Genomic DNA, 144179 nt, shown 5'->3' with positions numbered 1-144179 from the left:
TATGTCCTCTTCATTCTGGCTTCATTTCATAAACATATTTTACTTTTTTAGGGTGCTACGGGGCTTAGAAATTTATCAGCAACTTACCACATTTTTGTGAAAGTTTTCAAAACTGATTTTTTTAGGGACCAGTTCTTTTTTTAAGTTGATTTAGAAGGTTTGTATACTGGAAACCCCCATAAGTGACCCCATTTTGGAAACTAGACACCTTAAAGAATTATTCTAGGGGTATAATGAGCATTTTAACCCTACAGGGGCTGGAGGAAAGTATTCACCATTAGGCCGTAAAAAAATGAAAAATTTAAATTTTCCAATAATATATACGTTTAGATTAAAGTTTCTCATTTTCAAAGGGAACATGAGAGAAAAAGCACCCCAAATATTGTAACGCAGGTTCTCTTGAGTACTACGGTACCCCATATGTGGGTCTAAACCACTGTATGGGCACACAGCGGGGCTCAGAAGGAAGGGAGCGCCAATTAGCTTTTCCATTGCAGATTTTGCTGAAGAAGTTTCCGAGCGCCAGGTGCATTTGCAGAGCCCCTGTAGTGTCAGCAGAGAGAAAAAAAACCCATAAGTCACCCCATTTTGGAAAGTACACCCCTCAAAGAATTCATCTTGGGGTAGGATGAGCATTTTGACCCCACAGGTGTTAGAGGAAAGTATTTCACGAGGAACAAGAGAAAAAAAAGTACCACAAAATTTGTAACGCAGGTTCTCCTGAGTACAATGGTACCTCATATGTGGGCATAAACCACTGCATGGGCACACAGCAGGGCTCAGAAGGAAGGGAGCGCCAATTAGCTTTTTCAATGCAGATTTTGCTGAAGAAGTTTCTTAGTGCCAGGTGTGTTTGCAGTGCCCCTGTAGTGCCAGCGGAGTAAAATCTCACCATAAGTCACCACATTTTGGATAGTGCACCCCTCAAAGAATTCATTTTGGGGTGTGGTGAGCATTTTGACCCCACAAGTATTAGAGGAAAGTATTCAAAAGTAGACAGCAAAAATGAAAAACTCGAATTTTTCCAATAATATGTTCCTTTAGTTTGAAATTTCTCAATTTCACAAGGAACAGGAGAGAAAATTCACCCCAAAATTTGTACCGCAGGGTCTCCTGAGTAGAACGGTACCCCATATGTGGGCATAAACCACTGTATGGGCACACAGCAGGGCTCAGAATGGAAGGAGCGCCAATTAGCATTTTCCGTGCAGATTTTTCTGAAGAAGTTTCTGAGCGTAATGTCTACAGAATAGAACCCCCCCAAAAGTCACCCCATTTCGCAAAGTACACCCCTCAAAGAATTCATCTTGGGGTAGGATGAGCATTTTGGCCCCACAGGTATTAGAGGAAAGTTAAAATTAGAGTCAAAATTGGCCAGTAATAATGAAAAACTTGAATTTTTCCAATAATATGTTGGTTTAGTTTTAAATTTCAAAATTTCACAAAGAACAGGAGAAAAAATGTACCACAAAATCTGGTGACGCAGGTTCTCCTGAGTACAATGGTACCCCATATGTGGGCATAAACCACTGTATGGGCACACAGCAGGGCTCAGAAGGGAAGGAGCGCCAATTTGCTGGAGCAAAACCGCAGCTAGTAATAGTTATTAGAATAGCGCAGTTACTAAAATAAAATAAAAAAATTAGATTACAGGTAATGTGGGGTGGTTTCGGGTAATCTGGAGGTGGTTAGGGGTAATCTGGAGGTGGTTACGGGCAATCTGGGGGGGGGTCACTGTCAATTTGGGGTGGTCAGAGGCGACGTGCGGTGGTTGCGTGCAATCTGGGGGGTTACATGTAATCTGGCATGATTACGGGCAACCTGGGGTGGTTATGCGCAACCTGCGGTGGTTACGGGCAACCTAGAGGGGTTACAGACAATCTAGAATTGTTACGGATAGACTGAAGTGCTTATAGGTAATCTGGGGTGATTACGGACAATCTGGAGGGGGGTCACTGGCAACGCGCGGTGGTCACGGGCAATCTGGGGGATTACGTGCAATCTGACGTGTTTAAGGACAACCTGGGGTGGTTACGGGCAACCAGCGGTGGATACGGGTAATCTGGGGGGGTTAGGGGTAATTTGGGAGTAAACTGCAATTATTACTATAATAAAAAGTGTTTGTTTTATTTTTTTTGTATGTTTGTCACTTTTTGTACTTTATACATTCATTTTCACTAGATTACTATGATTACTGTGATATTTTCTATCACAGTAATCATAGTTCAGTGACAGAGACCAAATTGGTCTCTGTCACTTTAAAGTGACAGCCAGGACGCCGAAGAGGGAGGAGCTCCAGGATCAGGTAATGTATAAGGGGTAGGGGGGGGGTGACATCACTTTTTATCCCCTGTCACCAATCATTTATGGTGACAGGGGATAAAAAGTGCCTGTAGCACATGGTACAAGCGATCAGCGGTATATAGTATATACCGCTGATCGCTTGTACCGGGACCCCACAGGGGGGTCCCCAATCACTGCCCCATGCTCTCCGCTACCTCCGGTGGCGGACAGCATGGGGCTTTCATTCATTTTTACAACAAGATCACTGTGAACAGATATACTCTGTTCACAGTAATGGCAGCGGCCATCTTGGATCTGATGGCCGCTGAGGGGAGGGGGGAGAGTGATCGGGGCACTAGGGGGGCTGATCTGGGGTCTGATTTTACTTATTTCATCTCCCCCCACCGTTGATTCACGGTGGGGGAAAATGAAATACAGCGGCGGCACCGGCCCATTAGTGACCGCCGTTTCGGCTGTCACTAAGGGGTTAATGGGGGTCAGCTGAGGGATCGCAGCTGATTCTCATTATCTCCGGTGCCTCACTCAGATGAGAGCGGAATCGCTGTCCCTGCAGCGATCCCGTTCTCATCACAAACCCCCGTCAAAGCAGGAATGTATATATACATTCCTACTGCAAGGGGCATGTGTAATAGGAACATATATATACAGATTGCTGACGTGAAGGGGTTAACATTGTAGCTTCAATTGCTGACCATTCTCTTGTATCAACTCCCAAAGATAATTTTGGCTTAAACATACCTACTCAGCGGATCCCATGTGAGTGTAGCTGGATTGCAATCAGGACTCTAGGATGGCCAAACCATGTTCTTTAGGACTTGTCAATCTTTTGACCAAAGAGATTTTTGCACAGACAGAGGCACTTCTTAAGGGTAGATTCCGCTGAAACACTAAGTACCGCTATGGCCTATGGCTCTGCATTCTCGCAGGGGATTTTTTTTCGACTGCAAGAATGTAGCCACAGCTTGTTTAAAGCCTGGCAGCGAATGTGTTAAATAGGCAAATAATTTACCCGCCTACACGCCCCCCCTGCTCCTAGGTCACTGACATCCCGCTTAGCTAATCAATGTGCTGTCCCACCACAGCCACTAACTAGCTGAATAGGCGCTCAGTAACCCGGAGGTAAGTATAAACTTGTTTAAAGCCTGGCAGCTAATGCGTTAAATAGGCAGTGGCTACATTCTTGAATTCGAATGAAAATAGCCTGCAAAAAAGCAGTCATAGACTATAACAGTACCGAGTATTATAGTGGATTTTACAAGGCTCAATAAATCGATAATATATTTATATTTGTCCAGTCCTCTGCATGATATTTCTCTGTATACTGCTAGTAATCTGTTGAGGTCATCTAGGTTGGGGGCCCACTCAGGCCTTGGATGCCTGCTCCTCCTGTGCTTAACTTGTAGCTACACCTGTTTAAGGGTACAAACCCACACACCGTATACACAGCAGATACGCAACAAATACGCAGCAGATTTGTTGGTACAGATTTGATGCGGTGTTAAGTTATTTAGATCTAATCTGCTGCGTATTTGCTGCGTGTTTGCTGCGTATCGCAGCAGTAAATACACTGCGTATACGGTGTGTGGGTTTATACCCTAAAGGTTATCCTTTTCTCCCCTTCAAATTGCATCAATACCTCTGGCTGAATTCACATCAACAATTCTGTTCAAGATAACCAGCCTTCTGTATCTTCACTGATTAAACATGTGCCTTGATATGATTCTATAGGTAGATATTTAGCAGAATAGACCAGTATACCAAATCCACATTTGGGGAAACTGCACATCGTAACATCAGGCTGTGGGATTTAAATGCCGAGAGTTCAGGTTTGCGTGAACCAAAACTTACAGTAAGTTCACTCATCTCTAGTTAGAACTGTATTTTTCTGTCAACATAGTTGTATAGAACTAATTCTCATTTGCTGAATGAATGTTAAGGATTTTTTTAAATGGTCTTTCCAAAAAAGAAGAAAAAGTCTGGCTCTCACCCAGGTAGCAAAAATATAAAGGTATCTTTATTCACCAAACGGGTTTACATGGCGTGGATGAACACAGATCAGGCAACAGCTGTTTCGCGTTAACCACGCTTTTTCACAGCCCTTTTTCACAGCCCTTTTTGCACAGCGCCGGTTGTGAGTAGTGCCGAGAACCTTGTTTGTGATTAACTTTTTTTTTTTTAAATGGATCATATGAATAAGAAACTTTAAAAAACGGTGAATTATACTCACCAATAATTCTCTTTCTAAGAAGTCTCCACGACAGCACACCAGAGACTGGCTCCTCCTGATCAGGGACAGGAAAAACACCAGAGAGGTTAAAAACCCCACCTCTTCCTCCAAACACCAGTGTATTTTAAAGAAGAACACCGAGAAGGAAGATGTGAATTATAATATTAAATGAAAACCGTAACCAAGTGAATAGGGTGGGATGTTAGGGTGCTGTCGTGGAGACTTGGTAGAAAGAGAATTATCGGTGACTACAATTCACCGTTTCCCCCCTCGTCTCCATGACAGCACACCTGAGAACTAACAGCGAAAACACCTAGGGTGGGACAACAGCACTAAGGACTTTATGTCCAAAAGCTGTGTCATCAGCAGAAGAGACATCTAGATGATAATGCTTAGAGAAAGTGTGCAAATTCGTCCAGGTAGCTGCCCCTACAAATTTGTTCAACTGAGGCTGAAGCCTTTTCTGCCCAAGAGGTGGACATTGCACGGGTAGAGTGGGCCCTGACTGAAATAGGGGGAGTCTGTTTCATGACATTATAGGCTTCAGATATAGCGAGGCGAATCCATCGGGAGATGGAGCTCTTAGATGCTTTTTTTCCCTTTGTTCACCCCCGCAAACTGGACAAAGAGATTCTTATCTACCCTCCTTGGTAGCTTCTATATACTGTAGTACTGCCCTTCTAACATCCAAGTTATGAAAAGACCTTTCTTTTTCATTTTTTGGGTTAGGGCAGAAGGAGGGGACCACAATATCTTGGGACCTGTGAAATGATGTCACTACTTTAGGTAAAAAGTTAGGGTCTAATTTAAAGACTAGTTTGTCATCCAGAATTCTTAAGAAGGGTTCTTGAATGCTGAGGGCCTGGAGTTCACTTACTGTACGTGCCGACGTAATAGCTACCAGAAATATAGTTTTTAAGGTAAGTTGTCTGAGTGAAATGGAATCTATTGGTTCAAAGGGGGGGGGGGGGGGGGGGGGGGCTAGATAGACCAGACAGAACCGTATATAGATTCCATGGGGGATGAATATTCCTGATTCTGGGTCTGATGCGTTCTGCCGCCCTCAGAAATCTAATTACCCAGGAGATGTCACACAGCTTAGAATCGTATAGATGTAAAAACACCTCCAACACCACAAAACACGGTTCCAAGGGGCGCAGGTCCAGAAAGAATAAAATGATAATAAAATACTTTGCTTTATTGAGTCTCAATAAAGCAAAGTATTTTATTATCATTTTATTCTTTCTGGACCTGCGCCCCTTGGAACCGTGTTTTGTGGTGTTGGAGGTGTTTTTACATTTATTATTCCGTTGGGATAGCGGGAGTGGCTGCGGTCCTCAAACACATGCGTTCATGAGTGTTGTGCCTCGACTACAGCACAACCCCACCAGGTGAGAGTTTTTTGGACACACTAAATTCTCCCTGTTATATCACTGATCCACGCTATGGAGCGCTGTCCTTTTGCATTTCGTTTATAGAATCGTATAGGGCACTTAGAGCAGATACTTGCACCTTCACAGTACTTGGGGCAAGACCAAGATCCAAGCCTGATTGGAGGAAGTCCAGAATGAGTGGGATATCTGGAGAGTCAAGGGAGAATTTTGGACCACACCAGGAAGAATATTTTTTCCAGATTTTTAAATAAATTTTTGTGGTAGAGTCCTTGCGGCTGAGGAGAAGGGTATCAATAACCTTTGGAAAGAATCCCTTCCTTTTTAGTATGGATTTTTCAGTATCCATGCTGATAGGTGCATCCTCTGGACTGAGGGATGATGGACCGGGCCTTGCATGAGAAGGTCTTGTTTTGCTGGAAACAATACGGGATCCTCTATCGCCAGGCTTTTTAGAAGAGGATACCACACTCTTTTTGGCCAAGCCGGTACTACCAGTATTAGCGTGGTCTTTTGAGTCCTGAACTTTGCTTCATCATGTCGAAGGCCCAAGGGGCCAGAGACCACTCCCCTGAGTCTATGGTCTGACGGCTTAGGAAGTCCGCTTCTAGGTTCAAAGACCCTTTCAGGTGAGCTGCTTTGAGGGATATTAGGTTTTGTTCTGCCCACTCGAATATTTTCTGTGCTAGATCCTGGAGTGGACTGTGACGAGCCCCTCCTTGATGCTGAATGAATGCCACTGTCGTCACATTGTCGGAATGTATCAGAACATGATGATTTTTTTGTGAGATGTTCTGATGCTTTTAGTGCCTTCCATATCGCCATTAGCTCCCTAAAGTTTGAGGATCTTTCTTGAATCGACTGGCTCCATGTTCCATGTTCAGGATCCACCCCAGAGATTGAAGAAGTTGTAGGGTTCTCTGGAGGTGGGTCTGTAGGATAGACTCCGAGTTAGCAATCACCAGTATGTCGTCTAGGTATGGGATGATTACAATCGCTTCCGCTCTGAGAATCGTCATCACTTCTATCAAGACTTTTGAGAAGATTCTGAGAGCAGAGGAGAGACCAAATGGTAGACACACAAACTGGTAATGAAAAATCTGTTTGTTGACCTTTATTGCGAACCTGAGATACTGTTGGGATGTCGGATGTATGGGCAGATGGTAGTAGGCATCCTTTAGATCTATAGTTGCCATGACAGCACCTTTTTTTTTTTTTTTTATTAACTGTGTTGCTGTTTTCACCGTTTCCATTTTGAATTTTCTGTAGGTCACAAATCTGTTCAGTGGCTTTAGATTAATGATAAGTGCGTGATTTTCCATTTGGTTTTTGGATTGAGAACAGACGGGAGTAATGACCCTGACCTATCTGATTCTTTGGAACGGGACAAATTGCGCCTAGTCTGATAAGCTCTTGAACACCCTCCAGTATCTGACTCTGAGTCTGATGGCCCTGAGTTGTTACCACAAAACGAGAGGGGGGGGGGGGGGAAGAGTTGAACTCTATTATATAACCTTGGTTGATTATTTGGGTTATCCATGGTGTTTGGGATTAGAGCACTCCATGTAGGGCCAAAATGACCAAGTCTCCCCCCCACCTGTATGGCGTCATTGCTTGGTAGCGGACTTATCTTGGTTGGGGTTAAAGATAAAGTTTTTTCCCTTACCCCCCTTATTGTAGGACCAGATTCAAAGGAAAGAGAAAGTCAAACTGGCAGTCATATGTTTTGCTGTTTAGCTGACTCGAATTAATTCTTTATAGAAAGTAAACAATCGCAGCATCTAGCCTAGGCACAAGGCTGCTAGTCCGAGAAAGGAAACAGAGCAGGTGCTGTCTGAGGTAGACGTGTATGTAGATATTACCCAGTGACAACAATCTGTGGTTGGGGACCTAACACTCGGAGCCTGTAACCTGGTCTTGGTGGTTCCGAGTGGTGATTGTGGAGTCACATATCCGGTGAGTAGCTACACGGATAAGTAATATCACCAGGCTGTAAACATGCTGAGATTGTTTAAAAGGAAGCACACACTGCCAGACGGTGCAGACGGCAGTGGATTTAGTTCGGGTCAGGGAAGGCAAGAAATATGTGAAGGATGCCCAGAAGCTGTATAAACTCGCTGAATTGCCGACCACTGTGAGGCTTCAGCCGAGTATATGGAGTATATAAGATGACGAAGAGTCGCGAGGCATGTTGGAGGACAAATGCCTCCTGGAGACGGCACAAGCCCACCACCGGGTGGCACGGGCATTACAGTCGGAAGGTTTTGAGGAAGTGAAGGGCATGGGAGGAGATGCAGGATGTGAAGAATTATATGGTTATGTGAAAAATGTCGATAAATCCCTTCCTGAAACTCCCCAGACTGACTTTACCCCCACAATGGACCCTATTGTTAATAAATCAGAGCCACCGCCCTATAATGGTGCTGGTTCTGGTCACCGAGGGTGGACCTGTTTTAAGTGTCGCGTGCAGAGTCCTGATTGGCGAGACATATGTTATAATTGTGGCGCCCACAAGCCGCACCTTGTCGAGGGCGTATCCAAAGACCCGCCGCATGAGGTCACACCTCAGGCCTCGCCTGTTGCCCCTCTATATCCAGTACTCACCCCTTCCCGTTCCTATTACCAAGGCCCTGTTTCCGCCCAAGCCCAAGGTGGAACGCATGGTGACATGCAAGGCCCTAACTTGATTGATTTCCTCAACACTCCAGAAGCTCAAGCCATGCTCCGTAATGGGAGACAGGCAATAGAACCGGATACTAGATCCACTGGAAGTGATTCCGGATGGAGAGAATTTGACCCGGTCCAACCACGGACGCGGCAGAGTGAAGATTGGCCACCGCCCTCTATCTCTTTCGCCCCCGGAGCCTGAGCCTGCCCCCATAGTGATCCAGGCCACCCCAGTCAAACCCGAAGTAGTGTCCCCCACAGGACCGCTCCCTTCTACCCTCCCTCGACCAGTCGAACAATGGAGTGGTAGAGCACTTAAAAGTTATGCATGAAAAAGTGGGCAACAGATATCTCTCACGGTGGGGTTGGGGGGATATTACAACTACAACCGCTGATGTTATTGTAAACTTTGCTAATGAACATCTAAAGCATCAAGGAGGACTGGCCCGGTCTATAGCATTGGCAGCAGGTCCCTCTCTACAAAGGGATAGTGACCAGCTGGTTAGTGAACAAGGCCCTGTGGCTACAGGAGGTAATGCAGTTACTGGCCCAGGTGATTTACCAGTGGCTTTAATCATACATGCAGTGGGCCCCAGATATGACTCAAGTCAGGCTGATGAGTGTAAGCGCCAGTTGCGAAGTGCAGTCTGGAACACTTTAGTATACCTGTCTACCCCAACCGCAGTGGAAAGAGGTATCAAGTCGGTCATATTTCCCCTCATTTCTGTAGGACTATTTGGGTACCCTGTAAGATAGGGAGTACAGACTCTAATGCAGACCATAAAATCATTCATTGCCACTCAAACCACACAGTTAACTGACATTAGGGTAATCACTGATGATCCGGACAAACTCCCTCTATTAAAAGAGTACCTACAGGAAAATTCAGTTGTTAAACCAGAGAAACCCGATATACCCCCTGTGATGATGAATACCATTCCTGAGGAGGAAGAAGGAGGAGAAGAGACTGTATCTTCATGGGTGCAGTCCTCAGCTCGGCAGCCTACCCAAGGGGAGAGTCCCCTGAAATATGTCAAGTTCACCCCCACACAAGTCTCAACCCTAGTGACCACCATACCTGACCCAGAGAAACAGCCTATGCCATTCTATAGGAGGATGTGTCAGATTCAGAAGACATATGCTGCTACTTGGCAGGATCTCCATTCCCTTACTTAAATAAAAGCTTCTGACAGCTTTTTACCCCTGATGGCTCCAGCCTTCAACCCAAGTCAGTCCCCACCGACAGATCGCTATCCCTCAGGTCTTACATATTGCCAACAACTCAAGCAATGGGCACAGGAGGCCCTGACAGACCTACAAGGCTCACTCCAAGATGTAACACAGGGGCCAGAGGAAACGATGGAACAATACGCGGCTAGATTACAATTGATGTTTGACGACCTTGGATTCACACCTCAGGCGAAGGCCCACCGGATGCTCTTACCAAAGCCTTCATAGAAGGACTGAACGAGCCATTGAAAGATAAAATTCTGTCCATCCGCCCAGACTGTGTTGGAGGTACGTTACAAGATGCCGTCACGGTGGCAAAGGGTTTTGCACGGTCCCTGGCCAAGGAGATAAAGGATAAGTCTAAGAAGAAAGCTGTAGCCTTAATGATGCAAGATAAAGGGTGTGAAGAAGCTGTCTTATGCCCGGTGGTGCCCTCTGTGGCAACAACTTCAGTTCAACCTACTTGTCCTCCACCTCAACAGCCACCTTATCCTATGGGACCACAAGCTGTCCCCTACCAGACTTGGATGCAGTATCCTCAGCAATATTCTGGCCTACCCCAATCATACTCCCAACACAGTCTATACCACCCGCCAAGAGGAGGGCCAAATCAGGATGGAAGGCGAAGGCCTACCTGTTGAAATTGTGGAAAACCAGGACACGTGAGAAGAGAGTGCAGAAGCCAACCAAAGAATGATGAACAGCGCCCTAACATGCAAGAGAACCCCGGGAACCCCTGGCCTAGGCAATGACGGGGAGGACAACCCGAGTCCACCATGCCAGTTGTTGGGTCATCCCCTACTTGCGGGAAAGTCACTTTGAATGTGGCTGAGGTGCTTATTGATTTCCTGGTGGATTCGGGGAGTCCACGTCTGTTATCTCAAAGGTTAAAAGAGAAGTCCGGCGAAAATTATTTTTTTATATGTTATTACTTATGGAAAGTTATACAATTTTCTAATGTACATTAATTATGGGAAATGCTCATATACTGCTATTTCCCTTAATTTAGTGTATCAGGAAGTGTTAGAATTATCTCTGAAGCAGTGACGTCACGACCAACGGTGCAATTCCTATGGAGTGTCCAGCAGGGGGCGCTCTATATATAGAAGTCAATGAGTACCATTGACTTCTATATATAGTGCGCCCCTGCTGGACACTCCATAGGAATTACAGTGTATGTAATGTAATGTAATGTAATGTACTGTACTGTTGTGACTTTATGAATACATTTATGGAATACTTTGGGGAGCAAGTGTCCTTGCTCCCCAAAGTATCCCATAAATGTATTCAATGAATACATTTGCAGGGCACCGAGCAGGGAGGGAGAGAGGTGCCATCTACCTCCCCCCTCCCTGCTCGGTGCTGGGAACATATACAAAGTACTACTCCCCCATTATCTGCAGATAATGGGGGAGTAGTACCTGTGCTATCCCTATCACCACCCGCGCCGCCGCCGCTCACACAGGGGCTGCTATTCATCGCTCCGCTGATTCCCCGCCGCCCGCGCCGCTCCTAACTACTCGCCCGCCCCGTTCCTGGCCGCCACTCTCTGCTCATGCCGGCCGCGTCAGCCCACCCCCACCCCGGCAGGGAGCACGGCGCTTCCTGGTGTCCCCGGCCGGGGTGGGGGCGGGCTGACGCGGCCGGCATGAGCAGAGAGCGGCGGCCAGGAACGGGGCGGGCGAGTAGTTAGGAGCGGCGCGGGCGGCGGGGAATCAGCAGCGCGATCGTAAGTTTGATGCCGGGAGGAGGAGGGGGAGGAGCGGCGGGGGGCATGAATAGCAGCCCCTGTGTGAGCGGCGGCGGCGCAGGCGGTGATAGGGATAGCAAAGGTACTACTCCCCCATTATCTGCAGATAATGGGGGAGTAGTGCTTTGTATATGTTCCCAGCACCGAGCAAGGAGGGGGGAGGTAGATGGCACCTCTCTCCCTCCCTGCTCGGTGCCCTGCAAATGTATTCATTGAATACACTTATGAGATACTTTGGGGAGCAAGGACACTTGCTCCCCAAAGTATTCCATAAATGTATTCATAAAGTCACAACAGTACAGTGCATTACATTACATTACATACACTGTAATTCCTATGGAGTGTCCAGCAGGGGCGCACTATATATAGTATTCCATAAATGTATTCATAAAGTCACAACAGTACAGTACATTACATTACATTACATTACATACACTGTAATTCCTATGGAGTGTCCAGCAGGGGCGCACTATATATAGAAGTCAATGGTACTCATTGACTTCTATATATAGAGCGCCCCCTGCTGGACACTCCATAGGAATTACACCGTTGGTCGTGACGTCACTGCTTCAGAGATAATTCTAACACTTCCTGATACACTAAATTAAGGGAAATAGCAGTATATGAGCATTTCCCATAATTAATGTACATTAGAAAATTGTATAACTTTCAATAAGTAATAACATAAGAAAATAATTTTCGCCGGACTTCTCCTTTAAGCTCCCCCATTTCATTGAACTTTCAGAAGATTGGATTTCCTGCATCAGACTGGAAGGAAAACGCCAACAAAGTCGACTCACTGTACCGGTCCCTCTTGGACCCTTTCCGGATGTGACTGCAAGATTTCTTGTCTCAGACACCTGCCCACTCAACCTCCTGGGGTCTGACATTCTTAAAAGACTAAGCGCAAATCTCCTATGATACCGATGGGATGCAACAGAGACTACACCGTCCAGATGGTGAAGACACAGCCACCGACATCTGTGTCCTCAGAGCCTTGCCCCTGATGATTCTCCAAGAAAAATCCAATCCAGACACAGGGATACCTTCCCATGTTGAAGAACAGGTACCACTCAGCTTGTGGTCTACTGGACCTGATGATGTTGGACTGCTCCCAGTCCCACCTGTTGTGGTACACCTGAAACCTGGAGTTCCTCACCCCAGAGTCCCACAATATCCCTTGAAAGCGGCCCAAGAAGTTAGTCTAAAAGAACAGATCCAGGCCTATTTAAAAGCAGGAGTACTGAAACATTGTACCTCACCCTGCAACACTCCATTGTTTCCAGTCAAGAAGAAGAGTGTAAAGGGCCAGCCTGACCAGTATCGACTCGTGCAGGACCTGAGAGCAGTCAATGCTGCTACAAATCTTGGAAACACCAGTAGTGCCGAATCCAAACACACTCCTTAGTGGGGTACCTCAAGACTCACCCCTCTTCACAGTTATCGACCTTGCCAACGCTTTCTTCAGTGTGCCTCTCCATGAGGATTCACAATTTCTGTTCTCTTTCACGTTCCAGGGGGCGCAGTTTACATGGACAAGGACCCCCCAGGGAGCCAGGAGCCCAGAATAGTCCCAACCAGTTCTCACAGGCCTTGAAGCTTGCCCTCTCACCATGGATCGCCACCCATCCTGAAGCCACCCTACTTCAATATGTGGATGATCTCCTCCTCTGTGGGCCTAACATGCAGGCGTTGGAAGACCTCTCCATTTCCCTTCTCAAACATCTGGCAACAATCAACTGCAAGGTTTCTAAAGCAAAGGTCCAATGGTGTCTACCTCAGGTCATTTTCCTTGGTCATTGTATATCTCAAGGGGTGAGACACCTGACTGAAGAAAGAAAACGAGCCAACTTGGCTGTCCCCTATCCAACTACTGTTAATCAATTGCAGTCCTTTCTAGGGTTAATCACCTACTGCAGACAGTGGATCCCAGATGCTTCCAGGCTCATGCAGCCCCTCTACGATGCTTTGAAGACTGGCCCTAATGAAGAAGATGTGCCAAACGCCTTCATATATGAACAGTATCAACAGTGTTTCCACCTCCTGAAAAAACGGGATTTACAATTACAACCGAAACCCAAGTATTACACGCTGAGGCCTTGCCACCTGGCAGGTCGGCCCAAGAAGCGGAACTAATTGCCCTTCAAACTGCCTTGCAAATGGCTGAAGGAAAGAGAGTGAATATCAGAACAGACTCTCGTTATGCCCACGGTATTGCCCATGACTTTGGCACTATATGGAAAAATCGAGGATTTATAACATCTTCAGGAACGCCTGTCAAGCATGCTGAGCTTATACAAGGACTTATGCAGGCCATGGAACTACCCACTCAAGTGGCTGTCATCAAAGTGAAAGCACATGGTCGCTACTGACCAGAATGACGCTAACTAGAGGTCGGAAAATCCCCTGGGGCCGATGTGCCCTAAAGAACTGTTTCCCCTTGTTCTTGAATATAGAAAACCCTTCTCCCGTTGATTTAGGCAAATATGTTCTAGGGGCACATATTGGTACCATTAATCCCTCGTTAGGACTAGTAGAACTCAAGGATATAAAGTTAAAACCCACTGTAGCCCCCTCAGTTGTTGGTAGCTTGAAAAACAACCGTGATAAAACGGTCCAGGACATCCTCCCCATTCCGGGACTATCCTGGCAGGATGTGTTTAGCATTGAGACCCAGACAACTCCCAGGAAAAATTATGGATTGAGTGAGTTAGGTATACAGTGAGAACGGCCAACATATCTGTAGGTTGTATAGCATGTGCAGCGGCAAATATACACCTGACTACAATACCCCTAGATCTCCCTGAAATAAATCACACAGAATGCCTCCTCAACCTATTAAAGGGTGAAAATGATACTAAATATCCAGAACTACATCCCCTATTGACCCCCAAACCAAAGGGGAGACCCCCAGGAGAAGTCTATGTCCATGATGGTAACTACACTTGCTTTACAGCCAATGAAACTACTGGTACTCGAATGGGTATTTTTGGCCCCGGTTTCTGCAAGTATAACTCCTCTATTGGTTCCTCAATGTTACAGAATCTGACCCATGCTGTATTTGATGTATTCTGGTTATGTGGGGATGGGAGACTGAGAAACAAGTTGCCTAGCCTATGGAAGGGTCAGTGTACCCTAGTGAAAGTTAGTATGCCCTTCCGAGTACTCCCATGGGATCCAGAAGCCCCAGATGCAGAATCCCAACCCAGCAGCCATCATAGACAAAAGAGATCTGCCCTATTGTGAGACTTTCAGCAAGACCCCCAGGTGTATATATATGCTATTGGAGTGCCAAGGGGGGTCCCAGATAAGTTTAAGGCCCAAGAGCAGATTTCTGCAGGTTTCCAGTCCATCATTCCCCAGATACAGATCAACAAAAATGTAGCTTGGATCAATTAGATGTATTATAATGAGCAGAGGTTTGTCAACTACAGTAGAGATGCTTTCCAAGGTATAGTTGAAGAATTAGGCCCCAATACTAGGATGACTCTGCAAAATAGGTTCATCATAGATATGTGGACAGCTGAGAAAGGAGGAGCTTGCTCAAAGATAGGAGAAGAATGCTGCACCTACATTCCTGACAACACTGGAGTTGATGGTAAAATCACGGTAGCCCTGGGTAAGATAAAAGGATTAGCTATGATCTTGACAGGACTACTAATAGCTGGCCTGATTGTTCTATGTTGTTGCATACCCATTTATAAGAAATTAATGTTGAAGGTCACTGGGATAGAGATGGTAGTCTCGGGGCGACCAGAAGAGAAACCCCTAGTTGGTACCACAGAAATTGATATGCCCACAAAAACTCCCTTATTCCCCAAGAAGTTTGAGGAATCTGTTTATCAAGGGTTAATTTAGGGATAGATAAGGGAAGGGTAGACTCTCATGGTGGTTAAGGTCCCAGTGGAAGGAGGAGGTGTTTGTTAGAAACACAAACTCCAGTAGCTGGGTGAAGTATCCCCATCCCCTAACCCCCATCATGAGATAGCTACAAAGGCTCAAGACTATCAGTATTAGGGAAAAGAAAAATATCATTTAGGGGGGATTGTGAGGGTAGTTCTATGTTTTTATACTTTTATATTGAGAAATTATATATTTTCCTTTAAACGGACGAGCAATGCTTATGCAATTTAAGATGGTGCCTGTATCCTGCCAAGTATGCCAGAAGAGCTGATACAATAGTAACAAGATGTGAGGCATAAAAGGAGCTGCTGTGATCACGAAGAGAACATTTCAGAATACAGTGAGGGACAACACAGTCGGATACAAGATAGATATGCTTACTATCTGCTTAAACACGCCCTTTCTTTGCCTCAGTGCCATGTGATGATCCCAAGGGCTAACACTGCAGGGACTGAGATTGAAGCTGAATTTTGCGTCAGAGTCTTTCTTAGTGTGCGCGCAACTGCCTGAATGATTTGGAGCAAGTGACTGACCACTATTAAAGTGACCCCTGTCCTTGGCGGGAGTCACGACCCAGTCAATTACAGCTCCTGTTCTTGTTTGCTGGGGTCTGACAGCGTGGCATGATCAAATTAAATTCCCCACTCTAATGCGGTGTTTACACATAACGATTATCGGGCGAATTTGCGAGATAACGATCGACGTAGCAGGTCTTTGACATCCCCGGCTCCGCTCTTCAGTGCACTGATTGGCTGAAGAGGGGAGCCGGGAATTTCAAACGGCTCCTCTTCAGCCAATCAGTGCTACCGGGGGGCTACCGGAGCTGTGGCACAGAAAGATTATTTGAAGATTATTTGACAGATTATCTGACAGATTATCTGCCAAAGATTTGAAGCCAAAACCAGGAACATACTATAAACAGAGATCAGGTCATTAAGGAAAGCCTGAGATTTCTCCTCTTTTCAAATCCACTCCTGGCTTTGGCTTCAAATCTTTGGCAGATAATCTGTCAAGAGATAATCTTTCTGTGTAAACGCACCATAAGGGTCCATTTACACAGAAAGATTATTTGGCAGATTATCTGCCAAAGGTTTGAAGCCAAAGCCAGAAACAGACTATAAACAGAGAACAGGTCATAAAGGAAAGCCTGAGATTTCTCCTCTTTTCAAATACATTCCTGGCTTTGGCTTCAAATCTTTGCCAGATAATCTTTCTGTGTAAATGGACCCTAAATGGGTCACTGGTAGAGATGAGCGAGCTGGACGAGGTTTGTGTTCGCACAAACCTGAACTGTCTGGCTGCTCCATGGAGAGGGTGGATATAGCCTGAGGACCGCCTGGAAAACTGGGATACAACCATAGCCATAGGTCATCAGCTATATCCCAATTTTCCAGTCAGTCCTCAGGCTGTATCCACCCTCCCCACAGAGCCGACAGATAGCAGGAAACAGAAGCAGACAGTTTAGGTTCGTACACAAATCTCGGCCAGTTCGCCGGATACATTTTAAGGACTCATGCATATACTCTGCATATGAACAGTATATTTACAGCCAGAGGAAAAACATGGATCCTTTCCTAGGACATTGTCTATGACTGAAAAATTATTTTCTTTACAGTAAACATACATACCGTATGAGCCAGTAGAGGTTATTCATACAATGTTCAGTGAACAATGGTCTCTAGATCTCCTTGTGCATTAACAAATACTGTAATTTTAAGAAAACATTTACATTTTCTTAATGGAGACGTGAAGAGTAATCTGCTGCCAGACAGATCTGGTAGTGCCTTACTTCTCAGAGAAGGGAAAATCTGCCATAGAATAGCACTAGCAGGCACGTGGATGGCATTTTTAAATCTTACCCACACACCTTAGAGTTTTCTGAGGAGAAGCCAACCTGTGATACAGATTATAAAATCCACAGCATGTTGAACTCAATCAAACCCTATAGACATCTTGGCCTGTATTTATTTATCTGCCTTATTTTGCTAACAACCAATCACAGCTCATCTTTGATTTTACCAGAGTTATGAAAGCTGAGCTGTGATTGGTTGCTGGTTCAGTTTCATTTAAAATTAAGAGGGGGGGGGGGGGGGATAAATAATCTACACGATCAACTCTGTGTGGATTTGCTTCTTCAGATTTAGTTTAGTTAGAATTTGTCTTAAGGATTCCTCTGCAGTTTTCTGTTGAAATTTTATACAGCAAATCCACTGTATCTGTTCCTAATTTTTTTTTGTCCATCCAATGGATAGGATTCATTTTGTATAAATATAAAAAAACAGAAATCTGCCAAATATGAAATGCAATAAAATAATGTTACATTTAAAGATTATATGCTTTGATAGCATGACTTCTCTGCAGTCAGCATAGTGCCAGTCCAACCTTGAGCTAAAATGGCATCACTTGAGATGTAGTAAGAAGAATTTGGGTAGTAGCACTTCATAATTTATCCTCTATAGACCTCCACAATGGATAGGAAACAAAGCCATCATTATGTAAGTGAAGCATAGACTTTCAGCTTTAAATCAAGGTGCTTACCAACAATATTGTATTAAAGGGGTTGGCCACTTTATAGTAAAATTGTTCAGTGTACAGTATAAGTAAATATACTCACTGTATATACTGAGAGTAGCTCCCCATGTACCTCAGATAAAATCACACTCCCCTCCTGCAGGCTGTGCTGCCCTGCTCTGTGGTGAGGCCACCACGGAGCCTGAGCATGTCGGCCATCTTATGGACAGACTCACCGTAGAGCAGCACAGCCTGGAAGGGGAGGGGGGCTGACATTAGCTCTATGAGGTACACAGGGAGCTGCGGTCAGTAAGTAATGTGTGTACACTCACTAATTCGGTACTAAACAATTTTACTATAAAGTGGCCAACCCCCTTTAACCATTAGGAATTACAGACACTTTTACATAGTTCCTCCCCCAAGTGAGCCATCAGATCTGCAATAGCTTGTACCATTGCAAGTACAAGTAGAAGAAAAGCCACACTTTTTTTTCTTTTAAAGGCTACCTCTGTCCTAAAAAAATGTTCCTGTCACCTCAAAAAGCTTTTGGCATGTCCTAGTAAAATGTCCTAGATACATAGTCAGATAGATAGAACTGAGAGAAGTGCTGGGCTAAGCACTTCACGCTCCATTGTAAGTATTTTAGAAAGTAAAACTGAGACCACAGTGAGCCAGGTAGTAAGGCTACATTCACACTTTCTGTATATACACGGACTGTGTCCGCACAGCAGCGCAGAGATGTAATGGTTTCAAAGGGCAAAGCATCATTATAAATTATACCAGGAGTTCGGATAGTCCGTTCCATAGCATACAGTCCGTACACGTGACTGTATATACAGAATGTGTAAAATGTAGCCTAAGGTCTCATTCACACATCCGTATTTTTTTCCCCCCCATAATTCTGGATCTGCATTTACAAACTACAGGCCCATAGCTTTCTATGGCCCTATTCACAAGTCCATAATTTTACCAATATGTGGTTTTGCCATATTGGACACACCAACAGAAAACTATGGGATTGTCTGTAATTAAACTAAACTACAAAACTTCCAGTTTCCCAGTATTGGATCCAGCTTTTCCTGGCACCTGTGGTGGCGCAGCGCTGGCAGCTTAATGAGCGGAGCGCAGATCAAACAAAAGCAGTTAGCTTCATTTAGATTAGCAATTCGCTCATTTCTAATTATGACCATTCCTCCTTACCAATTTTACAGATCCGCAAAAAAAATAAATAAATAAACGCAATGTTTGGTCCACAAAAAAAGGCATGTAGACCGTGTGAAATGGGTTGTTTGGCCCAAACTACAAAACTCTGCAACTGCCAGGTACATAACTTACCTGTATACTTACCTGTCCTATTCCAGTAGAGTTGCCACTTCCCTTCATATTTTTGACAACTCCCAATGGTAAGCCATTCCCACAGGCATTTGCTGCTCAGAATAGAACGGTCTATGCTGAGCAACCATGGGAACCAGCAGCTGTGATGGGGCAGGACAAGAAAGTATAAAACACTGTTGTGTACACCCGCAGAAGCAGCGTTTTGTAGTTTAGGCTTGACAACCCCTTTAGAGTGCTCAGCCACATGTTTATCCTGGCACTAACATTCAGTGGGGATATAAAATACCCAGACTAGGAATAATTAAAATAAACTAAAAAAAAAAAAAATTTGACGGGTAAAGAAGAAAAAAAAAATTAAAAAAACACCCACACAGGTGGAGGGGGGACATAATGTATACTTGCCCATCCTCTGCGGCGCTGCATTACCACTCCCAGACCCCCAACCAGTATTCCTCCAGCTCCTACGTCGTCAGAGCCAGTGATGCGTGGGAATGGGGACAGACTTCTCCTTTAAGTGTCCATTTAAAAAATACACACTTGAAATCACAGATTGATGACTTGATCCATTGTGGTGGTGTACATAGACTAAATGATAAAGATTGTATCACTGTCAAGATACTTCTGGACCCGACTGTAGACTGGTCATCTCTCATGATATAAACCCTCGCCGGACGCAGTGCAAGCAAGAGTGCTGCGGCAGCATTTTCAAAATTCTTCTGGGGCCTAGTCAGCAGACATTGAGCCGAAGCACATGTAATCATGCTGCCTCCTCCCAACCACTGAAGCTTCTTTGACACCCCAATTGTTGGGCTTTGTGTGAACTTAAAGTTCATTATTTTAAGAAATGTTGCCTTGCAGCAGACTTACAGGCATAGTGTCTGAACGCTGTGCCCAACAGTTATAAAGGTACTGGGGAGGCATAAGGGAGCTGACATGTTCCCCTTTAAAATGAATCCATAAGAAGCAATTGTCATTACAAAGTGCTGACACTTTTAGATAGCTGTTAGGTCAGGGAGACATATGGCACCTTTTTATATATCCAGCTGTGCTTCCAGAACATAGACATTTAAAGGGGTAGTCCACCAAAAAAACTTTTCTTTCAAATCAACTGGTGCCATAAAGTGCCAGAGATTTGTAATTCACTTCTATTAAAAAATCTTAAGTCTTCCAGTACTTATCAGCTGCTGTGTGTCCAGCAGGAAGTGGTGTTTTCCTTACTGTCTGACCCAGTGCTCTTTGTTGCCTCCTCTGTCCATGTCAGGAACTGTCCAAAGCAGCAGCAAATCCCCATAGAAAACCTCCCCTGCTCTCCAGACTGGAAATAATACAACTTCCTGTTGGGCATACAGCAGCTGATAAGTACTGGAAGACTTAAGATTTTTTAATAGAAGTGAATTACAAATCTCTGGCACTTTATGGCACCAGTTGATTTGAAAGAAATTTTTTTTTGGTGGACTACCCCTTTAACTGGAGAATAATAGCATTTTTCTGAGGGACATTCCCAAGTACCTCATCTTCTGATGGCTGTAACACTTTCCTATCCCGGAGCTGACTGTCAATCAAGCAGTAAGTAGGCATGGGATGGAGCTGCAACAACAACATATAGTAATGCTGCGTCTGCACTCCTCCCAGTCACTCATGCTTGAATGACACTCTGGCTGTTGGGCTTTTCATGAAGTTTCACTTAAATGGGGTTATCCAGTATTAGAAAAAGCACAACTACTGCAAAAACAGTGCAGCTCAGTTCCATTGAAGTGAATGGAGTTGAATTGAATTGTAATGCCACAATACAACTTGAGGACAGGGATCCCAGAAGCAAACCCAAAAAGGACAGGAGAGGTGCTGTTTCTGGAAAGCAGCCATGTCTCTAAGCCTGGATAACTCCTTTAAACCTCAGGGTATATCCACACACGACAGATCTGTTACAGAAATTTTAGAAAGGTACATCAGGCATTTCCTGTCAGTTTTCCCAATTAACTCCAGTAGGGAAGTCAAAATCTGCTGCAAATACATAATGACCCAGATTCATCAAAGGGTGTAAAATAAAGACTGGTATAAACGGCCCACAGCAGCCAATCACAGCTCAGCTTTCAGGTCTGGTAAAATGTAAGCTGTGCTGTGATTGGTTGATGTGGGAAGTTCACACTAGCTTCTCTTTTACATAGTTTGATAAATCTAGGCCAATGTGCGAATATTTCCTAAAACAGAATACAGAGAGTAATGGCAGATTCACAATTGGTCACCTGAGAGTCTGAAAAGAAAAATAGCAACTAAAGTGAACAATTTATTTCAGTAAACAGTGAGGGCAGTAAATGCCCAAATTTTACAATGAACATTTTCATTAAAGCAAATACTCTCCAGTTTCTCAATTCATCTTGGTTTTATTCCTTATTATATCTAGGCCAATAATTTGAAGGGAAACACATTAGGGACATTTATAGAGAGCTCTCAATATACACATAAAATGAATCTGTAATGCACTCCGAAAGAAAAAAAATAAAGTTACGACTCGCTGCTATGTATGAACAGCTGAAAAGTCATTGATCAGTTCCAATGGTCGACCAGTGCAGGTTGGACAGTTTTATCGATCACCACCTTTAAATTTTTAGTAATAAAATAAAATACAATTTCATAATGCAATATTAACGGCTTCTTTCTGTCCGATTTTTAGGGTCAAAATACTATGGTATATTTTCCCAGTAATACTTTCTTGTCACATTATATCATTAGCAGAAACCTGTACCTTCACTAGACGCATAGATCGTGTCTGCCACTGATTTAATATACTCTGACCATCCCTTAACAAAAAAGTCAAGTTACATATAAATAAAGCTGACATCTGAAATATAAAAATAGGAAGTTACATTTACAATACTATCATGGTAACACCAAAGCTACATAATGTATAATATTCTGAAGCTTATACCTGGTTTAACACTAGGCATTTTCAATAGACGTATGTAAATAAGATAACGATTGACTGTAAAGGCTATAAATGGGTGTCTCCTGATGAAAATAGGGGAAGGTTCTCCAGGACTAACAAAAGCAATTTATGAAATGTGTCCACAGGAGCTATGGAGGTAATTTCTAGGACATGTAAAAAAAACAGGAGCACCTTAATACATGACGCCAGAGATAGTTCTCAGGGAATGAATCACCACATCCATGCTCAGTTCAATGAACTGCATCTGATGGTCCCAGAGAAAGTTTTTTTTAAGCAAATACGGGCTCAGCACCAAGTTTCTAGTTTTTGGTCAAGGAGGTGACCCACCTGAATGAAGCACCATCCTCATTCAGCAGCACCTTGAGCCTAGGTCAGGCTTTTGATTTTGAGAAAGAGGTGCCCTCTCCCATCTCACCGCTAAGCTGACCAAAAACCTGTCACTGAGTCCATAACACTAGCGAGGCTTGCATACAGCTTATCGATTCATTGCTCACTTATGGAACCAACGTTCATGATGACTCATTCCACAACCCACATATAGCCTCCACTGTGCTTAGGTAAGAGAAACTTTCACATTACTGCACCTGGCTTCAGGGCAGAAAATAATTGCCTAATGATGAGTAAGAAATACTCCAAGTAAAACTTTTTGAAATGGTTGTCATTGAAATACAGGTCGATGGCAATAATGGACACGTATGGGCAGATATCCTCAATAGAAGTGCCTAGAAAACAAAGTGTTACCTATAGTAACCAATTCAGAGCCATCAATATCTACTGCTGAATACAGAATGAGAGCAGTGAACAAACTGGTCACTATAGACAACACCACAGCTTATATGCACTGATTTTATAACTGCCCCTACAATGGCTCCATTAGGATTGAATTGGTAATTAAACATCATGTTTTTTTTAAATGGTCACTAAATCCAGACCGCAAAATAAGATCTAAAATGTTGAAATGCATTTTTTAAAATGTTGAAATGCATTTTTTAAATAAGTATAAGAGAAAAGATGGACATATGCAAAATATTTAAATTATATCAATCATTTCAACAAACTTCCAAGTTTGCTTGGAAGACCCCTACCAATCATTAGAACAAAAGGGGCAATAAGCAGGCAGCTGCATGCACTGTAACCCTTTATCATTGTTCTAAAAAGGCTATAGCACACAGTGTACAAAATTATAATGGAAGTCTATAGGAGCATAAATTAAGTCCCTTAGGGTGCCCTCAGACTCGCCAGAAATACTGCCAAATATCATCTTTGTGGTTTTTGACTTTAGGCATTAACAGCTTTTTTTTCCCCCTCTGGCATTTTTTAGATGAACGTAAGAAATCTCATGAAAAAAAAAAAAAGCAGGCAAGTAAGCATTTCATAACATTCCATTGATTTACAGCTAACATCTGGCCGCTGCGTTTTTGCTTCCATTAGAATTATACACCACTTGCTATAAAACTGTAGAGTGGAGATGAAGGGGCACAGTGCGCGCTTCTTCCCCTTTATTCTAACGATTGGTCAGGGTCTTGGCACCCAGATATATACCAAAACAAACTTCAGACATGTCAGAAGATAGTTGAAATGAAAGGTAAACTTTTAACGCTGCATTTTGCCACAAGCCAAAATGTAAACAAATCTGGTCTCCAAAGGACATGTCCTATGAAGTTACAAGTGTTATCCAGAGTAAAGGCCCTATTCCACCAACAGATCTGACGACAGATTATCTGCCAAAGATTTGAAGCCAAACCCAGGAGTGGATTTGAAAAGAGGAGAAATCCAGTCTTTCCTTTATGACCTGTTGTCTGTTTATAGTCTGTTCCAGGGTTTGGCTTCAAATCTTTGGCAAATAATCTGTTGTCAGATCTGTTGGTGGAATAGGGCCTTTAGCATATGATGGCTGCCATTTTCCAAAAACAGAGCCACACTTGGCCTCAGGTTTCGTGGGGAGTTACATTTTGGCTCTATTTACTTCAATGGACAGGAGTTGTAATATCAGACATGAACTGAAGACAGATGTGGCACTATTTCTAGCACAAAGCAGCTGTGTTTCATCAATTCTGAATTACCCCTTTAATGCTTATATAGTTTATAATTTGAATTAGTTTTTTCACAATTTAAAATTTTTAAACAATTTTTTTTTAGGTCCAACATAAAGCAAGGATATACATAGCTTTTGACCAATTGAAGCTTACTTTCTTTAAATCACCTATACAAAGAATGTAGTTATAGTGGCAGTCGAGGAATATATTTTTTAACTCTTTAAATGTAGTCAGGCCAGGCTAAACAAATAAAAACCCTTTACTCGTTTGCCACTGCCATTCGGACAGTGCTTTGTCCCCGCTTCTCACCACTTCTTGATGAAGTCTCAAGATGAAGCAGCCACTACCAAACGCTGGCCAGCGAGATGGGTCATTGGAGACTGATCATGGCTGGAGATTACAGGTTTTGTTTTTTGTTTTTATTTACCTAGCCTTGGCACTTTTGTAAGTATAAATATATTGCTGGACGATACCTTTTAAAATGTCACTTTCTGGTTGCCTACAACATCCACTAGAGATAACTGCATACAATTTATACATCGAACTCAATGATAAATAAATATGAACTAGGCTCCCCCTAGTGGTGACTACAGGCAGAAAAAAAAAAAATCTTATTTCTATGTCTATATAGGCAATTTAAATCTTTGTATCCAAATACAGCTTTTTTAGCAGTCAGCTTTGTTTTTAGAAAATTAATCCAGGCAGAACGTTAGACCTATTTATACTGAAATTGTGAACTTTGACTTTATGGCAAGTGCCGAAGAGCAGCATTACTGACAACCCTTAAACGTCTATTAATCCCACATTACCATTTGTTAAAATGACTCCAAAAAATAAAAAAGCGTGAAGTCTGTACAAATCACAGCATAATGCTGCATTTCATTATGCCAAGTGGCACTGATTAAAACATAGGAATACCAAAGTGTAAAAAAAGGACGCCAAATTAAAAAGGGGGGAAAAAAAAAAAAAAAAAAAAAAAAGATCATGATGATATGTATACACAATGGATAGCCATTTGCTCTCTGCAGGATTAAGCAGATCAGTACAGGTCACAGTTTCTTGGAATAATAGTATGTATAATCAGTCAGGCAGTCAGCTCATTCCAGTGAATTTATGAACAGTAAAAAAATAAAAATTAAAAGCCCAGCCTTTACCTTCACCCAACCCTAAAGCCTTTACCTTCACCCAACCCTAAAGATAAAGTATCTGAACTCCCAGACAGGATTATCTTTTCTACTCAAGTATTTAGTATGGCCAGAGAAGGCAAACTTGAAATAAAAAGGAATGAAAAAGTTCATGTGAAAAAACTAATTCAAGTAATAGCTGCAGTTCGTATTCTGTTTTGTGGCTAGCAAGGACTTCAGCGAGAAAAGATTGGCACAATGAAACCTATTTGCTGCACTTAGATGCCTAATGCAAGTCTTCATGCATTCTCTGTAATAAGTAGACCCCATTACATTACTGGTATATTTTGCCAAATACGTCTTTTAGGCTTTTACACTTTTAGGCTGGGTTCACACTACGTATATTTCAGTCAGTATTGTGGTCCTCATATTGCAACCAAAACCAGGAGTGGATTAAAAGCACAGAAAGGATCTGTTCACACAATGTTGAAATTGAGTGGATGGCCGCCATATAACAGTAAATAACTGCCATTATTTCAATACAACAGCCATTGTTTTAAAAGAACAGCAAATATTTGCCAATAAATGGCGGCCATCCACTCAATTTCAATATTGTGTGAACAGAGCCTTTCTGGGTATTCAATCCACTCCTGGTTTTGGTTGCAATATGAGGACCATAATACTGACTGAAATATACGTAGTGTGAACCCAGCCTCAAGGAAAACTCCAATATTTAAGCCAGATAATCAATGTAAAGTTAAGAGTGAGTAATGATGATGATACAGAGTTGGGCATACAACAACATTTGTCTTAGAGTGTGCCTACTTTAAAAAACACACACACACACACACACACACACACAAAACCATGGTCAAACTTTTTGATCAGTGGTGGTGGTGATGGGGGGAGGGGCTGGGTGTTCAGAAAATGGACTGTACACAGCTGCTAGAAGATTGAATAAGTATGGTGCACTTTTGAGTCTCACAAAATGAGTGTAGGTTTGTGAAATAGACTAAAAAAAGCCACTAGCAGAGCATATTCAGTACAATAACCCAACAAGCCCTACACAGTACAGTGCTGTATAGCAGCACAGCAAAAGCAAAGTTTTAATGGTGTCTTAAAGGGATTGTGTCATTAAACATATTTGAAATGTACAAGCATTTCTGAAACTGTACTGTTTGGGAGATCCCCCATGTGCCTGCATTGTATTCATAACAAGCTGCCCTTCGTTATGATCCACTAAAGTGGGCCAGGCATGCTCAGTTCAACCGTAATATCCAGGAAGTACTGGCAGTTTGTCTCCAGTAAGTCTGAAAGCAAGGGGCATTTTGGGAATGTGTGTGCACTGTTGCATAGCAACAGTAGGGTCATTTTAAAAGGGGAAACCATCGTGTTTTTAAATCCATGGGGGAGGAAACAGTAGTCACATAAATTACTTTAAAAACAGTACATGTGTACTCCTATACATTTATGTATTTGGTACACATCAGGTTTTAACAAATTTGCCTCATGGCACAACCCGTCTTAGGGCCATACGACTGGGTGCTAACCAGCTAATGTTTGTGCAATGACAGGGAAGACAAAATAGTCTAATATATGTTGGTGGAGCTGGAGAATGTAGTTCCTATACAATGTGGAGATAAGGAACATAGGCAACTTTTTTTTTTTATTAGAATTTTCCTTTAACTGAACCCTTAACAGCAAGTCCCTACTTTGCATTTAAAATAACCCAAGATGATGTCGTGAAACAATGTTCCTGGGCCTATATTTACACAAAGCACCTTAAAAGGTTACTAACATTTATTCACATCAGACATGAATTCATATATATATCCAGAATGTGGATACCCAAACGAGAATTTCCATTCACAGACACAGCTTTATGAAGAAAATAAATACGTTTAAAAGAATAATCTTTTCCTTTTAAGATCTGAGTAAATAAAAACTTGGTAGTTTTTCCCCCTAACACCGTTTGACAAAAGTGAAAAAACAAAAAACAAAAAAACCTTAGAATAGTGTCACTTAAAGGGACAACATTATGAAATATTGAGGACAGGCCACCACCCTTAATCATTCATGTTTATGTCTAGCCCTAAATACTTTTAATTTACTCAACAGAGCTCAGGATTTCTTATTGCCACTACCGCTTTCAAGATCCCAAATGCATTCAGTGCAGAACATACGGCCACTCAGAGTAGAGCCCTTTGGGCTTTGCAATGCTTTGATTTCATATGCATTACAGGTCCCTGAAGCATTAAATCGCACACACTTTTTTTCTTCATCACAACAGCTATTTGTGCTCTAAATGAGTTGTCAGAAGAAAATTTGACAGAATACTAGCTCTTATGATAGTGGGTAAATTGGAAGCCATTTTCAAGACTAGTGGCAAACATTACCCAAGATCACATCTGCACAGTCATAATTATAGTCCAGTTTTCATCACATAATGTGCACGTACAAGCAGACCAAGAGGGAGAAACCTCACTCAAAATACATGGAAAGAATACAATCTACAAATATGGCTGTGCAAAAGCACCAGAAGGATGATAAGATTGTCTCTGCCACATAACTAACCATCCCCCTTGCTTGAAGACCAGTTTAAGGGGTAGTCCCATCTTCAATAGATATCCTGTCTTCAGGATAGGGGAAAACATTCCGATTAGTGTAGGTCAAACCAGTGGGTCCAACTCTGACCATGACATTGTATTTTTGGAAGGACTAGATGAGGCAAGAAAGCAACTAACTAGTCTCTGGTTATCAAATTCCACTGCTCTTCTAATAATGGGATGGCTCATCCCAGTCTATACAGCAAAGCCAAGATGTTAACTACAGGAAATGTAAGATTATTGCATTACTGTCCCTTAACAAATGTTTCCATATAGAGACCTGTCAAACGTTTTGATGGGTGGGTGTCTGGGTGTTCAGATCCCCACCAATCACTGGAACAAGCTGGGAGTGCTTCTCTCTACAGCATGCTGTAGCAGACTTGGTAAGGCCTAATTCACACGTCAAAATAATTTTGCAGTTCACAATTTTTTGTCCACAATCCGCAAAAATGTGTCTGTATTGCATTTGAAGTATCATCTGTATTTTTTGTGGATCCATAAAAGAGAAAATGTATTTGTAAAAAAGGATGAAAGGTCAAAATGAGGATACAGTGTTTCCCCGAAAATAAGACAGCGTCATTAATTTTTGCTCCCAAAGATATACTAGGTCTTATTTTCAGGGGATGTCTTATTTTTCCATTAAGAAGAATTTACATGTTACGCATACAGCACAGACAGAGCGAACGGTATGGTGGCTTCGAGCCACCAGGGAGAGCTCACTACAGCACACTTGTACAGCACAGCAGAGACAGCATGCAGTATTGGTGGTAGGCGATGTGATAACAGCAGACTGTGTGCAGCTCTACATCTGGAGATAGGGGACAACAGGTGACGGTCTTCATGTCCTGCATGCAGCTGCTCTGCAATGGGTGTTGAAGAAAGGGGACAATGGCGGTGGGCTAGAAAAAAAATCACAGCTGCATGCCCTGGTGTTCTGTTCAGCGGGCATGCTTCCAAACAAAAACTTTGCTAGGTCTTGCTTTCGGGGGAGGCCTTTACTTAGCAATTCAGCAAAACCTCTACTAGGTCTTATTTTATGGGAAACAGGGTACTAGCTAGAATTAGAGATCTGCAATTCACACATCCATAGTGCGCCCTGTCATTGTGGACCGCACTACAAATGTGCTTCAGTAGTGCTCCACAAGTCACAGACCACTACATAGAAGATAGTAATATGTGCCGCAAAGGCACACTAAGACCAGTCTTTTTTTTTTTTTTTTTTTTTTTGCAGGACAGTTTATGGCCCCATACAGAAATGTGAACAGGGCCATTGAAATCCATTGGTGTTATGTTCTGTCCGCAATTGCAGACGTGTGAATAAGGCCTAAAGCCCAAGTCTGTGATGCAAGTCTCCTGTAGTGAGACCAGGAGAACAGCTAAGCACTCAGCATAAAGCTTCTCCCAGCTTCTTCAAGCAATCATTGGGAGCCTGAACAAAGGCCCTTGATAAATCCGGACCAGAAACAATGACCAGTACAAAAACTGATTGTTTTTTTTACCCAACAAACATAAAAAAAAATGTTTAATCTGTAGATTGATACCTATCTGCGTAGGGGGAAAGTGTTAAAATGCTGTATACACATTTTATATGAGGGAAATAAAAAGTTATTTCTATTTCAAAGTAATGGCATTTTGCAAGGATATACCATCACATGATTGGTCAGGGTCCGACCTCAGAATGAATGGGTCATACTGCTGCCCAACAGATGGTTGGAAGCACTGCTGGGCAGGAATTCAGTACAGGAGTGGTGTGGACCATTCATTCTTAGGAGCAGTAGAGGTCCTGGGGTTGGACCCTACCAGTTATGAACTAATGGCATATTTTATGAAACATGCTACCAATTTACCCCTTATAAAGAACGATTTTATTCTAATAGCACGGTTCCTTGGTACTAACCATCAGCTATAGGTCTAACTAGTGAGGGAACAAAATATAAAATAAAGAGGGTCATACACTTTCTACTGTATAATCACTCATTTAAATTAAATTTTGGGGGAAATATTTTTATCCAGGGACATATGGGTTGTCCGTGTAAGATGCCCATATAGTCTCCCTAATGCTAAACTACTTATAGAATCTTCTAGAGCTGGTACAACAAGCCATTTACGTAAATACCGTCCCTGAGCTGCGTCATGCTACTGGGGTGGAACAAGGTGAAGTCAAGAAGAACAAATTATTCTCCTGCTTCCCTCCTGTAACCAATTTCACACAACCTTGACAATGGGCCTGAGGGAAGGGGATAGGCCATGTTCACACCTTTCAGTGTCAGCCAGATGTAACACGTACGTAACTGAATGAAATTATTAACCAGTTAATTTTGCACAAGATTTCTAGAGCTTGCTGATCCCCCCCCCCAATCTATAATAAGCATAGTCCATTGTTTTCTCTCCCTGTTGATTTATATCTGAATGCAAAAAAGGAAAAAGAAATGCCAAGAACTTCAACATGCGTTGCTAGTAGCTGCAAATAGTGTGGTTCAAGGACCATTTTCCATAGAACATTAATGGGTTTTGCAAGTTTTTTTGTGCCACGCTAGAAGTACCAAACTTAGTGTATACAGTAGCTTTCCCCGTGAGGAGGAGCAGGGTAATATGGACAGGTCAGATCTTCTATCAAGTATATTTTAAGAGGTGGTGCTTCCCTACAAAGCGTTACCTTCATAGATTTAATATGGATGCAACGGAATTTCACTATAGCATAGTTTAGATGTACATGGACATAAATAAAAATTAGTGGTTTTACAATTTGACAAGTAAATGCAGACTCCGGTAGACTGTTTTCTGTCCATATGGTACAACAGTACATGCTGTACGCTAAATGCTTGCATGGCTCCCATACAACATTCAAAATAACCTAGAATAACCTGACTGACTATCTTCTCTGAATGGATCTGCAACACGCTGCTATTTGTCTTGGAGACTGAAGCAGCACTGAATAATAAATACAACCACCCACATTTCATTACACACTCCAAAAAGACACATTCCTGAAGAGTGAAAAGCATGTAGATGGGGGGGGGGGGGGGGGGGGGGGAGAGGGATACAGCAGGATTTGGGATGTGCAGGACAAAGGTTTAACACCTGTCTGAGGTATTGGGGTGATCACTCTATGCAAGACTTGGATGGCAGTGCAGACAACAAATAGGTTCAGGATGACCTGGAAGCTCCCTTTAACTGGCCAGCAATTTAAAAGAACAAATTCAATACCGCTTCTAGAATATTTGCCACAGGCGAATATTCAGGAGTAAGAAAAAAAAATAAAAATATACAAACACACCTACAACAATTGAAACAACATTTTTGTTCTGTTGTCAGCCTTCCTCAGGATGCATTGGAGAACTAAAAAGGGGTTCTTTATGGAACACACAGGAATGGATTCCCCTGCTGTGACGCACTGGGCTCAGGTCTTGGGGCATTCATTTGAAAACAAGGCCTTGGCCTTTGTGCACAACCAGATTTGCCACCTTGTTAGTCGAATTATTATCCCCCACCCACCCGTCAGTCACCTTAGACAAGAATTTATCACATGCCTCTATTTGCATGTGATCCCCTTGGGGCAGTGCAGAACACATCCTTCCAAAAGCCATCAATATAAAAATAAAGCAATCCCACAGCACCCTTTATGTAAAGTTTTGTAACATGTTAATGAGAGATCTCAAATCCAGCAGAATCACTGGGACATGAGAGGTTGGTAGTACAGATGATCCCGCCTCAGGCTACTCCTTCAGCAAAAGATTGGAACTTTTTGGCTCGCTCCCTTATACCCTACTCCCCCAAACAATTCCTATCTGTCATGAAGGTTAGAAGGTTTGTGGAATGCTCTTGGTGCAAGTCTCTTTGTGGTGGCCTGCAGCAGGCACCCAGACACTCTCATTCATACATCCACCTTACGAACAGAACTCCGTTTGTAGTATGATGTTTCCTGAGAGTGCTAATTCTCTTCAATTAGATTTAAATCCAGGTCCGCAAAGTCGTGCTGGAAGAGCATTGCCTGGGAGCAGGACGAGTGATCCCTCCTACCCATGTTATCTTCTTCACTAAGTGCCAATGTGCAAGTTGTGACAGGACTTCCAGAAGTGCAAGGAGACTCCCCATGAAAAGCCATAAAAGGAGAAGAGCTGCCTTCATCAGAGTTGTCCAAGAAACACATAGCACCAGCGTTCTGCAAATAGAACAAGCTGTTAGTAACAGAAAAACAAGACCAGATAAATCATTCTAACCTGCAGTAGACCCTTGATAACAAACATCACCTGGTTCATCTTGTAGAAGTCCAGAGAAGGACGATGCCACCGTGTATCTTCCTCGTGCCTTCGCTTGATTCCACATTTCCTTGTGTCAAGATCACAAGGTTGTGATTGGCTGCGGGGCATACACTGCTGTCGCCGCACCAGCTCTGGGGTGGAAGGTGGGGAGCTGCTGGCTGAAGGGAGGAATCGTCCTGCATCCTTGATAAGTACGGGAGAAAGGGAAAAACGGCGCTGCAATGGAAAGCAGCTTGGCCCTTCTGCGTTTTCCCAGAATACAGTAGTTGGGGATAGGGTATAGGGACAGGGTGACTCCCGACACAAAGCCAGGCTAAAGAAGGGAGGGCTGTTGGCTTGGATGCAGCGAAAAGAGGCACTGGGGTCATTTTGGAACCTGAGATTGGAGACCCCTGGGGATGGACTTTGAGTCTGCACTCCCAGTACTGCTCCAACCCCACCACTGTTACATCTCCTCTTAACAGGAGTCCAAACTTTAGAACCACTAGGCCTCCAAATAGGCCTCCAGCGTGATAGGTCCTCTGGCACAGATAAGGAGCGGCAGTGTCTTTTCGTTGGTGGGGCTGGAGGTGCTGCAGAGTTCCCCGCCTCAGGTGCTTGTGAAGGGCTCCTGCTGTTAGGCGAGTTCTCTCTGCTAACAACAGGAAAATGAAGACTCAGGCTGGAAAGGTGATGGCAACCAGGTCGAATTCCGTCTTCAAGTTCAATTCGTGGGCAATGACTGACAAGCCCCCAGGAGCGTTCCTCTGTGGAGAAGGAATATAGTGTTAAATATATACTACAAAAGGAGACATTAAAAAACAGGTCATTATACTATACACAGTGTTAAAGATCAAGCAAACATCTGAGCCACAAACAGTCTTGCTCTAGATAGAATATTCGCTGTTGATATAGCTATTTATTCTTTTTTTGTTCTTTAGCATGTCAATTTCTTTTTTTTATAAAAATAGACACAGAAAGCTATGAACTTCCTATAAGATAACTAAACTCCTGTTTATTGCAAACACTGGTTAAAGTGTACCTGTCACAAAGGACGCTGACCCGATCAGTGTGAAATTCCTTCTGCTGTCAGAAGCCTGGGAATCAATGCATATGACTGCACCAGGTGTGTACTGTGCAAAACCCCCATTCTAATCCAATTGGTGTGGTTGTATGCAAACCAATATGGTTGTATCAATGAATAACCAAACTTCCAGCAGTAAGAGGAATTTCATGCCAATCGAGTCAGCGTCTTTTGGGACTGGTACACTTTGATAAGCTGATTTAAAGGGGGAAGGGAAAAAAAAAATCTAGAGTCACACAGCATCATATTGCTCAGTGTATTGAATACCAGTATCTGCTATAGTGTTTTATTACCGGATTTTCTATGCGCCACAACAAACTTTCAGACATGAACTAAAGATACACAAGAGCAAAAGTTGTCATTACTAAAATGCTACATTATTTTATCATCAGTCTTGGGAGTTACCATAAGAATTTCTATAATAACAATAAAATATAAACAGGAAATTGTAGAATAACTTGAATTTGAAAATGAGTTTTAGACAAATATTATTTTTTTTTGCATGCAAGTTTCAAGTTGTCCAGCTTTCTACCCAATCGAACCTTGATTTGTGGACAAATCAAAGTATTTAAAAAGGAATGTACCATTAGGCCTGGGCTGAAGAACTGGAGGTGGGCCGACCCACCCCTAGTGGGAAGAAACCCCCTCCCCTCTGTGATGTGGCTCTATTGATTCTAATGGAGCTGTGTCAGAGGGGTGGGGGGTTCCTCCCACTGTGGGTGGGTCGGCCCGCCTCCAGTGCTTCAGCCCGAGCCTGATAGTACATTCCCTCTAAAGTCAGTAGGAGAAAATCTGCAGCATGTAAACATACCATTTAAAAGTCCCATTTTAGGGCAGGTTTTTATAATTTCTTAAAGGCTGACAAAGATGACAAACTGAATAGTTTAACATATATAAAGCTATACTGTAGTTCTGACTAACCAGATTACCCTGGTGTGTACCAAAATAACAGAAAAGTCCGAGGCAGATCAGTTCAAACATGAGAACTTGTTAGCTAAAATTTTGGCTTTGTTTACAATTTGTTATGGCAGGACACAGTAACTTTTAGGTGTAGCTGTCATTATAACTTTTTAAAACAGTTGGTGTAATATAAAGCACGTTTGCAATTTGCATTAATTTTAAGGTTTAACCCCTTCGTGCTGCAGCTAGTTTGGGCCTTAATGACCAGGCTAATTTTTCAAAATCTGACCTGTCTCACTTTATGCTCTTATAGCTCAGTGACGCTTTAACGTATGCTAGCGATTCTGAGATTGTTTTTTCGTCACATATGGCACTTTATGTTAGTGGCAAAATTTGGTCACTACTTTGTGTGTTTTTTGTGAAAAACATCAAAATATCATGAAAAATTTAAAAAATTAGCATTTTATGAACTTTGAAATTCTCCGCTTCTAAAAAAAGAACGTCGTAGCACATAAATTAGTTACTAAGTCACATTACCAATATGTCTTCTTTATTCTGGCATAATTTGGTAAACATATTTTACTTTTTTAGGGTGTGATGGGGCTTAGAAATTTATCAGCAAATTATCACATTTTCGTGAAAGTTTCCAAAACTGATTTTTTTTTAGGGACCAGTTCTTTTTTTTAAATGGATTTAGAAGTCTGGTATCCTGAAAACCCCCATAAGTGACCCCATTTTGGAAACTACACACCTTAAAGAATTAATCTAGGGGTATAATGAGCATTTTAACCCTACAGGGGCTGGAGGAAAGTATTCACAATTAGGCAGTAAAAAAATGGAAAATTTAAATTTTCCAATGATATATACGTTTAGATTAAAGTTTCTCATTTCCAAAAGGAATATGAGAGAAAAAGCACCCCAAAATTTGTAATGCAGGTTCTCTTGAGTACAACGGTACCCCATATGTGGGCGTAAACCACTGTATGGGCACACAGCAGGGCTCAGAAGGAAGGGAGCGCCAATTAGCTTTTCCAATGCAAATTTTGCTGAAGAAGTTTCTGAGCGCCAGGTGCGTTTGCAGTGCCCCTGTAGTGTCAGCAGAGAGAAAACCCCCCCCATAAGTCACCCCATTTTGGAAAGTGCACCCCTCAAAGAATTCATCTTGGTGTGTGGTAACCATTTTGACCCCACAGGTATTACAGGAAAGTATTCAAAAGACAGTAAAAATGAAAAACTCGAATTCTTCCAATAATATGTTCGTTTAGTTTGAAATTTCTCAATTTCACGAGGAACAAGAGGAAAAAAGTACCCCAAAATTTGTAACCCAGGTTCTCCTGAGTACAATGGTACCCCATATGTGGGCATAAACCACTGTATGGGCACACGGGAGGGCTCAGAAGGGAAAGAGCGCCAATTAGCTTTTTCAATGCAGATTTTGCTGCAGAAGTTTCCGAGCGCCAGGTGCGTTTGAAGTGCCCCTGTAGTGCCATCAGAGTAAAATCTTGCCATAAGTCACCCCATTTTGGAAAGTGCACCCCTCAAAGTATTCATCTTGGTGTGTGGTGACCATTTTGACCCCACAGGTATTAGAGGAAAGTATTCAAAAGTAGACAGTAAAAATGAAAAACTAGAATTTTTCCACTAATATGTTCCTTTAGTTTGAAAATTTCTCAATTTCACGAGGAACAGGAGAGAAATGTCACCCCAATATATGTAAAGCAGGTTCTCCTGAGTAGAACGGTACCCCATATGTGGGCATAAACCACTGTATGGGCACACAGCCGGGCTCAGAAGGGAAGGAGCGCCAATTAACATTTTCAGTGCAGATTTTGCTGAAGAAGTTTCTGAGCGCCAGGTGCGTTTGCAGAGCCCCTGTAGTGTCAGCAGAATAGATTCCCCCCAAAAAAGTCACCCCATTTTGGAAAGTGCACCCCTCAAAGAATTCATCTTGGGGTGTGGTGACCATTTTTACCCCACAGGTATTAGAGGAAAGTATTCAAAATTGGCCAGTAAAAATGAAAAACTGGAATTTTTCCAATAATATGTTGGTTTAGTTTGAAATTTCTCAATTTGACGAGGAACAGGAGAGAAAACGTACCCCAAAATCTGTAACACAGGTTCTCCTGAGTACAATGGTACCCCATATGTGGGCATAAACCACTGTATGGGCACACAGCAGGGCTCAGAAGGAGCGCCAATTTACAGGAGCAAAACCGCAGCTAGTAATGGTTATTAGAATAGCGCAGTTACTAAAATAAAAAAAATAAAAAAATGAGATTACAGGTAATGTGTGGCGGTTATGGGCAACCTGGGGTGGTCAAGGGCAACGTGGGCTGGTCACGGGCAACCTGCTGTGCTTACAGACAATCTGGGATGGTTACGGGAAACGTGGGGTGGTTACGGGCAACCTGCAGTGATTACAGACAATCTGGGGTGGATACGGGCAACGTGGGGTGGTTAGGGGCAACCTGCAGTGCTTACAGACAATCTGGGGTGGTTACGGGCAATGTGGGGTGGTTACGGATAAACAGAAGTTCTTATAGGCAATCTGGGTCGGGTACCTGTAATCTGACATGGGCACCGCAATCTGGAGGGGGTCATTGGCAATTTGGTTGGTCAGAGGCATCATGTCGTGGCGTGGTCAGAGGCATCGTGGCGTGGTCAGAGGCATCGTGGCGTGGTCAGAGGCAACGCGCGGTGGTTACGTGCAATCTGGGGGGGGGGGGTTACATGTAATCTGGCATGATTACGGGGAACCTGGGGGGGTTATGTGCAACCTGGAAGGGTTACAGACAATCTGGGATTGTTACTGATAAACTGAAGTGCTTATAGGTAATCTGGGGTGGGTACATGTAATTTGGGGTGGTTACGGGCAATCTGGAGGGGGTCACTGGCAATTTGGGGTGGTTACGGGCAATCTGGGGAGGGGTTAGGGGTAATTTGGGCGTAAACTGTAATTATTACTATAATAAAAAGTGTGTGTTTTATTTTTTTGTATGTTTGTCACTTTTTGTACTTTACATATTCATTTTCACTGTATTACTATGATTACTGTGATATTTTCTATCTCAGTAATCATAATTCAGTGACAGAAACCAAATTGGTCTCCGTCACTTTAAATTTTCAGAGTTGGCTGGTTGTGAAGCGCATGTGCACTTCATAACCAGCCAGGACGTCGAGGAGGACGGAGCTCCAGGATCAGGTGAGTATATGGGGAAGGGGGGGATGACTGGGGGACGGGGGTGACAGGGGGGGGGGGGGCGACATCACTTTTTATCCCCTGTCACCAATCATTCATGGTGACAGGGGATAAAAAGTGCCGGGAGCACATGGTACAAGCGATCAGCGGTATATAGTATATACCGCTGATCGCTTGTACCGGGACCCCACAGGGGGGTCCCCGATGACTGCCCCATGCTCGCCGCTACCTCCGGTGGCGGAGAGCATGGGGCTTTCATTCATTTTAACTTTTCCATCGCTGTGAACAGACATTAGTCGGTTCACAGCGATGGCGGCGGCCATCTTGGAAATGATGGCCGCCGGGGGAGGGGGGTTAGTGATCGCCCTACTAGGGGGGGCTGATCTGAGGTCTGGGGGACACTTATTTCATCTCCCCCCGCCGTAGATTCACGGCGGGGGGAGATGAAAGGCGGCGGCAGCACCGGTAATCCCCTTTACAGACGGCGGCCGCTATAACGTTAATAGCGGCGATCGTCGGTTAGGGGGGGGGGGGGCGGGACGGACCCCACACACTGCCCCAACCCCTCAGCTACCTCCGGTAGCCAGGGGGATGGGGTGGGGGCCGTCCCGGCCCCGCAGCCTTATTCTCTGCCATCGCCGTAAAAAGCTGATGGCAGCAGAATAAGACCCTTAGTGACCGCCGTAAAAAGCCGTATCGGCGGTCACTAAGGGGTTAACACAAAGCTATTCTTCTATCCAGGCCCAGTCTCCTGAAGGCAGGAGACTGGCATGAAGTCCAGGCTAGTACAGCTCAATGTGTCCATCGCTAACGATGTCCATGCAGCCCTTACTGCCCAATTATCGGGCCAACTAATAGGTCCAGTAAACGAGCGCTCGCTTACTAAAATGATCAGGCTATAGTCAGGACCTTAACTTTAGCATGTTTTGCATTTAGACTTATTGGTTTATGTCTGCCTTGTATGATGTTTTATTAGGAGTTGTTTGAATAAAGGATTTTTTGACGTGCAACCTTTTGTACGCATCTGATTTTCCCCTTACTATTTTTTGTGGGACGCACAATGTAAGTCTAGGGGCCATTACGATCACAAACACAGAGCAGGTAGAAAGGCACACAGCAGGCCCTGACAGATAAAAACTTAACATATCACGTTTTTTGGGTGATGGGTAAACTTTACCTATCTTTTTGTGGTTTAAATCAGATCTGTAGTATGTAGAATATATATTGGTCTAAAATCTATTAAGCGCAAGTGATGATGTGCACTTCTTGCTGCCCACCAAAGATAAAGGGGTATGGTCTCCAACAGAGATGAAGTTTAGGTCACATTTAAAGGACAAGTGCCATGAAAAACTTTTTCCCAGTAATAGAAGCACATCACAAAGTTATATAACTCTGTAATATACTTCAATCACCTATCTGCCCCCCTTCCCTGTCTTTTCCCCCCTCCACCCCCCACCAGGAAGTGTCCTAACTCACACAGACCTGATTACTGTCGTCACCAGGCAGCTCCTTCTTGTGGGGATGAGTCATCAGCAGGAGGGCTGCTCTAGGTCCTGTTACAGCAGCCTCCCCCTCCTTGTCAGGTGACTCTGCTTGCTCAGCTTCTCTTCTCTAGTGACATGACTCCTTCACTGAGTCGGCAGCAGGAGAGAGGGGATGAGGGGAGGGGGGAGCTGCCTATGTGCCGGAGTCAGTCTGAGGGAAGATAAGCAAGTGAGATGTGACAAGTGATGGCTTGCAGTTGTTCAGCCAATGGGAGCTGAGCAAGCCTGTCACCTGACAAGGCAGGGGAGGGGGGAGGCTAGTGTAACAGGAGAAGGAGCTGAGAGAAGAGCTTGGTGACGGTGACGACAGTAATCAGGTCTGTGTGAGTCAGGACACTTCCTGGTGGGGGGTGGAGGGGGGAAAAGACAGGGAAGGGAGGCAGATAGGTGATTGAAGCATATTACACAGTTATATAACTTTGTAATGTGCTTCAATTACTGGGAAAAAGTTTTTCATGGCACTTGTCCTTTAATACGTAAAACAGGAGTTAAAAGGATACTTCAGAAGAGGAAAAAAATTTAATTAACAGATTTCAGAAAGTCATGGTGCCTTTACGCAGATTTATCTGACGGATTTTTGAAGCCAAAGCCAGGAACAGACTGTAAAACAGGGAACAGGTCATAAAGGAAAGACTGAGATTTCTCCTCTTTTCAAATCCATTCCTGGCTTTGGCTTAAAAAAAAATCTTTTAGATGATTCTGTGTTAACGCACCATTATGCAAACTTGTCAATCCTTCTAATATTTATCAGCTTCTGAATATCCTGCAGGTAGTGGTTTTCTTTTCTGTCTGACCAGCGGTCTCAGAGAGGCTCTCTATGGGGATTTGCTACTGCTTAGGACAGTTCCTGTCATTGACAGAGTTGGCAGCACAGAGTACTGTGTCAGACTGGAAAGAATACACCACTTCCTGCAGGACATACATCAGCTGATAAGTACTGAAAGACTGGAGATTTTCTTTAAAAAATAGAATTTACAAAGCTGTATAACTTTTTCGCATCCAATGATTTGAAGTACATAGCTATTTTTAATTTTTTAACCACATTATCAGATTGGTGCTGGTGCGGGGATCCTGGTGGAGCAGCTCTTTTTAAAGATGCTCCCCCCCAGTGTAATAATATCCCCTTCCTCTCTGACACACCTCCATTGATCTTAATGAAGCCTAGTCACAGAGGGGAGGGAAGCTGGGCCCCCTCCTTTCCTGACCAAATAATCCCGGTATATTTTTTTAAGCAGCCCACACGGACATGACTTTTAAAATGTCTTCTCTCCTTCAGTACTTCTCTTCACACTATAATTTTGTAAGTCCTCGTTTGAATGCATACCTTGTTATAAAGCCTAACGTGGTTGTTCCTATTTTCAGGAATAAATAGAGGATTTCCATATGTGCATTCTTAGAATAGGAAAAAACTGCACCAACAGTCTGCAGATGGATGCTCAATGCTTTACATTCAAAGTAAAATGCACAATGTATACAGAAATAGAAAAAGTGGATTCCAATTGGTGCCAGAATAACTCTTTCAGAACTTGATCCTCCTGTCTTGGATGAGCACGCTACCAGGCTCTCTCCGAACAAAATACTTCTTTATTGGATATCTAATGAAGTAGTATTTTGTCCGGAGAGAGCCTGGTGGTGTGTTCATCCAAGACAGGAGGATCAAGTTCTAAAAGAGTTATTCTGGCACCAATTGGAATCCACCATTTTTCTATTGCATACACCATATTGTAGCAGGATCCTGACAATGGTGTAAAAATAAAAACAAATAATGTGGAATGTGTCACCAAGACTTGTGCAGATTAGAGCCAGAGATTTTAACCCTCCACCTCCCCATTTGATGTTAACATATATACTGTACTTTGAAGCAAGTCTCATTGACAAATGCATAACATACGGGGGGGGGCATCTATGGGTAAGGTTTCTTGACATGCTCTGTGACCTGTGCAGAGACAGTGAGGCCCAGCTCTGGTAATCGCCTATTGTGAATGGTGTAACATTTTTACTTTAAGGGTATGTTCACACTGCGTAAACCAGGCGGAATTCCACCTGTCTCAGTGTTACACTGCTTCTCTATGGGAAAGCGTGCGCTACTCTGCTGCTACTGCTCACCGCTCAAAGTAGGGACATTTCACTTCTTTGAGTGGAGAGCAGCAGAAGTAGAGGAGTGTGCGCTCTCCCATAAACAGGTGGGATTCCGCAGTGGAATTCCGCCTGATTTACTCAGTGTGAACATACCCAAACAAGGAGACTGCTGGTAAGTTCTCTATATAGCAGAAAGTATCAGCTTAATATTAGGCCTAGTGACCAGAATGAAAGTTGCACAATTTTAGGATTATTCTATAATACAAAAAGGTAGTCTTCGGGGTTTTTTTTTTTTAGTAATTTTTCATTTTTACTAGCAAGTGTGCAAAAACACACTTGTCAGGAAAAAAATCCTTGTGCTGTACTGCTGAAAGAAAAGCCTCAATGGGTCATGTCAAGCAGTACAGTATCACTAGTTATATAGCTGTGGACTATTGCACTACTAGCAGGCAATTGAACTTAAAACAGTGCAAATGCAAGATCCTAGCATACACAAAACAGTGTTGTTGCTTTTCAGTAGTCTATTTAGCAATTTGGTCTAAAACATACAAAAAAAAGGGGGGGGGGGGGACAACCATTATTAGCTGTTTGTACCCACAATTTGCCATTCTTATGCATAGTTACTCTGCCCAGGTGAGTTGCCCAGTACTTATGGCATGATATTCATAAACTATGGAGTCAAGGATGACCAGTGCTATAAGGTTTTCACTAAATATCATGTGCTACAAAGTGGTCCAATTTTAAGGGTTTATCCAGGCCTAATAAGAGTGATGCCATTTCTGGAACAAAAAAAAAAACCTTTATCAGTTTGTGATAAAACACAAACCCAGGACAGGTATTCTGCTGTTTTTGCCAGAAAGTAGCTGTGCTCTTTCTAATCTTGGATAACTCTCACATGTAATGGTATATGTCTTTTTGTCCCTTAATACCCTACCATTACAGCATTGATACCATGTAAGCACAAAGACTTATCTTTTGATTATGAGAGTTATGTTATTCCTGTAACAATTGGTACATTGCACTTATAACATACAGGGAGACGTGCCCACTTAGCTGCTCTCCTCCAGCTTTTTCAGGGTTGAAGGACCACCCCAATGACACTGAGAAACTTTTCACATCCAAAGTTATATCTACGATTCCTCTGACAAAGCACAGCTGTTCAGAGTAAAACAAAGATGGTGCCCTGGTGGTTTGCATCCTTTACAACGAAGTCTGTATGTTTATCTAATAGAAGGAACACCAACTGTCCAACCACTTTATAGGTGCTCAGCTAAGCTTCCAGGGGTGTATAAAATCCTGTACGTCAGCACTCATGTACAAAGATGGAGGTCCATGGGTTACATCAATTCAGTCGCTAATGAACGGTGTAACATGTAGCTTGATAGCTCAGTGCTAAATGCAACAGCCATTATTCCCAACAATGAGCTGCTGTCTGGCAACAGAAAATAGGTTGAATTTTAAGTTTAGCCTTGAAAGTGATAAATTATTTTCAATACAACAAAGTAACACAGTAACTCAACCAGGAACAGGGAAATTCATGTCTCCATCACAATAATTGCTGACAACTACTAGCACTGACTGATATGGGCAACCCAACTGGGGTGGACCCCCTCACATGTATTCCAGAAGTCTATGCTGTCTTATTCACAACCATCCAGTTGTGGCTACGACTGGACACGGAAGCTCCCGAACAGAGATGAGCAAATATACAGAAATAACGTAGCAAATCGATTTGTCAGTTCGGCAGTCGGCTTTGCAGCCTGCTGCCTTTTAACTTGCGTCACGGAGTGACAGTTTCTCCTGGGGTGCTGGGAAAAGCTGTATCCAGTCCTAAGATATTTTTCCCAGTTTCTCAGGACTGTATCCAGCTTTTCTCAGCACCCAAGGAGGAGCGGCAAGGAGTAAGGGCTCTATTACACGGAACGATAATTGGCCCTATCTGGCCAATTATCGTTCCGTATAATAAACAACGATCAGCTGATGACAATGATCATCGGCTGATCGTTGATATAGGTATGGACCTATAATTGTCCGGCACTGGCTGTGCATTGCTACGTGTAATAGCGGTGCACAGCCGGCGGCTGACGATCTGCATACTGAATACATTACCTATCCATGGTCCAGGGCTCCTCTTGCACTTTGCTTCTCCCTGGCTGCTGCAGCTTAAGAGCAGCCTCTCTTAGCTGACAGGCCGCTCTGAAGCTGCAGCACACCGGACCCAGGGAGAAGAAGACCGCAAGAGGAGCCCTGGACCATGGACAGGTAATGTATGCAGTTTCAGCAAGGGCTGCAAGGACATCGGTAATGATGTCCATGCAGCCCTTGTTAGACGATTATCGGCCCGTGTAATAGTACCCTTAGAAGGCAGCAGGCTGATAAGCCGGCTGCCGAGCCAACAAAGCAATTACTGTATATTCACTCTTCCCTACCCACTAACTTGGATACATATGCAATGCAAGGAAACACTAAATGGCTTTCCCTCTTTCTTGACAAGGGTTGTCCCAAGTTTCAACAGTCAAAAATATACAGTGGTCCCTCAAGTTACAATTTTAATTGGTTCCAGGAAGACCATTGTATGTTAATATTATTGTATTGAGACCAAGACTCATGGAACAGTACTAACTGGTCCTAAAAACCCCCAACAGTTATGCAAAAAGAAAAAAAAAAAATTAAAGAAAAATAAGCAGATACATTTGGCTGAAACAAGCCCTTACATAGAACAGTCAGAAAGAGAAGACAAATTACTTTCCATGTAGAGGACCGGAGAATTTTCAGGATCCTGTACAGTTCACCCAGGGTCCCAGAAAAATAAAATTAAGCCATCCTCACCCAAAGGAACAATTCATCCTGAGAGCAGTACAGGACATGTAGTATCACATGTACTGTAAAGAGGCATTACTAGCATCTTAATGACCACAACATGTCTTCTGTCGGCAGGGCAAAAGTAGCCTGGCATTGGTCTCCTGTGCAGAATATCACAAGAACTTGGATGTTGCATGACAGCAGAGCCCCTGCTCTAACTATCAAGAGCATAGCAACCTTCGCTCCTTAAGGTTTAAGGTGCTGTGGTCAAATGGTGATTGTGGCATTTAAGTGGTTTCTAGACTTTTGTTACCCCATCAGCACTGGGGTGACCCAATAGCTGACATGTAGATTTTCTATAGCAGCAGGGGACCTAATGAAGGTCCCCATGTGTGTCATTTGTGCCTGCTTGGTTTGACCTCCACCAAGGCCAGTTAGGTTACCAATCAACACTATGTTGACAGGATAATGCACTGCAATATACTAGTAGTACAGTGTTTAATATTAGAGATTAGGGCTGGGCGATATGAACGATATGCAAAAAGATCGTCATCAATTCGGATGACGATATAGATTTTTGGCATATCGTCATATCGCGATACATGCCCACGGAGCGGTAGTGAATAGGCTTCTCACTTACCGCTCCGTGGTACCGCGCTGCAGGGCCCTCCGTACATGCATCGTCAGCGCGCTAGCTGACGATGCGTGTGACGTCAGGTCTCTCCCAGTGCATGCTGGGAAGAAGACGCGGCTTGTCTCGCCTCGCGGACTCCATCAGCCAGCCCTGCAGGAAAGGTAAGTAGCAGAGGGGTCGGGGGCGGCAGATGGCTATAGCATGGGGCTGATGATGGCCCTGGCTGGGGGGACATGATAAGGCAATGGCATGGGGCTTGGCTGGCACATAGGGAAAGCTGATGATGGCACAGGGGAAAGACTGATGACTGGCACAGGGGAAGGACTGATGACTGGCACAGGGGAAGGACTGATGACTGGCACAAGGGGGGGCTGATGGCACAGGGGAGGGCTGATAACTGGCACAAGGAGGGGCTGATGGCACAGGGAAAGGCTGATGACTGGCACAAGGGGGGGCTGATAACTGGCACAGGGGAGGGCTGATGACACAGGGGAGGGCTGATGACACAGGGGAGGGCTGATGACACAGGGGAAGGCTGATGACACAGGGGAAGGCTGATGACACAGGGGAAGGCTGATGACACAGGGGAAGGCTGATGACTGGCAAGGGGGGGTGATAACTGGCACAAGGGGGGGCAGAAGGCATAGGGGAGGGCTGATGACTGGCAAGGGGGGGTGATAACTGGCACAAGGGGGGGCTGATGGCACAGATGGCACAAAGGGGGCTGATTGCACAGGGCTGAGCCGCTGATGGCACGTGGGTGTGCCGTGGTGTGTGTCACATTATCTTGTTAATGCCCATGCTGTTTGGTTCTAGTCTTCTTTATTGTTAATTTAAGATGGGTTATTTTCGACGTTGAAAATAACGCTTTATTAGTATAAAAAAAACCTTGGCTCCTAGATTCTGATGAAATTTGTCAAGCCCTGACATAAGGGATGATGGTGCTGGCTGGGAGACAGGATGATGGCAAAAAATGGCATGGGGCTGATGGCACTGGCTGGGGGACATGATGATGGTGGCATCATGGGGCTGATAAATAAAGCAATTTTAGCAATATGTTACTAAGTCTTAAGGTTTTTTTCTTATAAGAGTAGTACTCGGATTAATACTCAATTGCTAAAATAATCATTTCCTGCAGCCGTAGATCTCATCAAGCTGTGTGCCTGTTTTGGTCAACTCGCAAGCATGGAGGAGGAGCTTACAAGTGTGGAGGAGGAGGAGGTGCTCATAAGGAAGACCGGTGTGACGTCGGTCATATGGACCTGGTTTGGGTTTAAGGAGCCAGATGTTGAGCAGAAAAATATAATCTGCAAACTATGCCGGGCAAGAATAATAGCGAAGATGGGGAATACAACTAATTTGTTTTATCACCTCAAAACGAAGCACGTTTTGGAATATGAAGATAGCCAAAAACTGCGCCCTCCACAAAAGCCCAGTCAGTCAAGTGGAAACCAAAAAGGTGGCCCTGCGCCTACACAGCAGATTAATATTTTAAAAGCATTTTCTAAAGGCATTCCATATGACAAAAGAAATCGGCGGTGGATTGAGATTACAAATGCCATTACCCTGTTCCTGTGTAAGGACATGGTGCCGTTTCTTACAGTGGAGAAAAGCGGCTTTCAGAACATGATTAAGACACTCGATCCACGTTATGAGGTACCTGGCCGCAAACACTTTACCCAAACTGAAATGCCCAAACTGTATGACAAAGTCCGCGAGCAAGTAAAGAAAGAACTTCAGAGTATAAAACACTATGCAACCACTACGGACTTGTGGTCCAGTCGCACAATGGAGCCTTACATTAGTCTTACAGTGGAAGTTGTGCAGCAGATGCCTACAGACAGCTTATTTCCCCGAGGATCATACTGGTGAACTCATATCTCAAGGATTAAAGGAAGCACTCGAGTCATGGGGACTTAAAGAAGAGTTACAAGTCTGCATAACCACCGACAATGGCGCAAATATCGTGAAAGCTGTGGAAATGAATGGCTGGACAAGACTGCAGTGCTTTGGCCACAGGCTCCACCTTGCCATCGGTAGGTAAACGTTTCTTTTAGTCCGAGTCGAGACTAGTTCAACATTATGCGGGGGTATTGTGCTAATAATATTTTCTAATTTTGTCCTTAGAAAGAAGTGTGAAAGATGCCCGTGTTGAACAAGCAATTGGCAAATGCAAGAAAATAATGAGTGCCTTTTCTTACACTTGGAAAAGGAAGAGAGAAATGGCTAATGCCCAGGCTGAGCTAAACCTGCCTCCTCACCGCCTCATCACTGAAACACCAACAAGATGGGGGTCTCGACAACAGATGATTCAGAGGCTGCTTGAACAAGAGAAGGCCATATCACAGGTCCTGAAAGCAGACAGGAAAACCAGGCACCTGGTACCAAATTGGCAGGACATTGAGGTGTTGGAATCTATAAACAAGACCCTCAATCCCCTGTTGGAGTTCACAGATGCTCTGTCTGGAGAAGAGTATGTGAGTGTGTCTTATGTCAAACCTGTGCTCCACCTTCTAAACAACACAGTTCTTCCTCTAGCTGATGATGACATTGACAGTGACACAGACCTGACGAAGGACATGAAGAGAGTCATCCTCAAGTATTTAAATGAGAAGTGCTCAGACCCTGCAACTAATGACCTCCTGGATATGGCCTCCTTTATCGACCTGCGCTTCAGATCATCATATATAGCAGATGACCGAAGAGAGTTCATCTTCACAAAAGCAGCAGCAGAAATTCAGGCACTACAAGAGACGCAAGCTGTGTCTGCCACAGAGTCACCACCATCACACACAAGCACAGGAGCTCAGCCCAGGAGCCCACACAAGCACAGGAGCCCAGAGAGAACCCAAGAGGAGTAAACGAAGTCTAGGCAGCTTTTTTAAAAATGCTTCTGCTCAGCCTGGCCCAGCTGCCTTTACTGAGAGAGAAGCAATTGAAATTGAGCTTAAGAGTTACCTGCAGGCACTGGATGTAGAAGGCGAAGCTGACCCATTGATGTGGTGGAGGCTGCACCAGGCTAATTTTCCCAGGGTGGCAAACCTAGCCAAGAAATACCTTTGCATACCTGCCACGAGTGCCCCCTCAGAAAGGGCATTCAGCACCAGTGGCAACATAGTAACATGCCACCGATCTGCACTGAAGCCCGAGACTGTGGACAAACTTGTGTTCCTGGCAAAAAACCTTGTCTGATGTGCCAGAAGTTTAATCACGGCACACAACATTAATGTTGTTCTTGTTCAGTCATGTTAGTTTGCAAATTTGTTGTATATTTACAGGGAACCTGTCATCAGCTTTAGGCTGACCTAGAGGGCACTGGGCAGCATAAAGTAGTGACAGAAATTGTGATTTCTGCGGTGTGTCAATAATGAGCTAAAAGTAAGTGGTTGCTGAGAACCAGCCTCTTAATCATTGCAGCTCAGGCCTAGAAAGAGTCAGATCTCCCTGAGAAGAGTCATGGTTATTCCCAATCTCCTGCTCTCCCTGCCAATCTGCTGATTATTGGCAGTTCTCTCCTAGAGAAAAAGGGAACTAGGCAGAAGACGGTCAATCAACAGCAGGTGGGCGGGGAGAGCAGGAATTTATTAATACCCATGGGCCATGACTCTTCTCAGGTGGTCATGACTTTTCCAGGCGCAGGCTGCAATGATTGTGATATCGGTTCATCTTGGCAACCACTTACTTTTAACTTAAAATGACAGACCTCTGAAATGAACTCATCTGTCTCTACTTTATGCTGCCATTAGTAGGGGCAGCACAACACAAAATTGATGTTCCATTTAATGGCAAAGAAACCTGTTGAACTTGAAGGGTTTTTAGTTCAAATATGTGCATACTTTGCAAGTGTGAAATTTGTTCTACATTTAAAGGGAAACTTTTATCAACTTTATGCTGACGAGTTCACTGAGGGCACCAGCATAAAGTAGTGACAGATATTGTGATTTCTGCGGTGTGTCAATGATGAGCTAAAAGTAAGTGGTTGCTGAGAACCAGCCTCTTAATCATTGCAGCTCAGGCCTAGAAAGAGTCAGATCTCCCTGAGAAGAGTCATGGTTATTCCTAATCTCCTGCTCTCCCTGCCCATCTGCTGATGATTGGCAGTTCTCTCCTAGAGAAAAAGGGAACTAGGCAGAAGACTGTCAATCAACAGCAGGTGGGCGGGGAGAGCAGGAATTTATAAATACCCTTGACTCTTCTCAGGTGGTCATGACTCTTTTTCAGGCCTAGTCTGCAATGATTGTGATGTTGGTTCTTGGCAACCACTTACTTTTAACTTTTAAACGACAGACCTCTGAAAACAACTCACCTGTCTCTACTTTATTCTGCCGTTAGTAGAGGCAGCACAAAGTTGATGACAGGTTCCCTTCCCTATTATGGAAAAGAAACCTGTTGAACTTGAAGGGTTTTATGTTTAAATATATTGCACAACAATAAGGCTATGTTCACACTACGTATATTTGAGGCTGTATAGCAACCAAAACAAGGAGTGGATTGAAAACACAGAAAGGATCTGTTCACATAATGTTGTAATTGAGTGGATGGCCGTCATTTAATGGCAAATATGTGCTGTTATTTTAAAACAACGGCTGTTATATTGAAATAACGGCAGTTATTTACCGTTATATGGCGGCCATCCACTCAATTTCAACATTGTGTGGACAGAGCCTTTCTGTGTTTTCAATCCACTCCTGGTTTTGGTTGCTATCAAACAGCCTCAAATATACATAGTGTGAACTAGGGCTGGGCGATATGAACGATATGCAAAAATATCGTCATCAATTCGGATGACGATATAGATTTTCGGCATATCGTCATATCGCGATACATGCCCACGGAGCGGTAGTGAATAAGCTTCTCACTTACCGCTCCATGGTACCGCGCTGCAGGGCCTTCCGTTCACGCATCGTCAGCGCGCTAGCTGACGATGCGTGTGACGTCAGGTCTCTCCCAGTGCATGCTGGGAAGAAGACGCGGCCCGTCTCGCCTCGCGGACTCCGTCAGCCAGCCCTGCAGGAAAGGTAAGTAGCAGAGGGGTTGGGGGTGCAGATGGCTATGGCATGGGGCTTGGCTGGCACATAGGGAAGCTGATGACTGGCACCGGGGGGGGGGGGGGGGGGGGCTGATAGATGGCATAGGGGAGGGGGAGATGACTGGCACCGGGGGGGGGCTGATAGATGGCATAGGGGAGGGGGAGATGACTGGCACCGGGGGGGGGGGGGGCTGATAACTGCCACAGGGGAAGGCTGATAACTGCCACAGGGGAGGGCTGATAACTGCCACAGGGGAAGGCTGATAACTGCCACAGGGGAAGGCTGATAACTGCCACAGGGGAAGGCTGATAACTGCCACAGGGGAAGGCTGATAACTGCCACAGGGGAAGGCTGATAACTGCCACAGGGGAAGGCTGATAACTGCCACAGGGGAAGGCTGATAACTGCCACAGGGGAAGGCTGATAACTGCCACAGGGGAAGGCTGATAACTGCCACAGGGGAAGGCTGATAACTGCCACAGGGAAGGCTGATAACTGCCACAGGGGAAGGCTGATAACTGCCACAGGGGAAGGCTGATAACTGCCACAGGGGAAGGCTGATAACTGCCACAGGGGAAGGCTGATAACTGCCACAGGGGAAGGCTGATAACTGCCACAGGGGAAGGCTGATAACTGCCACAGGGGAAGGCTGATAACTGGCACAGGGGAAGGCTGATAACTGGCACAGGGGAAGGCTGATAACTGGCACAGGGGAAGGCTGATAACTGGCACAGGGGAAGGCTGATAACTGGCACAGGGTAAGGCTGATGACTGGCACAGGGTGGGCTGATGACTGGCACAGGGTGGGCTGATGACTGGCACAGGGTGGGCTGATGACTGGCACAAGGAGGGGCTGATGACTGGCACAAGGAGGGGCTGATGACTGGCACAAGGAGGGGCTGATGACTGGCACAAGGAGGGGCTGATGACTGGCACAAGGAGGGGCTGATGGCACAGGGAAAGGCTGATGACTGGCACAAGGGGGCTGATAACTGGCACTTTATTTTAAACAATTTTGTGTTTTACTAACACTTAATCTTTACATTGTTTGGAAAAAGATCTGTTATACAATACAATCTTAAAAAAATTCTTAGTGTTGTAATTTGTATACACACACAAAAAAATTGATATATCGTTATATCGTGCATGCATCAAATTATATTGTGATATAAATTTTAGGCCATATCGCCCAGCCCTAGTGTGAACCCAGCCTTAAGCTGCACATAATTATGTTATCAGGACAACAGGACGAAATTTTATGTTTATTTTTTACATTTAATTCGCACTTTATTTTAAACAATTTTGTGTTTTACTAACACTTAATCTTTGCATTGTTTGGAAAAAGATCTGTTATACAATACACATCTTTAAAAAATTCTTAAAGTGTTGTAATTTGTATACACACACAAAAAAATTGATATATCGTGATATATCGTTATATTGTGCATGCATCAAATTATATCGTGATATAAATTTTAGGCCATATCGCCCAGCCCTATTAGAGATAAGAAAATTTAAAGTCCCTTTGTGAAACTAAAAAGGAAATATTATAGTTTTGGAAAATATTTTCTTATATTAAATATAAAAAATACCCCACCCCCTCTCCCAAAAAAAATTCAACTACAAAATTTCTGCTTACAAAATTATTGGTCTTTAAGGTGCTAGACAGCCAATCCGTGCACGTACTGATTCCCCCCCCCCCCCCATCAGATAGTAAGCCATTCTCACCCAAATGGTCAACCAATGTCTGTGATCACCTGTAACTTCACACCCACTTTTACTCAAATGAACGACTATCAGGAATCCAACATTCAGGATCAACAGACACAAAGAGGGAATGACAAAATTAGGTAGATTTCAAATAGTGTCACATCTTAATTTAGTGCAAGGCAAGAAGCATCATGTTTGAACTGCAAATATGGTTCCCATTATAGCATCACTGAACTAGTGTAATATAAGCAATCACACAGCAACTGCACCCTGCATATACACATACACAGTGCAAAATGGTGCACACAAAAGCAACAGTAATATGGAGAGGTAGATGGTGCAATGAGTTTCATACACGCAGACTGATATAAACTGGAATGTTAATTTCTTAGGAACCTTTAAAACTAGTTTTGGTTATAGTCACAAAATTTAAGAAATAAAAAAGTCACACTTGACATACAGTCAAGTAGCACAATTGTCATATTCCCATGTAGAAGCCCAGTACTTAGATCAGCCAGGTTTCACATGCACACCACTGATCACTGATGGTACAGGCACTCTTACGGAGGGGGGAAAAAAAATCCATGGAAAGTGGCAAATGCAGGTAATGTCCACCGTGCCTACAGCTCACTTAAATATATATTCATTTACCTGTCACAAAATGGTACGGACTGCTGCAGCCCTCAGGGTCTGGATGATCAGGCAGTGGCTGAGAGAGACACAAACATAAGTGAGAGCTGCTGCAAAGTACTAGACCAGGCTTCAGTTTTCACAATCCACACGTGTCTCCACAGTGTATTAAAGGGGTTCTCCTAAAACTGCAGTCTATTTAATGCAAGTTTCCAGCCCCTTTTCCCAATATCATTTAGTTTTAATGCACAGGTCCAGCTACAGCCTGGTTTGCATCAGACATAGCTCACTGGAGCACTGGCCACTGTTCTAGCTGGCTTCCCCTGCTGGTCTGTGAATGGGCACACTTTGACCCTCTGAAATAGTGCGAGGACATAAAGTAAGCAAAATTCACGCCTTTTAATATATGCAAGGAACAGGAGTGAATAAATAAAATAAAGTAGGGGCACAACATTAGTTCAGATATCGGAGAACCCCTTTAAAAGTATTGTGCTGCTTTTACCTTTCAAAATTCAAAGATGCAGAAATAGCATTTTAATGTTATTTCCTAGTGAAAATAGAACTCCCTTGTCCGACCTTCCCAAAAACACATTTAGAAGCACGTCTGCGTTTAACATAACACGACAAAACAAGTCACCATTTTTATATAGTTAGAAACATGCACACAAGATTACTACAATCTTCAAATAAGCCCATTACTTAAAGGGATATTATAAGTAATAAAAAAACCACAGTGCAGTCACCTAGGGCTGTACAATAAACTATGGCATACTGTACAACTCACCTGGTCCAGTACAGAGGTCCCTCTGTTTACTTCCCCTAATGTTGATGCGCATTCCCTGTTGTTCTGATGAAGGTCACTGCGGCCTTAATGGCTTCGGAGTGTCATCAGGACAGCAAGGTGGGCACGTCATCAGTGGAAGTAAACACAGAGAACAGGGTAGATTGGGGCATCAGACTGGGCAAGCATGAAGTAGTTTGTTATTTTACACCCCTAGCAGGCTGTAGTATGGTTTTGAAACAAATAAAAATGACCCCTTTAAAGGGGTTCTCTGAACACTCGAACACAGGGTGATAAAAATCAGATCACTGGGACTACCACCAATCAGGAGAACAGAGTTCCCAAGATCCTCTGTTCAAATGAGGCGACAGTCAAGTAATTTATAGTGCTTAAAGGGGTTATCCAGAGAGCAGAAAAGCAGAAAAAGGAAAAAGTCCTACCTGTTCTGCTCTTTAGTGCTGCGCTTCCTCCCTGGCTGTCTCGGATGATAACTTCCGAGAAGGGGGGGCAGGGGTAATGCATGTTGCAGGCATTGCGCATGCCCGAATGCAATGTCCAATTGCGGCCTGATAACACTGCAACATCGGTAACATCCGGCAGCTATGCATTTCTATCGAATGCACAGCTCTGGATCATCATTTTGGGGAAACAAAAGAAAAGGGGCAGCACAGATATTTACCCAGTACACCGATTCTAGTGATCTATGGCAGTGTTTTTGTTGTTTTTTTAAATATATATTTATTAAATTTTTTTCACAGAATTTTTTGTATACATAACAAAAAGACATAGGACAGGCCATCCACAAGACAGGCGTAGTCACTTGCCATCAAGTAGAACAAGGATACATGGTGTCCCATAAATAAGGTACATCTTAAGGCCCTATTCCACCAACAGATCTGAGGACAGATTATCTGCCAAAGATTTGAAGCCAAACCCAGGAGTGGATTAGAAAAGAGGAGAAATCCAGTCTTTCCTTTATGACCTGATCTGTGATTATAGTCTGTTCCTGGGTTTGGCTTTTTGGCAGATAATCTGTCATCAGATCTGTTGGTGGAATAGGGCCTTTAGATAGGCCCTGGACATAGGACAGAGAGAATGACCAGTTTCCAACACTTAAACGCGAACCCAAACCCTAAACCTCCGGCAGTGTTTCTTAATTGCAGTTCTCAGGTATTCCCACAAGGTCATGTTTTGAGGATTTCCTCAGTATTTCACAGGGGATATAATTACAGCTAGTACATCAAGTATCAGTTGTCCTTAGTATGGGATATCCTCAGATCATAACCTGCGTGTATGAGGACTAAAGTTGAAAAACACTAAGCTATGGAGTTTTGGCAAGCCAAGTTGTACTTTTAATCTTGGGATAACCCTAACTAATAAAGGGCCTTACAATAAACACTCCATGACTTGTATATAGGTGACTGCCCGTGTAAAAGGACTCCAAGCCTTTGACTCAGAAGCTGACCAGGGCTCACTAAAGATACACTGAAGAATACAACCTACAAAATAAAGGTTAAGGCACGTGGCAAAGGGGCATACACAGACACATGCAGTCTCTGCAATTCTTTGCATATTTTGGAGCCCTTTCATCTTTCTCCCAGGGTTTCTGCATGAATCCTCAAGGGTAAGACAACACAAAAAGAAAATGGTCTCTATGAAAGTGCAAGACGGTACATGATGGGTCCATATCAGTATATAGGCCCTGTATGTAATAACCTCATCTGTAAGATGCAAGTGAACGGGCCCTAGTGGGAATTCACGCATGGTTGATTAGTTGCAGACATTTTAAACTCCCTTCCATTTATCTGAATGGCTAGGTTTCGGCAGCAAGCACATCACATGGTTTCTGTAAAAAATCTGAAATCGTATTCTACCTAATGGTGAGTTTACACAGACAGATTTATCTGACAGATTTTTTAAGCCAAAACCAGGAACAGACTATAAACAGGGATCAGGTCATAAAGGAAAGACTGGGATCTATCCTCTTTTCAAATCTATTCCTGGCTTTGGCTTCCAAAATCTGTCAGATAAATCTTTCTGTGTAAACGCACCCTAAGGCTGTGTCCACACTAGAATATTACACATGCATTTGTGTGTCTGGCATGACAGCAGCTGATGACCTGAACAGACTTCCTCCTTAGTGCAAACATGGGCCTATATTATGCTAGTGTGGAACCAACTGAACACTGCAGAAATCAGACTCCTGTTTCGATGAGTTAGAAAACCTTCTCTCTATGAGGAAACTGCCCTCAGGCCATGATCTTACATATCTTCTTCTACCACCAAGAACCTCCAAAAAGGAAACAAATACAACTACCCTGAGAACTGCTGGGGTATCCTGCCGTGTTTTTCCAGGTGAAGTACACAATGGGGGGGGGTGTTTATTAAGTCCAGCATTTTTTGCACCATGCACCATGCTTAAAAATGTATTGCAGTGCCGAGGCTCTGAGGATTTATGTAGAGGTTCAATGCCTCTACATAAATCCCACACGCACTGGAAAATGGCCTGTTTGTGCCATAAAAAGGCATTTTAGCCTTATAATAAATGTCCCCCTATGTTTCTATACATCTCAGAAGTGGGGGCATTTCTACTCCAGGGTATTAGGCATTAATATGTATATGGAAAGAATATATGGGGAGATTTATTAAACATGGTGTAAAGTGAAACTGGCTCAGTTGCCCCTAGCAACCAATCAGATTCTACATTTCATTTTCCAAAGAGTCTGAGGAATGAAAGGTGGAATCTGATTGGTTGCTAGGGGCAACTGAGCCAGTTTCACTTTACACCATGTTTAATAAATCTCCCCCACAATCTTCTTGTAAGATGTTAATGTTAACATCCTCTGTTATGTAATGCTACTTACAAGACAATGACTGTAGCAAACACTACTTTCCTGTGAAGCTGTTCAGTGTGTGAGTGCCATATACCGTATGTGCACCGTAAACGTGGTAACTAGACTCTGTGCCCCCATATTTGCTGCTCATTCAGTAAATACAATTTTAGGTGTTGGTGTCACTTAAAATTGTCCATTACCCTTTTTGTTATAGAAGAAGATGGTGACATCATTTTCAAACAACCAAAAGACAGACTTTTCCAGCATAAGTAAGGCTACATGTGTACATAGAAAGATTTGCCCTTTTTCGGTGTTTTGCCTAATACTGACCAAAATGACTGGAAATACTGACCAAAAACATCTCTAAATACTAATATAGCTCAAATTTTTTTGGTTCCACTTCCAGTCTTAGTAAATCTGCAAACCACATTGAGGCCCAAATATGGTGGGAGTGGGGGGGGGGGGGGGGGGAGGGGGAATAAATAAAAACTGTCTAAAAGCAAAACTGTAAAACTGTCCGGCTTTACCACAGCAGCCAATCACAGTGCTTGATAAGTTATAAAAGCTGAGCTGTGATTGGTTGCTGAGGTAATGCCAGATAATTTAGCCGTTTCCCTGTTATTGTATGTACATTGCCTAACATTACACAGAGCACAGATCACTAGCGAATGATCACAAATTGATGCCCTTTACATAAAGATAGACGCTCTTCTATAGTAAAGGGTTTGCAAAACTTAAAATTAACCTATTATTTCAAAGTGTTATTAAAGTGACAGGTACCCTTTAAGAGCACCTCAGTTTTGAAAAACTTTGGAACTATATAGTACATGTTTTACTATTAATTTACACACAGAATTAGCCGAAAATGTACCGTCAAGCCCTTTACACATCATGTTCTGGAGATCCAACTCCTGAATGTCCATTCAGAACAATTTGGGACACACCATTTCCCTAGAGAATGCTTCTTCTCTAACGTAAGCCATGATCAAACACTTCTGATTTATAGACACGTGAGACTGTGGTCATGACATGAAGGGAGCCTAACTTTGTAGATACAGCACATTACTTATCTAAGTGTAAACTATTTCCTGCATTATAGCCCAGAGCCCATTGACAATTCAGCACACCTCAGAGCTGAAATCTTCCAGCATTCTTTACCATCTGCACAGAACTGTCTCTGGAAATGTTGTAGCCATTATACAAGGCTAAATACAGTTATCTGATGTAGGATATAACACTACCGCTGCTGAAGGCTTCCCTCAGACACCATTTTTTCCAGTTTTTTTGGCAGTTTTCTGGCATTTTCTCAGTTTAGTGAAAATTAAAATAGGAGATTTTATCTCTGGTGTTTTATCTCCTGCATTTTTTTTCATCACATGTTTACAGTTCTGTTGAAATTGGGAAAATATGCCAATGTGCATATAGATATGAACTTTTTATTTCCCTGGTGGCTCTCCCCCGTCATAGAACCACTACTTCTTTATAAATAAATGAAAAAAAAAAAAGAAAACATTCTTCTGCGATTTAGCAAAACTGCCAAATGGCAAAAAGACACCAAAATTCTCTAAAAAAAAAAAAGGCATATGGTGTTTCATATTCCCTATATACCTTCAGCTAACATCTGGCCACACCAAAAAACGCCATGTGCTACTTTGGCATTTGTGTTTTTTTTAATGCCTAGTGTGATTCCACTCTTACAGGGTAAGTGGGTTGTTAGGGTACATGCACAATGTGCAGTGCTGCAACCTGGGGGTAAGCCTATGCTGAAGCTGTAAATCTCACCGATTTAAGTGGGAGCTTCTGAGCAGAAATTAGAGACAGGTCACATTTTTTTAGACCACACTCTACCATTATTATTTTTTTTTATTTTTAAATTAAAACTGTGTTCTTTGATGTGGAAATCAGGGCAGTTTTCACATCAAAAATCACATGCATAATGACCATGTGCACATGCCCTTAGGGAGGGGAGCTTATTGACAGTTTGCAACAAAACAAGCAAAATTATCAATTAAACTCTGGGTTTTAACACGGGATAAAACTTGGGACAAACAGAGGTTGTTGACTAATGCAGTGTATCTACCAAGTTACTCAAATTTTAAGAAACAGTGGGAAATATCTGAAAATAGAGCAGGGCAAAGCTAAATTTTGTTTTCCAGTGTATCATAGGCCTTAGTCCACAGCATCTATCTGATTTGCAGTCTATAGACAGCATTATAGTTCGCTGGGAAATCTAACTGCTGAGAAAGAACTTTCTTCTGATACTATTCACAAATATAGAAGAAAAGCAGAAGCGACACTGTTGAAGATGCTTACTCTTTGAGGTTGTTTGCGATTATATAAACAGATATAAAAAAAAACCCTGATAGCATCATAACACTTATCTTTATAGTTGGCCTCAAATTTAAACAAATGCTGACTAAAGGTGCAACAAACACCATAATAACCTTGCAGAGTCCAGTGCCAGCGCTCTGATGCCTCTGTGATTGGCTGCAGCAGGCTCATGATGTCATCGGGAGAGCACATCATCGGGGGAGGTAAACAGAGGCTGGCATTGGACTATGCAAGGCCAGCATGGGTGCTTTATTATTTTATATCCCCAGCAGGGTGTTGTTTTCTCTTTAACTAAATTGGAGAACCTCTTTAAATGAAGTCTAAAATAAAAGAAAATGATGGCCCCAAAGCCCCACCATTATCCAACATATCACTAAGGGTGTAATGTGGTAGCCAGTTTAAATTTTCATGAAACACATTTCTTCAAAAGTTCGGCCACCATCACATTTTGCATCAGTATTTGTAGCCAATACAGAAGCAATTAGGAAACCCAGAGAGACCATCTGCGACAGGGATACCCTTCAAGTGATCCAGGTGTAGACATTAGATGTAGCAACGCATAGGAGTGAGCGCTTGCCACCAATCACCAAGACACTATGCAATCTTGGACCAAAAAAATAAATAAATAAATATTCAAACAACGCATTTCAGCCCTGTATTAAGTCAGTGCCTTGAAACGTGTTTGAATATTTTTATTTTTTATTGTTGCTACACCTGATGTCTACACCTGCACCTGGCTCACTTAAAGGGTATCCCTGTCCCAGATGGCCTCTGCTGGGGCTCTCTGTGTTTCCTAATTGCTTTGTTCCTCGGTTTGGCTGTGAATGAGCCGGAGCTGGCAGCGGTGTTATTGGAGCGATTGATAGAGTTGTGCCTATCGTTTGCACAACTCATCCAGGGGAGCATACACTCGTTCACCTTATCCTCACTCCCTTTGTTTTACACGTATTACTGCACTAGAAGGCGCCCCCTTCTCTCCTTTCTCTTGGCCGATACAGAAGACATTAACAACTTTCCATTACAGTCTTTTTGTGTGTGTACCCCACTCCGGGCACTGAATTAAAAATAATGATGCAAAATACTGTCAAGTGAAAGAGACAATATTGGAATTCAAAGAGATAAAAAAAAAAAAAAAAAAACAACAACACACTAGGACCATATTCACACAGTGCAAACTTGGTCAGATGGCTGCCTATGTATTTGAGGCTAAAACCAAGACCAATAAAGATACATGCACAGGATTCCATTGTACTTTATCTGTGTTTAGTTTAACTCCTGGTTTTAAATGCAAAATACTTTACAAATCTACACTGTGTGAAAGAGGCCATAGGGTACCTTGTTGGCTTTTCACAGGTCATACCAGGAAAACTCACAGCTTGCATAAGAGGCACTTGTTAGAAAGCAACACTATACATTTTTGTATGCAGAGGTTTCTCATAAGAGATTATGAAATCTTTAGTGCTATCGTAACATAGGGCAAACATTACTTTCCAATGATATTCCCAACATAAACTTGGCATTGTTAACCCCAGGTGGCCAGGGGACATGCCCCCACACATTCCAGCGGCGAACTCCTAGATAATACTCCAACACAACCCCCTCCTTGGTATGACATGGAGGACAAACCCAATCAACAAGACAAAACATAGAAGTTGAAAGGCAAAACCTTACCAGACTTATACTGAAAGATTTGCATTTCAGGTCCTCCAGACTTTGTTTTTGTAATTGTTCGGTTATCATGGAGATCATGATGCTTAGGTCAGGCTTCTCACTTGTCTTCTCAGTAAGAAGTATAGGACATGATGGCAACCTCAGTGCCAGTCTTCACTGGGCCCAACAACTACAGGATCAGTAAGACCCCATCATTCCATCCTGCATTAAATAAACATACAGTCATTCCACTCAGCATTACAGGACAGTGCAGCAGCAACAACAAGGTGCATGGAACAGATGGAGATCCACTGACCACCAGCACATCCCCATCCAACACTGCCCTGGGGTCCTGGTGTGAACAAGGCCTACACCTGGGGGCTCAGTCTGCAGCAGCTCCCACCACTACACTGACTGCTAGCACGATTCTGCAGGCCATTACCGCATCCCCATCAACAAATAGACAGTATTCACACCATGGCCCGTGTTTATCAGAGGGGTAAATAACGCAGGCACGCTGACCTTATGGCAGTGCTATGGATGAACATGCAGTGGGCCCTAAAGCAAAACCCCGTCTACAATGGCTGAGGAGGTCCCGCTCGCCCGATCTCCATAGGCTCCAGCCCGATCCTCGCCCCCCGGAGGGTCTCCCCTGCGCTGCCGCCCGATCTACCCATTGATGTTGTGGGCTCATGACATGGGAATGCAGGGAATGGAGGCAGGAGGATGGGGGTAGAGCATCTCTCACCACCTCCAAACCAATGCGGTGCCGGCCTGCCTGCCCAGTGACATCTTCTGCCTGTGCAGGAATACGATGCTGTGCTGAGGGCAGCAATGACAGGCCCCCCAGTGACTGCAGCTCCGGAGCATGAAGAGTTAAAGGCTTGTTTATCTCCCTCCTTAGGAGATGGCCTGGCCGGCGCCTTCCCCGGGCCGCATCCTACATCACTCGCATCGCCGAGGCCTCCCCCATCAGCCCGCCTCCCCTTCACCTTGTCTCCGCCGCCCCCACCTGCCCAGCCGTTACCTGCCCCAACGACGACCCTCCCAACGACCCAGAGCAGCTCTGAGCCACCAGCGGCCCTGCAGAGCCCTTAAATACCGTCTGGACCGAACCACTTTTATGGGGAGAACGGCCGGGTCAAGTAGCGACAAAGCAAGGTGCTAAAGGCACAGAAACCTCAGTCCTCTATCCCCGGTGTGCTCAGGTTAATGACAACCGAACGCCGGTCCGCTCTGCGTACCGCTAACGTGATCCTGCGGTAGGAGAGACGAGCCGTAATGGCATCAGCGTCCCCCACAGACAAATCGGCTGCCCTGGTCCCCAGTGCGGAACAAACCATCTTACGGCATAGACGGGGCAGGCGGCTGGTCTGCTGACAGCCTGCACCGTGAGCTGATACCGCGCTCGGCAGGCGAGTGATGTCACCGTAGCTCAGCGCAGTGTCACCGGTGTCGTTGGCGTGTATCGCGGGCTGTGCGGCATGCTGGGATTGGCCGGTAACATCACAGGCCACGAACACACCCCCATTGGTCGTCTGTGTTCCGTATGGAAGCAGGACGTGCTGGGAAGTGTAGTTTTGTGAGGCGAGGCTGCCGTATTTGTCCCCCGCATCCGAGTAAGTTGTGGGTGTGCTGTGCATCTGCCTCAGTGATGCTGCAGGCCTGGCCCTCCCGGGTCCATGTTGTGGTGGTGTAGTCATGGCACTGCTACCATACACTGCTGGGGTGCTATGCAATACTGGAGCAGAAAGGATGGCAAAGCTCTATTATCTACACAACTATTAGTTGTAAATAAAGAAATGTGGCACAAATATAAAACATTCAGCATTTTATCAATTATTTCAGAGTAGGTTTGGTGTTTAATTGTTCAAAATATTGCGCAATTGCTTATTAATCAAATATGTCTAATTATCCCCCTCCAGTTCAAAGGAAAGCAAACTTCACACATGCACCATTTTAGGTTCTGTTCACACAATTAGGTTTTTAATTGCAGTTATTACATATAAAGCCAGAAATCAATCAAAATGGAGGAGAGGTTGCTGTCTCTCTTCCCGAACCCGAACGTATGAACGCACCCTTATGAAGAGGTATTGCCATCCAAAGATGTTACCCCCTAACCACCAGATAAGGGGTAACAGGCCGATAGGTCTGACTGCTGAGAATCCCACCAATGCCAAGAACAGAGACAAAAATGGGCCCTAGAATAATTGGGCCATGGCCTGCCCTCTATTCATTCTCTAGAGCAGGGGTGGGAACCTTCAGCCTTCCAGCTGTTGCAAAACTACAATTTCCATCATGCCTGGACAGCCAAAGCTTTAGCTGACCCAACATGATGGGAATTGTAGTATGGAAACAGCTGGAGGGCCGCTAGTTTGACAACCCTGCTCTATAGGGATTTGCAAACAATACTAATACCTATAAACCCAACCCCAAGCTTTAAGTCATAAATACAATACAAGGTCAGACCGCTCATGCAATACATACCCCAAGAGAAGCGGGGTCCCTTACAAAATCTTAGGTTGTAGGCCACATTCACACATTGTGTAGGGGACCCATAACTGCAGCCCTGCAATTACAGACCAGTTCATTTTGTTAGGCCATATCCACACTTCCCCAATGCACGGATTTGTTCAATAAAGAACAGTGCTACCCATCCTGTAACAAGTATGGAATGTGTGAACAGCGCCTAAGGCCTTACACCAGATAGTAATTCAACAGATTACATATGTCAAATCCCTGACAAAAATAAAATTCACAAAAAGCATATAGGTGCACTCACCGATCCCACTGATTTTTTGACACCTTCCCCACTCTACGCTGCTCCTATCGCCAGATTCACACTTTTAGGGTGCCTTTACACAGATAGATTTATCTGACAGATTTTTTAAGCCAGAGCCAGGAATGGATTTGAGGAGAGGAAAAATCTCATTCTTTCCTGTATGACCTGTTCCCTGTTTATAGTCTGTTTCTGGCTTTGGCTTTAAAAATCTGTCAGATTAATCTCTCTGTGTAAAGGCGCCCTTACACATGACCCCAGATTTACATCATGACACCAGGCCAGGAAAGCACATCTCCCAGCATGCACTGCACCTCAGGACCAACTACTGGGTGTCCACCCCTGTCTTGTAGTATCTGCCCACCACTGGCTCTATCTGCTTCTAGTTTACACAGTATCTATGTTTCTGTCTATTTATTTATCTACATAAATTAGCGAGTTATGAAACCGTGTCTCCTTTCCCCTACACTACACAAGAGAGGCTGTTTTCCTGCCGGTGGCCAGGTGATCACTGTGTAATGTCATGGGTAGGTGGGGTTACAGATTGCCTAGCAACAGGAGACAGAACTCATGTAACCTCTGTCTCAGAAAGGAGGAGAGGGAGGGACAGAGAAGTGGAGAGACAGAGTGGACCAGGAAGTAAGGATTTTCAGCAGCTTCAGGATGTGCTGCAGACAAAACAGACCAATTTAACCCTTTCAGGACCGGTTCAGATAGTGCCTTGAGGACCAGAGCCCATTTTTAAGATCTGACCAGTCTTACTTTATGTAGTTATACCTCCGTGATATTATAACTTATTCTAGCAATTCTGAGATTTTCTTGTGACATATTATACTTTAGGTTAGTGGTAAAATTTGGCCGATATCTATACAATTTTTGTGTGAAAAATGCCCACATTTCATGAAAAAAAAAAAAAAAAAAATTGATTTTCAGATTTTTTTTTTTTTCTGCAGTCATCGTGCAGGTTTAGTTATGTGATAATTTAATTGCTAGCGTCATTACACACACGGCAATACTGAATATGTGTACTTATTTTTTATTTATTTTACATTTATTATTCCTTTGGGGGCTAGGGAGATTTTGTGTTGTGTACTTTATTTTACTGTCCCACCATGGAGACATAGCTATTTGATTGATTACAGGCACATTACAATGCAGAACTGGATTGCATTTGAATGTGCCTGTAAAATAGGTAAGGCTGAGCCTGATCAGCCACCGTAGTTCTGACACAGGAGGCTTCAGGAAATCATTGAATCACTTTAGGCCAGTGCTTCTCAATTCCAGCCCTTAGGCCTCACAAACAGGTCATGTTTTGAGGATATCGTTGGCATTTCACAGGTGATATAATTATACTCAGTGCATCAGGTGTTATCACAGCTGTTCTTTCTATGGGAAATCCTCAAAACATGACCTGTTGGTGAGGACTGAAATTGAGAAGCACTGCTTTAGGGTCCATTTACACAGAAAGATTATCTGACAGATCATCTGCCAAAGATTTGAAGCCAAAGCCAGGAATGGATTTGAAAACAGTTTATAGTCTGTTCCTGGTTTTGGCTTCAAATCTTTGGCAGATAATCTGTCAGATAATCTTTCTGTGTAAAAGGGCCCTATGGCTACCAGTCGGACCCGCCGCGGTATGGCACAAGTGCAGCTCCTGCACCCGTTTTATCCCAGGACGTAACTATAAGTCCTTGAGCAGTAACTTACTGCAAAAAAGGACGTACAGTTACATCCTGAAAGGGTTAATAATGTAATTTTTCTATTTCACTTTTTGTACATTGTTATGAAGGCTGTCATCTTGTCTAAGCGGTTTTTAACAGCATTTAGTGATATGCTTTACAGCAAGCCTTGTGGACATAGACGACAATAGACAGCCTGTCCCTTTGATGAATGTTAAAAAGAAGGGTGGTATTACACAAAGCGATTTTTCGACGATTAACAATCTCAAACGACCGCACCGGCAAACTACCTACAATCGTTTGCCCTATACAACAATAAGTAACTCTGATTACACATTCCCTTTAACCCCCTTAAGGACCAATGACGTACTGGTACGCCAGTGGATCCGGTGGCATTACGAAGTAAGCTCTCTTCATATCACCTGGGGACTGGCTGCTATCAACAGCCAGGTCCTCACGGTTGATGACAGGCTGCCACGATCGCGTGGCAGCACTGTCACAGTACAATTGGGACTCCGCAGTGTGACTGCAGGAGTTCCTTTCATCGTAACTTGTGGTGAGCCCCTGGATGGTGTTATAGGGGTGGGACGGCCGATCACTTGCTAGATGGAAGTGTGACGCCACTTCTGTGGTGGATGGCCAAGATACAGCCAGACCTTAAGGTTTTGTCACGTGATGCCAGTGCCAGGTGGGCACACAGGTTGCACCCTTTTCCCCTGTAGTCAGTGTCCTGTCGGGTTGCTACGGGGTCCCTTGGGATAGTGTAGTCACAGGTGGCCAGAGCAGTGAAATAACCCTCACCGATAGTAGGTGGTATTAAATAACCTTGACTTGATTTACTATTGGCCAATGTGGAACAGGTAATACAGATGAGCTCAGATTTACACTTGATAAAGCTCCAATAAATACTTGAACATAGAACCACCAGATCTGTGTGAGAAGTGCTGAGTAGGATATAGTAGAGTTGGCAGGGTTGTACTGCGGTAGCGTAGTAGAGAGGAAGGTGCCCTGAGAGTCTCAACCCAAGTAGCAATGTGCTCTGCCGCGATGTTGGAGGATATAGAAGAATACTTTTAGAAGAAGAATAATGAGAAAACCTGTGCCTGTGTATTGACCTTTCTATAGTCTTCAAACCACCTTATGCCCATTAGCGTTGGCTGACCCGTACCAATGGGTAACACAAGCCCCAGACCTAGTTACCGAGGATGAGCAGAGTGCTAAGAGTTCCCTGCCTGACACTCGTGCTGCAAGATGGAGTTCATAGACTTTTACAGTAACTTTGCTCCACCCAGATCAGTTCCTAGCTCTTTAGTGTCCTGCACTGTCGCCTCTCCTAGTCCATGGCGTGGGTTGACGGGATCTGTTTGCTAGTCCTTTCCTGAGAGGTTTAACACTGCATCCTACGGGTATAGACACAGAGAGGAGTTTGTAACAGAGCACTGTCCAGCATCCTACCCATGCAGGGCACTGACTAAAGACTACTCCTCTTCCTTTCTGGGGGACCTGGCAGAGGGCCAGGGACCAGGTGGGACCACTGTGGAGAGCTATCTGGTCTGCATCCTTCCTCCACAGAATCCCGACTAAGACTCCTCCTTCAAGGGACTAACTTCCAATCCGGCACGTCAGACGCGCTGTGGTTGGGTGAAAAGAGTGCAACAGAAGAACAGAGAAAGGAGGTGATAGGACAGAAGAAAGTGAAAATCCTACTAGTCCACACAAACACAATAACCCTTTGAGACACTTCAGCTGTGCAGCTTCCATACATAATATAGCAACATCTAGTGACCATCTCTTAATACTACTTTGGCTGCAATAAGACCACAAAAAGTACAGACTTTTGCGCAGGGTGTAAAGAGTGACACCCCTAGTGGAACACCACAAACTGACTGTCAGAGGTCCATTACATTCCTCCTAGCAGTCAGATCAGCAATCAATATACAGAGTACCACAGGCAGACTGATCAATGCTATGGCATCCCCTAGGAAGACGTGAAAAGTGTAAAATAAAAAATTTAAAAGTCTTAAAACCATGAGAAAACCCCTTCCCTAATAAAAATTTAACCCCTTCAGGACCAGGCTAATTTTCGTTTTTGCGTTTTCGTTTTTTCCTTCTTGTGCTTAAAAGGCCATAGCACTTGCATTTTTACACCTACAGACCCACATGAGCCCTTATTTTTTGCATCACTAATTGTACTTTGCAATGACAGGCTGAATTTCTGCATAAAATATGCTGCAAAACCAGAAAAAAAAAATTTATATGCACAGTGAAATTGAAAAAAACAAAACAATTCTTTTTCTTTGAGGAGACTTTGTTTTTACACCAAGTGTCCTATGGAAAAACTGACATGTTATATATGTGTTCCTCAATTCGTTACAATTACGATATGTAACATGTATAACTTTTATATTATCTGATGGCCTGTAAAAAATTCAAATCATTAACAAATATATGTTCCTTAAAATCGCTTCATTCCCATACTTATAGCGCTTTCATCCTTTGGTCTATGGGGCTGTGTGAAATGTAATTTTTTTTGCGCCATGACATGTTCTTTCTATCGATACCTTGATTGCACATATGCGTCTTTTTGATCGATTATTAAAATTTTTCTGTATTTGATGCGACCAAAAATGCGCAGTTTTGCACTTTGGGATTTTTTGGGGCACTTACACCTTTTACCGTACAAGATCTGGAATGTAATAAATATTTTGGGCGATTACACACGCAGCAATACTAAACATGTTTATTTATTTATAACATGGGAAAAGGGGGATGATTCTGACTTTTACTAGGGGAGGGGGCTTTTTTTAATAATAATGAAATTTTTTTTTCTTTTTACACTTATACTAGAAATCCCCCAAATGCCAACCAAATGCTGAGCCGGGATCAGCGCCATTACGGCGCAGACCCTGGCCAGCATCAGTCGCGGAGATCACTCCTCCGTGCCAACATCATGGGGGAGCAATCTTCCCACTAGACACCAGGGAAAGGCTGCTCTGAATTAGCGGGCACAGCGATCGGACAGTGCCCGCTAATAGCCGCAGCCCCGGGCTACATGCAGCACCCAGGACCACGGCGGTTCAGAGCGGTGGCCCCGCTCTGAACACCCCCACCAGCGCGGGGACGTAGTCACGTCCTTGTGCGGGAAGAGGTTAAATCACTCAACTCACTCAAGTGTGTGGTGCATTATACATTACCTGATCCGTGTCGAGGCCGTCCGCCATCTTGTGCCAAACATCATCTTCGGACGCACGGTTATGCTCAGCTAATCGCGGTTGATGACGCGGCGGAGGTGGGACGACGGCAGCGATTCGGCCATGCGTCCGAAGATGACGTTTGGCACAAGATGGCGGACGGCCTCGACACGCATCAGGTAATGTATAATGCACCACACACTTCCGGGTACACGGGCGGGGGTGGTGGGACACGGGGAAGGGGGCGATTCACAGACATAACATACATTACAAAGTTGTATAACTTTGTAATGTGTGTTATTCTGTGAATAATTTTTTAGCACCGCACTACCCCTTTAAATGTTTTTTTTTTTTTTAAATTTAGCTGCAGTCAGGCAGGGGTTAACATTTTCCAGCATATAAGGCAAATCCCTGACAATCTTTTTAAAAGTCAGGGGTCGTCTTATACACCAGAAAATATGGTGTAAAATTATGTATGATTACACACACTATCGCAATACGTCTCACCTACACAAGTCTAATACTAATAAAAACTAGAGATCATAGGAAAAAAAAGAAAGAAAATGACACCCTATATAGCCCCATACGTGAAAAAAGCGCTAAAAGTTTTACACATACACACACCAAAAAAGAAAAAGAAAAAAAAAAAAACACATTTGAACAGCTATACAAAACATGCATCTCTCTGTATCCACTGACCTATATAATGTTATGTCAGTTTTACCATAAAGTGCATTATGTAAACACAGAACCCCCGCTCAATGTTCATGAGCCCTCAGACCAGGGCTCTGGAGTCGATAAGCCACAGCTCAAACTTCTGAATTTTATCAGGACCAACTCTGACTCCTGCTCCTTCGTAAATGGCCAGTCATATACCAGGGGAGTTATTTATCACACTAGCTCAGCAGCTTCTCCCGGATGTCCTACATGATCCTGGGGTGCCTTTTGAGGAGATAAAGGAAAAATATAATGCAGCTTCTTGTGTGTGCATGGGATGCAGCCAGCCTCCAGCCTCCATGTCACAACTAGACTAGATTGAGCAGGTGGTCTTTTTCTGCTGACAATCTTCTAGGTTTCTAACTAAATATTCACCATACACACAGAAACACTGCTAACAATGCCAGATACCTGTAATATAGGGGTCACACATCGTGATAGAGAGGTCAGGTCACGCCAAAGCACACTCACACAACATGCTGTAGCCATTAGCATACACACAGCCTGCTGCAGCCATAGCACACTGAAGAAAAACACCACATTGAGGACAGAAGTTATTGCTACACTACTTATATCTTCTCCTCCTCCTGATTTATATTACACAGGATATCTTCATATTACACTGCTGCTCATATATAATCATCCAGGAAGTGAACAGCACAGACCTCCCCCCCACACAATAGACTCAAAAACAAGCTGCCAAATAGTGACCGACAACTTTTCCTCAACCACCCTATTAGAATATTGCTCAAAATATATATTGATGAGCAAAACTTATAAAATTCATATTAAAATTCAATTCTAAATTGTTCTAAGATATTTTTAAAAGGAGTCTGTACATCGTTTCCGACTCCAGCCAAAACTAGTTCCGACTCAGACTCCACAGCCCTGAACTAGACTACAAGGGACATCAGTAAGGGGTTAACTACAGCTACCAGTGGCATCAGTAAGGGGTTAACTACAGCTACCAGGAGCATCACTTGAGGTTAACTCTGGCTACTAAGCATCTCTAAGGATTCACATCAGGTACAAGGGCATTAAAGAGGGTTTACTACAATAGCAGGGGCACTAGAGGAATAATACTTTGCCTTGCCCCGGGTGCAGCAAACCAACGCCACTAACTGCCATACACGGTATGCGACCCTCAAATTACTAATGCCCAACCGGCCCTCGACATGGAAAAGGTTCCCTACCCCTGCTGTAAGCAAAGTTGGTCCAATGTCTGGACCATTCTGCTATTCAGGCCCACTTGTGGTTTTGGTAAAATTACTGACCAAAATGAGGCCAAAAACACTCTAAGAAGCCAGCCTGTGTCTTAGGATATGTTTCCACTACATACAGATGAGTGCAAACAACAACAGGTATTGTTTTAAAAGCTACAGCTGGAATTAATGCTAATGATCATTATTCCGGCTGTAGTTTTACAACAGTGGCCATTCACTAAAGAACAGCCGTTATTAATATGTAGTGGGAACATAGTCACAGGTCCACTCAGCCAGTCACCAGCCATAGCAGGATCTCTGCTGCCACATGGGAAGAGACTTTACATACTCTCCGGGAATGAAAAACAGCTGCGAGTATGTAAACCCATAGAAATTGACAGTACCAGGAATTGCAGCATGAATGTGTATGCAGCAGCATGCATGAACCTACCCTTAGGGTGCGTTCACACCTACAGGATCTGCAGCAGATTTGATGCTGTGTTCAGTTATTTAAATGAAATCTGCTGCAGAAAATCAGCTGCAGATCCTGTAGGTGTGAACACACCATTAGGCTGGGTTCACACTACGTATATTTTAGTCAGTATTGTGGTCCTCATATTGCAACCAAAACCAGGAGTGGATTAAAAACACAGAAAGGCTCTGTTCACACAATGGTGAAATTGAGTGGATGGCCGCCATATAACAGTAAATAACGGCCATTATTTCAATACAACAGCCGTTGTTTTAAAATAACAGCAAATATTTGCCATTAAATGGCGGCCGTCCACTCAATGTCAACATTGTGTGAACAGATCCTTTCTGTGTTTTCCATCCACTCCTAGTTTTGGTTGCACTATGAGGACCACAATACTGACTGAAATATATGTAGTGTGAACCCAACCTTAGGGTATATTCACACGAACGGGCTCGCAGCGAGATTCTCGCTGCGAGCCCGGCAGTTCCCATACACTACATACTTGCTGCGGTCTAAACGACCGCAGCGAGTATGTAATTCTGCCGCCCTTAACCCCTTGTGCTCCCGGCCGGCTCCCCCGCTGTAAGCATACTTAACCTGTCCTTGCTGCACGGGTCTGGCGTCCTGCTCTCCCATCCGGCCAATCAGTGGCTGCAGCTGGGCAACACACTGATTGGCCGGACGGGAGAGCAGGACGCCGGACCCGTGCAGCAAGGACAGATAAAGTATGCTTACAGCGGGGGAGCCGGGAGGGAGCAGAAGGGGTTAAGGGCGGCAGAATTACATACTCACTGCGGTCGTTTAGACCGCAGCAAGTATGTAGTGTATGGGAACTGCCAGGACCTGCCTGTTCGTGTGAATATACCCTTAAAGTGTAACAGTATTCACATTACCCAATGCAAACATGTCAGACCATGTAGGGTCCCATTCTACAGATACCTCATGGCGAGTGAACTATGGATATATAATCCAATTACAGTATTTATAATTTCATAGTAACACCAATATTCTGGCCATTTTGGGGTATTTCATGTGCAGTGGTGTTTTTATCAATTTTTTTTTTTTACAAACGAAAATAGGGTGTAATTGTATTGCTTCTTTCTGTCCTGATAAGCTGATTTACAGCTACCTGGACATAAGGTTAGTAGTACCTTAGGTAATGTTCACACAACATTTAAAGACAAGAACAGCCATTATTGCACATTATTAACACAGTAACACAAATTGTGTGTGGCAGTCTTGTGGCCCTAGTGTGCCTGGAAAATCAATGATTATAATCTGGCCACCCGATGGGTGTGCCTGAAAATAAATTAATGATTTTGAAATAAATTGTCACCCAGTCAATAAAAGCAGTATCAGTACTGTAGTCTTGATATTTTTTTTTTTTTTTGCCCAGTAAAACCCACCAAGTCTCTGGTGTCTTCTTGCCATCCCACCAGCGTTACCCTTGTTTAGATATAGGGTGAAATCTCACAATCAAGGCTGTTGAGGCAAGGGGAGGCGCAAGAGGTGGTTATGATGCTTCATGGCACTGGCGTAGCTACCATGGGGGCAGGGAATGCGGTCGCTATTGGGCCCGGTGTAGTAGAGGGCCCAGGCCCCCTCGGGAAAACAAGTGTCCCAATGATGCTGAGTGTGACAGTGCGATGTGCTAGCATCTCCCCAGACTGTGACAGTATGCAATCTGCCAGTCAGTATAAAATACTGAATAAAAAGCGACCAGTAATGTACCCCAATATGGTGCTGTTATACCATGACAGTATGGCGGTATTGGTCAGGTCTGGTATGGCAGTGTTGGTCAGGTCTGGTATAGCGGTGTTATCCAGTCACAGTATGGCGGTATTGGTCAGGTCTGGTATGGCAGTATTATCCAGTCACATATGGTGGTATTGGTCAGGACTGGTATAGCGGTGTTATCCAGTCACAGTGTGTCGGTATTGGTCAGGTCTGGTATGGCGGTGTTATCCAGTCACAGTATGGCAGTATTGGTCAAGTCTGGTATGGCAGTGTTATCCAGGGGGGGGGGGGGGGGGGCGATACAGTTATGCTATGAGGCCCCATGAATCCTAGCTACGCCCCTGCTGCATGGTTCAGACAGCTTGATGCAGGCCCAATCCAACATTAGTGTCATCTAACTAGAGATAAGCCTTAGCTGTGAGAATTTATTCCCCTAACCATTTGGTCGAGATCATAATTACTCCTTCAAGCCATGGCTTGCATCACTAAGGAAAAATTACATTTGAACGACAGTTAAGTTTTAAAGGCCATATTCACACATGGTAAGAACATTGGCCATTGTTTGACCTGGCCAGGTCAAACAGCCGATATCAAAGATCTTCACCTAGTCGATACTGTAGTTAGGCCAGATGACCACCACTTTTTTGGAATTGGAATGCACCCAAGTGTGCCTGCACTCCAATTTGCCATAGACCAGTGTAAATTACATCCAGGAGAGGTACTTTACACTGAGCATAGGCCATTTTGTACAGCCATTGTATTAATGTGAAATTACATTAAACAGCAGCCGTTATTTATTGCAAAAATACAGTGTAAACATGGGATAAGACAAAGGCTTCATTTGTTTTAGCTCTTCATCACTCACTGTATATGTCTGCAGCTCTGTACCTAGCATGGATCTGAAAGATTCCCTTTCAGCTATTAATTTCTTTTGGGTATGATTAATCTGAATTGGGTCATACATTCACCAATGGAATCCAGGATGTACATCAATACTCAGGTCAAAAGCAAGAAATACCAAGGAAGAGTGATTGGCCATAGTTTCCCTCTAACATCTGCAACACCTTGCACTCCATGTGATTCTAGTCATATTATGCAGCCACTATGTAGTCACTGATGTTCTGAAGCAAAGAGGCAACAATGGCTTTTATTTTCAGGAATAAGTCTGCTACAAAAGCAAATGGCAATGTATTTGTAATTCTAAACAGTCCCAGAGAAGAGCCAGATTCACCACATTAAGCTTACTGAATGTACAGATCCATATGTGATTTAGTAGTGCACACAAGATTTTACCCATAAAAGAAATAATTTAACACACTCCATAGCTTCTTGTATATAGATATGGCTCATCATTGCATGGCTGAGATTTTAAAAAGCAGAGGCTAAAAAAAACACAGCTTCTGCAATAACTTCACCACAAGCTTAGTGGATATTACTATAATATACCACAGTTGTAGGGTCACAATACAAAATAATTTATACCATTTCCAAAAAAATATTTACATAGGTGATTTACAAACACAGTGGTACAATAAGTGGTGGTATCTCATGCCACCATTCCAGAGACGACAATTACCGAGACAGTAATTGAAACGTGAGACAACATACAACCCATAAATCAGAACACAATAAATAAGCCTGAGAAGTGCACCAAGTGTATCCAGTTTTGGAACACCACGTACTTGGATCCTCTACGACATGTATGAAGAATGTGGTAAAAACAAAGGATTTTGTCCACTAGTTTGTGTACAAACCAAATAAGCTGTCCTTCAAGTAGTGCAAAGATGAACAGGGCAGGTACTTGTTTCTTCCAGCAGTAACTATTGCCCAATCCAATATGGATAACTATAAGGCTCTGTATGGCCACAGTACTGTAACCAGTTGTAGTAAGTCTGAGATGGATCTTCGGTAGGACAGTCCATATTATGCACATCTGAAATCTGTGGGAATAATGATACCAAGATCTTTTAGATGACAATCTGAAACTGCACAAAATCTAAAGTTACAGAACACATAGCAATAGGCGCCATTTTATACGGACTTTTACCTTGTCAACACATCAATAGTTGGGGCATCGTGGCTTGCTACAGCTAAAACCTGTGTGTTCAGAAGGGCCTCACTGAAGTAACTGAGTAACAAAGTTCTTATAGGAAAACAAACCTTTTATTTTCGTTTAACTCCCAACCCAGCAAGAATAAAATTAAATAAAATAAAAATAAATCTCTATAGCAAGATTATATATAAACTATATTAGGTTTTTTTCTTGGGTGTGTTTTTATGGACGACGTTCTCCAACAAGCCACAAGTGGATCCAGCTTAACTTTACCAGTTAAAAAAAAAACCTATAAACCTTCAGCAAGAGCCTCATAGCTACATACTAGTGTAGAGTACAGTGTGCCACTAAGTCTTATTCCACCTGTCCAAAAGGTAACTGTCAGGTGTCACTCTGGGGCGATGGGTGCCTTGCCACAGCAACACCACTTGGTGTCTCACGCTCCCCTGTTTATTGGCATAGCTGAAAGAGGTAAAGGGTTAGCCTTGTTCTTTTCACTGTTTTATGTTCACCAATCACCATCTTGGGTGCCTCACACTTTTGCACCATCACACTCTTACACATCACCTATTCCAACACTTTCCCCACCAATATGCAGTTAGAACCAGTCACCCCTATATACAATGAGTTAGTTCCCGATGGGAGTTCTTCTAGCCAGTTGGAGTTTGTGAGAGCCATTATGCACTGCTAAACCTTGCCTACACCAGGGGTTCTTCAACTTGTGAGGATTATCCAAAATAAAGTCTGCAGTGGAGCAAATAGCATAAGTCGAAGTACTCCATTGGATCTTTCTCTGCCTACTCTGGTAATCTTGGTTAGTTCTGCCCAGTTCAGGCCAGAGGCTCATACTACCAAATCAGATACTCACTTGTCTGTATAGAGTACAGACAGTAAAGGCACTACAAAACATCTAGGAAGAGTACTGCACTACTTGGGCAAGGTCCCCAAGACAGCCACCCAACAAACTCGGCTACACTTTCTAACCTACTCAGATATACTACTTCACCTACTATCTACACTTAAAGCACCCAAGCTACAACTTTTATAGCAGTGCAGGAGCAGGGGAAGGCACCAGTGCCACCATCCACACTATGACCTGTCCTATTTTTCTGCGGCAGTGATCACGGCACAGATGGTGTGAATGCACACATAGGATTTAATGGGCCCGCGGATCTGCGACTACAGACAAATTTACGGGAAGTGTGAATAAGGCTTAAGTTGAGTATTGACTGACAATACACAGAATTTTTCTGTAGCCTGAATGGTATAAAAACAAAAATCTCTCAATTTCATTCCACTCCCCTACCCTGCAACTAGTAAAATGAAAGGAAGTCATGAAAAAGTACTACAAGGCTTTTAGGCCCCTTTCACACATCCATTAATTCTGTACACAAATGCAGACCTGCTCAATTCTATGGCCCCATACACATATCCACAGGTTGTGGATGTGTTTTGGGGCCTGGATTCATGCCACAAGAAATACTGGAAAACCATTATACAGCCTTCATTCCCTACCTTCAATGAAGGAGTCTTCGGCTGTGCATCTGCTGTTCACGACACCTCTGCAAGGGCTTAGTCCTGTCCTTAGTTGCTAGTCTGCGGTTATGGATGTGTGAATGTTGCTTTAGAAGGGGGTTAGTAACTGCTTCAGATTAAATGTGATGCTTTTTAAGAATGATTACCCTATGGTTGTGCGAGAGCCAGGCGACCATGAGTTGTTTTTTTTTTTTATTAGAGGGTGTGATGGGATGGTCCCAACTACAGAGAGGCCTTACTATTATATGTGCTAGAGCAACGAACAAGATATTCCTGGGACAGACGGAAAAGTAGCAAAAAGCTGATGAGAAAAGGCACCCACTATAGTCACTGAATATTGAACAGTTATCAGTTCTACACCATCTCTGCAGGCCATACAAAATATTATATTTATATATATTTATATATATATATATATATATATATATATATATATATATATATATATATATATATATATATATATATATATATATATATATATATATATATAAACTATGTAGCTACTAATGGGTTTTAGTATATGATTATATTCAGCAACAGTCATGGTATGGTGGAGTATTTCACCCTTTTAAACAAGTACCCACTAATCTTTAAACTATCATTGCAGGCTTCATCCATTTCTTTTAACCTTTGCAGTGCAAAATGTTGAAAGCTACAGGCGTTCTGGTTCAATTACAGCAGGTGCCCAGCAATTACATTTAGGGTTTGTAGTTTATTACTGCGCAAGTTGCCAAAAAAAGGAGAAAAAAAAAAAAGGCACTTGTTTACTGAGCCTACTACACAGCTCGATTATTGTGCAGCAAGGGCTGTATACACAGTGTCGGACTGGGCCACCCGAGGACCGGAGGATCCTCTGGTGGGCCCCTCCCCTACTCCCAGTGACTATGCCCAGGGGCATAGCTAATGTCTCTTGGGCCCTGGTGCAAGAGGTGATTTTGGGCCCCCTTCCTTGACCAAGCTAGGCCATTGAGAGAGATATAATATAAATATAATATAAATATAATATAAATATAATATAAATATAATATAAATATAATATAAATATAATATAAATATAATATAAATATAATATAAATATAATATAAATATAATATAAATATAATATAAATATAATATAAATATAATATAAATATAATAGTCATACTGTTACTAGCCAAATACTGTATACTGAGACTAAAATTACAAATAAATGTATACAAGGGGCAAATATTACTGCCACACTATGACCACCATATTGTTACTGACCAAATCTAGTGCACTAAATCAAATAAAACAAAGTACCAGATTACAACATACCACCACATACTGACTAATAAAACCGCTGCTACTGAATAACATCACTGTACAAAGACCAATATCACCTCATCCAGTCATATAGAGGTAGCCTCAGCTCTACACAGGTTCTTTACTCCATATACATTACAGTGCAGTTATATCCAGTGACGTCTTTTCTGATAGAGTTCTTCTCTTTTCATCTTCTCCATCTGCCCTGGGCCATTATGAGAACTTCTCCGAGCCATGAATGCACAGAATCTTCCAGACAGACATTAGGCTCCTCACTCTGGCACCATCCTCCTCTCTACAAACTGCACATCTGTCTTGTCCCCTTTGTGCCCTCATTAGGTGGGTAGGCTGGCGCTATGTGATCACCCTTATAGTTTATGCCCCCTCTGTGTAGTCCACTATAGTACATGCCCTATTGCATACACCCTCCATGGAGTCCCCCTTATGGATGCCCCCCCCCCCATGTTATCTCCCTTATAGAGGCTCCACCTATGTTATCCCTCTTATAGATGCCCCCTAGTTATCCAACCTTATAGATGCCCCCCTAGTTATCCCCCTCTAGTCTGTGAAACACAGATACAAAACACCCCAACAACTCACCTGACAACTCGCACCCCCACCATGGCTCTTCTCTCCTGGCCCCCACTTCCTCGGCTTTTTCCAGTCCCAGCCCCGGCAGCACACGCACCACAGAGCTCTGTGTGCCAGGGCTGTTACTTCCGACACAGGAGGCGTGTGTTAGTGACGCGCCCTGTGCCGGAAGTACTTCCTCGGCGCACACAGTTCACTTGTGCGTGTGCTGCCGGGGCTGGGACGGGAAAGTCAGGGAGCCATGGGTCAGCCGGGGGCCAGTTCCAGCCTCCCTATTGTGACCGCAAGCAAAACACTGCTTGTGGTGACAAGAGGGAGTGGGGGCAGTGTGGTGGCAAGGGGGGCCCGCGGGCCCCCAATTGGTAGCAGCCCGGTCGTGTCGGCGACCGCAGTCGCTGCGCCACTGCCTGCGAGGATACCTGGACTCAAGCCCTGGCAAAACCATGTCCCAGGTATCAACCCGGAAGCCCCGCCCCCACCGCTGGAAGCCCCGTCCCCTGTCTGTGTGACTGATCTCTCTCATGCAGAGTGGGGAGAGGAGTCGCTGGGGGACTAGAGGAACCGTAAGGGTGAGGTAAGTATAGCGGTTTGTTTTAAAAACAGATTGAGGGGCAGGAGAATGATGAAGAAGGCTGTAGTATGGTGATGAGGGGCAAAAGGATGAGAGGGGTAATACTATGATGACGGAAGGGCAGGGGGTAGTAGTATGATCTTTATGCAGAAGGATGAAGGGTAGTATGATGGCAGGGCAGGAGGTAGTATGATGAAGGGGGAGTAGTATGATGGTAGGGCAGGAGGATAATGAAGGGGGGAGTAGTATGATTATAGAGGGGCAGGAGGATGAAGATGGTAATAAAATAGTGATATGGGGTGCAGCTGTATCATATGGGCATAAACTATCAGTATATACAGTCATTGGAGTGCTCTCTCTATAGCCTGCTCTGATTGGGGGACAAGGGAGTTGTCGCAGATCCAGATGAATCCAGAATAGGGCTGGGTCAGTATGTCGCTTTTTACCGATTCTTCTTTGGTGGGCCCCAGGGATCATTTCCTCTGGTGGGCCCCAGGTATCCCAGTCCGACACTGGCTGTATATATGTGTATATATTATATATATAGTTAGCGATGTCCGTGCAGCTTGCTTTAGTGAAGTTCATACATAACCTTTCCACTCTACCTGATTTTCGCTGCTCCTGAGCACCCTGTCACTTCAGAGAATAAGGGTCCTATTCCACGGGCCGACAATAGTTTAGTGAGGGCTGCAGGGACATAATTACCGGTGTTCTTGCAGCCCTTGTTTCATACTTTATCTGTCCAGGCTGCAGGTCTTTATTCTCTCGGTCCCGTGCCGCAGCAGCTTCGGAGCGGCCCGTCTGAACTGACAGACCGCTCAGCCAATCACTGGCGGCGGCGGTTCTGGCCAGTGATTGGCTGAGCGGTCTGTCAGTTCAGACAGGCTGCTGCGGCGCGGGACCAGGAGAAGGAGAAGACCTGCAGCCTGGACAGGTAAAGTATGATGTTTGTGAAACAGTCGGTCGCCCGCCGCTGACCGATGATTTTAGGTGTGAACCTAAATGAACAGCCAAAAGGAGCAGAGAGAACACCGGTGAGTGTGGAGAGGTAATGGACATTTTCTTTACAGATTCATCAGCCACTCTTCACTATTGCACATAGCAATGCATGCCCAGCAGCTGCTGATTTTAGGTCAGGACCTAGAGACATGATTAGCTGATAATAGTTGTCTATTAGGGTGCGTTTACACAGATTTATCTGACAGATTTTTAAAGCCAAAGCCAGGAATGGATTTGAAAAGAGGATAGATCCCTCTTTCCTTTATGACCTGTTCATAGTCTGTCCCTGGCTTTGGCTTTAAAGATCTCAGATAAATGCCTGTGTAAATGCACCATTACACAGAGCAATGATCTGCTAAAGGGGCCTGAATTAGCAGATTGCTGTGTGTAATAGGGCCCTAAGGGCTTAGACAGGCTGCTCTGAAGTCATATCGTGCTATGGTGGGGCGCATACAGAGCGCAGGAGAGGACAGGGAGCATGGACAGGTGAAGTATTTACTGTCTGGGCAAGGGCTGCACAGACATCACGAAGGATGTCTGTGCAGCCCTTGCCATATGATTGGGCCATGTAATATTTACAATATTGATCGGGCTTTCATCGGCCTGTGTAATAGGACCCAAAGGTTCTGGCACACCTGGACCTGGCCCTGCTTTTATGTCCCTAATGAACAGATTTAAGCAGGTAGCCAGCAAGTAACTTTCCCCTTAATACAGACTGAACTGGTGACTCTTAAAGGACAAGTGCCATGAAAAACTTTTTCCCAGTAATTGAAGCACATTACAAAGTTATATAATTCTGTAATATGCTTCAATCACCTATCTGCCTCCCTTCCCTGTCTTTTCCCCCCTCCACCTCCCAGCAGGAAGTGTCCTGACTCACACAGATCTAATTACTGTCGTCACCGTCACCAAGCTCTTCTCTTAGCTCCTTCTCCTGTTACACCAGCTTCCCCCCTCCCCTGCCTTGTCAGGTGACAGGCTTGCTTAGCTCCCATTGGCTGAACAACTGCAAGCCATCACTTGTCACATCTCACTTGCTTATCTTCCCTCAGACTGACTCCGGCACATAGGCAGCCCCCCCTCATACCCTCTCTCCTGCTGCCATGGACTCAGTAAAGGAGTCATGTCACTAGAGAAGATAAGCTGAGCAAGCAGAGTCACCTGACAAGGAGGGGGAGGGGGAGGCTGGTGTAACAGGACCTAGAGCAGCCCTCCTGCTGATGACTCGTCCTCACAAGAAGGAGCTGCCTGGTGACGGTGACGACAGTAATCAGGTCTGTGTGAGTTAGGACACTTCCTGGTGGGGGGTGGAGGGGGGAAAAGACAGGGAAGGGAGGCAGATAGGTGATTGAAGCATATTACAGAGTTATACAACTTTGTAATGTGCTTCAATTACTGGGAAAAAGTTTTTCATGGCACTTGTCCTTTAAGGCAGTCAAAAATCACTGCCCCTAAATCCTTCTCTTACCAAAACAGAACTGCCAATATGATACTCAGCTTCCTCACCAAGTGCATTATTTTATATTTGGAAACATTGAACTGCAGTTTCCATGGTTTGGACCACTTATCTAGGAAAGCTAAATAATTTTCCATATTACCGACATGTCCAGGAATATCAACCCTTTTGCAAGCTTGTGTCATCAGCAAACAAACTTTAGCTATCAAACCTTCTCCTATGTCACTTACAAACATTAAAAATAGGACCCAGAACGGACCCTTGTGGCACACCACTTGTAACCAGTCTCTGCTCGGAATATACACCATTAACAACCCTCTGATATCCTTCAGCCAACCACAAATCCACTTAACTATCCAGGGATTAAATCCAGTTTCCTCTAACTTCTATTAGCTCTTTATGGGGAACAGTATCAAAGGCTTAAAGCCAGATAGGCGATATCCACAGCACCACCTTCAACCAGCACTTTTGTGATAAAGAAATCAATAATATTAGTCTGACATGATCTGTCCACAGTAAAGCATGCTGGTTTGGATCCAACAAATGGTTTATTCTTAGGTGATCCATTATCCTTTTTTTTAAGAGTTTTTATAATCTTTACTACTACAGATGTTAGAGGATGTACCACCTGGTACATCCTCTTTAACATGAACCCACAGAGCATTCGGCGCCGGCACGGGAAAGCTGATGCCGCGGTCCGTTTTTTTAGGCCCGCCGCCCGGTTCCTGTGCATGGCGCCGTTCGATCCAGCGGTACCGGCCGGTGCTCAAGCACTGGAGGTTGGCCGGGCCGCCCCCAGTGGGAGGGAATTCCCTTCCCTGTATGACGCGGCTCCATTCATTCTAAGCGAGCCGCGGTGCAGCACTGGAGGTGGGCTGGCCCGCCCCCACTGGGAGGAAACCCCTGCCCCTCCATTTTGGGCTCCATTAGAATCAATGGAGCAGTGTTATGGAGGGGCAGGGTTTTCTCACTGGGGGCAGACCCCGGTAACCATGAATAGAATGGCACTGTGGCAACCGGGCTGTGGTTAAAAAAAAAAAAAAAAAAAAAAAAAAGATTGCGGCTTCCCTGTGCCAGCACCATTAAATTCACATGTAATTTTAAAAAGTGTACCTGATGGTACATCCCCTTTAAGCTAACTGGCTTGTAGTAATTGGGCTCTTCTCTACTCCTTGTTGATGGGTATAACACTGGCCTTTCTCCAATCATTAGGGACATCTGTTAGGAGGGATTGGTTATACAGATCGGTCAGGATCCATTTACACAGAAAGATTATCTAAAAGATCATCTGCCAAAGATTTGAAGCCAAAGCCAGAAACACTAAGCAGATCAGGTCATCAAGGAATGCCTGATATTTATCCTCTTTTCAAATCTCCTGGCTTTGGCAGATAATCTGTCAGATGACCATAAGGGGAGCAGCAATCAGAGATCAGAGTTCTTTAAAAACCCTGGGGTGGACACCATCTGTACATTTCACCGTATTCAACTTAAAAATGAGCAAGTTCCACTGAACCCATACATCTGAAGCCAATGCGGTGTCCAACCAGCCTGTGATTGTGAAGGCCTTATTCTGAAAACAGTGAGCAGAAATAGCTATTCATGTACTCAGCACCTTATCCCTGTAAAACGTATTCTACACATTACTATTTTTAAGTTATGCTGCACCTATTCTTTTTCTTCCTGTCACTTATATCTAAAGGTTACCATTTTTTGCTCTTTTAAAGCTTTAGCAGCAAATCTTATCTGCTTTGCCTCCTTCTGTATAAATTTTATACATCTGTCATCTACATTTCCAGTCTCTTTATACCTCCTATAGGCTGCATTTTTCCCCTTTACAATAGCCTTAACATCTCTAGTGAACCATAGTTTTTTTTTCTTCCTTTTACTTTTGCTAATTTCGCATACATGTAGTCTAGTTGCTTTTAAAGCAACTCTGTAGCCACAATCTGACCCCCCCAAACCACTTGTCAGATTGTGGGTACAGAGTCGCTTTAATATGGCATTTTTTATCCTGTCCTAAATAAATAGACCCACACATACCCCAAACTTACCTGTAGTTCAAACAAATCAGCTTCTAAACCTTGAAGGGACTCTGTATCATCCAACCAAGAAGATAACAAGCTGTGTGTTGGTAGATAATTCTCTTTCCTGCAGGACAAGGATGCCATTAAGTACTGTGGACAGTTATAGTAAATGGTTTTATTTTCTGATAATCAGAAGTAAATTAGGGTTGTTTTACATGGCCTTGCTTGCAGTGTCTTTGCCACGTATGATAAATGTGTGGCTGGGCTGCCAATAGCAGTCCCTGCCCGTGTAAAAGGGTCTTTCGTTTAGGCCAATTGAACAAGTTCAATGGATCTTGATGCAGAGGTGCCCTCACTGTATGCGACCTTGGAAATATGGCTATTGCATGCATTAGACTAGTTCAGATAAATTCTCATACAGAAAGAACTCACATCTCCTAATACTTACTTAAATGAAATATCCTCAGGAGGATCCCATGCATGAAGCGCACGCCTCCAGAGTTTAATCTGCATATCCCAAGACCGACGACTGTACTTCTTATGTTTGTTGGGGCTGCGGGGATGAATTCCTGGTATCCTTTCAGATCTGACAAAATTAGTAAAATGCTTTCTGTAAGTAGTTTTGGATTTGTTAAACCTGTAGGGTTTATGTTCTACTACCTATAACCTTTTAGCCTAGCCCCCCCAACAGTCCCTTCTACAAAAGGTGATCATCAATTTAGTAAATCAGTCAGCATTGGCCACTCTGATAAATCTGCCTAATTTTTAACCTCTTCAGAACTGGCTAACTGGCGCCATAGCGCTTGCATTTTCTCACCTACAGATCCACATGAGCCCTTATTTTTTGCACCACTATTTGTAGTTTACAAAGACAGACTTAATTTTTCCATAAAGTATGCTGTGAAACCAGAAAAAAAAAAAATTTGTGCAGTGACATGTTATATATGTTCCTTTGCGAATTTTTGATCAATTACAATTTTTCTAGATCTGATGTGACACGTCCATAACAAATATTTAGTTAGTTTTTTTTATAAAATGAGAAAAAGGGGAGGATTTAATTTTTTGTAATTAATACTTTTTTTACTTTATACTTTAAATTTGAGTCCCCCTGGGGGACTTTCAGTATTACTGCAGTGATCTGCCACAGATATCACTGCAGTATACTTTATACAGCAATGATCGATTGCCGAGCCAGGCTCAGGGTAAGTGTGACGCTGAGCCCTGGCTCGGTAAGGAGAAGGGTTCATATTGCGCGGGTGAGGGGGGGGGGGGTAGGTAGATCCCCACTAGACACCAGGGATAGGGGGAAATCATACATTTAAATGCAGCTGTCAGTTTTGACAGCTGCATTTAAATGTATTAGTAAGTGCGGTGATCGGACCGCGCCAGCTAATAGCCACGATCCCGGGCTACAAACAGCACCCGAGATCACGACCTCTCTGAACGCCCCCACCCACATCAGTACATACGTTATGTGCTGATGTGGGAAGGGGTTAAAGGGCAACCATCAGCAGGTTCATACATACAAATCTTGTTTTCCCATGTGGCGCTATTTTGGAGACTTTAGATCCAACACAACTATGCCAATTATTGCACCGCTGACTTAAGGCCCTATTCCACGGAACGATTATCGTTCGTTTTCGGACGATATCGACCGCTACGGACGATAATCGTTCCGTGGAATAGAGTGCAACGATCAGCCGACATCGTTCATGTCGGCTGATCGTTGCAGTCGCTTGTTTTTCAACATGTTGAAAAACAAGCGACTGATATAGCAGCGATCTGCTGCCGTCGCTCCGTTGAATAGGAGCGTCGGCAGCAGATGCTGCTATATCCTATGGGCTGCCCGGACGATCAGCGATCCCCCGGGCAGCCCCCCCGCAGCTCCCCGCCGCCCCTCCCGCACTCACCCGCTCGCTGCAGCCGCGTTGAATAGCGGCGGCAGCGAGCGGCGAACGAGGAGCAAACGAGCGCTAATAGCGCTCGTTTGCTCCTCTAAAACGACCCGTGGAATAGGGCCATTATATGTCCCTTCCTACATTCATACTCATATGCACAAATAGGAATGGTTCCCTCCTAACGGTACAAATACACAGGGCGGATCTGCAGCTAAATCTGCTGTGGAATCCATACTCGCGGGGGTGGGGTGGGGGGGTGTTTACCTACATCCCGCTGCGAGTATTGCTTCCCATACAAACTACAGGCCAGGGATTTTGCTGCAGATGTGCTCCTGTGTGTTTGTACCCTAAAGAAATGTTAAAAAGTCTGTACTTTAAAAACCAGTGTGATTTGAAAGCAGTTTTGGAGTCTGTCTTTCCACGTGGTTTTTAACTATCTGTGTTAACATACCCGTATTTACTTAGGTAAAGACTTAGGTAAAGATCTAGAGGCCTACTTGGGAACTTCTTGTCGATAGCGCCGATAACCAATGGTGTTTTTGCCATAATCTATTTGCTTCTGTCGCCTTTGAAGTACAGCTTCATCAGTCTCAAACTTGTTGGAATGTTGCGTTGTGGGGGAACTGCTGTGTACAATATTTGTAAAAGTCCATGTTGTAAAGTTATAACATTTGCACAAATTAAGAGATTGAGTTAGGAAATAGTTTTTTAATCAAATGGTAAAGAAGTCAAAGTAAACACACCTTATTCGATGTTTCTTCAACTCCAACAAATCCAGTTGTGTATCAACACCAACACTGACCCTTGTGTGGCCACAGTCCTTCTCAGGGGAAAGTTTGCAATCGGGAAAAGTCAGCCTGCAAAATGCATTTATAGTTTCCTTAAGAGAAGGATAAATCTATTTAGTAATGTGTATCACTGCATATACTACATAGGTTTACAGCCAGGCAAAGCAGATTTTACACAGCCATATCCTCTGCGCTGAAATGTGTGTTTTTTTTTTTACAGGAGCACTCATGTACCTTGTGGTATCAGATACTGCTTTATGTTGATAGCCACCTTCTTTTGACAGCAACCCTGGAGCACTGAGGAAACGGGATCTTGATGGTACCCTTTAAAAGATTTGCAAAGTATTCAACAGTAATAGAAGCACCACTATAATTAGAACTTCGATTTAATAGTATATATATTTATATATAGGTATATAAAAAGGCTGACGTTACGATAATTCTCATTATGTTGAATGAAACCACCTTTAAACACTACAAGAATGTTTGACAATCTTTCCATGCTAATGGGGGACACTAGCTCCCCCCCCCCCCCCCCCAATATGATCTCATAGGGGTTCCAGCAGTTTGTGCCCTTGCCACTATTCTGAAAGGCAGCCAACATAGATAAGTGAAAAGTTTGCTTTCCCCACTATGAGACAATGGGCACTACAGTCCTAGATAACACCCCATATTATCTGCTTATATGCTGATACTAGTAACTAGTTTATACGCCCCTCAAAAGCCTGTACTCTAAGTAAAAGTAGTACCCAAGTTTTGCCACTAGTATGTATGTCTTGTACCTATGTATTGCACACCACAACCACTCACAGCAGGTATTACATACCCTGCAGGAGGTTGTCACATGGGGAGAGGAAGTGTATTCACACACTTAGTCGGTCTTAGTCTGGTTCCCACACAGAGGACACAAGCCAGAACAGTCCCTACAGCAGTCACGTTGGGCCCTGGCCTATGCCAGGTCCCCTGTTAGTGGACAGACACATGGGAAGCATAGACACTTTTCTTGAAAGCAGCACTTCTACACACTATGCAGTGCTAAACACTCACAGAGGACAAAGTCAGAACATCGCAGCCCACGCTGAGAACCAGTCTAAAAAAGTGCAGGACAGTATCCTGAAGCCAGGGAAACTGATCTGGATAGGAGCAAAGTTGCTAGAAGCCTACATACTCTCTCGCACTCTCTCCCTTGGCCACTCTGCTTAACCCAGGTAACAAGGTCTGAGGCTTGTGTCACCCTCATAGGACGCTTCACCTGACACTGGGGGGGGGGGGGGGGGGGGGGGGTAATAGGTGGTGCAAAGACAAGTAGTCAAAAGACAGGCACAAGTTTTCTCTCTTCTCTTTTAAGTATTAGACTTCTAAGGTTCCGACAGAGCACATTACTATTTGGGTTGGGACTCTCGCAACATCCTCCTCTCTACTCCTCTGCACGCAACCAAGCTGGCACAGCTATACCACCTCAAGCTCTCAACACAAGTCTTGTCAGTCAAGTCCAAAATATATTGTCAAGTCACAAATCTACTGTATCCTACTGCATCAAGTATTTCTAAACTAAAAAGTTTATTTATGGTAACAGGACTTGGTACAGTAATTACTTAAACATTGAACATTGACACAGTAATTGCACCTTCCTTGGGTCATCTCCCCTTTGTGGGTGGCGGTACCAATAGTCCGGGTGTTTCACAACTTCACCCCGGACCACCATGATAAGCACCCAAGAGACCCCCCCCCCTCACAGACTGGCAGGTCACCGACCACAGGGGAAAGAGTATAGTTCGCCACTCTAAACTAAAAGCAGGGGTGCTCCCATAACTGTATACCCACATGGCACTGGTGTCACGACAGTATAACATCTGGCTGAGCTATATCTTGACCAACCACCACACTAGGAGTCACACAGTACCATCTGGCAAGTGACATGGGGTGCCTCACAGCATTGCACCACACCAGTCCTGGGAGAAGTTTGCCAGGACTGGTTCCAGCTTTTCCAGGCATCCAGGGTAAAGCAGCACAGAGATCAAAGGCAATAGCGTATAAGCTGACTGCAGAGCAAACAAAGCGCTTACTTTTGTAATGTAAATTCGCTCATCTCTACATCTAATATTAAAGGCTTATCCTTAAGCTCCTATTACATGAGGCGATGAGAGGAGCAAATGAGCTCTGTCTGCACTTTGTTGCTCCTTGTTCCCTGCCAGCACTATTACACACGCCGGCAGCGAACGAGTGAGTGCGTGCGTGCATGCAAGAGGGGCCACGGAGCGCTGCCCAGGTTATTGCTAGATCGTCTGGGCAGCCCATAGAAGATAGCAGCGATCTGCTGCCGCTGCGCCTATTCCACGGAGCAAAGGCAGCAGATCGTTGCTATCTTAGTAGTTTGTCTTTTAACATGTTGAAAGACAACGATCAGCCGACATTGTTCATTTCAGCTGATCATAGTCTATTACACCAGATGTTTATAGGCCGTAACAGCCAACATCCACCAAATACTGACCGTAATAGTTGTGTAATAGGGGCTTTAGGCCAGAGCCAGAGTTTGTTCAAAAGTAGTCTAACCTACAAGGTTGTTTCCGCAACATACCACACATCATGCCTTTACACAGTCATCCGACAAACAAGCACTTAATTGACAGCTGATCACTGAGCATTCTACCAATTGTCGGCAATGAGTGTTCTTAGGAACGCATTTTGGCCCAGTGACTAGTTCATGTAAAAGACTGAAGGACGATATGAACGATAGTTGTACGTTCAGGATTAATTGAAAAATTGGACAGGTAAGCTTTCAGGATTAATTGAAAAATTGGACAGGTAAGCTTTCAGAAGCAAGTCCACATGGAAGAAGAAACATAACAGCCCTATTTTAAGATAAAGTGGACATGCAAGCCCTATTGTTCCAATCTGCTTTCTGCCATGCGATCACAGGAAGCCAATCTGTTATACTTACCAGCTGGGGCCTTGGGGACACTGGTCCTAGAAAGTTAATAAGACTTCTATCTACAGACCTGTATAAGGGGGCTTTTTAAAAAAAAATAAAAAAAAAATCTGAACACAACTATGTAACAAGTTTTAGGGGTCTTATTTCCCCAGAGTATGGTAGTACCCCAAAAGCAGTCAAACTGCTATTTAGGTGTATGTCAGGGCTCAAAAGGATAGGTGCAACATTTTGCTGGAACCATTTTTGGGCACCATGCACACTTGCAGTGACCCCCATTTTATAAACCCGCACCTCAAAAAAGTTCATAGGGGTGAAGTGAGCATCTGGACCGCACAGGAAAGCACCCAAAATTGGGGCAGTTTACAGTAGTATCCATATGTGACTGTAAATCCTTTGGGAACACAGCAAGTGCCCTTTAAGTGCAGATTTTGCTGGAGTGGTTTTAGGATGCCATGTCACATATGTACTGCCCAGAGGTACCATTACAATAGGAACCCCTAAGGGTGGGTTCACACTATGGAATTCTCGCGGAAAACTCAGCGGAATTCCCCCGGCTATACGTGCGCCTTTTCGCCGGCTCCATAGACACCATTCTTTGGGCCGGCTGATTCCGCCAAAAGAAATGACATGTTAATTCTTTTGGCGGATAGCGGAATCAGTCGGCCCATAGAATGGGGTCTATGGAGCCGGCGGAAAGGCGCGCGTCCAGCCGGCGGCATTCCGCTGAGTTTATCTGCGAGAATTCCTCAATGTGAACCCACACTTAAAGGGGAATTCACAAGGAGAGAAAGGGGCTAACCTAGAAAAAAAAAAAAGCACGGAATTTTGCTAATTGAAAGCATTTGCAAGACTGCTTACTTCTGCGTTCTCCATCACCTAACAAAAGTTTAGGTTTTCATAATACCCAGTTTTTGAAACTACACCCATCAGAATTCATTTAGGGGTGTTTTAAGCATTTTAATCCCACATGTGTTGGGAGAAAAACTTGGCATTAGGGGTATGTGGGGGGAAAATAAATTAAAAAGTTAGTTTTTAATGTGTATTTAGCTCAAAATTACCAACCTTTACAAGAAACATAGGGGTATATGCAGGCCTAAGTTTGTCAAGTACACTGTCCCAAATACAGCACTACCCTATATTTGACCTTATACTGCTGGTTGGACACAGCCAGTTTAGTATGGATTTTGCTGGAGTGGTTTTAGGGTACCACTTTTTCTAGCAATTCATGTCAATCCATGGACCAAGCTGCAAAACCTCACCCAAACCAAAAGGACAGGAGGGGTACTGTTTCTGGAAAAAGCATCCATGGTTTACCTTAGCCTGGATAACCCTTTTTAAAGTGTATCAGAAGGTCAAAAGAACTGAAATCTTTCAAGGGTGTGCACCATCTGTTGCCCCCTGGAGACATGCACCCTATACATTGGAAAATATACTAGGGACCAGTTTATGGAAGGGCGGTTCTTAGTGGTGTATGATTTGGCAAACTTTGCACAAGAATCATTGTACAAAGACTAATTATAGTGGGTCCGCCTGCTGGAACCTTGCAGATACCATTTTGACTTCTTTTAAACTTGTGCTGCGGTGTAGGATAACTAGTAGTTTTAGCCTATGAGGCCTTGCATGTGGCTTGGCATCACATGCTTCTATACATGGCCAGCTTGGAGGCCATGATCTGGCCACTAGTAGCCATGGCTACCATTGGAAGTCCATGATCGCATTGTGGGGTTGCTGATGGGCCAACAGTGGCTCCCTCACCTTTTAAAACCTTTAAAGTGGTGACTGACATCTGCAGGGTTAAACTGCCAAAATCAGCACCAGAGCCAGTCTCTGAAATTGCAGTGGGAGCGAGGCTGTGTTTGATAGTTTGACTCCAGACACAGATTGGGTGGGCTCTGCTTCAAAGCCTACCCAATTGTGAAGGTATGCCTGTATGTCTTAACGTTGGAAAGCATTAAATATTAAGTGGTGTATTGCATGGAGAATGCATCTGTCTGTCAATATGACCACCAGTTCTATTGTCTTACAGTAGGGATCAATGGTGGCCCACTGGAGGTGTTGCATTAAAGAGGTTATTCATGCTTCAAAAAACATGGCTGATAAAAGTGCATGGGGACCTGTTCACACAAGTACTGCACTATTTAAACTATGACCTACCAGTTTTCAAATGAAGCCCCACAAATCTCAAGGGCTTTAGGTCTGTAAGCTTTCTGTTGGGGTTCTGACATTTTTAACTGTAAAAAGGGGGAGCAACAGACTGCTATTCCTACCGCTGAGTAGTAAGATAAGCGTGATGAAGAACTTTAACATTTCATAGGCTTCTACCTCCAAGCTGCACCAGCTATTAGTCTCCATACCCTCTTAAAGGGGTTGTTCACCAATTTTTTTTTTCTTTCAAATCAACTGGTGCCATAAAGTGCCAGAGATTTGTAATTCACTTCTATTACAAAATCTTAAGTCTTCCAGTACTTATCAGCTGCTGTATGTCCTGCAGGAAGTGGTGTTTTCTTTCCTATCTGACACAGTGCTCTCTGTTGCCTCCTCTGTCCATGTCAGGAACTGTCCAGAGCAGCAGCAAATCCCCATAGAAAACCTCTCCTGCTCTCCAGACTGGAAATAATACAACTTCATGTTGGGCATACAGCAGCTGATAAGTACTGGAAGGTTTGAGATTTTTTAATAGAAGTAAATTACAAATCTCTGGCACTTTATGGCAGCAGTGGATTTGAAAGAAAAAAAATTTTGGTGGACAACCCCTTTAATGCCAGCATGACTGGTATACCCATCGTGTCGTTAAGGGGTTAAAGCGGGAAAGTGAACCCTGCAGTTCCCATCATGCCTGGACAGCCAAGGGCTAGGGGGCTTTACAACCAAAAAAAATAGCTTTTCATAGAGCTCTAGTCTAAAGAGGCATGGCCATTTAAAAAATTTAAGGAAATGGGGGTTATGATCGCAAGCATTTTTTGCAATAATTTTAGGTTTTCTATTTAAAACCAACCTATACATATGGTCACTAGGTGCCTACCTTCCTTACACAAGGGTTCAGCCTACATTTAGTGGCAGAATCCTGGGGGTGCTGGCATTGTATGGTCAAGCTCTTCTGCCACAGCACCAAAACCACTTTAAAGGGGTTATCCAGCGCTACAAAAACATGGCCACTTTCCCCCTACTGTTGTCTCCAGTTTGGGTGGGGTTTTGAAACTTAGTTCCATTAAAGTAAATGGAGCTTAATTGCAAACCGCACCTGAACTGGAGACAACAGTAGGGGGAAAAGTGGCCATGTTTTTATAGCGCTGGATAACCCCTTTAACCACACAGTGTCATTATATTGACTGAATTGTTGCATAACAAACACCATTGTCTCCTAGTGAGCATGCAAAGATAATATAATTAGCAGAAGTTAAAGGGGTACTCTGGTGAAAAAAAGGTTTCTTTCAAATCAAATGGTTTCACAAAGTTATACAGATTTATAAATCACTTCTATTTAAGGGTATGTCCACACTGCGGAACAGGCAAGAAATTTGGAGCGGAATACGCTCTGAATTTCCCCTTACAATTCCTCCCGTAATTGTCCCATTGTGTTCAATAGGATTTTCACTCTGACACAGAATTTTATAACAGAATTTCCTGCTGCGCCACAATAAGGACTTTATCCGATATTATTTTACATGGTATACTGTTTATGCCTTGTTTTTTGCCCAGGTGGGATCGGCAGTGCCGACTCTGATCCTCTGTGCCATTTAATTGTGTCACTGCATCATTTTTGTGAAGACGCTGCAATACTGCAGTGAGGCTCCAGCATGTGTGAACATAGCCCTAGTTTCGCCGCAGACTTTTGCATAGTTAGTGCAGGTGCTGCAGCTGCTTCTGCCACTCCTTGCCTGCTCAGGTGAATGCTGGAGGGGCTGGTCAGAGATTGTGAATCACTCAGAGGGTTGAGAGACAAGATCCAGCCAAGCCTCCTGTGCAGGGCATTTAGCATGTCGCAGGGGCGGGCATCTAAGAGTTTGCCTCAGGCGGCAGACAACCTGGAATCGGCCCTGCTCCTGTGACATCACACCCTGCCCCCTGTCAAGTCAGCATCAGCAGCATGTGCTCAAACAAACTCAATGAGACACAGAGGCATGTAATCTGTCTTCCGCTCCTTCTGCTTTCCCCCTCAGGAGACAAAGTGGATTGGCACAGAGGCCAGTTTTCTTGACTTCCTAGATGTCAAACTACTAGTGTGGCAGAACCACACAGATATTGTAATACATTCGAGACATTATAACTTTTAATGTACTTTTAATTAAAATAATCTCTATCCGGAGTTCCCTTTTATTGTCAGTGGAATGTTATTCTTTTTAAGCCAAAGCCAGATATTGCTTGTCTGAACAGGAACAAAACAGGTAGTCTGTAACATTATACTTTTAAAGGTGCACTCACCTTTTGACATCAGTAAGAGAAAGTTATATAGCAAAACTACTGTATGTCATGCTTCCTATATGCCATGAAGTGATCCAAACTGAAGCATTGTTGATGTCTAACAGAAGGCAGCGGCTACATTCTTATGTCTGTTCTGTCTGCAATTGAGAGCATGCAATCGGACAGAACATAAGACCAATGTTATTCAACGGCCCCGTTCACATGTCCATAATGGGCAACGATCCGTGCCGCAAAAAAAAAAAAAAAAAAGCTATAATGCAGACCGCATTTTGTGGCACGGAGTGCTATACTAATGAAGTGGCAATGTAGTGCTCAGTGAAGCACAGAGCACCACCGATGCACATTAGTAGAATTTAGCATTGCAAATACAAGCAAACCTGTTTATTGCAGAATCATTTATATTTGTTACCCAAAAATGTCCTCCATTGCACTGAAGTTATCGATCAGCATCCAGGGTTCAGGAGACTTTGAAAGCCCGTGCAGTTGGGAGTCATGGTAGGTCAGTGGCGGCATACACACTTTCAGCTGAGGATCTAGCCTACAACACATTAGTATGGTTATACAACATACATGCTCAATATAAGTCATACATTTAATCATTAGAATAAAGCTTTATTGCAATTTATCTAAAGATTCAGATTGTGTTCCTCCACAAATCATTTTCTGCTCTGACGGATGTTAGATTCCTTACTACAAGGGCCTGCTCTCACTACAGAATTTGCACAGAACTTAAAGCGGGTCTGTGGCGGGTCTGTGTGAACTGACCCAAGAGGGTGATTTATCATTTTTGCCAAAGTTATGCAAAATAAAAATTGTGCTTTTGGCAGTCTGCGCTGCTTACATATGGTGTATGGCCTCTCCCAAAGACCTTTGACAGATGTAAGTGGTTGGTGATAGGGGTCAGCCATGATGGGGGGGGGAAAAAAAAAAAAAAAAAAAAAAACTAAATCACGCCCCGACTCCTTTGACTGTGGCTTACCTCACCCTGAAAAAAAGTGCTCTGGCTGCAGCTTACCCCTCCCCATAGCGAGCACAGGAACGCTCAGCCATGCCTAACGTGTACAGGGGAACTGGAGGGAGAAATAACTGACCATTCGGTCATCAGTTATTGAAGGTGTATGGCCCCCTTTACTCTATGGAACCTGTCTCCTGTAAGGAGACAGAACACGATAAGCCAGGGAGTAAAGCACTTAGCCATCTGCTTCTTCCAGCCATTTAAAAATAACCTAAATAAAAGCACATTGCTTAAAGGGCACAAAAATGCTCCAAAATGGCTTCAGAGCAGATACAAAATTCAGCATAAAGTAAAAAAGCCAAGAAGTGGGATAAGGGAAAGGGCATCTAAAACGTCTAGCAAAATGCAGCAAGTCATACAGAATGATTGTGAAGCAGCAACAGTCCGCACACCCTATATCGTATTGTTGGGTGCTAGTGCAGAGGGATTCCTCAATCCCATAATACGTATAAACAGAAGCACTGCACTCTCAGGAGATTATATGCTGGTGAAATTTTATTCAGAAGAAAATCATATCACAATCCAACCAGATCAAGCTGTGCGAATTAAAGTAGGGAAGTAATGCTACGGGCGACGTTTCGGTCGTGCTTCCGACCTTCCTCAGGCCTATGTAGCCATACTATGAAGAGAAAAGCAGCAGTAAATATACAAACAAAAAATAATTTTTTGTTTGTATATTTACTGCTGCTTTTCTCTTCATAGTATGGCTACATAGGCCTGAGGAAGGTCGGAAGCACGACCGAAACATCGCCCGTAGCATTACTTCCCTACTTTAATTCGCACAGCTTGATCTGGTTGGATTGTGATATATGATTTTCTTCTGAATAAAATTTCACCAGCATATAATCTCCTGAGAGTGCAGTGCTTCTGTTTATAAGTCATACAGAATGAGTCACATCTACTGACTGGTCTAGTTAAAAGTATACTGCCAGTGTGAGAAAAGGCACAATAGAAGTCTCTCAAAAAGTCAGTGGTGTATTTTGAATCCTCCCGCTGCATACAGCTATAACTTGAGATTGAGATTCCTGCCGCATCTCCATATCTACAGCGAAAACCAGCATAATGCAAGTGGGTCTAATGCCCTATTACACCAATAGATTATCTGACAGATGTTTTTGAGCCAGAGCCAGGAACAGACTAAACAAAAACAGGTAATAAAGACTGAGATCTCTCCTCTTATCAAATTCATTCCTGGCTTTGGCTTAAAAAAAAACAAAAAAACACACCTGTCAGATAATCTATTGGTTTAATAGGGCCACAGGAGCAGGATGCCTTGTTTCAAAGCATAGCTGTATGTGTAATAAGTGGGGAAAACAGGCACTCAAAAGCCTAGTCTAGGTCACGTCAAGGGGACACATTTATTCTTTGCATGTACAGTGTAAGGCTATGTTCACACAGTATTTTTGCTCAGTATTTTTCAACCAAAACCTGGAGTGGATTGAATACACAGAAAGGCAATGTTAACACACTGTTGAAATTCAGTGGAGAGATGCCATTTAATGGCAAATGACAGCCATTTTAAAATAACGGCCCTTATTTGCCATTAAATGAATTTTAACAGTGTGGGAACATAGCCTAAAAAGGTACAAACACCCTGCAGAGCATACAAGAGCCGATAAGTACTGACAAACTGACTTTTTAAAATTAGAGTTTACAAGTCTGAATAACTTGCATCAGCTGAAAACTTTTTCCCTCTCCGCTGGAATGCCTCTTCAAAGGAGTTATCCAGCGATACAAAAACATGGCCACTTTCTTCCAGAGACAGCACCGATCTAGTCTTCAGCTTGGGTGGGGTTTTGCTGCTCAGTTCCATTGAAGTAAATGGAGCTTAATTGCAAACCGCACCTGAACTAGAGACAAGAATCATGTTGTCTCTGAAAGAAAGTGGCCATGTGGCCATGTTTTTGTAGCACTGGATAACCCCCTTAAGGGTATATTCACACGAACGGGCTCGCAGCGAGATTCTCGCTGCGAGCCCGGCAGGTCCTGGCAGTTCCCATACACTACATACTTGCTGTGGTCTAAACGACCGCAGCGAGTATGTAATTCTGCCGCCCTTAACCCCTTCTGCTCCCGCCCGGCTCCCCCGCTGTAAGCATACTTTACCTGTCCTCACTGAACGGGTCCGGCGTCCTGCTCTTCCGCCCAGCCAATCAGTGGCTGCGGCTGGGCAACACACTAATTGGCCGGACAGGAGAGCAGGACGCCGGACCCGTGCTGCGAGGAGAGGTAATGTATGCTTACAGCGGGGGAGCCGGGAGGGAGCAGAAGGGGTTAAGGGTGGCAGAATTACATACTCGCTGTGGTCGTTTAGACCGCAGCAAGTATATAGTGTATGGGAACTGCCAGGACCTGCCGGGCTCGCAGCGAGATTCTCGCTGCGAGCCCGCCCGTGTGAATATACCCTTAAAGTGTACCTATAATTTAAGCAAACTTCTGACATATCAGAGCGCTGTGTCAGCAGTCTTTATTAGTGGGGTCAGGGTGCCCAGACCCTCACCAATTGTAAGAATGAAGTGGCAGAACAGCTCAGCAGCACATGCTCTGCCTCTTTTCTGCTTTAACTGCTTAACTAGCATTCGACAGAATCATCCTCTGTGAGGATGATTGTAAGGCAGAAAGGCCACTAATGGGTTTCTCTGCCTGTCAATCATCCCCTCGGAGCACACAGTCGGAGAGCCGCGACTAGTCACCTGCCAGATAACTAGTTGCCGCCACTATCCTAGCCTTGTGTGCCACAATACAACACCTCCCCCAGCTCCTCGACAGTAGATCTACTGGGTAGAACTGGTAGCCACATTACCACAATCACGCCAATTTGTTTCCTTTAAACTAATTTGTTGCTTAAAAATGTGAATTGTGCAGTATTTCCAGTATTAGCTACCTCTTGTTTGTGAAATCTTGTGTGCAAAACAAATTTCACACAAAAAACAAAAAACAATTAGACTGAAGGAAAAAAACCTCCCCTTAATTGTAATTTTACACTAGTAGCATGCTGGGTTTCATTCAATCAGAATATCCTTGGGCTATGTGGAGACTTCAGCCATATGATATATGCACAGTTAAAATTCTTTGTGCCCTGCCGTCATAGCAGCTAAAAGTGAATTGTCGAAATCTGGTGGTAAGGGCCCTATAACAGGGAAAGCTTACCATGCAAAAAAAAAAATTGTTGAATTTAATCTTTCAGTGTGCATGCAGGCAACAAACGATTAACCAAAATTTGTTCATACACCATTGACTGCATCTTTTTAACGGACCATAAAATTGTTCACAAACCCTTGTGTATGTACATAATTTCTTTGTTATTACAAAATCGGTCATATACTAGATTGTACAGGAGATCGTAACTAATCAGATCGTTAATCTGAGAAAAAGAAAAATTGTAATAGGACCCCTACTCACCAGCTTCAATGAAGCCACTCTTAGGGGCCCATTCACACTACGGAATCTGCACTGAAATTCCGTGCGGAACCCCTGTGCACAGACTCTGCACTGAATCCTGCCTGATTTCTGCTTCAATGGGAGGGCTTGTGCGCCTCTGTGCTCAAGAAATTGGCAAGTCAATTGGTGTAGCCCAATACTTTGGCCAGAAAGTTTGTTTACTGATTAAATTTCAATATTCTTAGGTCTTATGCAACAGGCCACGTTAGAGCTACCTTGCAAGCATGTATTATGGCATGTGGTAGGTCAAGCTACAGGTGTCCAGGGGGTTTTAAGACACTCGAGGCCTGGCTTATGCAAGGATTCCTGTCAGGGACACCAGAGCAGTTCAGACTAGCTTCCAGGGTGAACAGATGCAGCTAGTGACCAAAGGTTCTTCTGAAGCTACTACTTACACTATGCAGTGCTAAGCAACAGTAAGGGAGAGCAGCCACCAAGGAACACTCTAGCCCACACCAGGAACATGTCTAAAAAGTGCAGGACAGACTCCTGATATCAGCAGGACAAAACCACCATAAAGTAAAAGGTATCCTACTATGCAGTGCAGGTAACTGGGAAACCCCAGACACCTAGCTACATCCAGATAACCACGACTGGGGTTGTGCTCCCCATCTAGGACCGGTTCTACAATACTAGGGGGCAGAAGACAGTCTCAGTGTCTAAATGTGAGTACAAGTATCACTTCACTACTAAAGATATCTACCAACAAATCTTGTGAAGATGATCGGGATGCCACAATTATTATATCTTTTGCATAATTCCCGCTGTGGATTCCTCTGTCTTTCACAAAATTCATGCTCTTCCTCGCTCTGATATGGGGTCCCTAACACCCACGTATCAGGTTATAATCCTTGCAGAGAGCAAAAGATGACGGGGGTCTAGCAATCCCAAATGTAGCCATGTACTTTTTGGCGGCTCAATTGCAACACCTAAGGGGGTGGAATGTGAGTGAAAAGGGATACCAAAACAAGGCCTTTATTGGGCACCATTTACAGTCAGACTTTTTTTTGAAGTGTTAGAAGCTTAAAGCGTAACTGTCATTTCAGGGTCATTTTTCTGAAAACATTAAACAGTACAAGCGATTTTAAGAAACTCTGTAATAGGTTTTAGGTACTAAAAGTTTCCTTCTGGACTGAAAAAGCAATCTCCCAGCCTCCCCCCTCACTGCAGATGAAGCAGGATTTCTGTCTCCATTATGTGGCTATGGAGAGGGGAGGGGCTGTTAGGAGTGACTGAGCACGGAGCAGTCCTGCAAAGCACAACACCCTGCAATCTTCTCTCAGTAAGTTCATAGATAAGCACTGACCTTTCTGACACCTGAATTTAACGTTTTAGGTGCCCAGAGAGTCTACAAACAGCTGACCTTCATGTCACCTCTTCCTGCTCCCTCATCTCCCTCAGCCCCTCCCCCCTTCATACGCCTACAATGGAGAGAGCAGAGCCCGTCTTCACTGGCTTCTCTGTAATGAAGACGTGTTTGCCTGATAATGCACAGATAAGAAGTCAGGGGGGGGGGGGGGGGAGGCTGGGAGATTGCTTCTGTATGCTTCTTGAGTACAGAAAGAGGCTTTTTTTGGCTGATGAAACCTATTACAGAGTTTCTTAAAAATCGCTTATACTACTGATTTCTGCAATAAAAAAAACATGTTACGCTTTAGGGTATAAACCCACACACCGTATATGCAGCAAAAACGCAGCAGATGTAATGGTGAAGATTTGATGCTGTGTTCAGTTATTTAGATCTAATCTGCAGCGTATTTGCTGCGTATCGCAGTAGTAAATACGCTGCATATACAGTGTGTGGGTTTGTACCCTTAAAGCGTAACTGTCTTTTTTTATTGCAGAAATCAGTAGTATAAGCGATTTTAAGAAACTCTAATACGTTTCATCAGCCAAAAAAGCCTCCTTCTGTACTCAAGAAGCAATCTCCCATCCTCCCCCCTGACTTCTTATCTGTGCATTATCAGGTAAACACGTCTTCATTACAGAGAAGCCAGTGAAGACGGGCTCTGCTCTCTCCATTGTAAGCCTATGAAGAGGGGAGGGGCTGAGGGAGATGAGGGAGCAGGAAGAGGTGACATGAAGGTCAGCTGTTTGTAGACTCTCTGGGCACCTAAAACGCTAAATTCAGGTATCAGAAAGGTCAGTGCTTATCTATGAACTTACTGAGAGAAGATTGCAGGGTGTTGTGCTGTGCAGAAATCCTCCGTGCTCAGTCACTCCTAACAGCCCCTCCCCTCTCCATAGCCACATAATGGAGACAGAAATCCTGCTTCATTTGATGTGAGGGGGGAGGCTTTTTCAGTACAGAAGGAAACTTTTAGTACATAAAACCTATTACAGAGTTTCTTAAAATCGCTTGTACTGTTGATATTTAATGTTTTCAGAAAAATGGCCCTGAAATGACAGTTACGCTTTAAGGAGTGTTATTACTCAGCCCACAAATACCAACCTTATTGCTTATACATAAGGTGTGTTGGAAGCTCAGAGATCTCTATGGTATCATGGAATATACACCCTATACATCTATTTGGGACACCCCATGGTTAAGAGAGTTAACTTTTTGGAGGGGTTTTTACCTGGAGAGATGCGGGACCTAGGAAAGTTATACAACTGTATGATGGTAGACAGCTGAAACGCTTTGATCAGTTACAAAGCCAATTTGCTCTACCTCACACTTAGTTCTATAAATATTTGCAAATACGTCACACGTGTGAAGCAGAGGGTGAAATACTCACATCAGAAGTACAGTATCTGGCCCCCAGTGAATATAGCCGGGGAATCGGAATCCACTAAGGGTCTGATCTTGTCTATACAGACATATCTCGACAAGTTCCCACTGACATTGATGGAAAAATGGGAAGCAGACATCGGTCCTATAGAGGAAGGCCAATGGAAAGAAATATTGGAAATGACACCTAAATTGTCCCTAGGAGAACAACGCCGTCTCTCAAATCTATATTTGTTACATAGTGTGTACCGTAGACCGCAGTTTCTCTTCCGTATCAATGTACAGGATACACCAGTGTCCAAGATGTCATTCATGAGGAGGGTCTTTTACACATGTTTTGGCGCAGTCCCAAAATATTTCGCTATTGGAGAGGGGTGACATCATCCATACACAAAGCCTATTCTGTGGAACTACAGCAATCCCCACTGGTATACATATTGGGATATGTAGAAGATCTAGTGCTAAACATTGTGGAACAAACTGCAGTGGCTTGTATCTTGTTTATGGTACAAAAGCTCGGTAGCAGAACTCGTGAGGAAGGTTAAGGCTGCATTCCCTTGTTCCGTGATCCTGACGAATCACGGACGTGGAATGCATGTACCGGAGTCCCCCCGCGCCCGGACAGCATCTGTAATTAGATGCTGGGAGCGGGGGAGACTGTATTTATAAGCGCCGCGCTGTAGTAACAGCACCGCACGACTGATTCATTACAGCGCAGCGCTTATGAATACAGTCTCCCCCGCTCCCAGCATCTAATTACAGATGCTGTCCGGGCGCGGGGGGACTCCGGTACATGCATTCCACGTCTGTGATCCGTCAGCATCACGGAACGTGGGAATGCGGCCTAACTGGTTGGTCGGCATAGAGAAATATGCATACGAGAAATGGAAAGATACCATGAAATTCAATAAGATTTGGGGCAAATGGATGTCTTCTGACCTTGCGTCCCCAGGTTCCCACACATAAGCTATATTGCCTGTATGCTGTGATGGTCTGTGTACTCTGTTGTCTAATGGTAGGTACTATGATGGTTTCAGTATGTACTCTCTTCGGATAGGCTGAAAAAATACTGTAATTTTTGATTTAAGCATTGTAATTAGGAGTGTTACCACATATGCATTTCTATCCCACAATAAGGAATGGAAAGTTGTGGTGGGGGTATGCCCTTTTGGGGCTTTGTTTGTACTGGGATAAATTGTTTAAAAAATTCTTCAAGATTTGGTTAAAAAAAAAAAATCTACCAAGGTTACAGCAGAGTACAAGGCTACACTGAGCACAGGGCTCCTCTGGCAAACTCCTGTTCTGTCTACAAGCTTTACTAAACTGCTTCTTCTACTCCTTTCAAACACCTACCTCATGCACTAAGTCAAACACTCAAGTTTGTATCAAGATTGTCCGTAAAACGTTTACTGTTAACTTACAAAAGCTCTACAGTAAAGTTGTTCTGTTTTTATATCAACGCACAGGAACGACTTCTCTCTGCTCGCACCTGCTCGCATACACACCACAGGTTATTACACACACACTAAGAACCCGGAAGGTTAACGACCATTTTGGGGAGTACAGCCAACCATACAACAAGCAGTTACTAACATCACACCTGTGTGCTGGACTAGCACTGACAAGTAACATCACTGGCTGAGCTTACAACAATGGCTTGTAGCCCACCACATTATGCACAAAGCAGTGTCAATTTTTACAGTCAGGAAATCAGAATTTCCTGACCATAAAAACTAAAGAGAAAAAACCCACAACACTTACTTGCTTCACAGCTGCAGCACTACTTTCCAGATTTGTCTGCTCAAGTCCCACAGCACTGGAAGAGGGCACAGCCTCTTGTGGCTGGAGGTATAATGCAGCCTCTAGCCACAAGAGTGATTGCAGCAGGGTGTCACTGGCCCTATAAAGCAGCTCCACATTTATCTGTATGGGCTCCTGATCAGGAGCACATACAGTTAAGTGGCCAGGAGCAGCAACTGACTACCTGCCTAGGAATGCATTTAGACAAGTTGAATAATTTCTAGACTTCTGAACTCCCGACAATACTATTATGCCAGGGGCTCCGAAATAGTTCATACTACTGTACAATGCTGCACTTTTTTTGCTCTTCTCTTGCTTGTTTTGGTGCTTCAAAAAACATAGCTGTAAGAGAAACAGATTGCTGACCTCAGGGAGACCAGCCAAAGACAACACCGCCGGCTGCTAGTAAAAGCGCTCAATGCAGTGAAGTCCTAGGTCACAGGACTAGCCAGATATTCCACGGTCAGCGATTAAGGGTGCCTTCACACCTATGGATCCGGTAGGTGTGAAGGCACCCTAAATGTTGAACAAGAAGCCATTCGTTTGTCAGTGCTCACACCCATAAAAAACACACACAAAAAAACAAAAAACATTCACATATCTTAGCATAAACAAATGTCGTTTGCAGAGATAATTGGAGTACACTTTACAATAAAATATTAAAAAACAAGGTTTTGTGGCAATTTAACTTTTTTGTCTATTGTTCAAAACAGCAAATCACTTGTTCTCTAAACTATTGTGGTTTATCTGGATGTGTAGAAGTACCCTAGGATCTATAATCACACTCAGTGCTGCAGACACAGGCAGAGAGATTAAACAAATTAGATCTCTTAGCGGATGGCTGTTAGAGGTATAAAGTTACGTTCTCCTTTTAAGTTTATTTCTCCTGGCAAAATGAATAGTTTGGTTTAAAACGCTACCCAAGTCTGACTTCAGTGCCCATATGCCAATCCCTTGAAAGTCGCATTACTCACAGCATAGTCATTACAACACAGCATAGTGCTTCCCCCAGCATTGTCAGTGACAGGCATGAAGGGACCACTTTCTCAGTTCACAATAAGCCATGATGAAATGGGTTGAGTCAGCTAGAAAGCCACACCCATCCCCTTCATGCATGTTAATGACTGAACAGGGTGGAAATACTCTGCTGTGTCACAGGACTTCAGGAATCAGAACAGACATTGAAATAGGAACCCAAACAGCCTTCAATGTAAACCGTGTTTGGACCTGTTGACATGCTTGGCTACCTTGTTGACACAGCCATAGGATTTATCCAGTCTATCAAGTCCTACCTATATCCTTACCAGGAAGGGGGGGGGGGGGGGATAAGCGCCAGATGCCAATTGCATCAAACCATGCAGACAATAGAATTAGTGCCTGGATCAATGTCCCGTTGCCAGAAATAAGCATACATAACTATGGTGACAGGATTCTGCAGGGCAGACAACCTGATGCATGCTGCTTGACACCCTTTTTATATTAAAACTTGTAATTGACTTGAAAGCTGCACTCCCAGCATAGTGTTATTCTGCTGCCTCTTATCCACCTCAATTATGTACAATGCTGTGCAATCTCTTTACTTTGCTAGTTACTGGTGCTGTTCTGTCCCACCATTAACTACACAAACTATGCTCCTATTCACCAAGACAGCATTTACAAACACTTGTGACTCCAAGGAGCGCACCGATTTGCTTCTCATCAGAATGAAAAGAGTGACTTCTACTTCTCACAACCTTCTGCAGGTTTCAGCAAGTCTGCCAATCACACCCACCAGGACAGGAGCAGAATGGTGCCCAGAACCAGCACATAGAACTCCAACACCCCATTGAGACAACATTGTTTATTACCACTTCATCCCGATAGCATTACAAAGAAATGCTCCTAAATAGGATTTTTCAATCAGTGACCTTTAGCATTTCAAGGGACACAGAGCACAGTTAAAGTGATATTGTCACCCCCTCTGCATTCTTAGCACCCTTCTTAAGTTTCTATTGTGGAGACTTCATATCTTACCCTTTTAGAGATTTCTTGGTGGTCTTTTCCCTCAAAAATGCATGTTATTGCTTGTGGACAGTGTTATAGTGCCTCATAGCCCACATCAGCATCATAGACCCCCACTGTGTGACATCATAGCTGTCTATGCCCCAGGGGCGGATTAACTTTACCATAGGCCCCGGGCTGTTCACCAAGCCTGGGCCCCCCCACCCCACTGTAACTATGGCAGCACTAGCCTGATGTTTATATTACAGGATAGAGAATGTCATGATTTGTGCAAAATTGCCATAAAAAAACTGATTTTTTGCAAATCATGGCGGAAGTGTAGCCAGCAAACAGTACACCACTGAAAGTAGAAATCTTTTTGGGTGGTCATGGGCCCCCCAGGAGCTCAGGGCCCCAGGCTGCCACCCGAAACGCCCCTATTATAATCCACTACTGCTAGGCCCTGTCAATGACTGGAGAGGGTCGGGCCAAGAGAACAATTATATCCAGGTGCGGTGCCTACTGCATCAATGTGGGCAGAGATATGGGGCACCACAGCTCTTAAAGTGACTGTACCACCAGGCCCAGGCTGAAGCACTGGAGGCGGGCCAACCCACCCCCAGTGGGAAGAAACTCCAGTCCCTCCATGACGTGACTCCATTAGAATCAATGGAACCCTATCATAGAGGTGCTAGGGTTTCCTCCCACTAAGGGTGGGTCGGCCCACCTCCAGTGCTTCAGCATGGGCCTGGTGGTACAGTGACTCTAAAGGAGAAGTCTGGTGAAACTTAAGCTTTTGTATTGCCCTCTAAAAGTTATACAAATCCCCAATATACACTTATAGGAAATGCTTATAAAGTGCTTTTTTCCCTGCACTGACTACTGCATCAAGGCTTCACTTCCTAGATAAAATGGTGATGTCACGACTCGACTCCCAGAGCTGTGCGGGCTGTGGCTGCTGGAGAGGATGATGGTAGGAGGACACTGAGGGACACAGGGCACTGGAGGGACACTGAGCATCCCTCTGCCATTATCCTCTCCAGCAGCCACAGCCCGCACAGCTCTGGGAGTTGAGTCGTGACATCACCATGTTATCCAGGAAGTGAAGCCTTGATGCAGTAGTCAGTGCAGGGAAAAAAGCACTTTATAAGCATTTCCCGTAATAAGTGTATATTGGTAATTTGTATAACTTTTGTGGGGCAATACAATACTTTTATAAACATTTTCACCAGACCTCTACAAAATCCTTTACACAGTAAAATGGGGCATATCCACAATAAGAAGAGTGCTGAGAACACCTTATGTGGGAAGGGGGTGACAATATCATGGTAGGGATGAAGGTACCCTGAAGATGGATACAGGCACCATAGATCCATCAGATGGTAGAAAGCTTCCCGGTATGGCTGCAGCACATCAGCAGGAGGCAAACAGTGGGAAGTCAAGCTCAGCAAGGGTATTTCTGGCTGTAAGACGGTCACACAGCCTGCACAATGGTGACGCCAGGCTGCGGATTTATCAAGCCTCCTGCACAGGAACAGAAGGAGTTTGATTGAGCAAAAACACTTAAGGGATCCCACAGCATAGAAAGATACAACGTTCCCTAATGCAAACAGACAGCTCAGCCACAACAGCTGAGGGTAAGGTGGCCTCAGCTCCGCACCCCTATAGTTTCTTCTATACACCTGGTGCAAGTGCAGGACAGATCACCTGCCAGCTCCCCATCTATAGCCATGCTGTACACTGAAGCGTGCCTCCCCCGGCCCCCACACAAGCTGCAGCATACATCACGCATCATACCGCTGCATGGCTCAAGAAACAGCTGATCGCAGACACTCCCCTCCCCGGGCTTTAAAAGTCCCGCCGACGTCACCCAGGGGCGGGGCTTGTATGTGTAATCTAGTGACATAGCGGGGACTTCTCCCACTACGTGATAGGGATTCGTCCGCCAATCACAGGCTCGCGGCCCTAACACGTCACTAGGCTAAACCAATCAAAGTAGAGGATGTTTCAAAACGGGCAACGCCCACTTGTTTCCCCGAGCGCCTTCACCTCTTCCTTATCTTATTGGTCGGTCTAAGCGCTGCTTACCGTCATGCTGCTCGATGATTGGTCAATGGTTGAGGCGGAAGAATTCAATTTCTGGAGTGCTAGGTTTCTGGTCGCTCTATGGTAGTTTTAGGTTTCCGGGCCTGGCTCGGTGCTAGCGGTCAGGGACAGTGGGCCTGGGGAGGACGAGCTCGGAGCGGGCATGTACTGATGGTGTCTATGGCGACGGAGGGTCACCTTCGCGGATGACGAGCACCTTCCACTGAACGTGAGCACCATAGTGTGAATGTCTCCATGCGTTTTGTCGTATCTATTGTCCCCAGAAGGGGCTGCCACTTCTCCATAGTACTGAGTCTATTCAGTAACTGCCGGGCTGTCCTGGTGAGGATGAGCTCTAGTCTTCTATGGAAATTTGCTTCCATTATCGTGTTATATTTTTTCTTATATAAGTCGGGTCACACACAGCAGAATCCGCTGCGATTCCCATACTGTCAGTCTGACTAGGATTACATACTTGCTGCAGAATTTTCATCCCACTGTATGTAAACCCCACCCCATTAACCCATGGAGGTCTGGTGAATACACTACCAGTCCATGCTTCTGTGGCTCCTGACATCCTGCTCAGCCAATCAGTACCACTGTCCCACCCCAGCCACTGATTGGCTGAGCAGGATGTCGGGAGCCACAGAAGCAGGCCGTAGCGTGGACTGGTAGTGTGTTCACCAGCAGACAGAGGTTAAAGGGGGTGGCGATTACATGAAATCCACTGCGATTTGTGTGAAGCTGCCCCCAAAATCCCCAAAAAGTGAATTTTGGGGATTTTGAAGCCAAGGATAAATACGAAATGAAAAAATAAGCCGTATTTACCCATCTGCTCCACGTCTTTTTTTTTTTTTTTTTTTACACACTGTACTTTAAAGTGTACCTGTCGTTTGGGAAAACTTTTGACATGTCAAAGGTTTTAATTAACAGAGAAAAAAATCCCCAACACAAAAAAAAAAAATTCCAATGCACAATTCAATATATACAAACAAAAGGGAAAGCGTTTATAGGGAAAATATGAATGTTCTTTATTGTTTCAAAAGATAAAGAAAAAACACTTACACAGGAACCAACACTGGGGTGCGTGTGATGTCACATGAAAAGAATTCATTACAGAACGGACATAACCACACAAATGCAAAAAATGGGATACCAAGATCCCCCCTGAATGAGTATATCTAGTATAGTAATAATGCCATAATACAATGTTCCCCACTGCACATGAAATAAAAATCAGTAAGTATATTTTGCAGTTAAAGTGCAAGTGCTCAAACCATCTAACACGGCTCAACTGGTTAATACAACCAATAGGCAGTAACTTGAGGGGGGGGGGGGGGGGAATACACATAAGGTATGCAACATCACAAGGACAGGGGGTTGACAGTAAGGCACCAGTACGCCTAACACACATCCCCTTCCACAAAGCTTCTTGCGGGTCTTCTGCTTCCAGACTACCTCCAGCAGTGGCACACACAGGTTGGTGAGGACATTATTCCTAAGACTACATGCTGTCATAGATGCCCACAGCATGTAGAGTAACTCACTACCCCTGAAATTATGGGGTAGGGCGATACTGTCAGGCGGCTACATGCTCAAGTAATGGGGAAGAGGTGGGATCAGGATTATTCAAACATATCATAGGAGGAGAGCCAAAAAAGGCACCCAGGTAACGTTTGAAGGGGGGTTGGGGTCGAGCCACGGTTAGGCTGGTCGGCTCTCTACTGCCACCTCTGTCTGACAGGGACTATGCAGAACAGAAGGGGTTTTCTATGGGGATTTGCTACTGCTCTAAGGTGGCAGCAGAGAACACCACGTCCAGTGGGGTATTAAATGTACTGCTTGGATATGGACAACCACGTCATGTGTTCTGTCATGATCTAGCTGTTACTAAAGAGAGAATTTCCCAGCCAGCAGTGGATAGTTCTGTGGTGTCCTACCACGGGTGTTACTATTGGTTACACCCTTCAGAAAAATCTGTACTTATTGTATAGAAGTGGTGATGAAAGTAGTAATAAAGTTTCGCCACTAGATGTCACTGTATTAGATATGTGTTTTCAGATGATGCACAGCTGAAGCACTTTAGATGTCATGAAGGAAGGAAGTCCCATGGGTGGAGGAAGTGTGTATGTCTTTTCGTGTTAGACATTGTAGAGGAAGGACGCAAGCTAGATGGCTCTCTACAGTGGTCCTCTCTGAGCTCTGGCCCTCTGCCAGGTCCCCTACTCTGTCAGTCTAAGCTAGAACCCCGTATGGGTAGGAAGCAAGACAGGACACTTCTGCTCATCCCAGGTAACAAGGTCTGAGGTCTTGTGTCACCCCCTAGGACCGTTCAGCCAAATCTAGTGGGCATAAGGTGATGTGAAGACTAACAAAAGGTCAATACACAGGCACAAGCGTTTTTCTTCTTCTAAGTATTCTTCTGCCTCATCCTCCAACATCCCGGCAGAACACAGTACTACTTGGGTTGAGACTCTCACGACATCCTCCTCTCTGCTACTCTGTTTCTTTGTATCACTCAGCACACTACTCGGTCAGAACGACTGTATTCTATACTACATTGCTATCGCAGATTCAGTTGCTGTATTGTCAAGTATTTGTCTAAAAGTGTATTATCAAGTGCTTTATCAATAGAAACATCATAATTGTGTAACCTGCTGCAAGCACGTACTTTTGTAGTAAAACAGGCTTATTTATGATAGTCTCTGTGATCTTTCACCTTACACCGACACCACGACCTTGGGACACTACCCCTTTCTCTGGGTGGCAGTTCCAATAGTCCGGGAGGGTCACTACACCACTCTGGTCATCCGTGATTACACTATCCAAAGGGACCCCCTAGCAGCCCGGCAGGACACTGTCCAATGGGGAACTGGCCTTCTAAAACAAAAGCAGGCGTGCCACCACATGTGTGCCCCACTGGCACTGGCTTCACGAAGTAACATCTCGAGGGCTGGCTGTATCTTGGCCAAACACCACCGGAGTGGCGTCACACTTCACCATCTAGCAAGTGACCGGCCAGTCCTCTGACAGAACTTCACCCGGGGTCCCACCACAGTTCATTGCAGGAAAAGGAGACACCAAGTGGCCAAGACTTCAGAGCATTTTTTCAAGTGTAATGAGTATTTTTTTTTTTGGGGGGGGGGAGGGGGGATGAAGTGATTTTGCAAATATTTTACAAACTATCAAATTAAGGGAATTTGTTTTTAAAAGGGTAGTTCACATTTTCTTTTTTTATTTCAAATCTACTGGTGCCAGAGGTTTGTAATTTACTTCCATTAAAAATGCTTAAGTCTTCCAGTACTTATTAGCTGCTGTATGTCCTTCAGGAAGTGGTATTCTTTCCAGTCTGAAGAAGAGAGGTTTTCTATGGGGATTTGCTAATGAGACTAGGGGTTCATTATGTTATTGTATTTTGAAGTGATAGTGTGGATGTGTATTTCATATGTGTTTCTGAATTTTCCTGTTTTGTAGCGCTCCAACCCTCAAGGTTCTGTAAGACTTGATGCGTGAGGCCATGGCAGACAATCACTCCATAACATCAGATGGCATGAAGTCTTCTAGTCTTCATTTCCGAACAAACTGTCGCATGATTTTAAATCTGCTGAGAGACAAAGATGCTTCAGTAGTTTTCTCTCCAGAGCAGCCATTAACGCCAGTCACAGACCTCGCCATGGGCTTTAGTAACCTCAGTACTTTCACTGGGTAAGTATTTTTTAAAGTGCATCTAGACTTATTTCAAATCTATTCTCATACAAAACTTGCCAAATGTAGGAACAATATGTGTCTGCTCAACTCGTGTTTTTTGTAGGTTGGTTTATTTATTTTTTTAAAAACTTTTCAATAAACTTTATCAAGGTTTTACCACAAAATGGGTGGAGTAATCCCTGAAAATAGTATGTCCTGAAATAATATGTACCACTATCCTAACACCTAATGTTAAAATGCTCAAAATGGTCAGGTTCAGTGTACTGTAATGTAATGAGTATGGCCAGGTTTTAAGTGTTTTGTGACCAGTCGTTTTATTGGTTGACTATTCAGATGAGTAGCTAGTATATAACCTCCAGTGGTCACTGCCCAGGAAGTTCTTCGTGGTCACAGCTGATCAGCAACAGGGTAAACATTATTAAAGAAAAGTTTTCATTAGAAAGTCCCTCTAATTTATATTGGGTTGTAATGGTTTTTCTTTTATTTTTTTTCGTCTGAAAACTCTGACTGACTTTGTGAATATTTTTGTCCATGCAGTGACACTCCTAAACGTTGCTTAAATTTGTCTGATCTCAGCGGGGATGAAGTTGGATTGCAAAATTTTGTCTCGCCTGTTAAAATGCCAAAAGGTAAGATTTTAACTACATCTATAGGCTATGTTCACACACAGTATTTTTGCTCAGTGTTTCGGTCAGTATTTTACAACCAAAACCAGCAATGAATTGAAAACACAGAAAGGCCATGTTAACACACTGTTGGAATTGAGTGGATGGTCGCCATTTAAAGGCAAATAATTGCTGTTATTTCAAAACCTATGTTCCATAGGCTCCATTATAATTCTGTCAACTGCTAATTTAGCAGTGAGAGCAGAAATAAAAAAGGTGGTTGAAGAAATACTACTGGTGGTTGTAGTTAGGCAAACAAGAGAGTCACCGCTTGTAGTTCTGCAAGCTGTGACTCTCCAGTTTGCATAACCACATATGGTGATTATAAGGCATGACGACGGTTGGTGGTAGTCTGGGTCTAGTAGCCCGGCCCCCACCCCCACCCCTTAGTGACTGGCTGCTACAATGGTGAGGACAGGAGGGAGAGCCATGTAAGTCCCTGAGGGCACGGACTCTGTGGCACTGGCATACAGGATGACAGCTCCAGTGTGAGTAGAGCGGAGGATGAATTCCTGGCTACTTATTCTGATGTCACATTATCTCGTGCCCCTGGCACGCTGAAAATGCCGGAGGTGCAGGCTTTGCAGCAGCTGCCGTGGTGTGTAAGTGCTAAAAACCTGATGACAGTTCCGGTGTGAGCAGACTTTCCCCAACCCCGTCCCCCTTGGTGGCCTCCTAGAGGCCTCCTGTTCCTGCCGCGCTGTAAGTCCTAGATGTGTGGGTTGTACAGCTGCTGCACGCAGGATAACATCTCTAGTGTGAGCAGATCAGAAGACGTGTCACCAGGAGGAGAAGGCATCACATTGTAATCACTGCAATGGTACAGAACGGAGGAGAGACCTCCATTCTCCACCGCCACGCTGCTAGCCCCATATACTACCGCCGCTATTCTGCAGGGTGTGTGCTACCAGGGCTCTACAAACTCTGTGCCTCTCTCCTACACTTGTACAGAGGAGCTGTCAGGGCTGCAGTGAAGGAGGTGTTTTCTCCGTCCTGTACCAGTGCACTGATTAGTATGTGTTGATCACATCTGTCTTGGGTAGCAACCTAAAGGGGTATTCCCCCCAAGAGCTTAAAAAAATGAAATTCTCCCAAACCTAGCTGGCCTTACTCACCAAGTCCCCCTGAGAATTTTGAGCCGTCTCGCGTATTTCTAGCTGCTTACGTTCCATAGTTACAAGTTTTTTTAAAAAGCCGAAATATATCCAACATGGCGCTGGCCAGAAAACTAAATCTCCCATCATGCAATGCGTATGCCTGATTGGTCCATGATGTAGCAGAGCTGATATCCACAAGATATAGCAGAGTTGCGGTGAGTCAGCGGGGTAGCAGAGTTGAATCAGCAGAGTAGCAGGTCAGTTGAGGGGGGTCACGGGTGACTGGGGAGGGTGTCGCACTGTGCACAGGGCTGCGGGTGAACAGGGTGAAAAGCGGGCCAAACTGGGGGGTGTCAGTGCCGCGGGTGAGCGCCGGGGGGTACTAGTGGCGGCTGGCAGTGATCTGGGGCTGAGAGTGGGGATGCAGGTGACGGGGGTGGCTGCTGTGAGAGAGGGAGACAGTGACAGCTGCACTGATCACTGTCTCTCGCTCTCTTACAGCAGCTATCCCCGTCAGTGTGCTGCAGCTGCCGCGGGTGAGAATGTGGCAGGGGTTATGGCAGAGGGATGGTCGGGTGCCATGGGTGAGCGCTCGGGAGTGGGGTTTACGGGGGTACTGGTGACGGGGCGAGGTGGGCAGATAGGGGGGAACAGTGATCTGTGGCTGCCGCGGGTGTGAGCGGGAAGGGTGTCACGGGTGACAGCGGGGTCGGTGCCACTGGTGAGTTTTGGGGGGGGGGGGGGCGGTTCGGTGAGAGCGAGGCGGGGGTGAGTGACGGGCAGGGGGGCAACACAGTCAGGGGGGGAACAGTGATATGGGGCTGGGGGAGCACATGGTGCGGGTGACTGGGTGGCTGCTGTTAGAGAGGGGAGACAGTGACAGCTTCACTGATCACTGTCTCCCTCTCCAACAGCAGCCACCCTGTCAGTGTCCTCCTTCACTTCAGTGGACTGGGTTAGAAGCGCTAACCCGGCCTATTCAAGAGACGACACGGAGGGTGGGGGCCAGGAGAAGGGAGCGTGTCGGGTTGGACTGAGATATGATGATTCTATGCATTCGGTGGCGGTGAATGCATCTAGATAACAGCAAAACTGTGCAGAATCTATAATAACTTTATATTGGAAAGATGGAAAGCTATGGGTGGCCAACGTATTAATGAAAAAATAATTTTGGGGGGAATACCCCTTTAAACAGGATCTCTGATAGCTTGCTTGTAGCTTGAGCAACTGGAGACAGTCTAGGCTTTAGGCCTTGGTGTAGCGCTCAGCAAACAGAAGAGACAGAAGCAGATGTTCTCACTCCCTTGGTCAACTCAAGACTGACTAGAAAGTTCCAGCCCTCTGCGGCTGTAGTAAGGAAATTCATAGTAATAGCGAAGCAAATTGCTTTGCTAGTCTTGGTGGTCAGCTTGTCGGCAGGATACTTTTGAGCTCTGTGTTGCTCCATGCCATTCTGCTTCGGGTGCCGGGAAAAGCTGTATCCAATCCTGGAAAACTGGTAGTAGTTTCCCAGGACTGGGTCCAGCTATTCAAGGCATGGTGAGCGGCACTGAGTTCAAAGGCAGCAGGCTGACAAGCCGACCACCAGGACTAGGGAAGCGCTTTGCTTTGCTATTACTGTAAATTCGCTCATCCCTAGTCTGCAGTGATCCGTTCTTACACAGAAAGAGGTTGAACCTAGAAGACACCTCCCTCAAATGACACTTCAGATTGAGTTTTTGGTGGGTAGGTTATGTGAATAAAAGCCAGACATGATTGACCTGGTGTGGCAAAAACGATGCAGTTGTAACCCTTGAACTCCCATACTTAAGTGTATGCAATATAAAAGCAATGGTTAGCAGTGTGACAAGTAAAATAAGTGTTTTTGAAGTAGAAATAGGAGTAGGGGTTCCCTGAAGTAAAAACGTTTTAGACAAATTTAGACACTTCATGTTTTTGGTAACGTTAAAGAGAGTGCTTTGTAAGATTACTTTTTTGTTGTTGTATATAGACAAAGGAGACTCTACAAATTCCATATGTATCCAGCCAGAAGAACCGTAAGTAATAATGGAAATGTATACTCTAAATGTCGTACCTCTTTTGGCCCTCAGAATTGCAGCAGTTCCTTGTGGCAGAGATTCTACTAGGTATCAAAAGGTATTTTGGCCCATCCACACAGAATAGCTTCTTATAGTTGGCCACACATTAGATAGCTATAAAAGTGTGATATCCTGTGTAATAAAAAGGAGAAAAAGTAGTGTAGCAGTAACCTCTGTCCTCAATATGGTGTGTTCTCTCCTGTAGAAGATTGTGGGGGACCTTTATCAAGACTAGAGTACTCGTATACCAGTCTTAAAGCGTAACTGTCATGTTTTTTTTATTGCAGAAATCAGTAGTATAAGCGATTTTAAGAAACTCTGTAATAGGTTTCATCAGCCACAAAAAGCCTCCTTCTGTACTCAAGAAGCAATCTCCCAGCCTCCCCCCCCCCTGACTTCTTATCTGTGCATTATCAGGCAAACACGTCTTCATTACAGAGAAGCCAGTGAAGACGGGCTCTGCTCTCTCCATTGTAAGCCTATGAAGGGGGGAGGGGCTGAGGGAGATGAGGGAGCAGGAAGAGGTGACATGAAGGTCAGCTGTTTGTAGACTCTCTGGGCACCTAAAACGCTAAATTCAGGTGTCAGAAAGGTCAGTGCTTATCTATGAACTTTCTGAGAGAAGATTGCAGCGTGTTGTGCTTTGCAGAAATCCTCCGTGCTCAGTCACTCCTAACAGCCCCTCCCCTCTCCATAGCCACATAATGGAGACAGAAATCCTGCTTCATCTGCAGTGAGGGGGGAGGCTGGGAGATTGCTTTTTCAGTACAGAAGGAAACTCTTTTAGTACATAAAACCTATTAGAATTTCTTAAAATCGCTTGTACTGTTGATATTTAATGTTTTCAGAAAAATTACCCTGAAATGACAGTTACGCTTTAAATAAAGCCCCTTTCCCAGCCTGATTTTTTAAAGAGGGGCATGCCTCTTAGTACAGCCGGACAGCCCTGCGCAAGCATTGCGCAAAAATCTACGCCGCTCAGAGCAGGTGTAGATTTTTGCTTGGCTTACGCCTTTCCAGGTGTATACCTTAATAAATCTGGAGCGGGAGAAGGCCACACTTCCTCCCCACCATGCCACCCTCCCTGCCTGGCGAGCAGGAGATACGGCTGGTGTCTATGCCTGGGAGAAAGCAAGAATCTGCGCCTTCCCTTATTGTTCCCCACAATGATAATAATTGTCCCCCAGTGTGTTTTTCTTCAGTGTGTTATGGCTGCATAAAGCTGCATGTGTGTTTGAGAAAGCCAATCAGTGATTGAGGCAGGACACAGCTGTAGTCACTGACTGGCTGAGCGGGTTGTTCCTGTGGGGCCGTGATGATTCAGGAGCACGGATACTGAAAGAACTGATAAATCTGGGCCTATGGCTGACCTCTATAGCACAGGTATCTGTCATTGTTAGCAGTTTTTTTTTTTTGTGTATGGTGAAAATTTAGTTAGAAACATAGAAGATTGTCAGCAGAAAAGACCACCTGCTCCATCCAGTATAGGAGAATCCGCTTTATATCTTTGCCTTATTCACTCAAAAGTCGCTCCAGGATCATTTAGGATATTTGGAAGAAGCTGCTTGGCCAGTTCTACTTTACACCAGTGTGATAAATAACTCCTCTGGTGTCTGACTCGCAATTTATAAAGGAGCTGGAGTCTGAGTCAGTCCCTGATAAAATTCAGGAGTCTAATTCGGGAGTCTGAGCTGTGGCTTACCCGACGCCAGAGCCCTGGATTTCAGAGGACCCAGGATATACCAAGAAAAGTTGCCTTACGTCGCTTGTGTCTTACAGGAAGAGTTTATTGATTTGTGTTGCTTGTGCCAACTTCTGTTTCTTCCATCAGTATGGTGCAACAGAAATCAGATTCATATCCATTCATATCCCCAAGCATCTCTTGCCCACAAAAACTTGAATCACTGATCAGTGGAAATTTGTTCACTGGAAGTCTTGCCTTTCTGCTTAACTCATACAGCAATGTAACTGGTAGCTTCCATTGATTGCTCATCTGTGCTAAACACAAACAAGTTGTGCATTGTATTTGGCATCAGAATTCAGGTTCACTTGGCTTCATTATCTACCACCTGTTTATCAGAACGATTCCTTACATCCTCTTCTTACCCATTGTGTCGATGAGTTAAGTCCACAGGATTCCTTTTGCTGCTTGCTCAATGTCACTCAGATCGCTGGAGTTTCTCATTCTAATGTGGATTCACAGTGAAACAGCGAAAATCTTGCCCACTTGTCACGTGTCTAATTTTCATATGAGTATGTTCTGCTCAAGAAAGTGCAAGGGTCTGTAATAAAATCCTTGATGAGTTTTTTTAATCTTATTTATTTATCTATTTATTCATTTATTATAATTATTTTTTTTACCAGTTTTACCCCAGAACCTGAGGCAGAGAAAAGGTGAGTAATGTTGTTTGAGTGTTTGAGTGTTTCTAAACAGTTCGAAAGAAAAGCCCTGTATCAGCAATTTATGGTGCCTTAAAGTGACACTGTCACCTCCTTTTTGCATTCTGACATCTCTACACAGGTGTAAATGGTAAATTTAGCGTTTTTCATACCTTATTTCATATCATACGTCATGGTGCTTGTTCAAGTAAAAAGTCATCTTTTATCAACTGCAGATTGTGTTAAGTGGGCGTGGCCTTGTAGCATTAGTGCCACTTAGCCCCGCCCACAACGTCACAGTTGGTCCCGCCCCCTCGCTGGCCATTGGAACAGGCTGGCCAAAAGGTCTAGACCCCACCCCCTTACGCCAGCCAACCAATGGGTGTCAAGGGGGCGGGGTCAACCGTTATGGGCGGGGGCTAAGTGGCACTAATGACGCGAGGCCACGCCCACTTAATACAATCTGCAGTTGATAAAAGGAAACTTTTTACTTGAACAAGCACCATGACGTATGATATGAAATAAGGTATGAAAAACGCTAAATTTACCCTTTACACCTGTGTAGAGATGTCAGAATGCACAAAGGGGGTGACAGTGTCACTTTAAGGCTGGGTTCAAACAATATCGATATTGCTTTACATCAAAGGAATAAGTTAACCTCACCATCAAAAAAGAGATGTTGATGTATACCGTGACACAGAGCAGGTGTCCATTCCCTTTAAAGGGGTTGTCCGGCGATAAAAAATTATTCACAGAATAACACACATTACAAAGTTATACAACTTTGTAATGTATGTTATGTCTGTGAATGGCCCCCTTCCCCGTGTCCCACCACCCCCCACCCGTGTACCCGGAAGTGTGGTGCGCTATACATACCTGCATAGATCCGCTGGCCGCCCGAAGAAGACGTCACTGCTGAGGATCGGAGACCGTGGTCAGCACGTGACAGGTATGTATAGCGCACCACACTTCCGGGTACACGGGTGGGGGTGGTGGGACACGGGGAAGGGGGCCATTCACAGACATAACATACATTACAAAGTTGTATAACTTTGTAATGTGTGTTATTCTGTGAATAATTTTTTATCGCCGGACAACCCCTTTAAATGCAACTTTTAACATTAATCTTGCTGTCCTCAATAGCGCAACAGACCATGCTACCGAGTTCAGCAAAATAATGCATATACAGGAAGTGGCCAGAACATTAGTCATTAGCTGACTACATTCGGGCCATTAACCCCTTAATGACACAGCCTGTTTTGGTCTTAAAGTGTACCTGTCATTATAACTTTCAAAGTCTAAATTAACAGTAGATGTGAAATCAAGTTTGCAATATACATTTATTATTTTTTCTTTCTGTTATGGTGTAAAACAAAGCTATACTTACCAGAAATCTAGGTTCAGTCTTCTGAAGTCAGCTTTTTAGTATTATGCAGGTTGAAAAAAAAGACTAAACACATGAAGTCTGGCCTGTAAAAAATGTCACAGGTCACTGCGTCCATCAATCAAATTACTGTCTTCCCTGTGAGCGTGCAGATGACCTGGGAAACACAGGACTTCCTGTGTTTAGACTCTTTGGAGGGAAATAAGTCAGAACACAGGAAGTGCCGTGTTTTCCTGATAACTAAATAAAAAATATTGATTGTATATTGCAAACTTTCTTTAACATCTTTTTTGTGTTTTCTTTTCTCCTCCTCGCCCTCTAAGAGCCACAGTGTTTTTGATAATGTTGGGTAGCTGGGTGAGATGGTGGTGTACTGCTGAGGCACTTGCGCCCACCCCTGGATACACTGACACATGTCGTCTTAGGTTAGGAGTAGGTTAGGTGTAGGTTGTTCAACAGTAATCACTGACGCTTAGGTAACCTAAACAGGAACAGGTTTGCTGAAATCTTAAGTGCAGTACATGCAATACAGTCTCTTGGAATACAATTGCAATACAGTAGTTAATACTTATTCTGACTGAGATCCCTTGAATGGGGCGACTTTGGATATATACCTGAATAGGCTATAGGGATACTTTACAGCTAGTCACTGATATTTATATAGAAAGGACTTGACTTTCAGTGATAGTGGGCTAGTTTAAGGAAAGGTGGGCTTATTCAGATCCTTGGGTACTCAACTAGAGAGGTCTCTGACTGACCACCTTGTAAGTGGTAATACATTGTACCTGCATTCACAGGGATGAATTTAAGCCTTTTGCTATGGAGTGACACATGATCAGGAACGCAGGCCCCAATTCCGAGTAAGCTAGCCATTGGGGGGACCCCTTAGAATTCCTAGCACTGGTAGTAGAGTTCTTGGCATGGAGATGCTCTTAGCGGCCTACTGACTTGATTTGACTGAAGACAACCTCCTGCAGACTCTCCTCACAGCCCCTATATGAGAATAAGGTGTTCCCCCTACCTCTTTGGCCTCACTAGTGTTTCTCTGGCCAGACATGGCTATCTCTGGAACTCTTTTCATACAATATCTATCTCACTCTCTGGAACCTAACTCCACTACTCTCATGCTAACTTCAGTGTACGATGTGCTCTAAACTGGGTCCACTTTTCCTCTTATACCACCAGGGAACTCTAGTATTGGGGGAAACCTACCTTGTGACATAAACTAAAGCCCCTGACAGGCTAGGAGTGAGGAAAGGGCCCTGCATATGAGGTACTCTCAACAGGGATTGGATCTCATTCAGTTTACAAATTAAGCAGATCATTGAATAACACACATAATCAATAAAAAGCAGTTAACCCTTGGGTCACTTTGGCTTCAGCTTTGCCTTACTGGTGTACTAGGAGACAGTGACACCAAGTGGTGGGAGCAGCATCCTGCAGACTTTGGTGCATATACACAGACCGTGCCGACCTTTGCTTGCATAGATAAAGCAGTTGACACCAGCTCTAGCACACTGCACTTTGAATATTTCACCTACAGGGATAAGTGGGGCGTCATGTTTTGTGGTACGATGTTTACTATTATCGTTTGTGTAGATAGGAATTTGTCATTGCTTTTTTAAAATCTTTTTTTTTTTTTACTGTTTTAGTTAACTCCGTTCAGCGTATTGGGATCTTATACTTTACTAGATTGGAAAATTCTGCATGATATGATATTAAATGTTTGTTTATTTTTACATGTTTTATTTGTAAAATGGTAAAGGATATGTGATTTAAACTTCTATTGGGGGAAAGGTATGTAATATTTTTTTGAAAACTTTTTTTTTTTTTACACTTTTTAAGCCCCCCCTAGGGGACTATTACATGCAATTGTTAGATTGCTAACACTAGTCGGTGCTATGAATAGTGCCAATTAGACTGCACAGAGGTAAGTATTTTACCTCCAGCAGGCAGGGAAAACTATTGGGATCCCCGCAATCACACTGGGGGTCCAGATCGGAGAGTGACAGTCATTAACTGTGAGGACCCAGTGGCTGATTGCTTCTGAGCTTGCTTAATATAGCCCCTACGCATTATGGCAAACGAGTACGTCATGATGCAGGAACTTTTCATGGCTTGCTGGTACGCAAGTGAGTTAATCCACTGCTGTATGCTGCGGTATATGTTTTTAAAGTTTCCTTTTTTTAAGCAATTTTGGTATGTTTGATCAGCTACTATAAGTGCTTCTTACCACAGCTTGCTTTAATCTGTTTCTCCAATGGAGCTAGTCTTTGTAAACTTGCAATGGAGACCATTTCCAGCAGCGAGATGGGAAAGGCAGCATGTTTTGGAGTGACTCTCAAGATTGGTGGGGATTAACACCCACATTCTAAGATTGCCCTATCATATGGAATTCCATTAACTACTCTATCAATAAAATCTGTACATTTTTACCTTGTGCCTAGCCCTATAAAGCTGTCTTCTATCAGATGTTGTCCAGTATTCATTGATAAGTAACTAGGAAGAACTTTTTGCCTGTATTTTGGATACCATTTAAATGAACATTTCTCAACTTCATTTTATCTCACAGGAAGTGCCATAGAAAAAAAGTTAAAAGCGTATTGGTGAGTGCCTATATTTTAACACTTTATAAACAATGAGGAATTATAGTAATGTCTTGCCATGCATGCAGTTTGACAAATGAATTAATACCTGCCTGAAAGTACTACATTTTAATTAAAGATGAGCAATCTTACAGTAACTTAATCTGAACCTGATGGCTCGCCTTTGATTAAAAGAGAACTCTGGGCAGCCTTGTTAACATGATCACGTGATCTGTCTACTGAAAAGGGGGGGGGGCGGCAGCAGAGAGAGCAGAAGACAGAGTGGATTGCACAGAGGCCAGTTTTGTTTTTGTTTTTTTACTTCCTGGATGTCAACCAACCACCAGTGTGGCAGAAGTGCACAGACATGGTAATACACTATAGAGAGAAATTTTTTATAGCTTTCAGCGTATTCTTTAACAGAAAATTTAGAGTTCCCCTTTAAGGCTGCTTAAGGTGTTTACAGCCCTAGGAAACAACCACAAGAGAAAATGGCCAAAAGCCCAAAACCGGAGCTATGCAGTTACTCTTTTAAAATATCACCCCACTATTTTGTCATTAGAAAGTTAGCTAAGAATCATTCATTTTCTTTGGTTTAGGAGTGATTTGGATTTCAAGCATGGACCCGGAACAAATTATGCTCGTAATCCAATTAAAAGTTATGTTTTAAACAGTATAGTGGAACCATCTGTGTGCGTTTTGTTTTTTTGGCCCTTTTCTCTTGTGGTTGTTTAAATCCACCCTATTTGTTCCGCTTTGGCACATCAGTTTGTTAGTTTACGAGACCTATGAGACCTATGTCTGTCATCCTTTTCCAAGTTGCAGACTAAAGCAATCAACGGCCTAGCCATTGGGATTTGCTGAATTTACTGTTCTACTGAGTTCTTTAATGGTGGTTTTGACCTACCATTTATCTTCATGTGCATTGTTTTTTTTAGATTCAAATGTATTTTATATAGTGCGGTACAAATAATATATCCTGAACCTTTCTAAGTCAGTGGTGTCTTGCATATAGTGTAATAGTGATTTATACAAAGTTGTTAAAGACCAGCAGTTGAATGGCCTGATAAAGGATCAATGTGTACGATGGGATTAATCATTCCTCTTCTTTTACATTCCATCTATTTGGCTTTCTCCACAATTAGCCAAGGCTTCTCTGCAGCACACCAAGTTTTAAGAAGTCTTCTGGAAGTCACAACACTAGTAATAAGGAAAATGTAAGTATGTCTTTGCACCCTAGCGGTGGCATAAAGAGATGCTGCTGTTGCCTTGGCTTGTTACTATTGCACAAAATGTGACCTTTCACCCTTTGTGATCTTTGAAGATTTTAGCCAATCTGAGATGCTGTCTTGTGCTTGCCCACAACCAATTGCACAATTCCAGCATTTATGTTCTCACTATGAGACACCTATAAATCTTGTTTAGTGTAAGGCAATGCTTTTGAGCTGAAAAGTTGACTTTCGAGGAATGTTTTGATCAGAACCCTGCATTTTTAAATCATTCACCCATGTGGGTGTTTATCCTTAACAGTCCCTTTCTCTGTTCATTAGGAGAGTGGAACGTTTAAGAATCCAGGTAAACCATGTTCTATGCTGCTTCCCCCAGAACATGCTGATGTGCAGTTATCTCCAACATTTGGAGGCAAGGTAAGTGATTAGAACTTTATCGTAGCATTGTAGGGGGATCTCTGTGAAATGCGCATTCAAAGTGGAATCTGTTCTATTTAGAATAGATGTGTCAGAAGTGCTTATAGTGACTCTGTACCCACAATCTGTACCCCCCCCCCCCCCCCCCAAACCGCTTGTACCTTCGGATAGCTGCTTTTACTCAAGATTTGTCCTGGGGTCTGTTCGGCAGGTGATGCTGTTATTGTCCTAAAAAACAACTTTTAAACTTGCAGCCTTGTGCCCAATGGCCGTGGCCAAGAGTATCTGTGCCCTAACCTTGCACCACCCCTCGGTCCCTCCTCCCCACCCTCCTCATTATTAGGAATGCCACTGGCAGGATATTTCCTATTCCTCTGCAGTAAACATTGCATAGGTGCCTTAAAGATCCAGCCCATGTGCCTTGCTCTCACAGCTGATGAATAGGAAAATACCTGGCTGGAGCATTCCTAAGGATGAAGAGGGCAGGGAGGAGGGACGGAGAGGGTGTGCCAGCCTAATGCACAGACACTGTAGGCCACGCCAGTTTGGCACAGGGCTGCAAGTTGAAAAGTTGTTTAGGACAATAATTGCATCACCTGCCGAACAGACCTCAGGACAGATCTTTGAGTAAAACAGGATCTGAAGCAGTATCTGAAGGTACAAGCGGTTTAGGGGGGGGGAGGTCAGATTGTGGGTACAGAGTCGCTTTACCCAAAAGATTGACAATTAAAGGCAATGTATCAGCATGTTAGGGCATCCTAACCAGCTGATAGATCCTTTTAGAGGGCATTATTCAGAAGCACATATTGCCTTTAATATGGGGCTCTGGTATGCTTTTTATTTAAAAAAAAAAAACCAAAAACATTTTATTATGTTAGACAGTTTGGTGCATTGGTCCTTTTACTTCTTGTTGAACCAATATGACTGCCCGTCCCCTCCTTTTGCAATGCCCTTAACCCCTTCCCGCATATGGACGTGCCGCCACATCCAAATCTGCATTCTGTTCATGCAGATGGACGGGTCGGCTTGTCACAGGGATGACACGGGCGTAGGAGCTGCACCCGTGTCATCTGCGGGGAGGGCCCAGCTGTCAGTGATAGCCGGGCAACTGCTGAGATCCATGCCGAGCCCGGATCTCGGCAGTTAACCCTATAGGTGGTGTGAGAAGGAAAAATCCTCCCTTGGTCCTCCATCAGGGCTGTGTGGTGAGATCGCACAGTCCCAATGGAGCTGTGACGTCAGGAGGCTTCCCCGAAGCCTCCTGGTGTCACAGCTACGGTGGCTGATCAGGCTCAGCCTAAGGCTGAGTCTGATCAGCTTTGCCTATTATAGGCAAATTGCACTGCAGTGCTGATGAGCACTGCAATGCAATATGCCTGTAATCGGGCAATTTTACAGTAACGTCCCCATGGTGGGACTAAAACACGAAGTGTAAAAAAAACAAAAACACACAAAATATAATTATAATAAAATTTTATACACAAGCCCCATAGCCCCCAATACTAGGGCTGGGCGATAATGGCCTAAATCAATATCGCGGTTTATCGTACATGTAGCCGCGGTAACGATAAATTGAACGATAATTATGACACGCCCCCTTTAAAAGCCACACCCCTTTGAAAACCCCATTTTCTGATGGTAATACAAACGTGAGTTTACTCCATAGAACAATGTGCAGCAAACTTCACAAGTAATACACAATATTTTGGCACCTCCTACACCATTTTCAAGTGGCACTTGAAAATGGCATAGGAGATGCCAAAACATTGTATATTACTTGTGAAGTTTGCTGCACATTGTTCTATGGAGTAAATTCACGTTTTCACGTTTGTATTACCATCAGAGTATTTTTTACTAGCTGACTTGATCCAAGGTCTGGGATTCATCTGCTGGCACCCACAGTTTGTTTATTGTGCTGCCTATATTTTTTGCTATATCTATCTTTATACTGTGGGGAGATTTATCAAACAAGGTGTAAAGTGAAACTGGCTGTTGCCCCTAGCAACCAATCAGATTCCACCTTTCATTTTCCAAAGAGTCTGTGAGGAATGAAAGGTGGAATCTGATTGGTTGCCGGGGGCAACTGAGCATGTTTGATAAGTCTCTCCGTGTGTGTGTGTGTGTGTGTATATATATAAATATTATATATACACACACACGTCCAAAATTAGGGTACCGGCACTCCAAATGAAGAATAAGTGTTTTATTTCAGCTCACAGGAACAAACTAGCCAAGGCTAGTTTGTTCCTGTGAGCTGAAATAAAACACTTATTCTTCATTTGGAGTGCCGGTACCCTAATTTTGGACGTGTATATTCTGCACTCGAGGATCCACAGTGCAGGGGTGGCACCCACTCTCCTTATTTACTGCCCGGGTGCCATGGACTTTTGTTGTTTGTGTAGGAGATAGATAGGAGATAGATAGGAGATAGATAGAGAGATAGATAGATAGATAGGAGATAGATAGGAGATAGATAGGAGATAGATAGGAGATAGATAGGAGATAGATAGGAGATAGATAGGAGATAGATAGGAGATAGATAGGAGATAGATAGGAGATAGATAGGAGATAGATAGGAGATAGATAGGAGATAGATAGGAGATAGATAGGAGATAGATAGGAGATAGATAGGAGATAGATAGGAGATAGATAGGAGATAGATAGGAGATAGATAGGAGATAGATAGGAGATAGATAGGAGATAGATAGGAGATAGATAGGAGATAGATAGGAGATAGATAGGAGATAGATAGGAGATAGATAGGAGATAGATAGGAGATAGATAGGAGATAGATAGGAGATAGATAGGAGATAGATAGGAGATAGATAGGAGATAGATAGGAGATAGATAGGAGATAGATAGGAGATAGATAGGAGATAGATAGGAGATAGATAGGAGATAGATAGGAGATAGATAGGAGATAGATAGGAGATAGATAGGAGATAGATAGGAGATAGATAGGAGATAGATAGGAGATAGATAGGAGATAGATAGGAGATAGATAGGAGATAGATAGGAGATAGATAGGAGATAGATAGGAGATAGATAGGAGATAGATAGGAGATAGATAGGAGATAGATAGGAGATAGATAGGAGATAGATAGGAGATAGATAGGAGATAGATAGGAGATAGATAGGAGATAGATAGGAGATAGATAGGAGATAGATAGGAGATAGATAGGAGATAGATAGGAGATAGATAGGAGATAGATAGGAGATAGATAGGAGATAGATAGGAGATAGATAGGAGATAGATAGGAGATAGATAGGAGATAGATAGGAGATAGATAGGAGATAGATAGGAGATAGATAGGAGATAGATAGGAGATAGATAGGAGATAGATAGGAGATAGATAGGAGATAGATAGGAGATAGATAGGAGATAGATAGGAGATAGATAGGAGATAGATAGGAGATAGATAGGAGATAGATAGGAGATAGATAGGAGATAGATAGGAGATAGATAGGAGATAGATAGGAGATAGATAGGAGATAGATAGGAGATAGATAGGAGATAGATAGGAGATAGATAGGAGATAGATAGGAGATAGATAGGAGATAGATAGGAGATAGATAGGAGATAGATAGGAGATAGATAGGAGATAGATAGGAGATAGATAGGAGATAGATAGGAGATAGATAGGAGATAGATAGGAGATAGATAGGAGATAGATAGGAGATAGATAGGAGATAGATAGGAGATAGATAGGAGATAGATAGGAGATAGATAGGAGATAGATAGGAGATAGATAGGAGATAGATAGGAGATAGATAGGAGATAGATAGGAGATAGATAGGAGATAGATAGGAGATAGATAGGAGATAGATAGGAGATAGATAGGAGATAGATAGGAGATAGATAGGAGATAGATAGGAGATAGATAGATAGGAGATAGATAGATAGGAGATAGATAGATAGGAGATAGATAGATAGGAGATAGATAGATAGATAGATAGATAGGAGATAGATAGGAGATAGATAGATAGGAGATAAATAGATAGATAGGAGATAGATAGGAGATAAATAGATAGATAGGAGATAGATAGGAGATAAATAGATAGATAGGAGATAGATAGGAGATAAATAGATAGATAGGAGATAGATAGGAGATAGGAGATAGATAGGAGATAGATAGATAGATAGATAGGAGATAGATAGATAGATAGGAGATAGATAGATAGATAGGAGATAAATAGATAGATAGGAGATAGATAGAGAGATAGGAGTCCTATCTCTCTATCTATCTATCTATCTATCTATCTCTTTCTACCCAATATCTGCCCCCAGTCACAAGCTGTTCTGGACCCCCCCACCCCCTCTCCCGCACATACACTTGGGGTCAGGTATAGGTCGGCACCTCCATGCTCCACCGGGCACCGCACTCTCTCTCTCTCTCTCTCTCTCTCTCTCTCTCTCTCTCTCTCCTGCACAGCTACTTTGCATATCCTTTCTTCTCTCCTGCACAGGAATCTTCTGCCCCCGTACCTCAGTGTTGTAGCACATATATCTGCCGGCAGAGCGTCACACACGGCTGCTTCCAGCACTGCCAAAAGATAACGGGACGCCGAGGATTCCTGTGCGGGACAGAGTGCGGTGCCTGGTGGGGGGAGGATGTGCCGACCCATACCTGACCCCAGCAGCCACTTTATGTACGGGAGAGGGGAGGCAGGGCACACCGTGCAGCTTCCAGAGCCGCCCGGAAGCAGCAGCAGCACTGAGCACACAGCACGCCTGTGCGCAGCCTGTCAGATCTCCAGTCTTCCTCCTCAGGAAGATTAACAGAGGGGAGCAGAGCATGCGGCCGCTGGTGAGGAGGAGGAGGAGGGAGGGGGGAAATACCGCAGATACCGTCCTGGCAGAGTTGAGGTCGGTTAACCGACGCCAGAGACGGTATCGGTATTTTTGCGGTATACCGCCCAGCCCTACCCAATACAATAATAAATATAAAAAAAAGTACACATATTTAGTATCGCCGCGTGTGTAATGGCGCTGGCAATACAAATATTACATGAACCCCTTAGTGACTGCCAATACGTATTTTCACGGCGGTCACTAATGGGCTTTATTCCGATATGTCTACGCCTTTTACCGGCGTACGTATCCGAATGCTCTGCTGCCCCCTTGTGGTGGCAGAGCGGGGGATTAGCTGTCAGTGTGACAGCTGATACTCACCTGAAACTACCATGAGCGGAGGATCCCCCGCTCCAGATAGTTTAACCCATTAAATGCTGCTGTCATATCATGACAGCGGCATGTTATGGGTTCCGGGGGCTGCAGCGGGTATGCTCACGTGATCGGAGGTCCTGCAGCGCCGTCCTGTCCCTTGATGGTCTCCATGGTAATCCCAGGGGCCTAATGAAAGGCCCCCAGGATTACGATGGACATGCTATCATGCTGACAGGCATGGCTATGCAGATTGCCTGTCAGCATGATGCATAATACAATACACTGCACTACAGTAGAAGTACAATGTATTGTATCAGTGATCACAGATCACTTTACAGTATTACCCTAGTGTACAGTAATATACGCTAGTGTAAAAGTAAAAAAAAGTGCACCAAAACCCAAAACATCCCCCCCCCCAATAATAAGAATGCATTACATTCCTTATACACTATAAACCGTTTCATAAAACAGATCAAAAACACAAAACCTATACATGTTTGGTATCCCCACATCCGTAACAACCCAATCTATATAAATCCTTAAATATATAGCACGACACTCTGTAATTTAAAAAAAGAAAGAAAAAAAACAGAATTTTATTAATCCGCTTTAGAAAATACGTCATAAAAGAGTTCAAAAAGTCATATATATGTAAAACTTGGTATCAATAGAAACTACAGATCTTCCCGCAAAAAATAAGCCCAAACCAGCTCTGTCGCGCAAAAGATAAAAACACTATGGATCTTGCAATGCGGCGACATTTTTTATTAGGAAAATAGCCCCCATTACTGTGAACAGTGATGGATTCCTAGACACGATCAAAGCCCCATTCTCTCCACCACCGGAGGTGTAGGAGAGCATGGGGCAAGGATCAGGGACCACCTGGTGTGGTCCTGGTACAAGCATTCAGCGGTATATACTATATACCGCTGATCGCTTGTTCCAAATGCTGCCGACACTTTTTATCCCGTCAACTTAAATCATTGGTAACAGGATAAAAAGTCAGATGGCCCAGATTACCTGTAACCACCCCAGATTACCTTTAACCATCTCAGATTACCTATAACCTACCCGGATTATCTGTAACCACCCGAGATTGCCCGTCACCTCCCAGAGATTGCCCGTCTTCTCAATTTTTTTTTAGCAACTTTGCTATTCTAATAACTGATACTAGCTGCGGTTTTGCTCCAGCTAAATTACACTCCTTCTAGGGCTGGGCGATATTGGCCTAAATTAATATCGCGGTTTATCGCATATGTAGCTGCGGTAACGATAATTGGACGATAACTATGACACGCCCCCTTTGTAAGACACACCCTTTTACAAGCCACACCCACTTGGCCGTGCCAAACTGGGGATAGTTTGTTTCTATAAAGTTAAAAAAAAGTACAGTAACTTAATGAGCAGCAACCCAAACTATGTACACACCACAGGACATGTATATACAGATATACAGCATACAGCTATGTACACACTACAGGACGTGTATATACAGGTATACAGCATATAGCTATGTGCACACTACAGGACGTGTATATACAGGTATACAGCATACAACTATGTACACACTACAGGACGTGTATGTACAGATATACAGCATACAGCTATGTACACACTACAGGACGTTTATATACAGGTATATAGCCATGTACTATAGGTACCCAGAGTATATATGATGGGTATATAGTATATACAGGTGACAGTACAGTTCTATCTATTTATCTATCTATCTATCTCTCTATCTATCTCTCTGCCCTACTATACGGGGAGGCAGACAGGGGTGTATGAGTATACGGGGGGCAGATTGGGGTGCATCACTATACGGAGGGGGCGGACAGGGGTGTATGAGTATACAGGGGGGGCAGACAGGGGTGTATGAGTATACAGGGGAGGGTGGATAGTGGTGTATGACTACGGGGGGGGGGCTGACAGGGGTGTATGGGTAAACGGGGGCGGACGGGTGTATGATTATACGGGGGGGGGCGGACAGGGGTGTATTGCTGTATAGGGGGGCGGGCAGGGGTGTGTTACTATACAGAAAGCTGCATGCTGGGACCTGTAGTTCCCTCAGTAACAGTACAGGGCTGTAACATAGAAGGAATGCATGGGCTGCAGCAGCCAATTATTATCCTGCTTGTTGCAGCCAATTATCCCTCCTATTTTATAGTCCTGTACTGTTACTGAGGGAACTACAGGACAGCCGCCCCCACGTGCTGCTCCTCCACCTTCAGCTGTGACATGGCCTCCTTCCTGCACACACAGGACATTAGCATGTGCAGTGCTCGCGCGGCCGGGGGATGGGGGGGGGGACCGGCACCAGTCCCGGCCAGCAAGCGTTGAACGTTAATGTCCTGTGTGTGCAGGGACACTGGACAGGACAGGTGCGGCGGGACGGGTGCGGAGGAAGGCTGTGCACTCAGGAATATTCTCCCATGGACCCTGCTGCTCCTCCATTTCCCCCGCGCACACCGGCGTCCCTGCACACACAAGACATTAACATCCTCCGGCCGGTGAGCGCTGCACATGTTAATGTCCTGTGTGTGCAGGGACGCCGGCCAGGACAAGTACAGCGGGACGGGGGGTGGGCCGGCGCTCGGACTGGACGGGTGCGGGGGGACGGCTGTGCCCCCGGGCATTCTCACCGGGACCCTGCTGCTACTCCCGCTCTGATATGGGCGTCCCTGCACATAACGTGCAGCGATCACGCCGGGCCGCGAGTTTGCGTGCAGGAGCGCTCTGAGGATACAGGAAAGAGGGTACTCTGGGAGCTAAAAATACAAAATTACCGCAGATACCGTCCTGGCAGAGTTGAGGTCGGTTAACCGACCCCAGTGACGGTATCGGTATTTTTGCGGTATACCGCCCAGCCCTAACTCCTTCCCTTCTGAGCCCTGCTGTGTGCCCATACAGTGGTTTATACCCACATATGGGGTACCGTTGTACTCAGGAGAACCTGCGTTACAAATTTTGGTGTGCGTCTTTTCCCCTGTTCCTAGTGAAATTTAGAAATTTCAAACTAAACAAACTTATTATTGGAAAAATCCTTTTTTTTTTCATTCTTACTGTCTAATTTTGAATACTTTCCTCTAATACCTGTGGGGTCAAAATGCTCACCACACCCCAAGATAAATTCTTTGAGGGGTGTACTTTCCAAAATGGGATGACTTTTGGGGGGTTCTATTCTGCTGACACTACTGGAGCACTGCAAACGCACCTGGTGCTTGGAAACGTCTTCAGAAAAGTCTGCACTGACAATGCTAATTGGCGCTCCTTCCCTTTTGAGCCCTGCTGAGTGCCCATACAGTGGTTTATGCCCACATATGGAGTACCATTGTACTCAGGAGAACCCGTGTTACTGATTTTGGTGTGCGTTTTCTCTCGTGTTACTTGTGAAAATTGGATAATTTAATGTTAATGAATATATTATTGGAAAGTTTCTATTTTTCATTTTTTACGGCCTAATTGTGAATACTATCCTCAAGCCCCTGTAGGGTTAAAATGTAGAAAGTAAAAAATGTTTACAAAATGAAGCCAGAATAAAGACGACATATTAAAAATGTGACTTAGTAACTAATTTATGTGATACGACTTTCTATTTTTAGAAGCAAAGAATTTCAAAGTTTGTAAATTTTTCAAAATTTTCATATTTTGATGTTTTTCACAAAAAACACACACAAGATAGTGACCAAATTTTGCCACTAACATAAAGTACCATATGTTACGAAAAACAATCTCAGAATGGCTAGCATATGTTAAAGCATCACTGAGCAGTAAGCGCATAAAGTGAGACAGGTCAGATTTTGAAAAATGAGACTGGTCATTAAAGAGAACCAATCACCTAAAATTAACTGTCCCTATAATAAAAGATTATCTCTCCCTAAATCTATTCCTGAAGATACAGACTGCCTGTGCAGTCTGTATCTTATGCTTTTACCTAATCCTGTAAAGCGGAGCAGTAAGGGCGGGGGCGGCCATCTTGATGACGTCACAGTGATGCGTTCCAGCGCTGGAACGCAAGGGACGTAATCAAGATGGCGCCCGGCTTTACTGCACCGCTACAGAGGACTGGGTAAAGTATAAGATACAGACTGCAAAGGCAGTCTGTATCTTCATGTAGTTTATTTCTGAAGATACAGACTGCCTGTGCAGTCTGTATCTTATACTTTACCCAGTCCTCTGTAGCGGTGCAGCTAAACCAGACGCCATCTTGATTACGTCCCTTGCGTTCCAGCGCTGGAACGCACCAGTGACGTCATCAAGATGGCCGCCCCCGCCCTTACTGCTCCGCTATACAGGATTAGGTAAACGCATAAGATGCAGACTGCACAGGCAGTCTGTATCTTCAGGGACATACTAATAGGCCCAGCTACAATAGACATACACAGTGATCTCGCGCTGTATAGCGCGGGATCACTGTGTATTTACAGAGCGGCGGCAAAGGCTCATGGGAGCCCTTCCCGCCGCTCGGCATGCCGGGAGCTTCCTGTCTCGCGCCAGCTCTTTTGAAAAGAGCCGGCGCGAGACAGGAAAAGAGAATGTGTATATTGTAAAATCACGGGCGTAAAATTAAATAATTCCAATTACAAATATTAATAAAATATTAATTTACAGCTAATTAGAATTTTTTTATTTTTTTTATTTCGGCCATGATTGGTTCTCTTTAAGGCCCAAATAGGCTTGGTCTTGAAGGGGTTAAAGAATACTGAGCTGCCCCTTTACGGAGGCCATTCAATTTTCCTGTCATAGAAGCAGAAATACAGAATACAGTAACCACAGATGGACACCAGTTGCATGTTGCAAGTCCATTTTTGACTGGGCCACATGACATTGTTTTGAAGACTCAGAATCCAACTGAAAAATCCCTATAAGAAATCTAAGGGAATTAAGGTACAGGAAAGTGCTAATGCAACAATAGGGAAGCCACTTCTACTACTTCAAATAAAACAAATCCATTGTACAGCTATGTGAATGAGTCTCTCCTCTTCACTGAGATTTTTCTGACAGATCTAGTTAACTGAACATTCATAGGGAACTTTTTTCGTGAACTTAACAAATTTTTATGTCTGCAGGACGATCCCTCTACAGAGTATGAGGTGGAGCTACATGTTTTAGGTTCACCTATAAGTACTGTTCCAATGTGTGTAGATGAGAACAAAGAACACCTTGATGGGTTCTCTGAATTCTTTGCTATAGATGATGAAGAGGAGGCTGAGGTAAGAATCTTAAATGTAGGCTTTATTTCTATGAAGTGACATCTTTTGTTTCTAAACTAAGACAGACACTGAGATGATCAAGTAAGTGTTATATCTTACCCCTTGATGCTGGTTCTACAGCTTGTACTGCTCTATAATGACCTTCTTGCTGCTGATTCTGAATGTGTGCTATAGAAATATAGGGGAGCAGGAGCCCCTCTTCTGTGTGTGTGGTCTATGGAAGACATAGAGGCTAGGCTCAGCTCGCTAGTTCAGTGACACCTGAACCTAAAACTGCTGAGAACGCCATATACAAGGGCTTAAATGGGCAGTAGCCGTGCTACTCCTCATGTACAGTCACAACAATTACCAGAAATGAACTGGCTGTTATTATTTGAAGGAAAAGTCCCATGGAAGGCCAAAAACTGCAGTCAGGCTGGTGGAGGAAGGAAAATAATAAAGACCTGAACTCAGCCGTCCTCATGCTGCTGATGCGCTGCTTCCGGGTCCCATTTTCAGTAGACAGCTGCCAGATTCTGCTGGAAACCAGGTATGTTATGTACCCGGCTTCACCAGCTGAAATGTCACGGCCCAGCTGAGCGAAAGCCTGCTCAGCCAGTCAGTGACTGGGATGGTGTCCTGCCCCAGTCACTGATTGGTTAGGCAAGCAATTGCTCAGCAGGGTATGTGATGTTGCAGCTAGCAGAGCTGCAAGTCACCAGATGATGACTTGCAAATGGGAACCGGGAGTGCCACATCTGAGGCACAGGGACAGGTGAGTTCAGTTCTTCCATATTTTCCTGCCCCCAACAACCTACCTGCAGTTTCTGTCCTTCCATGGGACTTCTCCTTTAATGATATTTGTGTAACACAGGTTTTATTCCTGATTTCTTTCCCTACTAATATCATGTTTTTATTTGCTCTCAAGAATACATCCACAGTAGCTGCTAATTTGTCCTCTTCAATGGCAGTTTTGCTGAGTGGACCTTTCCTGAATCAGGATGTCGATGTCAGTAACGTAAGTAAAACATGATTTTCTTCTCACTGTGTTGTGCATAATATAATCACACATTAAATCTTAAAGCGACTCTGTACCCACAATCTGACCCCCCCCAAACCACTTGTACCTTCGGCTAGCTGCTTTTAGTCCAAGATCTGTCCTGCGGTCTATTTAACAGGTGATGCAGTTATTGTCCTAAAAAAATACTTTTAAATTTGAAGCCCGTGCCAAATGGGAGTATCTCTGCCCTAACTTTGCACAACCTCTCTGTCCCTCCTCCCCACCCTCTGTATCTCTGTGGATTTGATATTTGAGTTGCTCTTGTGTTGGAATTGTACAAGTTAATTACATCTTATTGTACAGGCAACCCTTGGGTGCTTCTAGGACCCGAGGGCTGACTCTACTGGGGACTTAGTCCCCGATTGCATCATTGAAAGAGGGAAGCAGAACTCAAGCAAATAGGATAAATAGCTGTGTATGTAAGGTTTATATTTGTATGCTTCTAACACTACTTTTAAAGGAATAGTCCAGAATTAGAAAAACATAGTTACTTACCAAATATTAGAACTCAGCTTCAATCACTTAAAGTGACGCTGTACCCACAATCTGACCCCCCAAACCACTAGTCCCTTCGGATAGCTGCTTTTAATCCAAGATCTGTCCTGCGGTCCGTTCGGCAGGTGATGCAGTTATTGTCCTAAAAAATACTTTTAAACTTGAAGCCCCATGCCAAATAAGAGTATCTGTGTCCTAACTTTGCACAACCTCTCTGTCCCTCCTCCCAGCCCTCCTCATCATTAGGAATGCTCCAGGCAGATTGCCTTCTATTCCCCACCTGTGGCAGCCCAGCACATGGGCTGGATCGTTAAAGGGGTTATCCAGCCGTACAAAAACATGGTCACTTTTCCCCTACTGTTGTATCCAATTTGGGTGGAGTTTTGAAACTCCGTTCCATTGAAGTAAATGGAGCTTAATTGCAAACCACACCTGAACTGGAGACAACAGTAGGGGGAAAAGTGGCCATGTTTTTGTAGCGCACGATAACCCCTTTAAGGACCTGTGCAATGTTCAACATGGAGAAAATGTTTCAGTGGCATTCCTAATGATGAAGAGGGTGGGGAGGAGGGACGGAGAGGTGGGGCAAAGTTTTAAAAGTATTTTTTTAGGACAATTACTGCATCATCTGCCAAACGGACCCCAGGGCAGATCTTGGATTAAAAGCAGCTATCCGAAGGTACAAGCGGTTTGGAGGGGGGGGGGGTCAGAGTGGGTACAGAGTCGCTTTAATGAATGTTTAAATGATTTTTTTTTTTTTATTTTAGCGCACACAAACACATGGTTTACCACATTTTTCTGTATGTTAAAAGTAACCATTTAAAAAAATGGATCAGTTAAAGGGACAGCAGACATGCAGCGTGAACCTACCCTAACTCAAGTTTTAAAAAATTGTTAATGATATATAAATGTATACTTTGTGTAGTTAATTGAGAATAAAATGATGTATGAAAGGTCAAAAGTGAATGTCACCCCCTAGACTACCATGCTGATGGTACCACTGATAATGGCATTCAGGGCATACCATTTGTTGCCTGTGTCTGTGTTTTTATTTTCATTAATAAAAAAAATCTATCCATTGGTGTTACCAGCTTGGTAGGCGGTCAGGGGGTTACAGGTTTGCCTCAAAATCAAGGTAAAAAGATGTAAATTGTGTGCAGGTCCAACTTGTGTGATTTTCTTTACAGCAAGTAGTGTGAATTCACCCCAGAAAACATCTAGGCATGCTCCTGATGTGACATAGGATGGTGTCCTGGGGGATGACCTTACAAACCTGGATCAGGGCATCTGAGTTTTCAATTGAGGGCTATCTTACTAATGTGAAATTTCTAATGTCTGGCTTACTTTTATAAAACGTTTAGTGGTAATCTCTGCTTCGTGCAGGTATCTATGAACCGTAGCCGCCTTTACAGATCACCATCTATGCCAGAGAAACTAGACCGACCTGTGCTAAAGAGGACCGTGAGACCCCAAGATAATGAAACTCCAGTTAGGGTGAAAAGAAGGCGCAGCACTAGCAGTCCTCTCCAGCCTGAAGCAGATGAGAACAGCCAAACAAGGAGACGAGTAAGGATATTCTGCATTTTGGGTTGTTCATACACAACACCATAACACTAACCACGGTTACATTTTCTGTAGGTCCTCATGCCACCAAAAACAGATTGTTGAGTGATTGAGTCAGCAAGACCTTTTATGGTGTCCTTTAGTATCTGAGCTCATGACGTTTGCCGCAGACCCTTAAGTGTCTCTGTCAGTTGCAATTTCGTTCCAAATTTCTTACACTATTATATAGCTGGTTCAGGAGACACATGGTACCTTTCATGTATCCTTTAGTGGTTCCTGAAGTTGGAAATGCTTTTACTCTCCAACGCAAAGCGTCTTAGAGGCATTCCCAAGCTCCTTAAATGGTGTAAGCTGAAATGCCTACTTTCTCCACCTCCCATCTGTGTTGTTGTGAGGATGCAGGTAACCTGAAATAAGTCCACTGTGTAACAAAGATCTGATGGATCAGCACACTTTATTCCATGCTTCCTGTCTAGCATCTGCCCCTCCTCCCTTAATACATCACTGTTGCTGAGCAGAATAAAGAGTGAACAGTTAACAATGCAGTGACCTGGGGTTACTAGATGTTGGATTACCAGGGCAAGATTGTGGTGTACCAACTACACACTAGGAACAGTGGCCAGGGGTGGTATGCGCCCACCCCTGGATACACTGACACACAGGTTTCCTGGTTGTAGAACAGGTGTATTGCAGATATAGGGCAGTAGGAAATATGTAGGCCAGGTAATGTAAACCAATAAAGTCTTTACTGAAATCTCTTTGACACTGGTAGGAATATAGATAAGCACTTGACACAGTTTTCTGGATGTAGTATACACTTGAATAAACTTGTCTTTAGTGGTAGTGACTTGGAATAACCTTTTAGCTGTCTTAGCGGTGGTGACAGTGGGCTGCCGGTTAGAGGTTAGGTCTGTTAGAAGAAGAGTCTTACGTTGACAGGAATGAACATCCACCTAAGCTATCTTGTGGGCACCGAGTGACACAGGACCAGGGGCTAGCAGTTAGGGCAAATCCTTAGGAAACCTAGAACTTGCAGTACAGGCTGTCGGCAATATGCTATAACCTAACTACAGGACAAAGACAGGAGTGATCATCAGGAACTTTGAAGATGCTGCCCAGTGTGGATAGGGTTAGTCCCACCTTTTCAGCTTGGCCTCACCATGAGGTGCTCTAGCCGGACATGGCTAGGAGAGTGACAGGTGACAAATAGGAAATAGTCCCACAAATCAGTTCTGGCCTCAGGCCAAGTCCTGGAAGACTCTCCTCAGCAGGCTCTCTAGTTTCACTCTCTCTGGAACAACCTTCCCCAACTAAGGACAAGTGAACTAAGAAAACCCTCTTTGATAGGTTGGAGACCTCTGAGGTAGCAAACTCAAGGATTGGTTACAGTAGAAATCACCAGAGGCATGACTCATATAATCAATACAGAAATCAGTTAACCCTCTACAGTTTCTCCTTCAGGTGTGTAACATAAGGTGCACGTCACAGTGACACCTGGGGGTGGGGACAGCATACCACGGACTTTAGTCTCAGAGCATACACATACATAGTACTGACCTATATATGTTTACTCAGAAGCAGTGGACCCCCACTCTGGGACACTGCAACAACACTGAGAATACTTATAACAACATCGAACCATCCATATCTCGAGGATGCATTCCAGCATGCAGCATTTCAGAAGCTTGGGAGGCCCCTTTGATAAAAATATTTTTCTACGTTCTGGAAGCAAAGACCGATATATATGATGTACCATGTATCGACTTGACCTAACAGCTATCTAACAGTGTCAGGAGAAACATCATTTGCAGCTGACAGATTAACTTTAAAGCATACTTAAAGAATAACATTGACGTCAAGTATTTTAATCAATCTGGGTCCCGCTGCTGAGACCCCGACCAGTCAGTAGAATGAGCATTGATATGCATGTGGCAGCACGCTTCACGTCTCCACAGGCAATCTTCTCCATCCAGCGCCACATATACTTAGAATGGAGCCTCCCGGATGGAGATTGTTGCCAGCCTGGGAGTAAAATGCGCTATTGCACGCTTTTCCCCATTTGTTCTTCTGATTAACCTTGCCTTCTTGTCGTCACCTTGAATTTTCCTGTATTTTTAAAACTACTCCTGAACATTGTTTAAACAGTGGCAGAAAGGTCACTGGCATTTAAAAATATTGGTGACCTGAAGGGGTTTATTTGGGTCTATAGTGTTTAGGTGAGACGTGAGAAGTAAAATCCACATGAATGTAAGGATCAGGTTTTTTTCCCCAGCAGAACATTGCCCAAAACATCACACTTCTTCTGACAGTTTGCACTCTCCTTATAATGCACCTAGGTGAGATTTTTTCCAGTGCAGATGCACCTGGCTCTTTCCAATTTAATTTAAAATTTCATCCAGAGACCACAGAAAACCTTCATTGTGTTTTGAAGGGTAAAGCTGTTCACAGTATTAGGCAGGTTGTTTTAAATCTTTGGCCTGTTACAGCATTTTCACATTTTGAGATCAACCCATGCCGTCACCAATAACCACATGGCATTGCTGATCATCCTGTGGATTTGGCCATATGCATTCCTCTGCACATGGGAATGCAGCCTAATTCTCATTTCTTGCATTGAATTAAAAATCTTAAAATTGAGAGGATGTGAATCACAGAGTCCCAGAATTTTCAGTCTGTGTGCCATAGGCTGTATTCATGTTTTTGCGGACTCCCTATGGCTGCAATCAACTACTTCGGACAATGGTATTCAAATTCCGAACAATTGGCCTAGAGCGTGCTCAAGTTGCGCTCATCTCTACTGGCCACTGCTGCAGCCAGTGGTTGGCTGAGTGTGTAGGTCCAAATTAGCACCTCTCAAATTAACACCCAACATCCCAAGACTACTTTTGTCAACCCTTCTTTTACTACTAATGGCCGTTTTTATACACAATAAGTTATCTTGTGCCAATATACCGGGCCACAGTTGTTACTAATACTTTCTATTTATTTCTAATGTTTCTATTTATTGCTGAATGTTATATTACTGCCTGTCTGATTTTATTTTACACAATGTGTTTTAAGGGCACATTGCTGAAGAAAACGCTTTCGCTATGTGATGTAGATATTTCAAAAGCTTTGGACGAGGATTACAGTCACAGGCAGCTCATAGGAGACTTTACAAAGGTGAGATTGTGTACACTAACAATGGACTGTGTATATGGCAGAAAATTTACCATAAGCGTACCATAAATATGTTCATATCGCCATAAGGCTATGTTTCCACTAGGTATAAACAACGGCCGTTATTTGGCACTAAAGAAAAAAAGGCCGTTCTTTTTAAATAGAAAATTTCATTAAAGTCTATGGACAACGGATGGAAAAAAATGACTGACATTAGTCCCATGACGGTAGCCGTAGGCCGTTGTTCAATACATTGTGTGAAATAATAGGAAAAAAGGAATATGGAGAAGACTGCAATGATAGTAGGTACTATTCAGTATACTACTATCATTGCAGTCTTCTCCATGTTCCTTTTTTCCTTTTATTTCTTTAAGTGTAATAAGGTGTACACGTTGGAGTTTAAACTCTGCTAGCAGGCAGTTTAAGTTGGTGGGACGTTTTTCTTTTTCTGTTCTATTGTGTAAAATAATGTCCATTCTTTGCATTGATTTCAATGCAGATCATTGCATTATGAAAAGAACAGCTGTTGTGTTAATTGAAAACATCGGCTGTTCTTTTCATGAAAGGTACGACGTGTGAACATAGCCTAAATATGTTACCTGCAGCAACTTAAACATTAGGATCATTTGGGTGCTGAGAGCTGTGCCATTCACTAGAAAGAGACAGGAAATACACTCTAAGTGCTTTTTACTCCTGCTGCTCTCAACAGGAGATGGGCTCCATAGACTTCTATAGAATTTGTCTCCTGCAGTGATTTGGGGGTGGGGGGACAGTAGTATCCTTTCAAGGAGCCATAAGAGCCGTTGGAGTGTGCATCTGCAAATTTTGTAGCTTGTTGAGTAATTCAACTTTTCCTTTCTACAGGTTTATGCTTTGCCTACCGTGACGGGACGTCATCAGGATCTCCGCTACATAACGGCTGAGACTGTAAATATAGTGTTCAGATATTTAAATGCATGTGTTTGAGATAGAGAATGTTACCATCACTTGGCTTAGTTCTTCTCAGACTATGCAGAAGATATTCTTAAAGTGTATTTAATTTATATAGAAAGTTAACTAACTGTGTAAGCCTATTACATGACTTATGTTGGTGTAAACCTCATTTGTTGGCTGTTAAAAAACAAAACAAAAAAAACCCTATGAAGAACTGGTTTTGTACACTTTTTTTGTCTTTGAAAGTCATGTTCACTGTTTTGACACTAGATGGCAGCCTTAATACATGGAGAATTCAACAGTCTGGTGGAGAAGTTCTATATAATTGACTGCCGCTATCCATATGAATATGAAGGGGGCCATATCCAGGTGAGGTGCTTGCTTTCTTTATCTAAGAATAATTAAATTTTTCTATTTTACATTTGTTTTGTGAGCACAGTATAAAGCTGTTAGGTGTAATGGCCTTCATTGGATGCCCACCTTTGTCTTTGAGGGATCACCTGACCAACTCCACAGGTGATGAGTTTTTGTTTATGGGATTTTTAGTCTAATCCCATTCATGGTATAATAGTTAGCTTTATCTTTTGAGAAGCTGAAAAAAATCAAGCGCTCTTTTCTTTTCTAAATGTGAACATGGTGAAAATGCGAGTAGGTGGGTGCAGGAACATAAAAAAGAAGTTATACTTACCTGTCCCCGTGCCCCTGCAGCACTGCATCACCGCTTATGGACCCCCATCGCCAGAAGCTCCCACTGCTGCAACATCACGACCCAGCTCAGGAATGCCTGCTCAGCCAGTCAGTGACTGGAGCAGGGCACCCCTCCCATCACTGACTGGCTCATCGGACAGTTCCTGCCGGGTTGTGACAACACCGGAACCCGGGAGAAATTGAAGGGTTAGAGTGAGGTGGTGACACTCTGCTGCAGGGCACAGGGATGGGGAAATATAAGTTTATTATGCTCCCGTACGGAGGGGGGAGGAGGGAGATTAGTCGCTAGCAGAGAGCAGAGAACAAAGGATTACACAGCGGGACCTGTGTGAAAGCAGGTATTCAGAGGTCAGAGAGATCGGTGCTGACTTCGGAGAAGATAGCTCGGTGATGTAGCTGTAAATTAACTTTGTTGTCCTGTTTTGGTGCCTCATCTCCCTCAACCCCTCCCCTCTCCACAGAGAACGATGAAGGCGCAGGGGGGGGGGGCTTCAAACTGCTTTTTTGTGCTAATGAGGTGCTCGTCCACATACAAGTGTGGAACACTTGAGGACCGCTATGGTTCAAGTATAGTTAGATGAAGCCTGGTGTGGATCCATGTGGCGCCGAAGTTCGATATGCTGGCTGTCGTGCATTGCCCTATTTAATATGCAGTTGCCACATCTTATTTTACTTCTACTTTCCCATTTTATTGCCCCCTATTGTAGCCATTGTTTTCATTTGTACAATCTTAATTTATAATACTGATACTGATTTTTTTTTTTTTTTTATATATATATAGGGCGCTTTGAATCTTCATCGACCAGAAGATGTGTTGGATTATTTTCTCAAGTGTCCTTTGGCCCCATCAGTGGCAGAAAAACGCATTATACTGGTGTTTCACTGCGAGTTCTCATCTGAAAGGGGTCCAAAAATGTATGCAAATGAATAATAGCACAGTTTTTCAATTAGGTTTTTTTTTCTTCCTTTTTTTGTAATCTTAAAAGAACTGCAGCTAACTCAACATTTTGGCATTGTCGATTTGTTAAATTCTCAACACAAATAGGAAAGTGTGAACGCAGTGATAAATAAAAATTAAGCAATTTTGTTTTAGCGGGAAGAGGAGAGAACCAGCCCGCACAGTTATAGCAGCCAGTACAGCACAACATCCTGCAGTCTTGCCTTCCAGACCAGCATTGAGCAGTCTGACCTGTGAATCCAGGTTCTCACCTCTTCCTGCTCATTTATCCCCCTCGGCCCCTCTCCCCTCCATTATAATGGACACAGCAAACCAGTCTTCACTTTGCCTGTCTGTAATGAAATTTACTTTGTCTTCTTAATGAACAAGAGAGTACAAAGGGAAGCACTTTTGTCTAATAAAAACCTATTACAAACTTTCTTATCTCTTGTACTACTAATTTCTTTATTTCAAGTTATTTGAAATGACAGCTACACTTGACAACATAGATATTTTATTCAATGGAAAACTATAAATGTCAGAATTTATGCATTTAGGAATAGCATAAAATGTTAGTGAGCACTTCCGAGTTGTGTTAGAGTGGCATGGACCAAAAAATAAATCACAATCCCATGCCGTCTTTCAGTAAAAGTAAAGCTGCATTCTATATGTACTGCTATTCTTAGTCCTGTTTTATGTGTATGTGCAGCTGTCAATCATTTCTCTAAAGTTTTCTAAGTTCTGTAACTATTTGTTTTCTTCTATGAAAGGTGTCGTTTATTGAGGGAAGAAGATCGTGCCAGGAACAGCTATCCAAGTCTTTATTATCCAGAAGTTTATCTGCTGAAAGGAGGATACAAGGAGTTTTTCCCAGAATATAAGGTGACCTTTATTAATAAAATCTATTCATCTGTGTGTATACATTTAAATAACAAATGCTAAAAAACAACAACAAAAAGCTATTATTAAAAGAGAAGTGTGGTGCGGAAAAAAACAAAACTGTTTGGGCAGGGGTTAGGGGGAACATAATAAAGAATGTATATTTCCTAATCCCTGTGCCACGCAGCTCAGCATGCTGCTCCTGGAAATTTGCATGATTTGTTTCAGATCTACCATTGCAGTATCTGTGCAGCTTTCTATGGATTTGCTGGAGAATTTTTTGTATATTTTTGCAGGTGTTGGAGAGCTGAAGGTTAGCAACCACTCAGCTAGGCCTGGGGTAGTGAACCTTTGCTCTCCAGTTGTTGTAAAACTATAACTTCCATCATGCCTGGACAGCCAAAGCTTGGTACCTTGCGAGAGGTGAAGTCTTCACTCTATGTAGTAGAATGCAGTTTAAGTTGACTGACAGGAATGCTGTGTAGTCAATACAGCAGGAAACACACAGGGATTTCTGTCATGTAGCATTTGCTGTGTACAGTATATTATAATGCTTGCTGTTTTGGTGACAGGATTGACATTCACATTCATTCATTTTCCTTGTTTTCAGGTTTTGTGTGAGCCTCAAAGCTACTGTCCAATGCATCACCAGGATTATCGTCAAGAACTATTAAAATGCCGCACAAAAAGCAAATCCTGGGCTGGAGAACGTAAGAGAAGGGATCAAATTGCCCGATTAATGAAACTGTAGCACACTGCCTGGATACATCTTCAACTACATTGTCAAGAACCTGAATATGAACACCTTGCAATATTGTTATCACTTCTAACATGAACGTGCCTACTTCCACGTCTGAAGGACACCTTCCTTTGTACTGCCCTTACTGTGAAATAATTTTATTTTCTATAAATAAAAAAAAATGCATGTACACATCAGGTGTGCATACTTTTGAAAGTGAATTTAGGTTTTGACTATCGGATACAATTCTTCATGAGAATGGTGAGCAAAAGTGCCTTCCTACATTTCTAAATGCAGCTTCCCTTGAATCTGTAAAAAGTGTGTTCTTTATGCATAACAGCATCTTCATAATTCCTCTAAATCAGTTCTTATCAATTCCAGTCCTCAGGCCTCACCAACAGGTCATGGGTTGAGGATATCCCATACAAAGGACACCTGTGATAATACCTGATGCACTGAGTATAATTATATCACCTGTGACATACTAAGGAAATCCTCAAAACATGACCTGTTGGTGAGGCCCGAGGACTGGAATTGAGAAGCACTGCTCTAAATAACCATGCGCATAAGCATTTTTTAAAGGGGAACATCAACCAAATTTAAAAATCCATTGCAGAGGGGGTGGGGGGGGGCATGGTAAAGAATTTGTACTTGCCTGTCCACGTGCCCCCTTCAGCGCAGTATCACTAGCTTTCTGACAGCCGCTGGTCTCTTGTTTCTCCCTGCTTCCTGCATCATCACATTCCAACGTGAAGTACCCGCTTAGCCAGTCAGGAGCTGCAGGAGGCTGGTGGCTGCCCGAAAGCTAGTGATGCTGCACGAGGTGGATGGGTTAGTATTGATTCTTTAATCATGACTATCTGCAAACATTACTTTTTATAATTTGTTGCGTGGGGCGCAATTTGTTGTAAATGCAATACATTTATAATTTTTAATATGACCACTGTATTTGGCACAATTCAGAGGATGCCTCATGACATTTTGGGACCATGATGCCTCAGTTTACATTACATAAATGTTACAGCTGCTGATTCCCATTAATATTGTAACTTTGAAAAATAATGCTTCTGTTTCCCCTCAAAAGGTAATATGATTTATGTGGAGTATGTGTGTAAGTAGAATCAGTGATTTTGAACAGTAAGGTTGATACTTTTTAAACAATACAGTATGAGCTTGTTAATTTTTCTGTATATATTTTAGGGACTTCAATGGCATAATTATGTGCAGTAAATGTACAGACAAATGGACGAGTAAATGTATTTGAATTGATCTTTTGTGCATTATTAAAATGTGAACCTTGAGGACAGCTGTGTATGTTTTAGTCTTAACTGTGTATTGGCGATAGAGTACCAGGTTGAGGCCAACCATGAAGGGGCAGGTTAATATGGGTGTTTTGGCAGTCATATAAACTGAGTTACAGTACATGCTAGATCTGGATAAACATTTAAACTGAGTTAGATGTGCTAAATGTAGTCAGGGGAGCAGGTCTTGCTTGCGACCCTGCAAGTCCAAGTCCGCTGTGTACATTTACATGTATAGGCTGGCTCAGGTGAATGGTGTAAGAAACATTTATGTAAGAACTCAGAAAAACTAGTCCTCTCTCGCCCCAAAACAATATCTTAGAACTGAATAAATCTTCACATGGATTCATGGTTGGACCAGACTCTTAGCTCATCTATAGACTGAATTCCCGCTTGCAGGATGTTGCAACTATATTAGGTATAAGATTAGCTAATATATAACATATATTTCCAAAGAGATGAGACATTGCTGAAATCCATGTACCGGTTATTACTATACACTCAAAAGCTGCAAAAGGTAATAAAATAATAATAAAAAGGTGATTTTTTTTTTTTTTTTTAAAGATCTGTAATTCTTGTAATTGGTCATTAAAGCACTAGGGGGCAACCTTTACCTAAAAAGAAAAGGTTCCATAAATTCTGTTCAAAACCATGGAATAAATGTTTAACATGTTTTACTGTTGAATTTATTTATTTATTTTTCGATTTCGCCACTTTTTTTTTTTTTTTTTTAATTGGTAAAAACAAACCCCTTTTTATAGCGTAATAGATTAATATAAAAAATAGAAAATTAGGCACTGGGCAGTATTTTTCAAATCTATCCTCTGCAGGGGCTGGCTGGCAAATTTTAGCCTGGGGGGCAAGCACACAGCACTGGCCCATAAGTAGCGACTAATCGTCAGGATACATTCACATGCTCTTAATCCGATCTGAATTTAATGTTGCGGATTTTAGGAATTTATACTGATGAAATCAACAGCATCAAATCTAAAACAGATTAAGTAAGTGTGAAAAGACTCTTAAAGAGGTTATCCAAGATTACAAAAAAGCACAGCTACTTTTATTGCAAAAACAGTGCCACCCTTTTCCTCAGGTTCTGTGTGGTATTAAAATTAGGCTTTATTCATGTCAGTGGAACCAAACTGCAAAACCCACACCCAAACTGAGGACAAGATTGGTTCTGTTTCTGGAAAAAAGCCGCCATGTTTTTTTAGAGCCTGGAAAACCTCTTCAAAGAGAATCCGTCAGGTCCATCTGAGGTACAGAGGGGCAGATCCCAGCAGACAGGTGCTGGGGAGATAGAGGTGACTGGACATATAGGGGGAGATTTATCAAAGGGTGTAAATTTAGACTGGTGCAAACTGCCCACAGCAACCAATCACAGCTCAGCTTTAGGCAGTGCTGAAAGGAAAGCTGAGCTGTGATTGGTTGCTGCGGGCAGTTTGCACCAGTCTAAATTTTACACCCTTTGATAAATCTCCCCCATAGTGCTGCAGATTACTGACTGTAAAGGTTTAAAGGGGTACTCCAGCGGGGGGGGGACACTTTTTTGCTGGGACCGGGGTGGAGGTGGGCGAGGGAAAAGACGTCCACTCACCTCCCCGCGGGTCCCGCATCGCGGCACTCCGGTGCCTGGTT

At 43.7% G+C, this 144179-nt stretch overlaps 3 protein-coding genes across 13 annotated transcripts; 1 reads left to right on the top strand and 2 right to left on the bottom strand.

Annotated features, from left to right (window-relative positions):
- Window positions 1-31051: 31051 nt before the first annotated feature.
- FAM53C (family with sequence similarity 53 member C) lies at window positions 31052-60976 on the bottom strand. 7 transcript variants are annotated; one of them, XM_069972931.1, is made up of 5 exons: window positions 60658-60976; window positions 59499-59699; window positions 51903-51960; window positions 32279-33036; window positions 31052-32190 (listed from the first exon to the last, which is right to left on the bottom strand). In XM_069972931.1, the coding sequence occupies exons 2-5, from the start codon at window positions 59574-59576 to the stop codon at window positions 31960-31962; spliced, it is 1125 nt and encodes a 374-aa protein (XP_069829032.1). In that variant the 5' UTR covers window positions 59577-59699; window positions 60658-60976; the 3' UTR covers window positions 31052-31959. The 7 variants fall into 7 exon arrangements, with proteins under 7 accessions (XP_069829032.1, XP_069829027.1, XP_069829017.1 ...); XM_069972926.1 differs by having other exon boundaries at window positions 60722-60976; XM_069972916.1 differs by having other exon boundaries at window positions 60826-60976.
- Window positions 60977-72444: 11468 nt separating this feature from the next.
- On the bottom strand, window positions 72445-105042 carry LOC138794171 (oocyte-specific histone RNA stem-loop-binding protein 2-like). Of its 5 annotated transcripts, none has more exons than XM_069972953.1 (8): window positions 104870-105042; window positions 92224-92352; window positions 84695-84784; window positions 84416-84529; window positions 84170-84298; window positions 82223-82360; window positions 81802-81898; window positions 72445-73197 (listed from the first exon to the last, which is right to left on the bottom strand). In XM_069972953.1, the coding sequence occupies exons 2-8, from the start codon at window positions 92325-92327 to the stop codon at window positions 73078-73080; spliced, it is 792 nt and encodes a 263-aa protein (XP_069829054.1). In that variant the 5' UTR covers window positions 92328-92352; window positions 104870-105042; the 3' UTR covers window positions 72445-73077. The 5 variants fall into 5 exon arrangements, with proteins under 5 accessions (XP_069829054.1, XP_069829045.1, XP_069829049.1 ...); XM_069972944.1 differs by lacking the exon at window positions 104870-105042 and adding an exon at window positions 104579-104690; XM_069972948.1 differs by lacking the exon at window positions 104870-105042 and adding an exon at window positions 104579-104690 and having other exon boundaries at window positions 84170-84295.
- On the top strand, window positions 104848-141465 carry CDC25C (cell division cycle 25C). The gene is made up of 17 exons (XM_069972910.1): window positions 104848-105095; window positions 108341-108571; window positions 109112-109203; window positions 112327-112372; window positions 114779-114808; window positions 118750-118783; window positions 119908-119979; window positions 120313-120408; window positions 130645-130788; window positions 131696-131785; window positions 133706-133888; window positions 136946-137047; window positions 137909-137971; window positions 138248-138346; window positions 139467-139600; window positions 140393-140504; window positions 141112-141465. The coding sequence occupies exons 2-17, from the start codon at window positions 108372-108374 to the stop codon at window positions 141250-141252; spliced, it is 1638 nt and encodes a 545-aa protein (XP_069829011.1). The 5' UTR covers window positions 104848-105095; window positions 108341-108371; the 3' UTR covers window positions 141253-141465.
- The last annotated feature ends 2714 nt before the right edge of the window (window positions 141466-144179 follow it).

Source organism: Dendropsophus ebraccatus, chromosome 1, assembly GCF_027789765.1.
Source record: "Dendropsophus ebraccatus isolate aDenEbr1 chromosome 1, aDenEbr1.pat, whole genome shotgun sequence".
In the NCBI taxonomy this organism is placed as follows: domain Eukaryota; kingdom Metazoa; phylum Chordata; class Amphibia; order Anura; family Hylidae; genus Dendropsophus; species Dendropsophus ebraccatus.
This window is presented reverse-complemented; position numbering and strand designations above follow the sequence as displayed.

Coding starts and splice junctions, on each gene's coding strand:
- FAM53C (XM_069972931.1), bottom strand. CDS start 59,576: ATGATCTCCATGATAACCGAACAATTACAAAAACAAAGTCTGGAGGAC. Junction 51,961..59,498: donor AATCTTTCAGTATAAGTCTG/GTAAGGTTTTGC, acceptor TGTCTCTCTCAG/CCACTGCCTGATCATCCAGA. Junction 33,037..51,902: donor TCCGTACCATTTTGTGACAG/GTAAATGAATAT, acceptor CCTTCTCCACAG/AGGAACGCTCCTGGGGGCTT.
- LOC138794171 (XM_069972941.1), bottom strand. CDS start 92,363: ATGTGTTGTAGGCTAGATCCTCAGCTGAAAGTGTGTATGCCGCCACTG. Junction 84,530..84,694: donor GCAGTATCTGATACCACAAG/GTACATGAGTGC, acceptor TGCATTTTGCAG/GCTGACTTTTCCCGATTGCA. Junction 84,299..84,415: donor TTGAAGAAACATCGAATAAG/GTGTGTTTACTT, acceptor TATTGTACACAG/CAGTTCCCCCACAACGCAAC.
- CDC25C (XM_069972910.1), top strand. CDS start 108,372: ATGCGTGAGGCCATGGCAGACAATCACTCCATAACATCAGATGGCATG. Junction 109,204..112,326: donor GCCTGTTAAAATGCCAAAAG/GTAAGATTTTAA, acceptor TGTTGTATATAG/ACAAAGGAGACTCTACAAAT. Junction 137,048..137,908: donor TCATAGGAGACTTTACAAAG/GTGAGATTGTGT, acceptor TCCTTTCTACAG/GTTTATGCTTTGCCTACCGT.